The following is a 144,179-nucleotide window of genomic DNA, read 5'->3' on the forward strand; positions in this document are numbered from 1 at the left end:
GGCATTTGGATGGTGTTACTGATGCATTTTCTGTATTTGGATGTTGTTACTGAGGTATTTGCTGTATTTGGATGGTGCTACTGAGGCATTTGCTGTATTGGGATGGTGTTACTAAGGTATTTGGATGGTGTTACTGATGCATTTGCTGTATTTGGATGGTGTTACTGAGGTATTTGGATGGTGTTACTGATGCATTTGCTGTATTGGGATGGTGTTACTGAGGTATTCGGATGGTGTTACTGAGGCATTTGCTGTATTTGGATGGTGTTACTGAGGTATTTGCTGTATTTGGATGGTGTTACTGAGGCATTTGCTGTATTTGGATGGTCCTACTGAGGCATTTGGTGTATTTGGATGGTGTTATTGAGGCATTCGCTGTATTTGGATGGTGTTACTGATGCATTTTCTGTATTTGGATGGTGTTACTGAGGTATTTGCTGTATTTGGATGGTGTTACTGAGGCATTTGCTTATTTGGATGGTGCTACTGAGGCATTTGCTGTATTTGGATGTTGTTACTGAGGCATTCACTGTAAGGGGATGGTGTTACTGAGGTATTTGCTGTATTTGAATGGTGCTACTGAGTCATTTGCTGTATTGGGATGGTGTTACTGAGGTATTTGCTGTATTTGGATGGTGTTACTGAGGTATTTGCTGTATTTGGATGGTGTTACTGAGGTATTTGGATGGTGTTACTGATGCATTTGCTGTATTGGGATGGTGTTACTGAGGTATTTGGATGGTGTTACTGATGCATTTGCTGTATTTGGATGGTGTTACTGAGGTATTTGCTGTATTTGGATGGTGTTACTGAGGCATTTGCTGTATTTGGATGATCCTACTGAGGCATTTGATGTATTTGGATGGTGTTATTGAGGCATTCGCTGTATTTGGATGGTGTTACTGAGGCATTTGCTGTATTTGGATGGTGTTATTGAGGCATTCGCTGTATTTGGATGGTGTTACTGAGGTATTTGCTGTATTTGGATGGTGTTATTGAGGCATTCGCTTTATTTGGATGGTGCTACTGAGGCATTCGCTGATTTGGATGGTGTTACTGAGGCATTTGCTGTATTTGGATGGTGTTACTGAGGCATTCCTTGTATTTGGATGGTGTTACTGAGGCATTTGCTGTATTTTGATGGCGTTACTGAGGCATTTGCTGTATTTGGATGGTCCTACTGAGGCATTTGCTGTATTTGGATGGTGTTATTGAGGCATTCGCTGTATTTGGATGGTCCTACTGAGGCATTTGCTGTATTTTGATGGCATTACTGAGGCATTTGCTGTATTTGGATGGTCCTACTGAGGCATTCGCTGTATTTTGATGGCGTTACTGAGGCATTTGCTGTATTTGGATGGTCCTACTGAGGCATTTGCTGTATTGGGATGGTGTTACTGAGGCATTTGCTGTATTTGGATGGTGTTATTGATGCATTCGCTGTATTTGGATGGTGTTACTGATGCATTTGCTGTATTTGGATGGTCCTACTGAGGCATTCACTGTATTGGGATGGTGTTACTGAGGCATTTGCTGTATTGGGATGGTGTTACTGAGGCATTTGCTGTATTTTGATGGCGTTACTGAGGCATTTGCTGTATTTGGATGGTCCTACTGAGTCATTTGCTGTATTTGGATGGTGTTGCTCAGGCATTCACTGTATTTGGATGGTGCCACTGAGGTATTTGCTGTATTGGGATGATGTTACTTAGGCATTTGCTTTATTTGGATGGTGTTAGTGAGGTATTTGCTGTATTTGGATGGTGTTACTGAGGAATTCTTTGTATTTGGATGGTGCCACTGAGGTATTTGCTGTATTGGGATGGTGTTACTGAGGCATTTGCTGTATTTGGATGGTCCTACTGAGGCATTTGCTGTATTGGGATGGTGTTACTGGGGCATTTGCTGTATTTGGATGGTGTTATTGATGCATTCGCTGTATTTGGATGGTGTTACTGATGCATTTGCTGTATTTGGATGGTCCTACTGAGGCATTCACTGTATTGGGATGGTGTTACTGAGGCATTTGCTGTATTGGGATGGTGTTACTGAGGCATTTGCTGTATTTTGATGGCGTTACTGAGGCATTTGCTGTATTTGGATGGTCCTACTGAGTCATTTGCTGTATTTGGATGGTGTTACTCAGGCATTCACTGTATTTGGATGGTGCCACTGAGGTATTTGCTGTATTGGGATGATGTTACTTAGGCATTTGCTTTATTTGGATGGTGTTAGTGAGGTATTTGCTGTATTTGGATGGTGTTACTGAGGCATTCTTTGTATTTGGATGGTGCCACTGAGGTATTTGCTGTATTGGGATGATGTTACTTAGGCATTTGCTTTATTTGGATGGTGTTAGTGAGGCACTTGCTGTATTTGGATGGTGTTACTGATGCATTTGCTGTATTGGGATGGTGTTAGTGAGGTATTCACTGTATTTGGATGGTGTTACTCACGCATTCACTGTAAGGGGATGGTGTTACTGAGGTATTTGCTGTATTTGGATGGTGTTACTGATGCATTCACTGTATTTGGATGGTGTTACTGAGGTATTTGCTGTATTTGGATGGTGTTACTGAGGCATTCTTTGTATTTGGATGGTATTACTGAGGTATTTGCTGTATTTGGATGGTATTACTGAGGTATTTGCTGTATTTGGATGGTATTACTGAGGTATTTGCTGTATTTGGATGACGTTATGAGGCATTTGCTGTATTGGGATGGTGTTACTGAGGTATTTGCTGTATTTGGATGGTGTTACTGAGGCATTCTTTGTATTTGGATGGTATTACTGTGGTATTTGCTGTATTTGGATGGCGTTATGAGGCATTTGCTGTATTGGGATGGTGTTACTGAGGCATTTGGATGGTGTTACTCAGGCATTCGCTGTATTTGGATGGTATTACTGAGGTATTTGCTGTATTTGGATGGCGTTATGAGGCATTTGCTGTATTGGGATGGTGTTACTGAGGTATTTGCTGTATTTGGATGGTGTTACTGAGGCATTCTTTGTATTTGGATGGTACTACTGAGGTATTTGCTGTATTTGGATGGCGTTATGAGGCATTTGCTGTATTGGGATGGTGTTACTGAGGTATTTGCTGTATTGGGATGGTGTTATTGAGGCATTCACTGTATTGGGATGGTGTTACTGAGGCATTTGCTGTATTTGGATGGTGTTGCTGAGGCATTTTCTGTATTTGGATGGTGTTATTGAGCTATTCACTGTATTTGGATGGTGCTACTGAGGCATTTGCTGTATTTGTATGGTGTTACTCAGGCATTCGCTATATTTGGATGGTGTTACTGAGGCATTTGCTGTATTTGGATGTGTTACTCAGGCAGTCGCTGTATTTGGATGGTGTTACTGAGGCATTGTCTGTATTGGGATGGTGTTACTGAGGCATTTGCTGTATTTAGATGGTGTTACTCAGGCATTTGCAGTATTTGGATGGTGTTACTGAAGCATTTGCTGTATTTGGATGGTGTTACTGAGGCATTTGCTGTATTTGGATGGTGTTATTGAGGTATTCACTGTATTGGGATGGTGTTAGTGAGGCATTCACTGTATTTGGATTGTGTTACTCAGGCATTCACTGTAAGGGGATGGTGTTACTGAGGTATTTGCTGTTTTTGGATGGTGTTACTGAGGCATTTGCTGTATTTGGATGGTGCTACTGAGGCATTTGCTGTATTTGGATGGTGTTGCTGAGGCATTTTCTGTATTTAGATGGTGTTCTTGAGGCATTCACTGTATTTGGATGCTGCTACTGAGGCATTTGCTGTATTTGGATGGTGTCACTCAGGCATTCGCTGTATTTGGATGGAGTTACTCAGGCAGTCGCTGTATTTGGATTGTGTTATTGAGGCAGTCGCTGTATTTGGATGGTGTTACTGAGGCATCTGCTGTATTTGGATGGTGTTACTCAGGCATTCGCTGTATTTGGATGTGTTACTCAGGCAGTCGCTGTATTTGGATGGCGTTACTGAGGCATTTGCTGTATTTGGATGGTGTTACTGAGGTGTTTTCTATTTTTGGATGGTGTTGCTGAGGCATTTGCTGTATTGGGATGGTGTTACTGAGGTATTGCTGTATTTGTGTCACGGATGGCACTCTGTCAAGAGTGGCACAGGGCACCCATGTAGGGTTTGGGTAGTTGTGCTTATGTAAGTTGGACAGATAAGTACACACTCAGCGGAAAGTTCAAACAGAACAAAGAGTAGGCAAGTGTAGCAGGAAAATAAAAGGTACAAACAAACTGGATTTCCTCTTGGGGTGTATGTGTTAGGTGGAAACCTGTGGAGTTCCCTCTGGGACGACTGCAAAAGATTTAGGACTACAGGCGTTGGCAGTGAACCCACTTGGTAGCAGTCTGCACCACACAGATTCACGTGGTAGCTGTGGCTGAGCAGTCAGACTTCTCTCAAGAAAAGTTGAGCAGTATGTGGAGTATACAAAATAGGGCAATTCTTCACAGCAAGACAAGCAAACACGCAACGAGGCTTAGTGTAAAGATATTAAGGCATTTATTTATAACAGAACATCTATGAAAAACTCTAAGGCAAGTCATGGCAAACAAATCAAACACAATTACTCTACGGAGTCGAAAACGATCAATCCCCCTAGCAATATTTCGACAACTCTAGGTTCTACCGCTATCACTTATTTTCAGACAGAGGTGTATACCTCAACCCAGATGACACTCGAATATTAGTTAGGACGGGAGAGAAAAAGATAGGCAGGTTATGAAATCAACACAGTTCAATCCTACGCGGATAAAATGCAAGGCAAGAAGGCAAGAATCACAATAGATCGTAAAGGTCAGAGGCCAGGCCCACTCGGAGAGAGGCAAGGTGCGATGTCCCAAAAAGTCTCTAGTGGAGATGCATTCAAGTCTGTATAGCAAATTGTTAATGGCAGGTTGGACCAGTTCAGAACAAAGGATGAGAAAAGCTTGGAGTCGACCCAACGGAACGGAGAAGATTAAGACACCTCACTCGAACCGATCGAAAGGGAAGCCAGGCGGATACGGTACCTTGTTGTGGAGGGCAGCTCCGGTGGGGGCAGTTGTTCCTGGTGGTGGATGCACGGCGGGTCTTTGCCAAGAGTAGAGATGATCTCGTCGTCGAAGAAAATGAGGTCCGGTGCACCACCAGGGAAGAGGCCAGCCGCGGAGTGCTCCGTCACAAGGCACCACCTTTTGGTCACAGTTCAGGGGTAGTGGCTATCCGGTTGCCGGGGTGCTCTGCACGGGCAATTCGACCACTGCGTCCTGAGGCGAATAAAAAGCAAAGGGGACTGGTTGTTCCCACCAGCCAGGGGAAGAGACTCTCCGGCAGGGAGATCTCCTCTGTCGTCGGGAAGTGGTGAGTCGGTTCCGCAGGGCTCCACCGGAGGTGTCGTCGTGCAGGTCGGCTCAGCGTTACCCTCGTCGGATTCTTAGGTCCTGTGGCGACTTCTCAAGATCCAGTCCCAAAAGCCCTGCTTTTATGCAGAAAACCCCCATTCATTCAGCCTAGATGTCAATCAACACATGCTAAGTGGTGAGCGGGAACGCTCACCACTTGGGCCAATCACTCCAGAGTGCGACCTGAGTTGGCAAGGCAACTCGGTCCAGGGTGCCTAAAACCCCCTCCAATACCCCTGTGGTAACCCAGACAGACTGGCACCACTTTGGAGGGTCTCTGTACAGAGGCCCGCCAAAAGTGGAACAAAGGGCTCAACCTTTGGTTTAGGAGTCACAGAGACGAACACAGATGCCATTTTACAAACCGAGTTCTGGCAGAAAATACCATCCGATAAACTTATTTACGATAAGTAGATCGGTGGTACGTTAGAGATTAACGAGAAAAAGTATCAATCTCCAACAATGGGACGAATCCCATAGGGTTATGCTCGGGGTCGAACATAACAAGTAGTTTCCACTGCCACTAGCCAAAACTCGACGAGGGGGGACGGTGACAGTGCCCCCTCGAGTAACAGGTCTAGGAGTAATCGAATTACCCCTACTAGTACGTCCACAATAAGATGGTTTGTACTGGTCCTGTTAGTAAATTTAGGTCTAGTAAGGCCAATGGTGACTTTACATGCCCGGGGAGACAGTAGTCAGTCCCCGGGTATGGAGTCTATGGTGGGGGTCCGCTAGGACGCCCCAGTGTTACGGCACGTAGGGTGCGGTGTAACACACATAGAAAAACATATGAGACCCTATGGAGTAAAAGACCCCATAGCCCATCGAACACATTGACATTTCAAAGGAATTACCCACACATACATGTCCAAGAGTGGGGGAAAAGAGTCTCACTCTTGGCAGGATGGAAAAAACAATCTCCAGAAATCCAGCAAAGCTGCTGGGCGACTCACTAGGTTAGGAAATTCAGCCTAAACAGAGAATTCTCCCTAACACTCGCCCCCCCCCCAGACTAAGGGACAGGAGGATTTAATCCACTCCTGGATGAATCTCATACCTCTAGTCGATGACATACATCCTAGAGAGACCATCAGCATTTTGGTGGTGACACCCTGACCTGTGCTCAATGGTGAAATCAAACCCTTGCAGGCAGATCGACCATCTCAATAGTTTTGGGTTTTCCCCTTTCATTTGCATTAACCATCTTAAGGGTTGGTGGTCAGTCTGAATGACGAAAGTAGAACCATACAAGTACGGCCTAAACTTCTTCGGAGCCCACACGATAGCAAAGCACTCTCTTTCGATTGTTGCCCACCTTGTTTCAGGATCCTTCAGCTTGCGGCTGATGAAGCAAACGGGGTGCTCCCTAGCTTTCCCATCCAGTTGACTGAGTATGGCACCTATCCCTACATTAGAAGCATCTGTCTGCACAATTAAGTGTTGGCGGTAATCAGGAGCTCTGAGTACTGGGGCTTGGCAAAGAGCCTTTTTCAGGTTTTCAAAAGCCTGATTGCACTCCTCGTTCCATTTAACCTTTTTAGGGAATTTGGGCGAGGAGATGACATTCAGTGGAGAAGCTATGGTCCCATAGTTCTCTATGAAATTCCTGTAATACCCGGTGAGGCCTAGGAAGGCTCTCACCTGGGTTTGAGTAGTCGGTGTTGTCCAATTTTGCACAGCTTCAATCTTACTGAGCAAAGGCCTTATTTCTCCACCGCCTACCTCATGCCCAAGATAGACTACCTTACTCTGTCCAATTTGGCATTTACTCGCCTTTATGGTCAGATTGGCTCGTCCAAGGGCCTGCAAAACATCTCTCAGGTGGTTTACATGTTCTTCCAGGAATTGCTGAACACTGCGATGTCATCCAAGTATGCCATGCAGAAGTCCTCCATCCCATTCAGAACCTGGTTTACCATCCGTTGAAACGTAGCAGGTGCATTTTTCAATCCGAATGGCATTACCTTAAACTGGTATAAGCCAACAGGGGTAGAAAATGCAGTTTTCTCCTTGGCAATGTCTGTCAGGGCTATTTGCCAATAGCCTGACGTCAAGTCAAATGTGCTGAGGAACTTGGCGGCGCCAAGTTTATCCACCAACTCATATGTTCTTGGCAAAGGGTGGGCATCAGTCTTGGTGACTGCATTAAGAGCTCTATAATCCACGCAGAATCTAAGTTCTTTAGATCCGGCCTTCGGTACTAACACAACTGGGCTAGACCATGGACTAGTAGAGGGCTCTATTACCCCGAGATCGAGCATCTTGCTGACCTCACCTTTGATGTGGGTTCGTACGTTCTCTGACATTCTGTATCCTCTGCTCTTGACAGGCAGACAGTCACCAGTGAGTATGTCGTGTTGGCCCCAAGGGGTCAAGCCTGGTGAAAGCGAGAACAGAGAGGCAAACTGATTCAACATAGATTTGCACTCTTCTTGTTGCTTGGGTGTCAGATTGGAGGAGAGATTTACTCCTTCATTTTTTTCATCTAAAGGTAAGCCTCTGAGGAGATCCGGAAGAGCTTCACTCTCTTCTCCTTCCTCGGATGATGCTAGAAGCAACGCTCCTACATCAGATCGTGAGACATACGCTTTAAGTCGGTTGGTGTGAAAGACTTTCGGAGCCTCCTTGGGATTGCCCAAGTCCACCAGATAGTTAACCTCTCTGAGTTTACCCACTACTCGGAAGGGTCCCATCCACTTATCTTGCAAGGCCCTCTGCCTTGTTGAGATCATAACGAGAACGAGCTGGTCTTGAGCGAACTCAACCATGTTAGCCTTTTGATCGTGCCAGTGCTTGACCAATGCTTGTCCAGCTTTCAAGTTATCGCTTGCTTCCGTCATCATGTGTGACATTCTCCTCCGGAGACCTATCACGTAGTCAGTCACTCTGACTGGCTTGGGGGAAGGAGCACTCTCCAACCCCTCCTTAATCAGGGCCAATGAACCTCTGACGGGATGACCATAGAGTAGTTTGAAGGGAGAGTAACCTACTCCCTCCTGAGGGACTTCTCTATAAGCAAAGAGAAGGCATGGCAGTAGAAGGTCCAACTTACGCTTAAGGGGTTCCGCTAAAGCACCTATCATGCTCTTCATGGTTCGGTTGAACCGTTCCACCAACCCATTGGTTTGTGGGTGGTAAGCTGTTGAGAACTTGTAAGTAACCACAGGTTTTCCACATGGCTTTCATGTAGTGGGACATAAAGTTTGACCCCCTGTCAGAGATGACTTCCTTAGGAAACCCGACCCTAGTAAAAATACCAAGGAGGGCCTTAGCCACAGCCGGAGCTGTAACAGTCCTCATAGGAATTGCCTCAGGATACCTAGTAGCATGGTCTACTACAACAAGTATAAACCTGTTGCCTGAGGAGGTTGGAGGATCAAGGGGACCAACGATGTCAATCCCTACTCTCTCAAATGGGACTCCCACAACTGGGAGAGGCACTAATGGTGCCACATTCTTGGAGCCAACCTTACCAGAGGTCTGGCAGGTGTGGCAGCTCCTGCAGTGTTTTTCTACTTCGGCCCCCATCTTTGGCCAATAGAAGTAGAGAGAGAGCCTTTCCTTAGTCTTCTTGAAACTCAAGTGACCAGCCAAAGGAATCTCGTGGGCTAACTGCAAGAACTGTGGTCTGTTCTCTTGGGGTACTTCAAGTCGTTTGTAGTCTCCAGGTGCAGACTCGGTCGGTTCACTGTAGAAGAGGCCATCTTCCCAGTGCAACCTGTGTTTCCCAGGCTCTTGCCCTTCAGCCTGAGCTTCTTCCTGGTGGCGAAGACCTTCCAGAGTTGGACATTCTCTCTGTCCCTTACTGAAGTCCGCCCTGCTGGGTCCACCTTCTGCCAGTAACGACTGCAGCTCAGGATGGTCAACAGGATCCAGATCTCCAATGAGTTCCTGGCCTTCCATTAGCTCTTCCTCAGAGTCTAATTCTACCACGCAGGGTTGTACCTCCCTCTCAGCCTCGGCTGGAGGTGGAGTTACGGGTGTGACTTTGGACAACCGCGGGGAAGTCAGTGTCGGCTGCACTGGAATGCTGGCGGCTGGTTTCGGGATAGAAGTCTTAGGTTTCCCTTTCGCTTCTGATTTCTTGTAGACAGCGGCCGACAATTCCAGTGGAGCAGGAGTGATATCTTTCTTCATCATCTCCTGGAGAGTTCCGCACATGGTCCTCTCTCTTGCAGGTCTGGTTAGCTCCTGTAACCGTTTACTAGGAGGTCTGGGAGTATGCGATACAACTCCGAGAGTTTTCAAATTGTTACCCAACAGTACGCGTCCTGGTACCTCACTCTGTATGCTGACAGGTATCTTCACAGTCATGTCGTTACACTGGATGAGAACTGGTAATTGGGGAAGCATCTGCACAGGCCCTCCAGCTAACCTGGTGAGGCGTTTGGGTGCCTTAGCAACATCCTCGGCCTGAAAAAATGATTTATCCACCACAGTTATGCTGGCCCCAGTGTCCCTAATGGCAGGAGTCTCCTGACCATTCACCTGGACACTGTCCTTATAATACTCTTTAGTATTATCAGGGATAGAATTATAGACATCTAAATTCTGTTGTTCCCACAACCCCAGAGATACTAAAGAAACGCTGGCTGAGACTCCAATGGGTTCGTCAGCTAGCAGTAGAAAGTTTCCACTTGCCATTTGGACTTCCTCCTCTGGAGCGAAGGCTAAGGAGACAAACTGGACCCCTGAAGGTTTATCCTTACATCTGGGATGTCCTTTCACGTGGTCAGTTGAGCCACAAACAAAGCATTTACCAAATGCTTTCTGGAATGTTGGCTTGTTCTGCCCTCCTTCTGGTTTGGCACCAGAAGGCATACTATTCTGCTGTGGTTTTCCCGGTGGCTTACCCTTCTGGTTTTGTTTGGGGCCCTCTTTGGAATGTGAGTTATTCGAATTCTCTTTTGAGTCTTTTTTAGGCTGTTTTCCCTCATCCTTTTTCTGAGTTGCCCCAGAATCCTTATGAGTAGCCCTGTTGGCAACCCACAAGTCAGCAGCCTTAGCTAGCTTCCTGGAATCCAATTCCTTCGAATCAGCCAAGTGCTGTCTGAGCTCAGGAGAACAGGCATCATAAATAGACTCCAACATAAAAAGATTTCTCATACCCTCATAAGTGTTCACTTTGTAACCCTTAATCCATCCCTCTAAGTTTTTCAACCCTTCACTCACCCAGGTAGCCCAAGGGGTACCATCATGCTTTTTGAGGGTTCTAAACCTCGTAAGATACTGGGAAGGGGTCTTCCCAAATCTAGCTATTAAAGCTAGTTTCACACTTTCGTAATCCATCTTATTCGCCTCCCCCAACTCCATTACCACATCAGTCGCAACAGGAGGGAGCCTAGAGAACAATCAGGGAAGCAAAGCATTCCCGGTGATGTCCTGGAGCCCATGATTGTATTCAAACAGTTTCAACCAATCCAACACATCCAATCTCGGTTCATACATACCCACTAATTCCTTCGGCATCTGGGGTCTTTTGGGACTGGAGCTCCTAGAGGAACCAGAGGAGAGAGAAGCATTTTCCATAGACAACTTTTTCATCTCTAACTCGTGATTAAGTTCTATTTCCCTGAGTCTTAACTCAGCTTGCTTCTGCTCAGCCTGGGCATTCATCCGTCTGAACTCGAGCTCTTGGTTTCATTCAGATTGAGCCAAGAACCGTTTGTATTCTAGTTCGAGCTTCATTTTTTCAAGTTCAAAATAAGCAGGGTTATTTGTGGGACCTGGTATGGGCCCCGTAGGCACAGCTGGTAAGGCGGGTAGAGGAGCAGGGGAGACAGTTTCGTTAGCCTCTCCGTCCTCATCAGCCTCTTCATCGCTATCATCAGAATTACGATTCAGATCAACACCATCACTGTTATCTACAGTTGCTGGAGAGATTGTTTCCTCTGAACCAGTACCCAGACTTTGGTTCGCCAGCAATCTCTCGATTAGTTCTAACTTCTTGCCTCTTACAGGAAGATTCTCTTGCCTACAGAGAGCTTGCAAACTCTCAGTATTTTCACCTGACAAAGACTCTTGACTGTAAGTTTCCATCGTAGACATGTTTTTGAAAGTTGCTTTTTGTGCAAAGTTTTGTGGTTAGTTACCCTACAGTGTCGAAAAGCACTCTAAACTGTATACTCGATACAAATCCCACCGCTGTACACCAGTGTTAGGCGGAAACCTGTGCAGTTCCCTCTGGGACCACTGCAAAAGATTTAGGACTACAGGCGTTGGCGGTGAACCCACTTGGTAGCAGTCTGCACCTCACAGATTCACGTGGTAGCTGTGGCTGAGCAGTCAGACTTCTCTCAAGAAAAGTTGAGCAGTATGTGGAGTATACAAAATAGGGCAATTCTTCACAGCAAGACAAGCAAACACGCAACGAGGCTTAGTGTAAAGATATTAAGGCATTTATTTATAACAGAACATCTATGAAAAACTCTAAGGCAAGTCACGGCAAACAAATCAAACACAATTACTCTACGGAGTTGAAAACGATCAATCCCCCTAGCAATATTTCGACAACTCTAGGTTCTACCGGTATCACTTATTTTCAGACAGAGGTGAATACCTCAACCCAGATGACACTCTAATATTAGTTAGGATGGGAGAGAAAAAGATAGGCAGGTTATGAAATCAACACAGTTCAATCCTATGCGGATAAAATGCAAGGCAGGAAGGCAAGAATCACAATAGATCGTAAAGTTCAGAGCCCAGGCCCACTCGGAGAGAGGCAAGGCACGATGTCCCAAAAAGTCTCTAGTGGAGATGCATTCAAGTCTGTATAGCAAATTGTTATCAGCAGGTTGGACCAGTTCAGAACAAAGGATGACAAAAGCTTGGAGGCGACCCAACGGAACGGAGAGGATTAAGACACCTCACTCGAACCGATCGAAAGGGAAGCCAGGCGGACACGGTACCTTGTTGTGGAGGGCAGCTCCGGTGGGGGCAGTTGTTCCTGGTGGTGGATGCACGGCAGGTCTTTGCCAAGAGTAGAGATGATCTCGTCGTCGAAGAAAATGAAGTCCGGTGCACCACCAGGGAAGAGGCCAGCCGTGGAGTGCTCCGTCACAAGGCACCACCTTTTGGTCACAGTTCAGGGGTAGTGGCTATCCGGTTGCCGGGGTGCTCTGCACGGGCAATTCGACCACTGCGTCCTGAGGCGAATAAAAAGCAAAGGGGATTGGTTGTTCCCACCAGCCAGGGGAAGAGACTCTCCGGCAGGGAGATCTCCTCTGTCGTCGGGAAGTGGTGAGTCGGTTCCGCAGGGCTCCACCAGAGGTGTCGTTGTGCAGGTCGGCTCAGCGTTACCCTCGTCGGATTCTTAGGTCCTGTGGCGACTTCTCAAGATCCAGTCCCAAAAGCCCTGCTTTTATGCAGAAAACCCCCATTCATTCAGCCTAGCTGTCAATCAACACATGCTAACTGGTGAGCGGGAACGCTCACCACTTGGGCCAATCACTCCAGAGTGCGACCTGAGTTGGCAAGGCAACTCGGTCCAGGGTGCCTAAAACCCCCTCCGACACCCCTGTGGTAACCCAGACAGACTGGCACCACTTTGGAGGGTCTCTGTACAGAGGCCCGCCAAAAGTGGAACAAAGGGCTCAACCTTTGGTTTAGGAGTCACAGAGACGAACACAGACGCCATTTTACAAACCGAGTTCTGGCAGAAAATACCATCCGATAAACTTATTTACGATAAGTAGATCGGTGGTACGTTAGAGATTAACGAGAAAAAGTATCAATCTCCAACAATGGGACGAATCCCATAGGGTTATGCTCGGGGTCGAACATAACAAGTAGTTTCCACTGCCACCAGCCAAAACTCGACGAGGGGGGACGGGACAGTGCCCCCTCGAGTAACAGGTCTAGGAGTAATCGAATTACCCCTACTAGTACGTCCACAATAAGATGGTTTGTACTAGTCCTGTTAGTAAATTTAGGTCTAGTAAAGCCAATGGTGACTTTACATGCCCGGGGAGACAGTAGTCAGTCCCCGGATATGGAGTCTATGGTGGGGGTCCGCTAGGACGCCCGAGTGTTACGGCACGTAGGGTGCGGTGCAACACACATAGAAAAACATATGAGACCCCATGGAATAAAAGACCCCATAGCCCATCGAACACATTGACATTTCAAAGGAATTACCCACACATACATGTCCAAGAGTGGGAGAAAAGAGTCTCACTCTTGGCAGGTTGGAAAAAACAAACTCCAGAAATCCAGCAAAGCTGCTGGGGGACTCACTAGGTTAGGAAATTCAGCCTAAACAGAGAATTCTCCCTAACAGTATGCAGAAATGGGAAATAGTGTTCCACGGGCCTTAGGAAACTCCAGCCTTCTGCACAGATTGCTATAACAGAGGCCCACGCTGTATGCTCATGGCTAGGAACAACAGCTTCGGGTGTCTGTAACACTGAAACGCAACAAGGGAAGGGGCAGAGGTTGCCTGCCGGAAACCAACAGTCAAGCTCTGTACAAAGGGATCTACATACAATACAAGAGAAGACAAGAACAGAAATATCCAGGTAAAAGGAAGTCGATGAGTAAACTAGCAGAAGGAAATGAAGGAAAAGCAGTATAACTGAAATAGACATGGGTTCAAGAACAGAGGATTGAAAACAAGGAAGAAAGCAAGGGAGCAGCAGCCAGAAAACAGGGGGGCTGCAATAACCGATGGCCCAAAGTGCAGATAAACTGTTGTGGACTGCAGAGGACTGTAGTAGGCTGCAAGGCAGATAGTCCAGAGGAGCAGGACTGATAGCTGTAGCAGGCGGCAGACACAGAGCCCAGAGGAATAGGGCAGCAAGGAGTGAACCCAAAGGAACAGGGCGTTGAGGCAGAGAGACCAGAGGGTCAGGGCTGAAAGCAGAAGAGAGTAGTAGGCTGCAAGGCAGGGAGCCCAGCGGAGCAGAGCAGCAAGGAGTGAGCTCAGAGGAGCAGAGCAGTGAGGCAGGGAGCCCGGAAGGCTATGTCTGTAGGCAGCGGAGTGTAACAGGCTGCAAGGCAGGAAGCCCAGAGGAGCAGGGCTGTGAGGCAGGGAACCCAAAAGGCTAGGGCTGTAGGCAGAAGGGTGTAGCAGGCTGCAAGGCAGGAGCCCAGAAGAGCAGGGCAGCAAGGAGTGAGCCCAGAGGAGCAGGGCCGCTGACTGTAGAAGGCTGCAGAGAACTGTAATAGGCTGCAAGGCAGGAAGCCCAGAGGACAAGGGCTGTAGGTAGAAGGCAGCGGAGCGTGATCGGCTGCAAGGCAGGAGCCCGGAAGACAAGGGCGGTAAGTAGAAGGCAGCAGAGCGTGATCGGCTGCAATGCAGAGAGCCCGGAAGGGCACTGGATCAAAAGCCGGATAAAGCAGGAACAGCATACAAAATTCGTGGCTCAAAGCAAAAAGGTGCTGGAAGGACTCTTAATGCAAGAGACTGAGCTCCTGCAGGCAGCTGCTTAATTAACGCCCTGCCCTGTACTGAGGCAGGCTAATTGGCAGCACCTGGAGCAGCACACCTGAATACAATCTGGTTCCTCCCTCTCTGGTCCTGAGATGGTGGAAGCAGCACTGATCCCTAAGGCTTCTGGGGATTGTGGTTCAGATGCTGACGAGTGCATTGTGGTACGTGTAGTTAGTTGAGTAAAATAAAAAAGCACCAAAGTCACGCAAATGGGAATTAAGGACCAAAATGTGAATAGGGGTTGTTCCAAGAGTATACTGTAGGTAAATGAATCACAATTAGTCCATTATGGTCGCCAATGTGTGCGCCCATGGCACAGGCATGACAATTTGGATGGTGTTATTGAGGCATTTGCTGTATTTGGATGGTGTTATTGAGGCATTCACTGTATTTGGATGGTGCTACTGAGGCATTTGCTGTATTTGGATGGTGTTATTGAGGCATTCACTTTATTTGGATGGTGTTACTGAGGCATTTGCTGTATTTGGATGGTATTACTGAGGCATTCACTGTATTTGGATGGTGCTACTGAGGCATTTGCTGTATTTGGATGGTGTTATTGAGGCATTCACTTTATTTGGATGGTGTTACTGAGGCATTTGCTGTATTTGGATGGTGTTACTGAGGCATTTGCTCTATTTGGATGGTGTTACTGAGCCATTCACTGTATTTGGATTGTGTTTTTGAGGTATTCACTGTATTGGGATGGTGTTACTGAGGCATTCAATGTAAGGGGATGGTGTTAGTGAGGCATTCACTGTATTTGGATGGTGTTACTCAGGCATTCACTGTAAGGGGATGGTGTTACTGAGGTATTTGCTGTATTTGGATGGTGTTATTGAGGCATTTGCTGTATTTGGATGGTGTTACTGAGGCATTTGCTATATTTGGATGTGTTACTCAGGCAGTCGCTGTATTTGGATGGAGTTACTCAGGCAGTCGCTGTATTTGGATTGTGTTATTGAGGCAGTCGCTGTATTTGGATGGTGTTACTGAGGCATTTGCTATATTTGGATGTGTTACTCAGGCAGTCGCTGTATTTGGATGGAGTTACTCAGGCAGTCGCTGTATTTGGATTGTGTTATTGCGGCATTCACTGTATTTGGATGGTACTACTGAGGCATTTCGCTGTATTTGGATGGTGTTACTGAGGTATTTTCTGTTTTTGGATGGTGGGCTGAGGCATTTTCTGTATAGGGATGGTGTTACTGAGGCATTTGGATGGTGTTACTGATGCATTTGCTGTATTTGGATGGTGTTACTGAGGTATTTGCTGTATTTGGATGGTGTTATTGAGGCATTTGCTGTATTTGGATGGTGCTACTGATGCATTTGCTGTATTTGGATGGTGTTACTGAGGTATTTGCTGTATTGGGATGGTGTTATTGAGGCATTCACTGTATTTGGATGGCGCTACTGAGGCATTTGCTGTATTTGGATGGTGTTATTGAGGCATTTGCTGTATTTGGATGGTGCTACTGAGGCATTTGCGGTATCTGGATGGTGTTATTGAGGCATTCACTTTATTTGGATGGTGTTATTGAGGCATTTGCTTTATTTGGATGGTGTTACTGAGGCATTTGCTGTATTTGGATGGTGTTACTGAGGCATTTGATGTATTTGGATGGTGTTACTGAGGCATTTGCTGCATTTGGATTGTGTTATTGAGGCATTCTGTATTTGGATGGTGTTACGCAGGCATTCACTGTAAGGGGATGGTGTTACTGAGGTATTTGCTGTATTGGGATGGTGTTGCTAAGGCATTTGCTGTATTTGGATGGTGTTATGGAGGCATTCACTGTATTTGGATCGTGCTACTGAGGCATTTGCTGTATTTGGATGGTGTTACTCAGGCATTCACTGTATTTGGATGGTGTTACTGAGACATTTGCTGTATTTGGATGTGTTACTCAGGCAGTCGCTGTATTTGGATGGTGTTACTGAGGCATTGTCTGTATTTGGATGGTGTTACTGAGGCATTTGTTGTATTTGGATTGTGTTATTGAGGCATTCACTGTATTTGGATGGTGCTACTGAGGCATTTGCTATATTGGATGGCGTTACTGAGGCATTTGCTGTATTTGGATGTGTTAATGAGGCATTCACTGTATTTGGATGGTGTTACTGAGCCATTTTGATGGTGTTACAGATGCATTTGCTGTATTTGGATGGTGTTACTGAGGTATTTGCTGTATTGGGATGGTGATACTGAGGCATTCACTGTATTTGGATCGTGCTACTGAGGCATTAGCTGTATTTGGTTGGTATTGCTGAGGCATTTTCTGTATTTGGATGGTGTTATTGAGGCATTCACTGTATTTGGATCGTGCTACTGAGGCATTTGCTGTATTTGGATGGTGTTACTCAGGCATTCACTGTATTTGGATGGTGTTACTGAGACATTTGCTGTATTTGGATGTGTTACTCAGGCAGTCACTGTTTTTGGATGGTGTTACTGAGGCATTGTCTGTATTTGGATGGTGTTACTGAGGCATTTGTTGTATTTGGATTGTGTTATTGAGGCATTCACTGTATTTGGATGGTGCTACTGAGGCATTTGCTATATTGGATGGCGTTACTGAGGCATTTGCTGTATTTGGATGTGTTAATGAGGCATTCACTGTATTTGGATGGTGTTACTGAGCCATTTTGATGGTGTTACAGATGCATGTGCTGTATTTGGATGGTGTTACTGAGGTATTTGCTGTTTTGGGATGGTGATACTGAGGCATTCACTGTATTTGGATCGTGCTACTGAGGCATTAGCTGTATTTGGATGGTATTGCTGAGGCATTTTCTGTATTTGGATGGTGTTATTGAGGCATTCACTGTATTTGGATCGTGCTACTGAGGCATTTGCTATATTTGGATGGTGTTACTCAGGCATTCACTGTATTTGGATGGTGTTACTGAGACATTTGCTGTATTTGGATGTGTTACTCAGGCAGTCGCTGTATTTGGATGGTGTTACTGAGGCATTGTCTGTATTTGGATGGTGTTACTGAGGCATTTGTTGTATTTGGATTGTGTTATTGAGGCATTCACTGTATTTGGATGGTGCTACTGAGGCATTTTCTATATTGGATGGCGTTACTGAGGCATTTGCTGTATTTGGATGTGTTAATGAGGCATTCACTGTATTTGGATGGTGTTACTGAGCCATTTTGATGGTGTTACAGATGCATTTGCTGTATTTGGATGGTGTTACTGAGGTATTTGCTGTATTGGGATGGTGATACTGAGGCATTCACTGTATTTGGATCTTGCTACTGAGGCATTAGCTGTATTTGGATGGTATTGCTGAGGCATTTTCTGTATTTGGATGGTGTTATTGAGGCATTCACTGTATTTGGATCGTGCTACTGAGGCATTTGCTATATTTGGATGGTGTTACTGAGGTATTTGCTGTATTGGGATGGTGTTACTGAGGCATTCACTGTATTGGGATGGTGTTACTGATGCATTTGCTGTATTTGTGTGGTGTTACTGAGGCATTTGCTGTATTTGGATGGTTTTGCTGAGGCATTTTCTGTATTTGGATGGTGTTATTGAGGCATTCACTGTATTTGGATGGTGTTACTCAGGCATTCACTGTATTTGGATGGTATTACTGAGGTATTTGCTGTATTTGGATGGTGTTACTGAGGCATTTGCTGTATTTGTATGGTGTTACTGAGGCATTCACTGTATTGGGATGGTGTTACTGAGGCATTTTCTGTATTTGGATGGTGCTACTGAGGCATTTGCTGAATTTGGATGGTGTGATTGAGGCATTCACTGTATTTGGATGGTGCTACTGAGGCATTTGCTGTGTTTGGATGTTGTTACTGAGGCATTTTCTGTATTGGGATGGTGTTATTGAGGCATTCACTGTATTGGGATGGTGTTATTGAGGCATTCACTGTATTGGGATGGTGTTATTGAGGCATTCACTGTATTTGGATGGTATTACTGAGGTATTTGCTGTATTTGGATGGTGTTATTGAGGCATTTGCTGTATTTGGATCTTGTTATTGAGGTATTCACTGTATTGGGATGGAGTTAGTGAGGCATTCACTGTATTTGGATGGTGTTACTCGGGCATTCACTGTATTGGGATGGTGTTACTGAGGCATTTTCTGTATTTGGATGGTGTTATTGAGGCATTCACTGTATTTGGATGGTGTTACTGAGGTATTTGCTGTATTTGGATGGTGTTATTGAGGCATTTGCTGTATTTGGATGGTGCTACTGAGGCATTTGCTGTATTTGGATGGTGCTACTGATGCATTTGCTGTATTTGGATGGTGTTACTGAGGTATTTGCTGTATTGGGATGGTGTTATTGAGGCATTCACTGTATTTGGATGGCGCTACTGAGGCATTTGCTGTATTTGGATGGTGTTATTGAGGCATTTGCTGTATTTGGATGGTGCTACTGAGGCATTTGCGGTATCTGGATGGTGTTATTGAGGCATTCACTTTATTTGGATGGTGTTATTGAGGCATTTGCTTTATTTGGATGGTGTTACTGAGGCATTCACTGTATTTGCATGGTGCTACTGAGGCATTTGCTGTATTTGTATGGTGTTACTCAGGCATTCGCTGTATTTGGATGGTGTTACTGATGCATTTGCTGTATTTGGATGTGTTACTCAGGCAGTCGCTGTATTTGGATGGTGTTACTGAAGCATTGTCTGTATTTGGATGGAGTAACTGAGGCATTTGCTGTATTTGGATGGTTTTATTGCGGCATTTCGCTGTATTTGGATGGTGTTACTGAAGCATTGTCTGTATTTGGATGGTGCTACTGAGGCATTTGCTGTATTTGGATGGTGTTACTGAGGCATTCACTGTATTTGGATGGTGTTGCTGAGGCATTTGCTGTATTGGGATGGTGTTACTGAGGCATTTGGATGGTGTTACTGATGCATTTGCTGTATTTGGATGATGTTACTGAGGTATTTGCTGTATTTGGATGGTGCTACTGAGGCATTTGCTGTATTTGGATGGTGTTATTGAGGCATTCACTGTATTTGGATGGTGCTACTGAGGCATTTGCGGTATCTGGATGGTGTTTTTTATGCATTCACTTTATTTGGATGGTGTTACTGAGGCATTTGCTGTATTTGGATGGTGTTACTGAGGCATTTGCTGTATTTGGATTGTGTTATTGAGGCATTCGCTGTATTTGGATGGTGCTACTGAGGCGTTTGCTGTATTGGATGGTGTCACTGAGGCATTCACTGTATTTGATGGTTTTATTGCAGCATTTTGCTGTATTTGGATGGTGTTACTGAGGTATTATTTGTTTTTGGATGGTGTTGCTGAGGCATTTTCTGTATTGGGATGGTGTTACTGAGGCATTTGGATGGTGTTACTGAGGCATTCACTGTATTTGGATGTGTTACTCAGGCAGTCGCTGTATTTGGATGGTGCTACTGAGGCATTTGCTATATTGGATGGTGTTACTGAGGCATTTGCTGTATTTGGATGGTGTTATTGAGGCATTCACTGTATTTGGATGTGTTACTCAGGCAGTCGCTGTATTTGGATGGTGTTACTGAGGCATTGTCTGTATTTGGATGGTGCTACTGAAGCATTTGCTATATTGGATGGTGTTATTGAGGCATTTTGCTGTATTTGGAAGTGTTACTGAGGCATTCACTATATTTGGATGGTTTTATTGAGGCATTTTGCTGTATTTGGATGGTGTTACTGAGGTATTTTCTGTTTTTGGATGGTGTTGCTGAGGCATTTTCTGTATTGGGATGGTGTTATTGAGGCATTTGGATGGTGTTACTGATGCATTTGCTGTATTTGGATGGTGTTACTGAGGTATTTGCTGTATTTGGATGGTGTTATTGAGACTTTTGCTGTATTTGGATGGTGCTACTGAAGCATTTGCTGTATTTGGATGGTGTTACTGAGGTATTTGCTGTATTTGGATGGTGTTATTTAGGCATTCACTGTATTTGGATGGCGCTACTGAGGTATTTTCTGTTTTTGGATGGTGTTGCTGAGGCATTTTCTGTATTGGGATGGTGTTATTGAGGCATTTGGATGGTGTTACTGATGCATTCACTGTATTTGGATGGCGCTACTGAGGCATTTTCTGTATTTGGATGGTGTTACTGCGGCATTTGCTGTAGTTGGATGGTCTTACTGAGGTATTTGCTGTATTTGGATGGTGTTACTGAGGCATTTACTGTATTTGGATGGTGTTACTGAGGCATTTGCTGTAGTTGGATGGTCTTACTGAGGTATTTGCTGTATTTGGATGGTGTTACTGAGGCATTCACTGTATTGGGATGGTGTTACTGAGGTATTTGCTGTATTTGGATGGTGTTACTGAGGCATTCACTGTATTGGGATGGTGTTACTGAAGCATTTGCTGTATTGGATGGCGTTACTGAGGCATTTGCTGTATTGGGATGGTGTTACTCATGCATTCACTGTAAGGGGATGGTGTTACTGAGGTATTTGCTGTATTTGGATGGTGTTACTGAGGCATTAACTGTATTGGGATGGTGTTAATGAGGTATTTGCTGTATTTGTATGGTGTTACTCAGGCATTCGCTGTATTTGGATGGTGTTACTGATGCATTTGCTGTATTTGGATGTGTTACTCAGGCAGTCGCTGTATTTGGATGGTGTTACTGAAGCATTGTCTGTATTTGGATGGAGTAACTGAGGCATTTGCTGTATTTGGATGGTTTTATTGCGGCATTTCGCTGTATTTGGATGGTGTTACTGAAGCATTGTCTGTATTTGGATAGTGCTACTGAGGCATTTGCTGTATTTGGATGGTGTTACTGAGGCATTCGCTGTATTTGGATGGTGTTGCTGAGGCATTTGCTGTATTGGGATGGTGTTACTGAGGTATTTGGATGGTGTTACTGATGCATTTGCTGTATTTGGATGATGTTACTGAGGTATTTGCTGTATTTGGATGGTGTTATTGAGGCATTTGCTGTATTTGGATGGTGCTACTGAGGCATTTGCTGTATTTGGATGGTGTTATTGAGGCATTCACTGTATTTGGATGGTGCTACTGAGGCATTTGCGGTATCTGGATGGTGTTATTTATGCATTCACTTTATTTGGATGGTGTTACTGAGGCATTTGCTGTATTTGGATGGTGTTACTGAGGCATTTGCTGTATTTGGATTGTGTTATTGAGGCATTCGCTGTATTTGGATGGTGCTACTGAGGCGTTTGCTGTATTGGATGGTGTCACTGAGGCATTCACTGTATTTGATGGTTTTATTGCAGCATTTCGCTGTATTTGGATGGTGTTACTGAGGTATTATTTGTTTTTGGATGGTGTTGCTGAGGCATTTTCTGTATTGGGATGGTGTTACTGAGGCATTTGGATGGTGTTACTGAGGCATTCACTGTATTTGGATGTGTTACTCAGGCAGTCGCTGTATTTGGATGGTGCTACTGAGGCATTTGCTATATTGGATGGTGTTACTGAGGCATTTGCTGTATTTGGATGGTGTTATTGAGGCATTCACTGTATTTGGATGTGTTACTCAGGCAGTCGCTGTATTTGGATGGTGTTACTGAGGCATTGTCTGTATTTGGATGGTGCTACTGAGGCATTTGCTATATTGGATGGTGTTATTGAGGCATTTTGCTGTATTTGGAAGTGTTAAATACAGTGAATGCCTAAATAACACCATCCAAATACAGCAAATACCTCAGTAACACCATCCAAATACAGCAAATGCCTCAGTAGCACCATCCAAATACAGCAAAAGCCACAATAACACCATCCAAATACAGCAAATACCTCAGTAACACCATCCAAATACAGCAAATGCATCAGTAACACCATCCAAATGCCTCAATAACACCATCCCAATACAGAAAATGCCTCAGCAACACCATCCAAAAACAGAAAATACCTCAGTAGCGCCATCCAAATACAGTGAATGCCTAAATAACACCATCCAAATACAGCAAATACCTCAGTAACACCATCCAAATACAGCAAATGCTTCAGTAGCACCATCCAAATACAGCAAAAGCCTCAATAACACCATCCAAATACAGCAAATACCTCAGTAACACCATCCAAATACACCAACTGCCTGAGTAACACATCCAAATACAGTGAATGCCTCAATAACACCATCCAAATACAGAAAATGCCTTAGCAACACCATCCAAATTCAGCAAATGCCTCAGTAGCACCATCCAAATACAGAAAATGCCTCAGCAACACCATCCAAAAACAGAAAATACCTCAGTAACACCATTCAAATACAGCGAAATGCCTCAATAAAACCATCCAAATATAGTGAATGCCTCAGTAACACTTCCAAATACAGCAAATGCCTCAGTAACACCATCCAATATAGCAAATGCCTCAGTAGCACCATCCAAATACAGACAATGGCCCTCATTACGACCCTGGCGGAAAGTGACTGACCGGAGCGCCACAGCGTAAATAGCGTTTCCGCCATTGCACGAAGGAGCAAAGTGCGGCCCATTCCGACCCATCGGGCACGAGCACCACGCCACGGCGGAAGTGCAAAGTCCGCGATGGCGGAAATGACCCCAAAACGGCCCACACCGCCGCCGTACGGCGCCCTAGGTGCAATACCGCCACCCCTCTTAGCGGTCACCGCAGTGTGCGCCTACCGGAAAGTACGGTGACCGGAAATATACGGAAACGGAAGTAAAAACATGGGCCCGGAACGGGAAACATCCCGGCGTACACCTATAAAACCACTAAAACCACACAACCACTAAAATCACTACCCTGAAACACACCCCAACCCGTCACCCACCCTAGCGAAACCAAGACAAATGGGAAAAGTAGCGAATAAAGCGTGCGACCGCAAGCGGCAGGTCCACTTCTCCCGTGAGGAACTCACCGTGCTAACAGAGACCCTCCAGGAGAATGCTGCCGTCGTCTTCTCCACGCAAATGACCAGAACGGCACTTGCAAACAAGAAGACCATATGGGCTCTGGTGGCACAGCGGGTAAGTGCGGTGGGGACCGCACCCCGCACCCCACAGCAATGCCGCAAGCGATGGGACGACCTGCGGATACGCGTCCGCAGCATACTCTCTGCCAACCGCAACATTGCCACAGCCACCGGGGGAGGTCCTGAATCACCCATCAAGTTGACCCCCTGGGAAGAAATCTGTGCCTCCACCATCGGAATGGAGAGCATAGAGGGAGTCGGGGGGATGGAGAAAGGAGTGCAGACATCCGAAGATTCAGGTAGGTGTGCCAGATAAAACAATGCCAAATCCACACAGTCCATCCATGTGAAGTACCATGCGTCCACATAGTGCAACAGAAACACATGTCCAGGAGAACGTCCACACACATCGGCCTGATAGCGCACGTTAAAACCCACAATAAATACATAAATAATTAAAAACCCCTAATACACGCACTACACGTGCAGCAGGCACACCCTAACTGCAGGCTGCCAAACAACTGCACCCTCACTCCACACACAAATCAAAGCACCTCCAAGGACCCGACCCAAATCACCCTCAGGTACCACCCCAAAGCATGTGATACAATGCCATTACTCCACCACAGGGTCCGATCCAAACGACGAGCTACAGGACACCCCTACCAGCACACCTGCAAAGAGGGCCAAGACCAACGGCCAGAGACCCTCCACCTCAGCTGCACGCATCAAGACACGGCAGCAGCACAAATCAGGTGGCAGCACAGAGGAGGGAACATCAACAGGCACCCCAGCAGCCAGCATGCCCACAACACCACCACCACAGGTCCCCCCAATGGATGCCACAGAAGGCACTGCCTCTGGTGGCAGCAGCACCATAGGTGACACCCCATTGCTGGCAGCATGCTCGGACACAGAGGCATTTGCTGTATTGGAAGGGTGTTACTGAGGCATTCACTGTATTGGGATGGTGTTACTGAGGCATTCGCTGTATTTGGATGGTGCTACTGAGGCATTTGCTGTATTTGGATGGTGTTGCTGAGGCATTTTCTGTATTTGGATGGTGTTATTGAGGCATTCACTGTATTTGGATGGTGCTACTGAGGCATTTGCTGTATTTGTATGGTGTTACTCAGGCATTCGCTATATTTGGATGGCGTTACTGATGCAGTCGCTGTATTTGGATGGTGTAACTGAGGCATTTGCTGTATTTGGATGGTTTATTGCGGCATTTCGCTGTATTTGGATGGTGCTACTGAGGCATTTGCTGTATTTGGATGTGTTACTGAGGCATTCACTGTATTTGGATGGTTTTATTGCGGCATTTCGCTGTATTTGGATGGTGTTGCTGAGGCATTTGCTGTATTGGGATGGTGTTACTGAGGTATTTGGATGGTGTTACTGATGCATTTGCTGTATTTGGATGATGTTACTGAGGTATTTGCTGTATTTGGATGGTGTTATTGAGGCATTTGCTGTATTTGGATGGTGCTACTGAGGCATTTGCTGTATTTGGATGGTGTTATTGAGGCATTCACTGTATTTGGATGGTGCTACTGAGGCATTTGCGGTATCTGGATGGTGTTATTGAGGCATTCACTTTATTTGGATGGTGTTACTGAGGCATTTGCTGTATTTGGATGGTGTTACTGAGGCATTTGCTGTATTTGGATTGTGTTATTGAGGCATTCACTGTATTTGGATGGTGCTACTGAGGCGTTTGCTGTATTGGATGGTGACACTGAGGCATTCACTGTATTTGATGGTTTTATTGCAGCATTTTGATGTATTTGGATGGTGTTACTGAGGTATTTTTTGTTTTTGGATGGTGTTGCTGAGGCATTTGCTGTACTGGGATGGTGTTACTGAGTCATTTGGATGGTGTTACTGATGCATTTGCTTTATTTGGATGGTGTTACTGAGGTATTTGCTGTATTTGGATGGTGCTATTGAGGCATTCACTGTATTTGGATGGTGCTACTGAGGCAATTCCTGTAATTGGATGTTGTTATTGAGGCATTTGCTTTATTTGGATGGTGTTACTGAGGCATTTGCTGTATTTGGATGGTGTTACCGAGGCATTTGCTGTATTTGGATTGTGTTAATGAGGCATTTGCTGTATTTGGATGGTGTTACTGAGGCATTTGCTGTATTTGGATGGTGTTACTGAGGTATTTGCTGTATTTGGATGGTGTTACTAAGGCATTCACTGTATTGGGATGGTGTTACTGAGGTGTTTGCTGTATTGGGATGGTGTTACTGAGGCATTCACTGTATTGGGATGGTGTTAGTGAGGCATTCACTGTATTTGGATGGTGTTACTCAAGCATTCACTGTAAGGGGATGGTGTTACTGAGGTATTTGCTGTATTTGGATGGTGTTACTGAGGCATTAACTGTATTGGGATGGTGTTAATGAGGTATTTGCTGTATTGGGATGGTGTTACTGAGGCATTTGCTGTATTTGGATGGTGCTATTGAGGCATTCGCTGTATTTGGATGGTGTAAGTGAGGCATTTGCTGTATTTGGATGTGTTACTCAGGCAGTCGCTGTATTTGGATGGTGTTACTGAAGCATTGTCTGTATTTGGATGGAGTAACTGAGGCATTTGCTGTATTTGGATGGTTTTATTGCGGCATTTCGCTGTATTTGGATGGTGTTACTGAAGCATTGTCTATATTTGGATGGTGCTACTGAGGCATTTGCTGTATTTGGATGGTGTTACTGAGGCATTCGCTGTATTTGGATGGTGTTGCTGAGGCATTTGCTGTATTGGGATGGTGTTACTGAGGTATTTGGATGGTGTTACTGATGCATTTGCTGTATTTGGATGATGTTACTGAGGTATTTGCTGTATTTGGATGGTGTTATTGAGGCATTTGCTGTATTTGGATGGTGCTACTGAGGCATTTGCTGTATTTGGATGGTGTTATTGAGGCATTCACTGTATTTGGATGGTGCTACTGAGGCATTTGCGGTATCTGGATGGTGTTATTTATGCATTCACTTTATTTGGATGGTGTTACTGAGGCATTTGCTGTATTTGGATGGTGTTACTGAGGCATTTGCTGTATTTGGATTGTGTTATTGAGGCATTCGCTGTATTTGGATGGTGCTACTGAGGCGTTTGCTGTATTGGATGGTGTCACGGAGGCATTCACTGTATTTGATGGTTTTATTGCAGCATTTCGCTGTATTTGGATGGTGTTACTGAGGTATTATTTGTTTTTGGATGGTGTTGCTGAGGCATTTTCTGTATTGGGATGGTGTTACTGAGGCATTTGGATGGTGTTACTGAGGCATTCACTGTATTTGGATGTGTTACTCAGGCAGTCGCTGTATTTGGATGGTGCTACTGAGGCATTTGCTATATTGGATGGTGTTACTGAGGCATTTGCTGTATTTGGATGGTGTTATTGAGGCATTCACTGTATTTGGATGTGTTACTCAGGCAGTCGCTGTATTTGGATGGTGTTACTGAGGCATTGTCTGTATTTGGATGGTGCTACTGAGGCATTTGCTATATTGGATGGTGTTATTGAGGCATTTTGCTGTATTTGGAAGTGTTACTGAGGCATTCACTATATTTGCATGGTTTTATTGAGGCATTTTGCTGTATTTGGATGGTATTACTGAGGTATTTTCTGTAAATGGATGGTGTTGCTGAGGCATTTTCTGTATTGGGATGGTGTTATTGAGGCATTTGGATGGTGTTACTGATGCATTTGCTGTATTTGGATGGTGTTACTGAGGTATTTGCTGTATTTGGATGGTGTTATTGAGGCTTTTGCTGTATTTGGATGGTGCTACTGAAGCATTTGCTGTATTTGGATGGTGTTACTGAGGTATTTGCTGTATTTGGATGGTGTTATTTAGGCATTCACTGTATTTGGATGGCGCTACTGAGGTATTTTCTGTTTTTGGATGGTGTTGCTGAGGCATTTTCTGTATTGGGATGGTGTTATTGAGGCATTTTGCTGTATTTGGATGGTATTACTGAGGTATTTTCTGTTTTTGGATGGTGTTGCTGAGGCATTTTCTGTATTGGGATGGTGTTATTGAGGCATTTGGATGGTGTTACTGATGCATTTGCTGTATTTGGATGGTGTTACTGAGGTATTTGCTGTATTTGGATGGTGTTATTGAGGCATTTGCTGTATTTGGATGGTGTTACTGAGGTATTTGCTGTATTTGGATGGTGTTATTTAGGCATTCACTGTATTTGGATGGCGCTACTGAGGTATTTTCTGTTTTTGGATGGTGTTGCTGAGGCATTTTCTGTATTGGGATGGTGTTATTGAGGCATTTGGATGGTGTTACTGATGCATTTGCTGTATTTGGATGGTGTTACTGAGGTATTTGCTGTATTTGGATGGTGTTATTGAGGCTTTTGCTGTATTTGGATGGTGCTACTGAGGCATTTGCTGTATTTGGATGGTGTTACTGAGTTATTTGCTGTATTTGGATGGTGTTATTTAGGCATTCACTGTATTTGGATGGCGCTACTGAGGCATTTTCTGTATTTGGATGGTGTTATTTAGGCATTCGCTGTATTTGGATGGCGCTACTGAGGCATTTTCTGTATTTGGATGGTGTTATTTAGGCATTCGCTGTATTTGGATGGCATTACTGAGGCATTTGCTGTATTTGGATGGTGCTACTGAGGCATTTGCTGTAGTGGATGGCGTTACGGAAGCATTCACTGTATTGGGATGGTGTTACTCAGGCATTCGCTGTATTTGGATGGTGTTACTGAGGCATTTGCTGTATTTGGATGGTGTTACTGAGGCATTTGCTGTATTGGGATGGTGTTATTGAGGTTTTCACTGTATTGGGATGGTGTTAGTGAGGCATTCACTGTATATGGATGGTGTTACTCAGGCATTCACTGTAAGGGGATGGTGTTACTGAGGTATTTGCTGTATTTGGATGGTGTTACTGAGGCATTTGCTGTATTGGAATGGTGTTACTGAGGCATTCACTGTATTGGGATGGTGTTACTGAGGCATTCGCTGTATTTGGATGGTGTTGCTGAGGCATTTTCTGTATTTGGATGGTGTTATTGAGGCATTCACTGTATTTGGATGGTGCTACTGAGGCATTTGCTGTATTTGTATGGTGTTACTCAGGCATTCGCTATATTTGGATGGCGTTACTGATGTAGTCGCTGTATTTGGATGGTGTAACTGAGGCATTTGCTGTATTTGGATGGTTTATTGTGGCATTTCGCTGTATTTGGATGGTGCTACTGAGGCATTTGCTGTATTTGGATGTGTTACTGAGGCATTCACTGTATTTGGATGGTTTTATTGCGGCATTTCGCTGTATTTGGATGGTGTTGCTGAGGCATTTGCTGTATTGGGATGGTGTTACTGAGGTATTTGGATGGTGTTACTGATGCATTTGCTGTATTTGGATGATGTTACTGAGGTATTTGCTGTATTTGGATGGTGTTATTGAGGCATTTGCTGTATTTGGATGGTGCTACTGAGGCATTTGCTGTATTTGGATGGTGTTATTGAGGCATTCACTGTATTTGGATGGTGCTACTGAGGCATTTGCGGTATCTGGATGGTGTTATTGAGGCATTCACTTTATTTGGATGGTGTTACTGAGGCATTTGCTGTATTTGGATGGTGTTACTGAGGCATTTGCTGTATTTGGATTGTGTTATTGAGGCATTCACTGTATTTGGATGGTGCTACTGAGGCGTTTGCTGTATTTGGATGGTGTTACCGAGGCATTTGCTGTATTTGGATTGTGTTAATGAGGCATTCGCTGTATTTGGATGGTGTTACTGAGGCATTTGCTGTATTTGGATGGTGTTACTGAGGTATTTGCTGTATTTGGATGGTGTTACTAAGGCATTCACTGTATTGGGATGGTGTTACTGAGGTGTTTGCTGTATTGGGATGGTGTTACTGAGGCATTCACTGTATTGGGATGGTGTTAGTGAGGCATTCACTGTATTTGGATGGTGTTACTCAAGCATTCACTGTAAGGGGATGGTGTTACTGAGGTATTTGCTGTATTTGGATGGTGTTACTGAGGCATTAACTGTATTGGGATGGTGTTAATGAGGTATTTGCTGTATTGGGATGGTGTTACTGAGGCATTTGCTGTATTTGGATGGTGCTATTGAGGCATTCACTGTATTTGGATGGTGTAAGTGAGGCATTTGCTGTATTTGGATGGTGTTACTCAGGCATTTGCTGTATTGTGATGGTGTTACTGAGGCATTTGGATGGTGCTACTGAGTCATTTGCTGTATTGGGATGGTGTTACTGAGGCATTCACTGTATTTGGATGGTGTTACTGAGGCATTGTCTGTATTTGGATGGTGCTACTGAGGCATTTGCTATATTGGATGGTGTTACTGAGGCATTTGCTGTATTTGGAAGTGTTACTGAGGTATTCACTGTATTTGGATGTGTTACTCAGGCAGTCGCTGTATTTGGATGGTGTTACTGAGGCATTGTCTGTATTTGGATGGTGCTACTGAGGCATTTGCTATATTGGATGGTGTTACTGAGGCATTTGCTGTATTTGGAAGTGTTACTGAGGCATTCACTATATTTGGATGGTGTTACTGAGGCATTTGCTGTATTTGGATGGTGTTACTGAGGCATTCACTGTATTTGGATGGTGTTATTGAGGCATTCACTGTATTTGGATGTGTTACTCAGGCAGTCGCTGTATTTGGATGGTGTTACTGAGGCATTTGCTGTATTGGATGGTGTTACTGAGGCATTTGCTGTATTTGGAAGTGTTACTGAGGCATTCACTATATTTGGATGGTTTTATTGAGGCATTTCGCTGTATTTGGATGGTGTTACTGAGGTATTTTCTGTTTTTGGATGGTGTTGCTGAGGAATTATCTGTATTGGGATGGTGTTACTGAGGCATTTTCTGTATTTGGAAGTGTTACTGAGGCATTCACTGTATTGGGATGGTGTTACTGAGGTATTTGCTGTATTGGGATGGTGTTACTGAGGCATTCACTGTATTTGGATGGTGTTACTGAGGCATTGTCTGTATTTGGAAGTGTTACTGAGGCATTCACTATATTTGGATGGTTTTATTGAGGCATTTTGCTGTATTTGGATGGTGTTACTGAGGTATTTTCTGTTTTTGGATGGTGTTGCTGAGGCATTTTCTGTATTGGGATGGTGTTATTGAGGCATTTGGATGGTGTTACTGATGCATTTGCTGTATTTGGATGGTGTTACTGAGGTATTTGCTGTATTTGGATGGTGTTATTGAGGCTTTTGCTGTATTTGGATGGTGCTACTGAGGCATTTGCTGTATTTGGATGGTGTTACTGAGGTATTTGCTGTATTTGGATGGTGTTATTTAGGCATTCACTGTATTTGGATGGCGCTACTGAGGCATTTTCTGTATTTGGATGGTGTTATTTAGGCATTCGCTGTAGTTGGATGGTGTTACTGAAGTATTTACTGTATTTGGATGGTGTTACTGAGGCATTTGCTGTAGTTGGATGGTCTTACTGAGGCATTTGCTGTATTTGGATGGTGTTATTGAGGTTTTCACTGTATTGGGATGGTGTTACTCAGGCATTCACTGTATTTGGATGGTGTTACTGAGGCATTTGCTGTATTTGGATGGTGTTATTGAGGTTTTCACTGTATTGGGATGGTGTTAGTGAGGCATTCACTGTATATGGATGGTGTTACTCAGGCATTCACTGTAAGGGGATGGTGTTACTGAGGTATTTGCTGTATTTGGATGGTGTTACTGAGGCATTCACTGTATTGGGATGGTGTTACTGAGGCATTTGCTGTATTTGGATGGTGTTACTGAGGCATTCACTGTATTGGATGGCATTACTGAGGCATTTGCTGTATTTGGATGGTGTTATTGAGGTTTTCACTGTATTGGGATGGTGTTAGTGAGGCATTCACTGTATTTGGATGGTGTTACTGAGGCATTTGCTGTAAGGGGATGGTGTTACTGAGGTATTTGCTGTATTTGGATGGTGTTACTGAGGCATTCACTGTATTGGGATGGTGTTACTGAGGCATTTGCTGTATTTGGATGGTGCTACTGCGGCATTTGCTGTATTTGGATGGTGTTGCTGAGGCATTTTCTGTATTTGGATGGTGTTATTGAGGCATTCACTGTATTTGGATGGTGCTACTGAGGCATTTGCTGTATTTGTATGGTGTTACTCAGGCATTCGCTATATTTGGATGGTGTTACTGAAGCATTGTCTGTATTTGGATGGAGTAACTGAGGCATTTGCTGTATTTGGATGGTTTTATTGCGGCATTTCGCTGTATTTGGATGGTGCTACTGAGGCATTTGCTGTATTTGGATGGTGCTACTGAGGCATTTGCTGTATTTGGATGGTTTAATTGCGGCATTTCGCTGTATTTGGATGGTGTTGCTGAGGCATTTGCTGTATTGGGATGGTGTTACTGAGGTATTTGGATGGTGTTACTGATGCATTTGCTGTATTTGGATGATGTTACTGAGGTATTTGCTGTATTTGGATGGTGTTATTGAGGCATTTGCTGTATTTGGATGGTGCTACTGAGGCATTTGCTGTATTTGGATGGTGTTATTGAGGCATTCACTGTATTTGGATGGTGCTACTGAGGCATTTGCGGTATCTGGATGGTGTTATTGAGGCATTCACTTTATTTGGATGGTGTTACTGAGGCATTTGCTGTATTTGTATGGTGTTACTGAGGCATTTGCTGTATTTGGATTGTGTTATTGAGGCATTCGGTGTATTTGGATGGTGCTACTGAGGCGTTTGCTGTATTGGATGGTGTCACTGAGGCATTCACTGTATTTGATGGTGTTACTGAGGCATTTGCTGTATTTGTATGGTGTTACTGAGGTATTTTTTGTTTTTGGATGGTGTTGCTGAGGCATTTGCTGTATTGGGATGGTGTTACTGAGGCATTTGGATGGTGTTACTGATGCATTTGCTTTATTTGGATGGTGTTACTGAGGTATCTGCTGTATTTGGATGGTGCTATTGAGGCATTCACTGTATTTGGATGGCGCTACTGAGGCGTTTCCTGTAATTGGATGTTGTTATTGAGGCATTTGCTTTATTTGGATGGTGTTACTGAGGCATTTGCTGTATTGGGATTGTGTTACTGAGGCATTCACTGTATTGGGATGGTGTTACTCAGGCAGTCGCTGTATTTGGATGGTGCTACTGAGGCATTTGCTATATTGGATGGTGTTACTGAGGAATTCACTATATTTGGATGGTGTTACTGAGGCATTTGCTGTATTTGGATGGTGTTACTGAGGCATTTGCTGTATTTGGATTGTATTATTGAGGCATTTCGCTGTATTTGAATGGTGTTACTGAGGTATTTTATGTTTTTGGATAGTGTTGCTGAGGCATTTTCTGTATTGGGATGGTGTTACTGAGGCATTTTCTGTATTTGGATGGTGTTGCTAAGGCATTTTCTGTATTGGGATGGTGTTATTGAGGCATTCACTGTATTTGGATGTGTTACTCAGGCAGTCGCTGTATTTGGATGGTGTTACTGAGGCATTGTCTGTATTTGGATGGTGCTACTGAGGCATTTGCTATATTGGATGGTGTTACTGAGGCATTTGCTGTATTTGGAAGTGTTACTGAGGCATTCACTATATTTGGATGGTTTTATTGAGGCATTTTGCTGTATTTGGATGGTGTTACTGAGGTATTTTCTGTTTTTGGATGGTGTTGCTGAGGCATTTTCTGTATTGGGATGGTGTTATTGAGGCATTTGGATGGTGTTACTGATGCATTTGCTGTATTTGGATGGTGTTACTGAGGCATTCACTGTATTGGATGGTGTTACTGAGGAATTTGCTGTATTTGGATGGTGCTACTGAGGTATTTGCTGTATTTGGATGGTGTTATTTAGGCATTCACTGTATTTGGATGGCGCTACTGAGGCATTTTCTGTATTGGGATGGTGTTATTGAGGCATTTGGATGGTGTTACTGATGCATTTGCTACTGAGGTATTTGCTGTATTTGGATGGTGTTATTTAGGCATTCACTGTATTTGGATGGCGCTACTGAGGCATTTTCTGTATTTGGATGGGGTTATTGAGGCATTTGCTGTATTTGGATGGTGCTACTGAGGCATTTGCTGTATTTGGATGGTGTTATTGAGGCATTCACTGTATTTGGATGGTGCTACTGAGGCATTTGCGGTATCTGGATGGTGTTATTGAGGCATTCACTTTATTTGGATGGTGTTACTGAGGCATTTGCTGTATTTGGATGGTGTTACTGAGGCATTTGCTGTATTTGGGTTGTGTTATTGAGGCATTCGCTGTATTTGGATGGTGCTACTGAGGCGTTTGCTGTATTGGATGGTGTCACTGAGGCATTCACTGTATTTGATGGTTTTATTGCAGCATTTCGCTGTATTTGGATGGTGTTACTGAGGTATTTTTTGTTTTTGGATGGTGTTGCTGAGGCATTTGCTGTATTGGGATGGTGTTACTGAGGCATTTGGATGGTGTTACTGATGCATTTGCTTTATTTGGATGGTGTTACTGAGGTATTTGCTGTATTTGGATGGTGCTATTGAGGCATTCACTGTATTTGGATGGCGCTACTGAGGCATTTCCTGTAATTGGATGTTGTTGTTGAGGCATTTGCTTTATTTGGATGGTGCTACTGAGGCATTTGCTATATTGGATGGTGTTACTGAGGAATTCACTATATTTGGATGGTGTTACTGAGGCATTTGCTGTATTTGGATTGTGTTATTGAGGCATTTCGCTGTATTTGAATGGTGTTACTGAGGTATTTTCTGTTTTTGGATGGTGTTGCTGAGGCATTTTCTGTATTGGGATGGTGTTACTGAGGCATTTTCTGTATTTGGATGGTGTTGCTAAGGCATTTTCTGTATTGGGATGGTGTTACTGAGGCATTGTCTGTATTTGGATGGTGCTACTGAGGCATTTGCTATATTGGATGGTGTTACTGAGGCATTTGCTGTATTTGGAAGTGTTACTGAGGCATTCACTATATTTGGATGGTTTTATTGAGGCATTTTGCTGTATTTGGATGGTGTTACTGAGGTATTTTCTGTTTTTGGATGGTGTTGCTGAGGCATTTTCTGTATTGGGATGGTGTTATTGAGGCATTTGGATGGTGTTACTGATGCATTTGCTGTATTTGGATGGTGTTACTGAGGCATTCACTGTATTGGATGGTGTTACTGAGGCATTTGCTGTATTTGGATGGTGCTACTGAGGTATTTGCTGTATTTGGATGGTGTTATTTAGGCATTCACTGTATTTGGATGGCGCTACTGAGGTATTCACTGTATTGGGATGGTGTCAGTTAGTCATTCGCTGCATTTGGATGTTTTTACTGAGGCATTTGCTGTATTTGGATGTTTTTACTGAGGCATTTGCTGTATTTGGATGGTGTTACTGAGGCATTTGCTGTATTTGGATGGTGTTATTGAGGTTTTCACTGTATTGGGATGGTGTTAGTGAGGCATTCACTGTATATGGATGGTGTTACTAAGGCATTCACTGTAAGGGGATGGTGTTACTGAGGCATTTGCTGTATTTGGATGGTGCTACTGAGGCATTTGCTGTATTTGGATGGTGTTGCTGAGGCATTTTCTGTATTTGGATGGTGTTATTGAGGCATTCACTGTATTTGGATGGTGCTACTGAGGCATTTGCTGTATTTGTATGGTGTTACTCAGGCATTCGCTATATTTGGATGGTGTTACTGATGCATTTGCTGTATTTGGATGTGTTACTCAGGCAGTCGCTGTATTTGGATGGTGTTACTGAAGCATTGTCTGTATTTGGATGGAGTAACTGAGGCATTTGCTGTATTTGGATGGTTTTATTGCGGCATTTCGCTGTATTTGGATGGTGCTACTGAGGCATTTGCTGTATTTGGATGGTGCTACTGAGGCATTTGCTGTATTTGGATGTGTTACTGAGGCATTCACTGTATTTGGATGGTTTTATTGCGGCATTTCGCTGTATTTGGATGGTGCTACTGAGGCATTTGCTGTATTTGGATGGTGTTGCTGAGGCATTTGCTGTATTGGGATGGTGTTACTGATGCATTTGCTGTATTTGGATGATGTTACTGAGGTATTTGCTGTATTTGGATGGTGTTATTGAGGCATTTGCTGTATTTGGATGGTGCTACTGAGGCATTTGCTGTATTTGGATGGTGTTACTGAGGCATTTGCTGTATTTGGATGGTGTTACTGAGGCATTTGCGGTATCTGGATGGTGTTATTGAGGCATTCACTTTATTGGGATGGTGTTACTGAGGCATTTGCTGTATTTGGATGGTGTTGCTGAGGCATTTGCTGTATTGGGATGGTGTTACTGAGGTATTTGGATGGTGTTACTGATGCATTTGCTGTATTTGGATGATGTTACTGAGGTATTTGCTGTATTTGGATGGTGTTATTGAGGCATTTGCTGTATTTGGATGGTGCTACTGAGGCATTTGCTGTATTTGGATGGTGTTATTGAGGCATTCACTGTATTTGGATGGTGCTACTGAGGCATTTGCGGTATCTGGATGGTGTTATTGAGGCATTCACTTTATTTGGATGGTGTTACTGAGGCATTTGCTGTATTTGGATGGTGTTACTGAGGCATTTGCTGTATTTGGATTGTGTTATTGAGGCATTCGCTGTATTTGGATGGTGCTACTGAGGCGTTTGCTGTATTGGATGGTGACACTGAGGCATTCACTGTATTTGATGGTTTTATTGCAGCATTTTGCTGTATTTGGATGGTGTTACTGAGGTATTTTTTGTTTTTGGATGGTGTTGCTGAGGCATTTGCTGTATTGGGATGGTGTTACTGAGGCATTTGGATGGTGTTACTGATGCATTTGCTTTATTTGGATGGTGTTACTGAGGTATTTGCTGTATTTGGATGGTGCTATTGAGGCATTCACTGTATTTGGATGGCGCTACTGAGGCATTTCCTGTAATTGGATGTTGTTATTGAGGCATTTGCTTTATTTGGATGGTGTTACTGAGGCATTTGCTGTATTTGGATGGTGTTACCGAGGCATTTGCTGTATTTGGATTGTGTTAATGAGGCATTCGCTGTATTTGGATGGTGTTACTGAGGCATTTGCTGTATTTGGATGGTGTTACTGAGGTATTTGCTGTATTTGGATGGTGTTACTAAGGCATTCACTGTATTGGGATGGTGTTACTGAGGTGTTTGCTGTATTGGGATGGTGTTACTGCGGCATTCACTGTATTGGGATGGTGTTAGTGAGGCATTCACTGTATTTGGATGGTGTTACTCAAGCATTCACTGTAAGGGGATGGTGTTACTGAGGTATTTGCTGTATTTGGATGGTGTTACTGAGGCATTAACTGTATTGGGATGGTGTTAATGAGGTATTTGCTGTATTGGGATGGTGTTACTGAGGCATTTGCTGTATTTGGATGGTGCTATTGAGGCATTCGCTGTATTTGGATGGTGTAAGTGAGGCATTTGCTGTATTTGGATGGTGTTACTCAGGCATTTGCTGTATTTGGATGGTGTTACTGAGGTATTTGCTGTATTTGGATGGTGTTAGTGAGGCATTTGCTGTATTCGGATGGTGTTACTGAGGCATTTGCTGTATTTGGATGGTGTTACTGAGGCATTCACTGTATTGGGATGGTGTTATTGAGGCATTCACTGTATTTGGATGTGTTACTCAGGCATTCGCTGTATTTGGATGGTGTTACTGAGGCATTTGCTGTATTTGGATGGTGTTGCTGAGGCATTTTCTGTATTTGGATGGTGTTACTGAGGCATTTTGCTGTATTTGGATGGTGTTACTGAGGTATTTTCTGTTTTTGGATGGTGTTGCTGAGGCATTTTCTGTATTTGGATGGTGTTACTGATGCATTTGCTGTATTTGGATGGTGTTACTGAGGCATTTGCTGTATTTGGATTGTGTTAATGAGGCATTCACTGTATTTGGATGTGTTACTCAGGCAGTTGCTGTATTTGGATGGTGTTACTGAGGCATTGTCTGTATTTGGATGGTGTTATTGAGGCATTCACTGTATTTGGATGTGTTACTCAGGCAGTCGCTGTATTTGGATGGTGTTACTGAGGCATTGTCTGTATTTGGATGGTGCTACTGAGGCATTTGCTATATTGGATGGTGTTATTGAGGCATTTTGCTGTATTTGGATGGTGTTACTGAGGTATTTTCTGTTTTTGGATGGTGTTGCTGAGGCATTTTCTGTTTTGGGATGGTGTTATTGAGGCATTCACTGTATTTGGATGTGTTACTCAGGCAGTCGCTGTATTTGGATGGTGTAACTGAGGCATTGTCTGTATTTGGATGGTGCTACTGAGGCATTCACTATATTTGGATGGTTTTATTGAGGCATTTTGCTGTATTTGGATGGTGTTACTGAGGTATTTTCTGTTTTTGGATGGTGTTGCTGAGGCATTTTCTGTATTGGGATGGTGTTATTGAGGCATTTGGATGGTGTTACTGATGCATTTGCTGTATTTGGATGGTGTTACTGAGGTATTTGCTGTATTTGGATGGTGTTATTGAGGCTTTTGCTGTATTTGGATGGTGCTACTGAGGCATTTTCTGTATTTGGATGGTGTTATTTAGGCATTCGCTGTATTTGGATGGTGTTACTGAGGCATTTACTGTATTTGGATGGTGTTACTGAGGCATTTGCTGTAGTTGGATGGTCTTACTGAGGTATTTGCTGTATTTGGATGGTGTTACTGAGGCATTCACTGTATTGGGATGGTGTTACTGAGGTATTTGCTGTATTGGGATGGTGTTACTGAGGCATTGTCTGTATTTGGATGGTGCTACTGAGGCATTTGCTATATTGGATGGTGTTACTGAGGCATTTGCTGTATTTGGATGGTTTTATTGAGGCATTTCGCTGTATTTGAATGGTGTTACTGAGGTATTTTCTGTTTTTGGATGGTGTTGCTGAGGCATTTTCTGTATTGGGATGGTGTTACTGAGGCATTTTCTGTATTTGGATGGTGTTACTGAAATATTTGCTGAATTGTATGGCGTTACTGAGGCATTTGCTGAATTTGGATGGTGTTGCTAAGGCATTTTCTGTATTTGGATGGTGTTATTGAGGCATTCACTGTATTTGGATGTGTTACTCAGGCAGTTGCTGTATTTGGATGGTGTTACTGGGGCATTGTCTGTATTTGGATGGTGCTACTGAGGCATTTGCTATATTGGATGGTGTTACTGAGGCATTTGCTGTATTTGGAAGTGTTACTGAGGCATTCACTATATTTGGATGGTTTTATTGAGGCATTTTGCTGTATTTGGATGGTGTTACTGAGGTATTTTCTGTTTTTGGATGGTGTTGCTGAGGCATTTTCTGTATTGGGATGGTGTTATTGAGGCATTTGGATGGTGTTACTGATGCATTTGCTGTATTTGGATGGTGTTACTGAGGTATTTGCTGTATTTGGATGGTGTTATTGAGGCTTTTGCTGTATTTGGATGGTGCTACTGAAGCATTTGCTGTATTTGGATGGTGTCACTGAGGTATTTGCTGTATTTGGATGGTGTTATTTAGGCATTCACTGTATTTGGATGGCGCTACTGAGGTATTTTCTGTTTTTGGATGGTGTTGCTGAGGCATTTTCTGTATTGGGATGGTGTTATTGAGGCATTTGGATGGTGTTACTGATGCATTTGCTGTATTTGGATGGTGTTACTGAGGTATTTGCTGTATTTGGATGGTGTTATTGAGGCTTTTGCTGTATTTGGATGGTGCTACTGAGGCATTTGCTGTATTTGGATGGTGTTACTGAGGTATTTGCTGTATTTGGATGGTGTTATTTAGGCATTCACTGTATTTGGATGGCGCTACTGAGGCATTTACTGTATTTGGATGGTGTTACTGAGGCATTTACTGTATTTGGATGGTGTTACTGAGGCATTTGCTGTAGTTGGATGGTCTTACTGAGGTATTTGCTGTATTTGGATGGTGTTACTGAGGCATTCACTGTATTTGGATGGTGTTATTTAGGCATTCGCTGTATTTGGATGGTGTTACTGAGGCATTTACTGTATTTGGATGGTGTTACTGAGGCATTTGCTGTAGTTGGATGGTCTTACTGAGGTATTTGCTGTATTTGGATGGTGTTACTGAGGCATTCACTGTATTGGGATGGTGTTACTGAGGTATTTGCTGTATTTGGATGGTGTTACTGAGGCATTCACTGTATTGGGATGGTGTTACTGAGGTATTTGCTGTATTTGGATGGCGTTACTGAGGCATTCACTGTATTTGGATGGTGTTACTGAGGCATTTGCTGTATTTGGATGGTGTTATTGAGGTTTTCACTGTATTGGGATGGTGTTAGTGAGGCATTCACTGTATTGGGATGGTGTTACTGAGGTATTTGCTGTATTGGGATGGTGTTACTGAGGCATTTGCTGTATTTGGATGGTGCTACTGAGGCATTTGCTGTATTTGGATGGTGTTGCTGAGGCATTTTCTGTATTTGGATGGTGTTATTGAGGCATTCACTGTATTTGGATGGTGCTACTGAGGCATTTGCTGTATTTGTATGGTGTTACTCAGGCATTCGCTATATTTGGATGGTGTTACTGATGCATTTGCTGTATTTGGATGTGTTACTCAGGCAGTCGCTGTATTTGGATGGTGTTACTGAAGCATTGTCTGTATTTGGATGGAGTAACTGAGGCATTTGCTGTATTTGGATGGTGTTGCTGAGGCATTTGCTGTATTGGGATGGTGTTACTGAGGTATTTGGATGGTGTTACTGATGCATTTGCTGTATTTGGATGTGTTACTCAGGCAGTCGCTGTATTTGGATGGTGTTACTGAAGCATTGTCTGTATTTGGATGGAGTAACTGAGGCATTTCGCTGTATTTGGATGGTGTTGCTGAGGCATTTGCTGTATTGGGATGGTGTTACTGAGGTATTTGGATGGTGTTACTGATGCATTTGCTGTATTTGGATGATGTTACTGAGGTATTTGCTGTATTTGGATGGTGTTATTGAGGCATTTGCTGTATTTGGATGGTGCTACTGAGGCATTTGCTGTATTTGGATGGTGTTATTGAGGCATTCACTGTATTTGGATGGTGCTACTGAGGCATTTGCGGTATCTGGATGGTGTTATTGAGGCATTCACTTTATTTGGATGGTGTTACTGAGGCATTTGCTGTATTTGGATGGTGTTACTGAGGCATTTTCTGTATTTGGATTGTGTTATTGAGGCATTCGCTGTATTTGGATGGTGCTACTGAGGCGTTTGCTGTATTGGATGGTGTCACTGAGGCATTCACTGTATTTGATGGTTTTATTGCAGCATTTCGCTGTATTTGGATGGTGTTACTGAGGTATTTTTTGTTTTTGGATGGTGTTGCTGAGGCATTCACTGTATTGGGATGGTGTTATTGAGGCATTCACTGTATTTGGATGTGTTACTCAGGCAGTCGCTGTATTTGGATGGTGCTACTGAGGCATTTGCTATATTGGATGGTGTTACTGAGGCATTTGCTGTATTTGAATGATGTTACTGAGGTATTTTCTGTTTTTGGATGGTGTTGCTGAGGCATTTTCTGTATTGGGATGGTGTTACTGAGGCATTTTCTGTATTTGGATGGTGCTACTGAGGCATTTGCTGAATTTGGATGGTGTTACTGAGGCATTGTCTGTATTTGGATGGTGCTACTGAGGCATTTGCTGTATTTGGAAGTGTTACTGAGGCATTCACTATATTTGGATGGTTTTATTGAGGCATTTTGCTGTATTTGGATGGTGTTACTGAGGTATTTTCTGTTTTTGGATGGTGTTGCTGAGGCATTTTCTGTATTTGGATGGTGTTACTGAGGCATTTGCTGTATTGGGATGGTGTTACTCAGGCATTTGCTATATTTGGATGGTGTTACTGAGGCATTTGCTGTATTGGGATGGTGTCAGTTAGTCATTCGCTGCATTTGGATGGTGTTACTGAAGCATTTGCTGTATTGGGATGGTGTTACTCAGGCATTTGCTATATTTGGATGGTGTTACTGAGGCATTTGCTGTATTTGGATGGTGTTACTGAGGTATTTGCTGTATTGGGATGGTGTTACTGAGGCATTTACTGTATATGGATGGTGTTACTGAGGCATTTGCTGTATTGGGATGGTGTTACTCAGGCATTCACTGTATCGGGATGGTGTTACTCAGGCATTTGCTATATTTGGATGGTGTTACTGAGGCATTTGCTGTATTGGGATGGTGTTACTGAGGCATTCACTGTATTGGGATGGTGTTACTCAGGCATTTGCTATATTTGGATGGTGTTACTGAGGCATTTGCTGTATTTGGATGGTGTTACTGAGGTATTTGCTGTATTGGGATGGTGTTACTGAGGCATTCACTGTATTGGATGGCATTATTGAGGCATTTGCTGTATTTGGATGGTGCTACTGAGGCATTTGCTGTATTTGGATGGTGTTACTGATGCATTTGCTGTATTTGGATGGTGTTACTGAGGTATTTGCTGTATTTGGATGGTGTTACTGAGGCATTTACTGTATTTGGATGGTGTTACTGAGGCATTCACTGTATTGGGATGGTGTTACTCAGGCATTCACTGTATTGGGATGGTGTTACTCAGGCATTTGCTATATTTGGATGGTGTTACTGAGGCATTTGCTGTATTTGGATGGTGTTACTGAGGTATTTGCTGTATTGGGATGGTGTTACTGAGGCATTCACTGAATTGGATGGCATTATTGAGGCATTTGCTGTATTTGGATGGTGCTACTGAGGCATTTGCTGTATTTGGATGGTGTTACTGATGCATTTGCTGTATTTGGATGGTGTTACTGAGGTATTTGCTGTATTTGGATGGTGTTACTGAGGCATTTACTGTATTTGGATGGTGTTACTGAGGCATTTTCTGTATTGTATGGCGTTACTGAGGCATTCACTGTATTGGGATGGTGTCAGTTAGTCATTCGCTGCATTTGGATGGTGTTACTGAAGCATTTGCTGTATTGGGATGGTGTTACTCAGGCATTTGCTATATTTGGATGGTGTTACTGAGGCATTTGCTGTATTTGGATGGTGTTACTGAGGTATTTGCTGTATTGGATGGCATTATTGAGGCATTTGCTGTATTTGGATGGTGCTACTGAGGCATTTGCTGTAGTGGATGGCGTTACGGAAGCATTCACTGTATTGGGATGGTGTTATTGAGGTTTTCACTGTATTGGGATGGTGTTAGTGAGGCATTCACTGTATATGGATGGTGTTACTCAGGCATTCACTGTATTGGAATGGTGTTACTGAGGTATTTGCTGTATTGGGATGGTGTTACTGAGGCATTCACTGTATTGGGAGGGTGTTACTGAGGCATTTGCTGTATTTGGATGGTGCTACTGAGGTATTTGCTGTATTTGGATGGTGTTATTTAGGCATTCACTGTATTTGGATGGCGCTACTGAGGCATTTTCTGTATTTGGATGGTGTTATTTAGGCATTCGCTGTATTTGGATGGTGTTACTGAGGCATTTACTGTATTTGGATGGTGTTACTGAGGCATTTGCTGTAGTTGGATGGTGTCAGTTAGTCATTCGCTGCATTTGGATGGTGTTACTGAAGCATTTGCTGTATTGGGATGGTGTTACTCAGGCATTTGCTATATTTGGATGGTGTTACTGAGGCATTTGCTGTATTTGGATGGTGTTACTGAGGTATTTGCTGTATTGGGATGGTGTTACTGAGGCAGTTACTGTATTTGGATGGTGTTACTGAGGCATTTGCTGTATTGGGATGGTGTTACTCAGGCATTCACTGTATCGGGATGGTGTTACTCAGGCATTTGCTATATTTGGATGGTGTTACTGAGGCATTTGCTGTATTGGGATGGTGTTACTGAGGCATTCACTGTATTGGGGATGGTGTTACTCAGGCATTTGCTATATTTGGATGGTGTTACTGAGGCATTTGCTGTATTTGGATGGTGTTACTGAGGTATTTGCTGTATTGGGATGGTGTTACTGAGGCATTCACTGTATTGGATGGCATTATTGAGGCATTTGCTGTATTTGGATGGTGCTACTGAGGCATTTGCTGTATTTGGATGGTGTTACTGATGCATTTGCTGTATTTGGATGGTGTTACTGAGGTATTTGCTGTATTTGGATGGTGTTACTGAGGCATTTACTGTATTTGGATGGTGTTACTGAGGCATTCACTGTATTGGGATGGTGTTACTCAGGCATTCACTGTATTGGGATGGTGTTACTCAGGCATTTGCTATATTTGGATGGTGTTACTGAGGCATTTGCTGTATTTGGATGGTGTTACTGAGGTATTTGCTGTATTGGGATGGTGTTACTGAGGCATTCACTGAATTGGATGGCATTATTGAGGCATTTGCTGTATTTGGATGGTGCTACTGAGGCATTTGCTGTATTTGGATGGTGTTACTGATGCATTTGCTGTATTTGGATGGTGTTACTGAGGTATTTGCTGTATTTGGATGGTGTTACTGAGGCATTTACTGTATTTGGATGGTGTTACTGAGGCATTTGCTGTATTGTATGGCGTTACTGAGGCATTCACTGTATTGGGATGGTGTCAGTTAGTCATTCGCTGCATTTGGATGGTGTTACTGAAGCATTTGCTGTATTGGGATGGTGTTACTCAGGCATTTGCTATATTTGGATGGTGTTACTGAGGCATTTGCTGTATTTGGATGGTGTTACTGAGGTATTTGCTGTATTGGATGGCATTATTGAGGCATTTGCTGTATTTGGATGGTGCTACTGAGGCATTTGCTGTAGTGGATGGCGTTACGGAAGCATTCACTGTATTGGGATGGTGTTACTCAGGCATTCGCTGTATTTGGATGGTGTTACTGAGGCATTTGCTGTATTTGGATGGTGTTATTGAGGTTTTCACTGTATTGGGATGGTGTTAGTGAGGCATTCACTGTATATGGATGGTGTTACTCAGGCATTCACTGTATTGGAATGGTGTTACTGAGGTATTTGCTCTATTGGGATGGTGTTACTGAGGCATTCACTGTATTGGGAGGGTGTTACTGAGGCATTTGCTGTATTTGGATGGTGCTACTGAGGTATTTGCTGTATTTGGATGGTGTTATTTAGGCATTCACTGTATTTGGATGGCGCTACTGAGGCATTTTCTGTATTTGGATGGTGTTATTTAGGCATTCGCTGTATTTGGATGGTGTTACTGAGGCATTTACTGTATTTGGATGGTGTTACTGAGGCATTTGCTGTAGTTGGATGGTCTTACTGAGGTATTTGCTGTATTTGGATGGTGTTACTGAGGCATTCACTGTATTGGGATGGTGTTACTGAGGCATTTGCTGTATTTGGATGGTGCTACTGAGGTATTTGCTGTATTTGGATGGTGTTATTTAGGCATTCACTGTATTTGGATGGCGCTACTGAGCATTTTCTGTATTTGGATGGTGTTATTTAGGCATTCGCTGTATTTGGATGGTGTTACTGAGGCATTTACTGTATTTGGATGGTGTTACTGAGGCATTTGCTGTAGTTGGATGGTCTTACTGAGGTATTTGCTGTATTTGGATGGTGTTACTGAGGCATTCACTGTATTGGGATGGTGTTACTGAGGTATTCACTGTATTGGGATGGTGTCAGTTAGTCATTCGCTGCATTTGGATGGTGTTACTGATGCATTTGCTGTATTTGGATGGTGTTACTGAGGCATTTGCTGTATTTGGATTGTGTTAATGAGGCATTCACTGTATTTGGATGTGTTACTCAGGCAGTTGCTGTATTTGGATGGTGTTACTGAGGCATTGTCTGTATTTGGATGGTGTTATTGAGGCATTCACTGTATTTGGATGTGTTACTCAGGCAGTCGCTGTATTTGGATGGTGTTACTGAGGCATTGTCTGTATTTGGATGGTGCTACTGAGGCATTTGCTATATTGGATGGTGTTATTGAGGCATTTTGCTGTATTTGGATGGTGTTACTGAGGTATTTTCTGTTTTTGGATGGTGTTGCTGAGGCATTTTCTGTATTGGGATGGTGTTATTGAGGCATTCACTGTATTTGGATGTGTTACTCAGGCAGTCGCTGTATTTGGATGGTGTTACTGAGGCATTGTCTGTATTTGGATGGTGCTACTGAGGCATTTGCTATATTGGATGGTGTTACTGAGGCATTTGCTGTATTTGGATGGTGTCACTGAGGTATTTGCTGTATTGGATGGCATTATTGAGGCATTTGCTGTATTTGGATGGTGCTACTGAGGCATTTGCTGTAGTGGATGGCGTTACGGAAGCATTCACTGTATTGCGATGGTGTTACTCAGGCATTCGCTGTATTTGGATGGTGTTACTGAGGCATTTGCTGTATTTGGATGGTGTTATTGAGGTTTTCACTGTATTGGGATGGTGTTAGTGAGGCATTCACTGTATATGGATGGTGTTACTCAGGCATTCACTGTATTGGAATGGTGTTACTGAGGTATTTGCTGTATTGGGATGGTGTTACTGAGGCATTCACTGTATTGGGAGGGTGTTACTGAGGCATTTGCTGTATTTGGATGGTGCTACTGAGGTATTTGCTGTATTTGGATGGTGTTATTTAGGCATTCACTGTATTTGGATGGCGCTACTGAGGCATTTTCTGTATTTGGATGGTGTTATTTAGGCATTCGCTGTATTTGGATGGTGTTACTGAGACATTTACTGTATTTGGATGGTGTTACTGAGGCATTTGCTGTAGTTGGATGGTCTTACTGAGGTATTTGCTGTATTTGGATGGTGTTACTGAGGCATTCACTGTATTGGGATGGTGTTACTGAGGCATTTGCTGTATTTGGATGGTGTTACTCAGGCATTCGCTGTATTTGGATGGTGTTACTGAGGCATTTGCTGTATTTGGATGGTGTTATTGAGGTTTTCACTGTATTGGGATGGTGTTAGTGAGGCATTCACTGTATATGGATGGTGTTACTCAGGCATTCACTGTATTGGAATGGTGTTACTGAGGTATTTGCTGTATTGGGATGGTGTTACTGAGGCATTCACTGTATTGGGAGGGTGTTACTGAGGCATTTGCTGTATTTGGATGGTGCTACTGAGGTATTTGCTGTATTTGGATGGTGTTATTTAGGCATTCACTGTATTTGGATGGCGCTACTGAGGCATTTTCTGTATTTGGATGGTGTTATTTAGGCATTCGCTGTATTTGGATGGTGTTACTGAGGCATTTACTGTATTTGGATGGTGTTACTGAGGCATTTGCTGTAGTTGGATGGTCTTACTGAGGTATTTGCTGTATTTGGATGGTGTTACTGAGGCATTCACTGTATTGGGATGGTGTTACTGAGGCATTTGCTGTATTTGGATGGTGCTACTGAGGTATTTGCTGTATTTGGATGGTGTTATTTAGGCATTCACTGTATTTGGATGGCGCTACTGAGGCATTTTCTGTATTTGGATGGTGTTATTTAGGCATTTGCTGTATTTGGATGGTGTTACTGAGGCATTTACTGTATTTGGATGGTGTTACTGAGGCATTTGCTGTAGTTGGATGGTCTTACTGAGGTATTTGCTGTATTTGGATGGTGTTACTGAGGCATTCACTGTATTGGGATGGTGTTACTGAGGTATTCACTGTATTGGGATGGTGTCAGTTAGTCATTCGCTGCATTTGGATGGTGTTACTGATGCATTTGCTGTATTTGGATGGTGTTACTGAGGCATTTGCTGTATTTGGATTGTGTTAATGAGGCATTCACTGTATTTGGATGTGTTACTCAGGCAGTTGCTGTATTTGGATGGTGTTACTGAGGCATTGTCTGTATTTGGATGGTGTTATTGAGGCATTCACTGTATTTGGATGTGTTACTCAGGCAGTCGCTGTATTTGGATGGTGTTACTGAGGCATTGTCTGTATTTGGATGGTGCTACTGAGGCATTTGCTATATTGGATGGTGTTATTGAGGCATTTTGCTGTATTTGGATGGTGTTACTGAGGTATTTTCTGTTTTTGGATGGTGTTGCTGAGGCATTTTCTGTATTGGGATGGTGTTACTGAGGTATTTGCTGTATTGGATGGCATTATTGAGGCATTTGCTGTATTTGGATGGTGCTACTGAGGCATTTGCTGTAGTGGATGGCGTTACGGAAGCATTCACTGTATTGGGATGGTGTTACTGAGGCATTTGCTGTATTTGGATGGTGTTATTGAGGTTTTCACTGTATTGGGATGGTGTTAGTGAGGCATTCACTGTATATGGATGGTGTTACTCAGGCATTCACTGTATTGGAATGGTGTTACTGAGGTATTTGCTGTATTGGGATGGTGTTACTGAGGCATTCACTGTATTGGGAGGGTGTTACTGAGGCATTTGCTGTATTTGGATGGTGCTACTGAGGTATTTGCTGTATTTGGATGGTGTTATTTAGGCATTCACTGTATTTGGATGGCGCTACTGAGGCATTTTCTGTATTTGGATGGTGTTATTTTTGCATTCGCTGTATTTGAATGGTGTTACTGAGGCATTTACTGTATTTGGATGGTGTTACTGAGGCATTTGCTGTAGTTGGATGGTCTTACTGAGGTATTTGCTGTATTTGGATGGTGTTACTGAGGCATTCACTGTATTGGGATGGTGTTACTGAGGCATTTGCTGTATTTGGATGGTGCTACTGAGGTATTTGCTGTATTTGGATGGTGTTATGTAGGCATTCACTGTATTTGGATGGCGCTACTGAGGCATTTTCTGTATTTGGATGGTGTTATTTAGGCATTCGCTGTATTTGGATGGTGTTACTGAGGCATTTGCTGTAGTTGGATGGTCTTACTGAGGTATTTGCTGTATTTGGATGGTGTTACTGAGGCATTCACTGTATTGGGATGGTGTTACTGAGGTATTCACTGTATTGGGATGGTGTCAGTTAGTCATTCGCTGCATTTGGATGGTGTTACTGATGCATTTGCTGTATTTGGATGGTGTTACTGAGGCATTTGCTGTATTTGGATTGTGTTAATGAGGCATTCACTGTATTTGGATGTGTTACTCAGGCAGTTGCTGTATTTGGATGGTGTTACTGAGGAATTGTCTGTATTTGGATGGTGTTATTGAGGCATTCACTGTATTTGGATGTGTTACTCAGGCAGTCGCTGTATTTGGATGGTGTTACTGAGGCATTGTCTGTATTTGGATGGTGCTACTGAGGCATTTGCTATATTGGATGGTGTTATTGAGGCATTTTGCTGTATTTGGAAGTGTTACTGAGGCATTCACTTTATTTGGATGGTTTTATTGAGGCATTTTGCTGTATTTGGATGATGTTACTGAGGTATTTTCTGTTTTTGGATGGTGTTGCTGAGGCATTTTCTGTATTGGGATGGTGTTATTGAGGCATTTGGATGGTGTTACTGATGCATTTGCTGTATTTGGATGGTGTTACTGAGGTATTTTCTGTATTTGGATGGTGTTATTGAGGCTTTTGCTGTATTTGGATGGTGCTACTGAGGCATTTTCTGTATTTGGATGGTGTTATTTAGGCATTCGCTGTATTTGGATGGTGTTACTGAGGCATTTACTGTATTTGGATGGTGTTACTGAGGCATTTGCTGTAGTTGGATGGTCTTACTGAGGTATTTGCTGTATTTGGATGGTGTTACTGAGGCATTCACTGTATTGGGATGGTGTTACTGAGGTGTTTGCTGTATTGGGATGGTGTTACTGAGGCATTCACTGTATTGGGATGGTGTTAGTGAGGCATTCACTGTATTTGGATGGTGTTACTCAAGCATTCACTGTAAGGGGATGGTGTTACTGAGGTATTTGCTGTATTTGGATGGTGTTACTGAGGCATTAACTGTATTGGGATGGTGTTAATGAGGTATTTGCTGTATTGGGATGGTGTTACTGAGGCATTTGCTGTATTTGGATGGTGCTATTGAGGCATTCGCTGTATTTGGATGGTGTAAGTGAGGCATTTGCTGTATTTGGATGGTGTTACTCAGGCATTTTCTGTATTTGGATGGTGTTATTGAGGCATTCACTGTATTTGGATGTGTTACTCAGGCAGTTGCTGTATTTGGATGGTGTTACTGGGGCATTGTCTGTATTTGGATGGTGCTACTGAGGCATTTGCTATATTGGATGGTGTTACTGAGGCATTTGCTGTATTTGGAAGTGTTACTGAGGCATTCACTATATTTGGATGGTTTTATTGAGGCATTTTGCTGTATTTGGATGGTGTTACTGAGGTATTTTCTGTTTTTGGATGGTGTTGCTGAGGCATTTTCTGTATTGGGATGGTGTTATTGAGGCATTTGGATGGTGTTACTGATGCATTTGCTGTATTTGGATGGTGTTACTGAGGTATTTGCTGTATTTGGATGGTGTTATTGAGGCTTTTGCTGTATTTGGATGGTGCTACTGAAGCATTTGCTGTATTTGGATGGTGTTACTGAGGTATTTGCTGTATTTGGATGGTGTTATTTAGGCATTCACTGTATTTGGATGGCGCTACTGAGGTATTTTCTGTTTTTGGATGGTGTTGCTGAGGCATTTTCTGTATTGGGATGGTGTTATTGAGGCATTTGGATGGTGTTACTGATGCATTTGCTGTATTTGGATGGTGTTACTGAGGTATTTGCTGTATTTGGATGGTGTTATTGAGGCTTTTGCTGTATTTGGATGGTGCTACTGAGGCATTTGCTGTATTTGGATGGTGTTACTGAGGTATTTGCTGTATTTGGATGGTGTTATTTAGGCATTCGCTGTATTTGGATGGTGTTACTGAGGCATTTACTGTATTTGGATGGTGTTACTGAGGCATTTGCTGTAGTTGGATGGTCTTACTGAGGTATTTGCTGTATTTGGATGGTGTTACTGAGGCATTCACTGTATTGGGATGGTGTTACTGAGGTATTTGCTGTATTTGGATGGTGTTACTGAGGCATTCACTGTATTGGGATGGTGTTACTGAGGTATTTGCTGTATTTGGATGGCGTTACTGAGGCATTCACTGTATTTGGATGGTGTTACTGAGGCATTTGCTGTATTTGGATGGTGTTATTGAGGTTTTCACTGTATTGGGATGGTGTTAGTGAGGCATTCACTGTATTGGGATGGTGTTACTGAGGTATTTGCTGTATTGGGATGGTGTTACTGAGGCATTTGCTGTATTTGGATGGTGCTACTGAGGCATTTGCTGTATTTGGATGGTGTTGCTGAGGCATTTTCTGTATTTGGATGGTGTTATTGAGGCATTCACTGTATTTGGATGGTGCTACTGAGGCATTTGCTGTATTTGTATGGTGTTACTCAGGAATTCGCTATATTTGGATGGTTTTACTGATGCATTTGCTGTATTTGGATGTGTTACTCAGGCAGTCGCTGTATTTGGATGGTGTTACTGAAGCATTGTCTGTATTTGGATGGAGTAACTGAGGCATTTGCTGTATTTGGATGGTTTTATTGCGGCATTTCGCTGTATTTGGATGGTGTTGCTGAGGCATTTGCTGTATTGGGATGGTGTTACTGAGGTATTTGGATGGTGTTACTGATGCATTTGCTGTATTTGGATGATGTTACTGAGGTATTTGCTGTATTTGGATGGTGTTATTGAGGCATTTGCTGTATTTGGATGGTGCTACTGAGGCATTTGCTGTATTTGGATGGTGTTATTGAGGCATTCACTGTATTTGGATGGTGCTACTGAGGCATTTGCGGTATCTGGATGGTGTTATTGAGGCATTCACTTTATTTGGATGGTGTTACTGAGGCATTTGCTGTATTTGGATGGTGTTACTGAGGCATTTGCTGTATTTGGATTGTGTTATTGAGGCATTCGCTGTATTTGGATGGTGCTACTGAGGCGTTTGCTGTATTGGATGGTGTCACTGAGGCATTCACTGTATTTGATGGTTTTATTGCAGCATTTCGCTGTATTTGGATGGTGTTACTGAGGTATTTTTTGTTTTTGGATGGTGTTGCTGAGGCATTCACTGTATTGGGATGGTGTTATTGAGGCATTCACTGTATTTGGATGTGTTACTCAGGCAGTCGCTGTATTTGGATGGTGCTACTGAGGCATTTGCTATATTGGATGGTGTTACTGAGGCATTTGCTGTATTTGAATGGTGTTACTGAGGTATTTTCTGTTTTTGGATGGTGTTGCTGAGGCATTTTCTGTATTGGGATGGTGTTACTGAGGCATTTTATGTATTTGGATGGTGCTACTGAGGCATTTGCTGAATTTGGATGGTTTTGCTAAGGCATTTTCTGTATTTGGATGGTGTTATTGAGGCATTCACTGTATTTGGATGTGTTACTCAGGCAGTCGCTGTATTTGGATGGTGTTGCTGAGGCATTGTCTGTATTTGGATGGTGCTACTGAGGCATTTGCTGTATTTGGAAGTGTTACTGAGGCATTCACTATATTTGGATGGTTTTATTGAGGCATTTTGCTGTATTTGGATGGTGTTACTGAGGTATTTTCTGTTTTTGGATGGTGTTGCTGAGGCATTTTCTGTATTTGGATTGTGTTACTGAGGCATTTGCTGTATTGGCATGGTGTTACTCAGGCATTCACTGTATTGGGATGGTGTTACTCAGGCATTTGCTATATTTGGATGGTGTTACTGAGGCATTTGCTGTATTGGGATGGTGTCAGTTAGTCATTCGCTGCATTTGGATGGTGTTACTGAAGCATTTGCTGTATTGGGATGGTGTTACTCAGGCATTTGCTATATTTGGATGGTGTTACTGAGGCATTTGCTGTATTTGGATGGTGTTACTGAGGTATTTGCTGTATTGGGATGGTGTTACTGAGGCATTGACTGTATTTGGATGGTGTTACTGAGGCATTTGCTGTATTGGGATGGTGTTACTCAGGCATTCACTGTATCGGGATGGTGTTACTCAGGCATTTGCTATATTTGGATGGTGTTACTGAGGCATTTGCTGTATTGGGATGGTGTTACTGAGGCATTCACTGTATTGGGATGGTGTTACTCAGGCATTTGCTATATTTGGATGGTGTTACTGAGGCATTTGCTGTATTTGGATGGTGTTACTGAGGTATTTGCTGTATTGGGATGGTGTTACTGAGGCATTCACTGTATTGGATGGCATTATTGAGGCATTTGCTGTATTTGGATGGTGCTACTGCGGCATTTGCTGTATTTGGATGGTGTTACTGATGCATTTGCTGTATTTGGATGGTGTTACTGAGGTATTTGCTGTATTTGGATGGTGTTACTGAGGCATTTACTGTATTTGGATGGTGTTACTGAGGCATTCACTGTATTGGGATGGTGTTACCCAGGCATTCACTGTATTGGGATGGTGTTACTCAGGCATTTGCTATATTTGGATGGTGTTACTGAGGCATTTGCTGTATTTGGATGGTGTTACTGAGGTATTTGCTGTATTGGGATGGTGTTACTGAGGCATTCACTGAATTGGATGGCATTATTGAGGCATTTGCTGTATTTGGATGGTGCTACTGAGGCATTTGCTGTATGTGGATGGTGTTACTGATGCATTTGCTGTATTTGGATGGTGTTACTGAGGTATTTGCTGTATTTGGATGGTGTTACTGAGGCATTTACTGTATTTGGATGGTGTTACTGAGGCATTTGCTGTATTGTATGGCGTTACTGAGGCATTCCCTGTATTGGGATGGTGTCAGTTAGTCATTCGCTGCATTTGGATGGTGTTACTGAAGCATTTGCTGTATTGGGATGGTGTTACTCAGGCATTTGCTATATTTGGATGGTGTTACTGAGGCATTTGCTGTATTTGGATGGTGTTACTGAGGTATTTGCTGTATTGGATGGCATTATTGAGGCATTTGCTGTATTTGGATGGTGCTACTGAGGCATTTGCTGTAGTGGATGGCGTTACGGAAGCATTCACTGTATTGGGATGGTGTTACTCAGGCATTCGCTGTATTTGGATGGTGTTACTGAGGCATTTGCTGTATTTGGATGGTGTTATTGAGGTTTTCACTGTATTGGGATGGTGTTAGTGAGGCATTCACTGTATATGGATGGTGTTACTCAGGCATTCACTGTATTGGAATGGTGTTACTGAGGTATTTGCTGTATTGGGATGGTGTTACTGAGGCATTCACTGTATTGGGAGGGTGTTACTGAGGCATTTGCTGTATTTGGATGGTGCTACTGAGGTATTTGCTGTATTTGGATGGTGTTATTTAGGCATTCACTGTATTTGGATGGCGCTACTGAGGCATTTTCTGTATTTGGATGGTGTTATTTAGGCATTCGCTGTATTTGGATGGTGTTACTGAGGCATTTACTGTATTTGGATGGTGTTACTGAGGCATTTGCTGTAGTTGGATGGTCTTACTGAGGTATTTGCTGTATTTGGATGGTGTTACTGAGGCATTCACTGTATTGGGATGGTGTTACTGAGGCATTTGCTGTATTTGGATGGTGCTACTGAGGTATTTGCTGTATTTGGATGGTGTTATTTAGGCATTCACTGTATTTGGATGGCGCTACTGAGGCATTTTCTGTATTTGGATGGTGTTATTTAGGCATTCGCTGTATTTGGATGGTGTTACTGAGGCATTTACTGTATTTGGATGGTGTTACTGAGGCATTTGCTGTAGTTGGATGGTCTTACTGAGGTATTTGCTGTATTTGGATGGTGTTACTGAGGCATTCACTGTATTGGGATGGTGTTACTGAGGTATTCACTGTATTGGGATGGTGTCAGTTAGTCATTCGCTGCATTTGGATGGTGTTACTGAGGCATTTGCTGTATTTGGATGGTGTTATTGAGGTTTTCACTGTATTGGGATGGTGTTAGTGAGGCATTCACTGTATATGGATGGTGTTACTCAGGCATTCGCTGTATTTGGATGGTGTTACTGAGGCATTTGCTGTATTTGGATGGTGTTATTGAGGTTTTCACTGTATTGGGATGGTGTTAGTGAGGCATTCACTGTATATGGATGGTGTTACTCAGGCATTCACTGTATTGGGATGGTGTTACTGAGGCATTTGCTGTATTTGGATGGTGCTACTGAGGCATTTGCTGTATTTGGATGGTGTTGCTGAGGCATTTTCTGTATTTGGATGGTGGTATTGAGGCATTCACTGTATTTGGATGGTGCTACTGAGGCATTTGCTGTATTGGGATTTTATTACTGATGCATTTGCTGTATTTGGATGTGTTACTCAGGCAGTCGCTGTATTTGGATGGTGTTACTGAAGCATTGTCTGTATTTGGATGGAGTAACTGAGGCATTTGCTGTATTTGGATGGTTTTATTGCGGCATTTCGCTGTATTTGGATGGTGCTACTGAGGCATTCACTGTATTTGGATGGTTTTATTGCGGCATTTCGCTGTATTTGGATGGTGTTACTGAGGTATTTGCTGTATTGGAATGGTGTTACTGAGGCATTCACTGTATTGGGATGGTGTTACTGAGGCATTTGCTGTATTTGGATGGTGCTACTGAGGCATTTGCTGTATTTGGATGGTGTTGCTGAGGCATTTTCTGTATTTGGATGGTGTTATTGAGGCATTCACTGTATTTGGATGGTGCTACTGAGGCATTTGCTGTATTGGGATGGTGTTACTGATGCATTTGCTGTATTTGGATGGTGCTACTGAGGCATTTGCTGTATTTGGAAGTGTTACTGAGGCATTCACTATATTTGGATGGTTTTATTGAGGCATTTTGCTGTATTTGGATGGTGTTACTGAGGTATTTTCTGTTTTTGGATGGTGTTGCTGAGGCATTTTCTGTATTTGGATTGTGTTACTGAGGCATTTGCTGTATTGGCATGGTGTTACTCAGGCATTCACTGTATTGGGATGGTGTTACTCAGGCATTTGCTATATTTGGATGGTGTTACTGAGGCATTTGCTGTATTGGGATGGTGTCAGTTAGTCATTCGCTGCATTTGGATGGTGTTACTGAAGCATTTGCTGTATTGGGATGGTGTTACTCAGGCATTTGCTATATTTGGATGGTGTTACTGAGGCATTTGCTGTATTTGGATGGTGTTACTGAGGTATTTGCTGTATTGGGATGGTGTTACTGAGGCATTGACTGTATTTGGATGGTGTTACTGAGGCATTTGCTGTATTGGGATGGTGTTACTCAGGCATTCACTGTATCGGGATGGTGTTACTCAGGCATTTGCTATATTTGGATGGTGTTACTGAGGCATTTGCTGTATTGGGATGGTGTTACTGAGGCATTCACTGTATTGGGATGGTGTTACTCAGGCATTTGCTATATTTGGATGGTGTTACTGAGGCATTTGCTGTATTTGGATGGTGTTACTGAGGTATTTGCTGTATTGGGATGGTGTTACTGAGGCATTCACTGTATTGGATGGCATTATTGAGGCATTTGCTGTATTTGGATGGTGCTACTGCGGCATTTGCTGTATTTGGATGGTGTTATTGATGCATTTGCTGTATTTGGATGGTGTTACTGAGGTATTTGCTGTATTTGGATGGTGTTACTGAGGCATTTACTGTATTTGGATGGTGTTACTGAGGCATTCACTGTATTGGGATGGTGTTACTCAGGCATTCACTGTATTGGGATGGTGTTACTCAGGCATTTGCTATATTTGGATGGTGTTACTGAGGCATTTGCTGTATTTGGATGGTGTTACTGAGGTATTTGCTGTATTGGGATGGTGTTACTGAGGCATTCACTGAATTGGATGGCATTATTGAGGCATTTGCTGTATTTGGATGGTGCTACTGAGGCATTTGCTGTATGTGGATGGTGTTACTGATGCATTTGCTGTATTTGGATGGTGTTACTGAGGTATTTGCTGTATTTGGATGGTGTTACTGAGGCATTTACTGTATTTGGATGGTGTTACTGAGGCATTTGCTGTATTGTATGGCGTTACTGAGGCATTCCCTGTATTGGGATGGTGTCAGTTAGTCATTCGCTGCATTTGGATGGTGTTACTGAAGCATTTGCTGTATTGGGATGGTGTTACTCAGGCATTTGCTATATTTGGATGGTGTTACTGAGGCATTTGCTGTATTTGGATGGTGTTACTGAGGTATTTGCTGTATTGGATGGCATTATTGAGGCATTTGCTGTATTTGGATGGTGCTACTGAGGCATTTGCTGTAGTGGATGGCGTTACGGAAGCATTCACTGTATTGGGATGGTGTTACTCAGGCATTCGCTGTATTTGGATGGTGTTACTGAGGCATTTGCTGTATTTGGATGGTGTTATTGAGGTTTTCACTGTATTGGGATGGTGTTAGTGAGGCATTCACTGTATATGGATGGTGTTACTCAGGCATTCACTGTATTGGAATGGTGTTACTGAGGTATTTGCTGTATTGGGATGGTGTTACTGAGGCATTCACTGTATTGGGAGGGTGTTACTGAGGCATTTGCTGTATTTGGATGGTGCTACTGAGGTATTTGCTGTATTTGGATGGTGTTATTTAGGCATTCACTGTATTTGGATGGCGCTACTGAGGCATTTTCTGTATTTGGATGGTGTTATTTAGGCATTCGCTGTATTTGGATGGTGTTACTGAGGCATTTACTGTATTTGGATGGTGTTACTGAGGCATTTGCTGTAGTTGGATGGTCTTACTGAGGTATTTGCTGTATTTGGATGGTGTTACTGAGGCATTCACTGTATTGGGATGGTGTTACTGAGGCATTTGCTGTATTTGGATGGTGCTACTGAGGTATTTGCTGTATTTGGATGGTGTTATTTAGGCATTCACTGTATTTGGATGGCGCTACTGAGGCATTTTCTGTATTTGGATGGTGTTATTTAGGCATTCGCTGTATTTGGATGGTGTTACTGAGGCATTTACTGTATTTGGATGGTGTTACTGAGGCATTTGCTGTAGTTGGATGGTCTTACTGAGGTATTTGCTGTATTTGGATGGTGTTACTGAGGCATTCACTGTATTGGGATGGTGTTACTGAGGTATTCACTGTATTGGGATGGTGTCAGTTAGTCATTCGCTGCATTTGGATGGTGTTACTGAGGCATTTGCTGTATTTGGATGGTGTTATTGAGGTTTTCACTGTATTGGGATGGTGTTAGTGAGGCATTCACTGTATATGAATGGTGTTACTCAGGCATTCACTGTAAGCGAATGGTGTTACTGAGGTATTTGCTGTATTTGGATGGTGCTACTGAGGCATTTGCTGTATTTGGATGGTGTTGCTGAGGCATTTTCTGTATTTGGATGGTGTTATTGAGGCATTCACTGTATTTGGATGGTGCTACTGAGGCATTTGCTGTATTTGGATGGTGTTATTGAGGTTTTCACTGTATTGGGATGGTGTTAGTGAGGCATTCACTGTATATGGATGGTGTTAGTCAGGCATTCGCTGTATTTGGATGGTGTTACTGAGGCATTTGCTGTATTTGGATGGTGTTATTGAGGTTTTCACTGTATTGGGATGGTGTTAGTGAGGCATTCACTGTATATGGATGGTGTTACTCAGGCATTCACTGTATTGGGATGGTGTTACTGAGGCATTTGCTGTATTTGGATGGTGCTACTGAGGCATTTGCTGTATTTGGATGGTGTTGCTGAGGCATTTTCTGTATTTGGATGGTGTTATTGAGGCATTCACTGTATTTGGATGGTGCTACTGAGGCATTTGCTGTATTGGGATTTTATTACTGATGCATTTGCTGTATTTGGATGTGTTACTCAGGCAGTCGCTGTATTTGGATGGTGTTACTGAAGCATTGTCTGTATTTGGATGGAGTAACTGAGGCATTTGCTGTATTTGGATGGTTTTATTGCGGCATTTCGCTGTATTTGGATGGTGCTACTGAGGCATTCACTGTATTTGGATGGTTTTATTGCGGCATTTCGCTGTATTTGGATGGTGTTACTGAGGTATTTGCTGTATTGGAATGGTGTTACTGAGGCATTCACTGTATTGGGATGGTGTTACTGAGGCATTTGCTGTATTTGGATGTGCTACTGAGGCATTTGCTGTATTTGGATGGTGTTGCTGAGGCATTTTCTGTATTTGGATGGTGTTATTGAGGCATTCACTGTATTTGGATGGTGCTACTGAGGCATTTGCTGTATTGGGATGGTGTTACTGATGCATTTGCTGTATTTGGATGGTGTTACTCAGGCAGTCGCTATATTTGGATGGTGCTACTGAGGCATTTGCTGTATTTGTATGGTGTTACTCAGGCAGTCGCTGTATTTGGATGGTGTTACTGAAGCATTGTCTGTATTTGGATGGAGTAACTGAGGCATTTGCTGTATTTGGATGGTTTTATTGCGGCATTTCGCTGTATTTGGATGGTGCTACTGAGGCATTCACTGTATTTGGATGGTTTTATTGCGGCATTTCGCTGTATTTGGATGGTGTTACTGAGGTATTTGCTGTATTGGAATGGTGTTACTGAGGCATTCACTGTATTGGGATGGTGTTACTGAGGCATTTGCTGTATTTGGATGGTGCTACTGAGGCATTTGCTGTATTTGGATGGTGTTGCTGAGGCATTTTCTGTATTTGGATGGTATTATTGAGGCATTCACTGTATTTGGATGGTGCTACTGAGGCATTTGCTGTATTTGTATGGTGTTACTCAGGCATTCGCTATATTTGGATGGTGTTACTGATGCATTTGCTGTATTTGGATGTGTTACTCAGGCAGTCGCTGTATTTGGATGGTGTAACTGAGGCATTTGCTGTATTTGGATGGTTTTATTGCGGCATTTCGCTGTATTTGGATGGTGTTGCTGAGGCATTTGCTGTATTGGGATGGTGTTACTGAGGTATTTGGATGGTGTTACTGATGCATTTGCTGTATTTTGATGATGTTACTGAGGTATTTGCTGTATTTGGATGGTGTTATTGAGGCATTTGCTGTATTTGGATGGTGCTACTGAGGCATTTGCTGTATTTGGATGGTGTTATTGAGGCATTCACTGTATTTGGATGGTGCTACTGAGGCATTTGCGGTATCTGGATGGTGTTACTGAGGCATTTGCTGTATTTGGATTGTGTTATTGAGGCATTCGCTGTATTTGGATGGTGCTACTGAGGCGTTTGCTGTATTGGATGGTGACACTGAGGCATTCACTGTATTTGATGGTTTTATTGCAGCATTTCGCTGTATTTGGATGGTGTTACTGAGGTATTTTTTGTTTTTGGATGGTGTTGCTGAGGCATTTGCTGTATTGGGATGGTGTTACTGTGGCATTTGGATGGTGTTACTGATGCATTTGCTTTATTTGGATGGTGTTACTGAGGTATTTGCTGTATTTGGATGGTGCTATTGAGGCATTCACTGTATTTGGATGGCACTACTGAGGCATTTCCTGTAATTGGATGTTGTTATTGAGGCATTTGCTTTATTTGGATGGTGTTACTGAGGCATTTGCTGTATTTGGATGGTGTTACCGAGGCATTTGCTGTATTTGGATTGTGTTAATGAGGCATTCGCTGTATTTGGATGGTGTTACTGAGGCATTTGCTGTATTTGGATGGTGTTACTGAGGTATTTGCTGTATTTGGATGGTGTTACTAAGGCATTCACTGTATTGGGATGGTGTTACTGAGGTGTTTGCTGTATTGGGATGGTGTTACTGAGGCATTCACTGTATTGGGATGGTGTTAGTGAGGCATTCACTGTATTTGGATGGTGTTACTCAAGCATTCACTGTAAGGGGATGGTGTTACTGAGGTATTTGCTGTATTTGGATGGTGTTACTGAGGCATTAACTGTATTGGGATGGTGTTAATGAGGTATTTGCTGTATTGGGATGGTGTTACTGAGGCATTTTCTGTATTTGGATGGTGCTATTGAGGCATTCGCTGTATTTGGATGGTGTAAGTGAGGCATTTGCTGTATTTGGATGGTGTTACTCAGGCATTTGCTGTATTTGGATGGTGTTACTGAGGTATTTGCTGTATTTGGATGGTGTTACTGAGGCATTCACTGTATTTGGATGGTGTTAATGAGGTATTTGCTGTATTTGGATGGCGCTACTGAGGCATTTCCTGTAATTGGATGTTGTTATTGAGGCATTTGCTTTATTTGGATGGTGTTACTGAGGCATTTGCTGTATTTGGATGGTGTTACCGAGGCATTTGCTGTATTTGGATTGTGTTAATGAGGCATTCGCTGTATTTGGATGGTGTTACTGAGGCATTTGCTGTATTTGGATGGTGTTACTGAGGTATTTGCTGTATTTGGATGGTGTTACTAAGGCATTCACTGTATTGGGATGGTGTTACTGAGGTGTTTGCTGTATTGGGATGGTGTTACTGCGGCATTCACTGTATTGGGATGGTGTTAGTGAGGCATTCACTGCATTTGGATGGTGTTACTCAAGCATTCACTGTAAGGGGATGGTGTTACTGAGGTATTTGCTGTATTTGGATGGTGTTACTGAGGCATTAACTGTATTGGGATGGTGTTAATGAGGTATTTGCTGTATTGGGATGGTGTTACTGAGGCATTTGCTGTATTTGGATGTTGCTATTGAGGCATTCGCTGTATTTGGATGGGGTAAGTGAGGCATTTGCTGTATTTGGATGGTGTTACTCAGGCATTTGCTGTATTTGGATGGTGTTACTGAGGTATTTGCTGTATTTGGATGGTGTTAGTGAGGCATTTGCTGTATTTGGATGGTGCTACTGAGGTATTTGCTGTATTTGGATGGTGTGATTGAGGCATTCACTGTATTTGGATGGTGCTACTGAGGCATTTGCTGTGTTTGGATGTTGTTACTGAGGCATTTGCTGTATTTGGATGGTGTTACTGAGGCATTTGCTGTATTTGGATTGTGTTATTGAGGCATTCTGTATTTGGATGGTGTTACTCAGGCATTCACTGTAAGGGGATGGTGTTACTGAGGCATTCACTGTAATGGGATGGTGTTACTGAGGCATTCACTGTATTGGGATGGTATTATTGAGGCATTCACTGTATTTGGATCGTGCTACTGCGGTATTTGCTGCATTTGGATGGTGTTACTCAGGCATTCACTGTATTTGGATGGTGTTAATGAGACATTTGCTGTATTTGGATTGTGTTATTGAGGCATTGTCTGTATTTGGATGGTGTTACTGAGGCATTGTCTGTATTTGGATGGTGTTACTGAGGCATTTGTTGTATTTGGATTGTGTTATTGAGGCATTCACTGTATTTGGATGGTGCTACTGAGGCATTTTCTGTTTTTGGATGGTGTTACTGAGGCATTTGGATGGTGTTACTGAGGCATTCGCTGTATTTGAATGGTGTTGCTGAGGCATTTTCTGTTTTTGGATGGTGTTACTGAGGCATTTGGATGGTGTTACTGAGGCATTCACTGTATTGGGATGGTGTTATTGAGGCATTCACTGTATTTGGATGGTGTTACTCAGGCATTCACTGTATTTGGGTGGTATTACTGAGGTATTTGCTGTATTTGGATGGTGTTACTGAGGCATTTGCTGTATTTGGATGGTGTTACTGAGGTATTCTTTGTATTTGGATGGTGCTCCTGAGGCATTTGCTGTATTGGATGGTGTTACTGAGGCATTTGCTGTATTTGGATGGTGTTACTGGGGCATTCACTGCATTGGAATTGTGTTACTCAGGCATTTGCTGTATTGGATGGTGTTACAGAGGCATTCACTGTATTGTGATGGTGTTACTCAGGCATTCGCTGTATTTGGATGGTGTTACTGAGGCATTTGCTGTATTTGGATGGTGTTATTGAGGTATTCACTGTATTGGGATGGTGTTAGTGAGGCATTCACTGTATTTGGATGGTGTTACTCGGGCATTCACTGTAAGGGGATGGTGTTACTGAGGTATTCTCTATATTTGAATGGTGGTACTGAGGCATTCACTGTATTGGGATGGTGTTACTGAGGTATTTGCTGTATTGGGATGGTGTTACTGAAGCATTCACTGTATTGGGATTGTGTTACTGAGGCATTTGCTGTATTTGGATGGTGTTGCTGAGGCATTTTCTGTATTTGGATGGTGTTATTGAGGCATTCACTGTATTGGGATGGTGTTACTGAGGCATTTGCTGTATTTGGATGGTGTTGCTGAGGCATTTTCTGTATTTGGATGGTGTTATTGAGGCATTCACTGTATTGGGATTGTGTTACTGAGGCATTTGCTGTATTTGGATGGTGTTGCTGAGGCATTCACTGTATTGGGATGGTGTTACTGGGGCATTCACTGTATTTGGATGGTGTTACTGAGGTATTATTTGTATTTGAAAGGTGCTACTGAGGCATTTGCTGTATTGGATGGTGTTACTGAGGCATTTGCTGTATTTGGATGGTGTTACTGGGGCATTCACTGCATTGGAATTGTGTTACTGAGGCATTTGCTGTAATTGGATGGTGTTGCTGAGGCATTTTCTGTATTTGGATGGTGTTATTGAGGCATTCACTGTATTGGGATGGTGTTACTGAGGCATTTGCTGTATTTGGATGGTGTTGCTGAGGCATTTTCTGTATTTGGATGGTGTTATTGAGGCATTCACTGTATTGGGATTGTGTTACTGAGGCATTTGCTGTATTTGGATGGTGTTGCTGAGGCATTCACTGTATTGGGATGGTGTTACTGGGGCATTCACTGTATTTGGATGGTGTTACTGAGGTATTCTTTGTATTTGGATGGTGCTACTGAGGCATTTGCTGTATTGGATGGTGTTACTGAGGCATTTGCTGTATTGGATGGTGTTACTGAGGCATTTGCTGAATTGGATGGCGTTACGGAGGCATTCACTGTATTGTGATGGTGTTACTCAGGCATTCGCTGTATTTGGATGGTGTTACTGAGGCATTTGCTGTATTTGGATGGTGTTATTGAGGTATTCACTGTATTGGGATGGTGTTAGTGAGGCATTCACTGTATTTGGATGGTGTTACTCGGGCATTCACTGTAAGGGGATGGTGTTACTGAGGTATTCTCTATATTTGAATGGTGGTACTGAGGCATTCACTGTATTGGGATTGTGTTACTGAGGCATTTGCTGTATTTGGATGGTGTTGCTGAGGCATTTTCTGTATTTGGATGGTGTTATTGAGGCATTTGGATGGTGTTACTGAGGCATTCACTGTATTGGGATGGTGTTATTGAGGCATTCACTGTATTTGGATGGTGTTACTCAGGCATTCACTGTATTTGGGTGGTATTACTGAGGTATTTGCTGTATTTGGATGGTGTTACTGAGGCATTTGCTGTATTTGGATGGTGTTACTGAGGTATTCTTTGTATTTGGATGGTGCTCCTGAGGCATTTGCTGTATTGGATGGTGTTACTGAGGCATTTGCTGTATTTGGATGGTGTTACTGGGGCATTCACTGCATTGGAATTGTGTTACTCAGGCATTTGCTGTATTGGATGGCGTTACGGAGGCATTCACTGTATTGTGATGGTGTTACTCAGGCATTCGCTGTATTTGGATGGTGTTACTGAGGCATTTGCTGTATTTGGATGGTGTTATTGAGGTATTCACTGTATTGGGATGGTGTTAGTGAGGCATTCACTGTATTTGGATGGTGTTACTCGGGCATTCACTGTAAGGGGATGGTGTTACTGAGGTATTCTCTATATTTGAATGGTGGTACTGAGGCATTCACTGTATTGGGATTGTGTTACTGAGGCATTTGCTGTATTTGGATGGTGTTGCTGAGGCATTTTCTGTATTTGGATGGTGTTATTGAGGCATTCACTGTATTGGGATGGTGTTACTGAGGCATTTGCTGTATTTGGATGGTGTTGCTGAGGCATTTTCTGTATTTGGATGGTGTTATTGAGGCATTCACTGTATTGGGATTGTGTTACTGAGGCATTTGCTGTATTTGGATGGTGTTGCTGAGGCATTCACTGTATTGGGATGGTGTTACTGGGGCATTCACTGTATTTGGATGGTGTTACTGAGGTATTCTTTGTATTTGAATGGTGCTACTGAGGCATTTGCTGTATTGGATGGTGTTACTGAGGCATCTGCTGTATTTGGATGGTGTTACTGGGGCATTCACTGCATTGGAATTGTGTTACTGAGGCATTTGCTGTAATTGGATGGTGTTGCTGAGGCATTTTCTGTATTTGGATGGTGTTATTGAGGCATTCACTGTATTGGGATGGTGTTACTGAGGCATTTGCTGTATTTGGATGGTGTTGCTGAGGCATTTTCTGTATTTGGATGGTGTTATTGAGGCATTCACTGTATTGGGATCGTGTTACTGAGGCATTTGCTGTATTTGGATGGTGTTGCTGAGGCATTCACTGTATTGGGATGGTGTTACTGGGGCATTCACTGTATTTGGATGGTGTTACTGAGGTATTCTTTGTATTTGGATGGTGCTACTGAGGCATTTGCTGTATTGGATGGTGTTACTGAGGCATTTGCTGTATTGGATTGTGTTACTGAGGCATTTGCTGAATTGGATGGCGTTACGGAGGCATTCACTGTATTGTGATGGTGTTACTCAGGCATTCGCTGTATTTGGATGGTGTTACTGAGGCATTTGCTGTATTTGGATGGTGTTATTGAGGTATTCACTGTATTGGGATGGTGTTAGTGAGGCATTCACTGTATTTGGATGGTGTTACTCGGGCATTCACTGTAAGGGGATGGTGTTACTGAGGTATTCTCTATATTTGAATGGTGGTACTGAGGCATTCACTGTATTGGGATTGTGTTACTGAGGCATTTGCTGTATTTGGATGGTGTTGCTGAGGCATTTTCTGTATTTGGATGGTGTTATTGAGGCATTCACTGTATTGGGATGATGTTACTGAGGCATTTGCTGTATTTGGCTGGTGTTGCTGAGGCATTCACTGTATTTGGATGGTGTTACTGAGGCATTCACTGTATTGGGATGGTGTTACTGAGGCATTCACTGTATTTGGATGGTGTTATTGAGGCATTCACTGTATTTGGATGGTGTTACTGAGGCATTGTCTGTATTTGGATGGTGTTACTGAGGCATTTGCTGTATTTGGAAGTGTTACTGAGGCATTCACTATATTTGGATGGTTTTATTGAGGCATTTTGCTGTATTTGGATGGTGTTACTGAGGTATTTTCTGTTTTTGGATGGTGTTGCTGAGGCATTTTCTGTATTGGGATGGTGTTATTGAGGCATTTGGATGGTGTTACTGATGCATTTGCTGTATTTGGATGGTGTTACTGAGGTATTTGCTGTATTTGGATGGTGTTATTGAGGCTTTTGCTGTATTTGGATGGTGCTACTGAGGCATTTGCTGTATTTCGATGGTGTTACTGAGGTATTTGCTGTATTTGGATGGTGTTATTTAGGCATTTGCTGTAGTTGGATGGTCTTACTGAGGTATTTGCTGTATTTGGATGGTGTTACTGAGGCATTCACTGTATTTGGATGGTGTTACTGAGGCATTGTCTGTATTTGGATGGTTTTATTGAGGCATTTCGCTGTATTTGAATGGTGTTACTGAGGTATTTTCTGTTTTTGGATGGTGTTGCTGAGGCATTTTCTGTATTGGGATGGTGTTACTGAGGCATTTTCTGTATTTGGATGGTTTTATTGAGGCATTTCGCTGTATTTGAATGGTGTTACTGAGGTATTTTCTGTTTTTGGATGGTGTTGCTGAGGCATTTTCTGTATTGGGATGGTGTTACTGAGGCATTTTCTGTATTTGGATGGTGCTACTGAGGCATTTGCTGAATTTGGATGGTGTTGCTAAGGCATGTTCTGTATTTGGATGGTGTTATTGAGGCATTCACTGTATTTGGATGGTGCTACTGAGGCATTTGCTATATTGGATGGTGTTACTGAGGCATTTGCTGTATTTGGAAGTGTTACTGAGGCATTCACTATATTTGGATGGTTTTATTGAGGCATTTTGCTGTATTTGGATGGTGTTACTGAGGTATTTTCTGTTTTTGGATGGTGTTGCTGAGGCATTTTCTGTATTGGGATGGTGTTATTGAGGCATTTGGATGGTGTTACTGATGCATTTGCTGTATTTGGATGGTGTTACTGAGGTATTTGCTGTATTTGGATGGTGTTATTGAGGCTTTTGCTGTATTTGGATGGTGCTACTGAAGCATTTGCTGTATTTGGATGGTGTTACTGAGGTATTTGCTGTATTTGGATGGTGTTATTTAGGCATTCACTGTATTTGGATGGCGCTACTGAGGTATTTTCTGTTTTTGGATGGTGTTGCTGAGGCATTTTCTGTATTGGGATGGTGTTATTGAGGCATTTGGATGGTGTTACTGAGGCATTTGCTGTATTTGGATGGTGCTACTGAGGCATCTGCTGTATTGGGATGGTGTTACTGAGGTATTTGGATGGTGTTACTGATGCATTTGCTGTATTTGGATGATGTTACTGAGGTATTTGCTGTATTTGGATGGTGTTATTGAGGCATTTGCTGTATTTGGATGGTGCTACTGAGGCATTTGCTGTATTTGGATGGTGTAATTGAGTTATTCACTGTATTTGGATGGTGCTACTGAGGCATTTGCGGTATCTGGATGGTGTTATTGAGGCATTCACTTTATTTGGATGGTGTTACTGAGGCATTTGCTGTATTTGGATGGTGTTACTGAGGCATTTGCTGTATTTGGATTGTGTTATTGAGGCATTCGCTGTATTTGGATGGTGCTACTGAGGCGTTTGCTGTATTGGATGGTGTCACTGAGGCATTCACTGTATTTGATGGTTTTATTGCAGCATTTCGCTGTATTTGGATGGTGTTACTGAGGTATTTTTTGTTTTTGGATGGTGTTGCTGAGGCATTTGCTGTATTGGGATGGTGTTACTGAGGCATTTGGATGGTGTTACTGATGCATTTGCTTTATTTGGATGGTGTTACTGAGGTATTTGCTGTATTTGGATGGTGCTATTGAGGCTTTCACTGTATTTGGATGGCGCTACTGAGGCATTTCCTGTAATTGGATGTTGTTATTGAGGCATTTGCTTTATTTGGATGGTGTTACTGAGGCATTCACTGTATTGGGATGGTGTTACTGAGGCATTCACTGTATTGGGATGGTGTTATTGAGGCATTCACTGTATTTGGATGTGTTACTCAGGCAGTCACTGTATTTGGATGGTGCTACTGAGGCATTTGCTATATTGGATGGTGTTACTGAGGCATTTGCTGTATTTGAATGGTGTTACTGAGGTATTTTCTGTTTTTGGATGGTGTTGCTGAGGCATTTTCTGTATTGGGATGGTGTTACTGAGGCATTTTCTGTATTTGGATGGTGCTACTGAGACATTTGCTTAATTTGGATGGTGTTGCTAAGGCATTTTCTGTATTTGGATGGTGTTACTGAGGCATTTGCTGTATTTGGAAGTGTTACTGAGGCATTCACTATATTTGGATGGTTTTATTGAGGCATTTTGCTGTATTTGGATGGTGTTACTGAGGTATTTTCTGTTTTTGGATGGTGTTGCTGAGGCATTTTCTGTATTGGGATGGTGTTATTGAGGCATTTGGATGGTGTTACTGATGCATTTGCTGTATTTGGATGGTGTTACTGAGGTATTTGCTGTATTTGGATGGTGTTATTGAGGCATTTGCTGTATTTGGATGGTGCTACTGAGGCATTTGCTGTAGTGGATGGCGTTACGGAAGCATTCACTGTATTGGGATGGTGTTACTCAAGCATTCGCTGTATTTGGATGGTGTTACTGAGGCATTTGCTGTATTTGGATGGTGTTATTGAGGTTTTCACTGTATTTGGATGGTGTTACTCAGGCATTCACTGTAAGGGGATGGTGTTACTGAGGTATTTGCTATATTTGGATGGTGTTACTGAGGCATTCGCTGTATTGGAATGGTGTTACTGAGGTATTTGCTGTATTGGGATGGTGCTACTGAGGCATTTTCTGTATTTGGATGGTGTTATTTAGGCATTCGCTGTATTTGGATGGTGTTACTGAGGCATTTACTGTATTTGGATGGTGTTACTGAGGCATTTGCTGTAGTTGGATGGTCTTACTGAGGTATTTGCTGTATTTGGATGGTGTTACTGAGGCATTCACTGTATTTGGATGGTGCTACTGAGGCATTTGCTGTATTTGGATGGTGTTACTGAAGCATTGTCTGTATTTGGATGGAGTAACTGAGGCATTTGCTGTATTTGGATGGTTTTATTGCAGCATTTCGCTGTATTTGGATGGTGCTACTGAGTCATTTGCTGTATTTGGATGGTGTTACTGAGGTATTTGGATGATGTTACTGATGCATTTGCTGTATTTGGATGATGTTACTGAGGTATTTGCTGTATTTGGATGGTGTTTTTGAGGCATTTGCTGTATTTGGATGGTGCTACTGAGGCATTTGCTGTATTTGGATGGTGTTATTGAGGCATTCACTGTATTTGGATGGTGCTACTGAGGCATTTGCGGTATCTGGATGGTGTTATTGAGGCATTCACTTTATTTGGATGGTGTTACTGAGGCATTTGCTGTATTTGGATGGTGTTACTGAGGCATTTGCTGTATTTGGATTGTGTTATTGAGGCATTCGCTGTATTTGGATGGTGCTACTGAGGCGTTTGCTGTATTGGATGGTGACACTGAGGCATTCACTGTATTTGATGGTTTTATTGCAGCATTTCGCTGTATTTGGATGGTGTTACTGAGGTATTTTTTGTTTTTGGATGGTGTTGCTGAGGCATTTGCTGTATTGGGATGGTGTTACTGAGGCATTTGGATGGTGTTACTGATGCATTTGCTTTATTTGGATGGTGTTACTGAGGTATTTGCTGTATTTGGATGGTGCTATTGAGGCATTCACTGTATTTGGATGGCACTACTGAGGCATTTCCTGTAATTGGATGTTGTTATTGAGGCATTTGCTTTATTTGGATGGTGTTACTGAGGCATTTGCTGTATTTGGATGGTGTTACCGAGGCATTTGCTGTATTTGGATTGTGTTAATGAGGCATTCGCTGTATTTGGATGGTGTTACTGAGGTATTTGCTGTATTTGGATGGTGTTACTAAGGCATTCACTGTATTGGGATGGTGTTACTGAGGTGTTTGCTGTATTGGGATGGTGTTACTGAGGCATTCACTGTATTGGGATGGTGTTAGTGAGGCATTCACTGTATTTGGATGGTGTTACTCAAGCATTCACTGTAAGGGGATTGTGTTACTGAGGTATTTGCTGTATTTGGATGGTGTTACTGAGGCATTAACTGTATTGGGATGGTGTTAATGAGGTATTTGCTGTATTGGGATGGTGTTACTGAGGCATTTGCTGTATTTGGATGGTGCTATTGAGGCATTCGCTGTATTTGGATGGTGTAAGTGAGGCATTTGCTGTATTTGGATGGTGTTACTCAGGCATTTGCTGTATTTGGATGGTGTTACTGAGGTATTTGCTGTATTTGGATGGTGTTAGTGAGGCATTTGCTGTATTTGGATGGTGTTGCTGAGGCATTTGCTGTATTTGGATGGTGTTACTGAGGTATTTGCTGTATTTGGATGGTGTTACTGATGCATTCACTGTATTGGGATGGTGTTATTGAGGCATTCACTGTATTGGGATGGTATTATTGAGGCATTCGCTGTATTTGGATGGTGTTATTGAGGCATTGTCTGTATTTGGATGGTGCTACTGAGGCATTGTCTGTATTTGGATGTGTTACTCAGGCAGTCGCTGTATTTGGATGGTGTTACTGATGCATTTGCTTTATTTTGATGGTGTTACTGAGATATTTGCTGTATTTGGATGGTGCTATTGAGGCATTCACTGTATTTGGATGGCGCTACTGAGGCATTTCCTGTAATTGGATGTTGTTATTGAGGCATTTGCTTTATTTGGATGGTGTTACTGAGGCATTTGCTGTATTTGGATGGTGTTACCGAGGCATTTGCTGTATTTGGATTGTGTTAATGAGGCATTCGCTGTATTTGGATGGTGTTACTGAGGCATTTGCTGTATTTGGATGGTGTTACTGAGGTATTTGCTGTATTTGGATGGTGTTACTAAGGCATTCACTGTATTGGGATGGTGTTACTGAGGTGTTTGCTGTATTGGGATGGTGTTACTGCGGCATTCACTGTATTGGGATGGTGTTAGTGAGGCATTCACTGTATTTGGATGGTGTTACTCAAGCATTCACTGTAAGGGGATGGTGTTACTGAGGTATTTGCTGTATTTGGATGGTGTTACTGAGGCATTAACTGTATTGGGATGGTGTTAATGAGGTATTTGCTGTATTTGGATGGTGCTATTGAGGCATTCGCTGTATTTGGATGGGGTAAGTGAGGCATTTGCTGTATTTGGATGGTGTTACTCAGGCATTTGCTGTATTTGGATGGTGCTACTGAGGTATTTGCTGTATTTGGATGGTGTTAGTGAGGCATTTGCTGTATTTGGATGGTGCTACTGAGGTATTTGCTGTATTTGGATGGTGTGATTGAGGCATTCACTGTATTTGGATGGTGCTACTGAGGCATTTGCTGTGTTTGGATGTTGTTACTGAGGCATTTGCTGTATTTGGATGGTGTTACTGTGGCATTTGCTGTATTTGGATTGTGTTATTGAGGCATTCTGTATTTGGATGGTGTTACTCAGGCATTCACTGTAAGGGGATGGTGTTACTGAGGTATTTGCTGTAATGGGATGGTGTTACTGAGGTATTTGCTGTATTGGAATGGTGTTACTGAGGCATTCACTGTATTTGGATTGTGTTACTCAGGCATTCACTGTATTTGGATCGTGCTACTGCGGCATTTGCTGCATTTGGATGGTGTTACTCAGGCATTCACTGTATTTGGATGGTGTTAATGAGACATTTGCTGTATTTGGATTGTGTTATTGAGGCATTGTCTGTATTTGGATGCTGTTACTGAGGCATTGACTGTATTTGGATGGTGTTACTGAGGCATTTGTTGTATTTGGATGGTGTTACTGAGGCATTCACTGTATTTGGATCGTGCTACTGCGGCATTTGCTGCATTTGGATGGTGTTACTGAGGCATTTGTTGTATTTGGATGGTGTTACTGAGGCATTCACTGTATTTGGATCGTGCTACTGCAGCATTTGCTGCATTTGGATAGTGTTACTCAGGCATTCACTGTATTTGGATGGTGTTAATGAGACATTTGCTGTATTGTCTGTATTTGGATGGTGTTACTGAGGCATTTGTTGTATTTGGATTGTGTTACTGAGGCATTCACTGTATTTGGATGGTTTTATTGCGGCATTTTGCTGTATTTGGATGGTGTTACTGAGGCATTTGCTGTATTTGGATGGTGTTACTGAGGCATTTGCTGTATTTGAATGGTGTTGCTGAGGCATTTTCTGTATTTGGATGGTGTTATTGAGGCATTCACTGTATTTGGATGGTGTTACTCAGGCATTCACTGTATTTGGGTGGTATTACTGAGGTATTTGCTGTATTTGGATGGTGTTACTGAGGCATTTGCTGTATTTGTATGGTGTTACTCAGGCATTCACTGTATTTGGATGGTGTTACTGAGGTATTCTTTGTATTTGGATGGTGCTACTGAGGCATTTGCTGTATTGGATGGTGTTACTGAGGCATTTGCTGTATTTGGATGGTGTTACTGAGGCATTCACTGTATTGGAATTGTGTTACTCAGGCATTTGCTGTATTGGATGGCGTTACGGAGGCATTCACTGTATTGTGATGGTGTTACTCAGGCATTCGCTGTATTTGGATGGTGTTACTGAGGCATTTGCTGTATTTGGATGGTGTTATTGAGGTATTCACTGTATTTGGATGGTGTTACTCGGGCATTCACTGTAAGGGGATGTTGTTACTGAGGTATTCTCTATATTTGAATTGTGGTACTGAGGCATTCACTGTATTTGTGTGGTGTTACTGAGGCATTCACTGTATTTGGATGGTGTTGCTGAGGCATTTTCTGTATTTGGATGGTGTTATTGAGGCATTCACTGTATTGGGATTGTGTTACTGAGGCATTCACTGTATTGGGATTGTGTTACTGAGGCATTTACTGTATTTGGATCATGTTACTGAGGCATTCACTGTATTGGAATAGTGCTACTGAGGCATTTGCTGTATTGGATGGTGTTACTCAGGCAGTCGCTGTATTTGGATGGTGCTACCGAGGCATTCACTGCATTTGGATGGTATTATTGAGGCATTCACTGTATTTGGATCATGCTACTGCGGCATTTGCTGCATTTGGATGGTGTTACTCAGGCATTCACTGTATTTGGATGGTGTTAATGAGACATTGGCCCTCATTACGACCCTGGCGGAAAGTGACTGACCGGACCGCCACAGCGTAAATAGCGTTTCCGCCATTGCACGAAGGAGCAAAGTGCGGCCCATTCCGACCCATCGGGCACGAGCACCACGCCATGGCGGAAGTGCAAAGTCCGCGATGGCGGAAATGACCCCAAAACGGCCCACACCGCCGCCGTACGGCGCCCTAGGTGCAATACCGCCACCCATCACAGCGGACACCGCAGTGTGCGCCTACCGGAAAGTACGGTGACCGGAAATATACGGAAACGGAAGTAAAAACATGGGCCCGGAACGGGAAACATCCCGCCGTACACCTATAAAACCACAAAAACCACACAACCACCAAAAACACTACCCTGAGACACACCCCAACCCGTCATCCACCCTAGCGAAACCAAGAAAAATGGGAAAAGTAGCGAAGAAAGCGTGCGACCGCAAGCGGCAGGTCCACTTCTCCCGTGAGGAACTCACCTTGCTAACAGAGACCCTCCAGGAGAATGCAGCCGTCGTCTTCTCCACGCAAATGACCAGGACGTCACTTGCGAACAAGAAGGCCATATGGGCTCTGGTGGCACAGCGGGAAAGTGCGGTGGGGACCGCACCCCGCAACCCACAGCAATGCAGAAAGCGATGGGACGACCTGCGGATACGCGTCCGCAGCATACTCTCTGCCAACCGCAACATTGCCACAGCCACCGGGGGAGGTCCTGAATCACCCATCAAGTTGACCCCCTGGGAAGAAATCTGTGCCTCCACCATCGGAATGGAGAGCATAGAGGGAGTCGGAGGGATGGAGAAAGGAGTGCAGACATCCGAAGATTCAGGTAGGTGGGCCAGATAAAACAATGCTAAATCCACAATGTCCAATCATGCGAAGTACCATGTGTCCACATAGTGCAACAGAAACACATGTCCAGGAGAACGTCCACACACATCGGCCTGATAGCGCACTTTAAAACCCACAATAAATACATAATTAATTAAAAACCCCTAAAACACGCACTACACGTGCAGCAGGCACACCCTAACTGCAGGCTGCCAAACAACTGCACCCTCACTCCACACACAAATGAAAGCACCTCCAAGGCCCCGACCCAAATCACCCTCAGGTACCACCCCAATGCATGTGATACAATGCCATTCCAATTTCCACAGACCCATTAATAACCCTCGCCCTCCTTTACTCCACCACAGGGTCCGATCCAAACGACGATCATCAGGACACCCCTACCAGCACACCTGCAAAGAGGGCCAAGACCAACGGCCAAAGACCCTCCACCTCAGCTGCACGCATCAAGACACGGCAGCAGCACAAATCAGGTGGCAGCACAGAGGAGGGAACATCAACAGGCACCCCAGCAACCAGCATGCCCACACCACCACCACCACAGGTCCCCCCAATGGATGCCACAGAAGGCACTGCCTCTGGTGGCAGCAGCACCATAGGTGACACCCCATTGATGGCAGCATGCTCGGACACAGAAAACGGGGATGTCGAAGTCAGATCCATCCATGACCTGTCCCAATCCCCCTGTCTGTCCCATCCCGTACAACATGAGGATACCACGCAGGGGCACCCACAAGACGACGACTGGCCATCCCCCACAAGCCCTGTGTCAAGGCAACATGAGGTCAACAGCCCCTCTGTGACACCCCCGCAAATGGCCATGGCCCAGCAGAGGCAACAGTCCCTCGACCAGTTAATCGTGCAACAGCAGCGACTGGCCACGCTCCTCAAGGACCATGCCGATGAATGTGGGGGCACTAAGGCAGACATAGAAACATCAACTGAGACACTTAGGGCAGAAATGGAGAGAGGTACAGAGACACTAAGGGCACAAATGGAGAGTAGCACCGAGAGCCTGAGAGTCCATATGGAGAGTAGCACCGAGAGCCTGAGAGTCCAAATGGAGAGTAGCACCGAGAGCCTGAGAGTCCAAATGGAGAGAAGCACCGAGAGCCTGAGGGGGGAACTGCATGCGACGTCCAAAGACGTATGTGCCGAACTTGCCGCAGTGCGCCGTGTGCTCACTGAGCTCTCGCAAACCCTTAGGGACATGCATGGACGTGAGCAGGCAGAGACATCATCCGTTGCAAGTTCCGTCCAGGGCAGCCCCCAACGTAGATCTGGGAGGAACCTGCGCTCCACAGGCAGGGGTGCCCCTGATACCCGCAGAGGGGGCTTGCAATAGCGACAGCCCACTGACAATGAGCATCTTTGGACACTGGTGTTCGGGGGGGAGGTAGGAGGGTGGAGGGGGTGTGTTGGGCTCACTTGGGTGGCGGGTCGATAGGGTGTTCAACATGATATCACATATGCCATAAACAGTGCACGATCAACCAATGAGATGTGTGGACATTGATCTTTGTGTACTAGGCCATCATAGGCGTACAGTCCATATTGTGCATGTCCCAGACACACACAGTGCCACGAGTCCCGTGTCCATGTATCAGCCACCAGGCGTGAGTGCTAGAAGCATGCATCAATGAGATGCTGACGAATGTCACGGCCCTCCGGTGCCTCGCAGACTCCTTGAGGTGCTGCCACATCCCCACCCTCATCATGACCATCATCAGGTGCTTGCAGTTCTGCGTCAGGGGGCATGGGCACATTTCTACGTACGCACATGTTGTGGAGCATGACACATGCCATCACCATCTTTGCAACCTTCTCATGGCGGTACCGGAGTGCCCCGCCAGACCTGCTGAGGCAGCGGAAACGAGTCTTCAGTAGGCCGAATGCCTGTTCAATGACTACACGGGTACGTGAGTGGGCATGTTGTAGTCCTCCTCATGCTGGTCCCGTGGGTTCGGGACTGGTGTGAGGAGCCATCTCTTCAGTGGATACCCAGCATCACCTGTATGTGGACGAGAAACGTATGATGTGGAATGCCATTGCTACGTACGCACACCCCCCCCCTTCCTGCCAGGTCATTGCCGCATCACATACCCCACATCATCATGCATGAAATGAGACTCACCGAGTAGCCAGGATCTGTTCCCTGCGTGTCGCTCCATGTAGCGTGGTATAGTAGAGTTCCTCAAGACCATGGAATCATGGGTTGATCCAGGGAATCTGGCACAACAATGTGTAATGATCCTGTTGGAGTCACACACCATTTGTACATTCAGGGAATGAAATTGTTTTCGGTTGCGGTACTGGGCCTCCATGGCATGTGGGACGACCAATTCCACATGGGTGCAGTCGATGGCACCAATGCAACCCGGTATGCCGGCAAGTGCATGGAATCCCACTTTTGTGTTGGTAATTTCCTGCTCCGAGCGTGGTAGAGAGATGTAGTCGTCTGCGTGCTTCAGGAGGGCATCGAGCACTTGCAATAATGTCCGTGAGAACAGTGGCTGAGAAATGCCATGCAACTGTCCGACTGTGTGCTGGTAGGTGCCTGTGGCCAGGAAGTGGAGTACAGACACCACCTTCAGTAGGGGTGGGATGGCGGTTGGGCTATCTATCATGCTGACAAGGTCAGCCTGTGTCATGTCCACAATGGCGGCTATGGTGTCCCGGTCCAAACGGTAGAGGGTGTGGATCTGCTCATCAGTGAGGTTGAACGGATGTGCTCGGAGGCGTGGGTTTGCGGGCTGCCTGCGTGGTGGTAGTGGCTGTGCTGGCGGCCCTTGCTGGCCCTGCCTTGGCCTCCTCCTCCTCCTGCGTCTCCTCCGTGCGGCCGGTTGTAGTTGGTGTTCGTCTTCTTCTTGGAGTTGGAGTACTTGCAGTGCTATCAGGTCCCCCAGGGCCAACATCGTGAGTCCTGCCGGTAGCATTTCGGAGTGGGTGTGGTTGTGGGAGGAGACTGGGTGTGCAATTTATGTGTTTTCAGGCTGTATGGCCTCCACCTGTGGTGATTCATTCCACCTGTGCAAACTGCTCTCCCCTTTGGCCGAGCACGTCCCGCACACAACGCTGCAATTCGAGGAATGGCATCTTGCTATTGCAATCATGTATTTGTACCCGATGGCCGTGTAACATTGGTTGATATGTTCATTCTGCTGTGGTCCCATTGTTTCACATACTATCTGTGCAGTCGCGAACAGACTTGTGAAGGGTCAGTGGAACGTAGTACTCGAGTAACGGTGGGCCCTCATGCATCACTGTACCGAGTTGCAACGACGGGCGGGGCGTCCCATTTGTGGATGAAGGCAGTTGCCATTTTCACACACAGCCGCACTAGATGGATTAATTAGTGATTTCAAACGGCCACAGATGCCTCTTCGACGTGATGTTGCAAATGAGGAATTCGAAGGGCGGCGCTTTCGGTTTTCAGCTAGCGGCGAGGAGATGCCCACAGGTCTGACTGCAAATATAACGTTCTATTGTTCAATGTCCTTGAGACAGGGGCCATGGCGAGGATGCAATGATTGATATGAATAGTTTGGGATGCGTAATAGCGACGTGGGCGATGAGGCCGGACGTTCCCAAATACATGTTACTTCACAACACTGGAATTACGGGCTGGGGCACAGTGGATTTTGCAGGCTGCATAACGCACAGACTCAATGGAAATTTCACATGTTATGTGAGTATGGAAACAGGCGTTTTCATTACGGGATGAGGGAATGATGAATGGATGCATGGGCAGGTGATTTGATACAGAGTTTGCCATGTACAGGGCTTCTTGGAATGTATCCGCCTCCCCTGCGCTATGTGATCAGGGCTGCCATAGTGGGACCATCGTCTATCTGGCCTTGTTGAGCCCTCCCTGTCTCGACGCGCCTTCAGCCACTTGTGTCCATGCACGTTAACATTCCCATCTGATGGATTCTGTTTTGACAGACGCATGCACAGGTACACTCGTTTGTGATGGTGTTTACACCTCGATATAGATGGTTATGAGTCGCAAGTGGTTTTGGGGTGGTGATGATCCTTTGGAGTGGGCTAGCATGCATATGGCTGTGGATTTAGTGTGATCATTGAAGTGAGTTGTTCGGATGTAGTTCTGATTGCCATTCTGTTCTTTTTCTTTTCTTTTGGTTGACAGGTATCTCCTCCCCTTTTGCCACTGCCATCTGTATGCCACTCCTGCAGATGGCTTTTACTCCCGACACCTGCTGCTTCGTGTTAATCAGTGGAGCAGCATTACGATCTTATGGGACGATCGCCAATGGGCCACATGCCCTTACGCAGTACTGGTGGCTCGGAGCAACATTTCGGCCTTTCAGCTGGACTAGTGCCTCCCCATTGGGACGGCCCTGCGGTTCTGTGCGCTTCCATGTTGCCTTTTCGTACGTGGATGTGGCTCTGTGTACCATGATGGAACAGGGCGTCACACAAGTAGTGGCTGGTCATTTCTTGCGGATGCAGCCCACAATGGTGAAATGTGTTTTGGAGTTCATGGCCTAATGGCTGTATGGGCTTGGTGATTTTGTTGTGCATTAAATTTCTATTCTGATTTGGCCCGTGTAGCGTTCTTCTTTGCAAGTGATGTGGCATATTCCTATTTGGGGAGCGATGTATTGGGAGGAGATCTGCATTGGGTTCCAGCTTCGGAGTTTAGTTGCGTGGTACTGTACTGGGCGCGTTTGCCTACGAAGCCCAGTGAGGTCAGGGATGGGGGCTGCCAATATGACTGTTTGAATGTTGTCATGCTCAGGGGCGGGGGATTGGGTTTTGTGTAACAGATGCCGGTCAGCCAGGTGGACTGGTGGAATGATGTGATTTTCGGAATATTGCTGGTCACAGGTGCCTGTGTTTGCGTGCGTTTCGGGGGGGGGGGGACTGTGGTCATGTCCATTGGATTGGCTTCTGTATTCGTGCCATCTGTGCCCTGCAGCTCCCATTGGCCCCTCTTGTGTTTCTTTTGTTCGTTGGCATGCATGGGTGACTTGTACATTTCACTGGTTGCATTGTGACTTCATTGCACCTACGGGGAGTTGTACTTTGTGGGCAGGGAGCGGTGTACAGGCACTCAGTGGGGCCGTTTACGGGTGATTCGCGATGCCGTACTTCTCACCATGGCGGAATGGTACATTCCGCCATGCTTGATGGCGTTAGGTACATGTCCGCTAGGGTCGGAATTAGCGTACCCTTGCGCCATGGTGGTATTTACGGTTTGGCATGGCGCGCGCGCGCGTGCTTGGTGCAGTTAGCGTTGGCGTTCACTATGGTGTCGCTAATGGCTTCGTACTTTGCGGTGACGGGTCATAGTCGCACCGAGCGCTATTCGATGGCGGTATTGCATTTCCGCCATCGTTTTCCGATTTCCCCCAGGGTCGTAATGAGGGCCATTGTCTGTATTTGGATGGTGTTACTGAGGCATTGTCTGTATTTGGATGGTGTTACTGAGGCATTTGTTGTATTTGGATTGTGTTATTGAGGCATTCACTGTATTTGGATGGTTTTATTGCGGCATTTTGCCTTATTTGGATGGTGTAAGTGAGGCATTCACTGTATTTGGATGGTGTTACTCAGGCATTCACTGTATTTGGATGGTGTTACTCAGGCATTCACTGTATTTGGGTGGTATTACTGAGGTATTTGCTGTATTTGGATGGTGTTACTGAGGCATTTGCTGTATTTGTATGGTGTTACTCAGGCATTCACTGTATTTGGATGGTGTTACTGAGGTATTCTTTGTATTTGGATGGTGCTACTGAGGCATTTGCTGTATTGGATGGTGTTACTGAGGCATTTGCTGTATTTGGATGGTGTTACTGAGGCATTCACTGTATTGGGATTGTGTTACTGAGGCATTTGCTGTATTTGGATGGTGTTGCTGAGGCATTTTCTGTATTTGGATGGTGTTATTGAGGCATTCACTGTATTGGGATGGTGTTACTGAGGCATTTGCTGTATTTGGATGGTGTTGCTGAGGCATTTTCTGTATTTGGATGGTGTTATTGAGGCATTCACTGTATTGGGATTGTGTTACTGAGGCATTTGCTGTATTTGGATGGTGTTGCTGAGGCATTCACTGTATTGGGATGGTGTTACTCAGGCATTTGCTGTATTTGGATGGTGTTACTGATGCATTTGCTGTATTTGGATGGTATTACTGAGGCATTTGCTGTATTTGGATGGTGTTATTGAGGAATTAACTGTATTGGGTGGTTGTTACTGAGGCATTTGCTGTATTTGAGTGGTATTACTGAGGCATTTGCTGTATTTAGATGGTATTACTGAGGCATTTGCTGTATTTGGATGGTATTACTGAGGCATTTGCTGTATTTGGATGGTGTTATTGAGGCATTAACTGTATTGGGATGGTATTACTGAGGCATTTGCTGTATTTGGATGGTGTTATTGAGGCATTCGCTGTATATGGGTGATGTTACTGAGGCATTTGCTGTATTGGGATGTTGTTACTGAGGCATTTGCTGTATTTGGATGGCCCCACTGAGGCATTTGCGGTACTGGGTTGATGTTACTGAGCATTTGCTGTATTTGGATGGTATTACAGAGGCATTCACTGTATTGGGATGGTGTTACTGAGGTATTTGCTGTATTTGGATGGTGTTACTCAGGCATTCACTGTAAGGGATGGTGTTACTGAGGCATTTGCTGTGTTTGGATGGTGTTACTGAGGCTTGCCAGGCTGCACGTGGTGTATGAGGGCAGTATGAAGCCCACATTTTGCGTTGGGTTACTATATCATGCTTACAATATTAGCTGGTATTACTGTGGCATTTGAAACTGTGAAGGACATACAATGGCAGCAACTTGATGTGAGGCTGCCCATTCATTACATTTGGTGACTAAATGGCACCTATGAGTCATTAATTAGCAGTGGATGTCATTACTGGGGCATTTGAGGCAGTGACAAAATCATTTTAAGAGAGGTATTTTTTAATGAAACAAAAATAATGAAAAAACACTGAATTTATTTAGTTTTTTAAATATGCGGAGTGGGGTAAGATGTTAAAACAGGTGGGGAGCAGACAGGGGTGGGCTTAAAATCTTAGGGGAACTGGGAGCTTGGAGGGTGAGGGGATACAAAGTGAAACACAAAAATAAATTGGTGTTTTTTTGGGTATTTTTGTTTTCGGTAAAACATCACTCTCTGAAATGTTTTTGTTAAAATCACATAGGACCGCTTTCTGCCTCAGTGCAAGCACAAAAATGCCATATGGTTTGTCAGCATTATTTTTTCTAAATTATGTATCATCTCTGATGGAATATATACATATTTAGATGTTTGCTTCGTGTTTTGCAGCAAAGGCAGAGCAAAGCTGAGGCAGATGGCACAGCAAACGGTTTGAAGGGCAGGGATGGAAGAACTAGTTGATTTGCTTTTCACAGAGCCTACCATTAGTTCAAAGGCTCAAGAAGCGTGTCCTGGATGCTTTCTCTTTCTCCTGAGCCAAATACAGAGTCAGGCCAGGATTCAACGACATTCGAGCACTGCCAGTTTCCCAAGTCACAGCTAAGTAGACACATGTGGGTCTGCAGGTCGTTAAGGTGCTCAGGTTGCAAGCATTTCTTTTATCAGTGGCAGAGCCTTTCATGGGCATCATGGACCATTTCCACCTCCAAGAGCTCGCAAAGCACCAGTTACCTTGCACATCTGCTATATTTTAAATGACTGAAAGTACATTGAGCTCCACTAGATTTGTAAGGTTGGCATTATCTCGCATTCTGGGAGTTATAGTTTACCATTCAGGATGTGAAAATTAAATCCACAATGATTTTCTTTTGGCTTAACGTGTTGCTCGATGGATTTGCATGTTGTCATGTGGCTGTATTATGCAATTTGTGTTTTTTGTAAGTAAACTCTATAAGACATTATTACTGTAGGCCTTGAAATCCAAACTATTTCTACCACTTAAAGCTTGGAAGGTGTGTGGTCAAATCTACAGAGTGGATTACAATCCCTGCTTCACTGTTCAGCCAAATTTTTGTGATCCTAGACCCGCCCAGCCCCCACCCCACCATCTGTCTGGCCATCCCATTCCCTCCTTTATAGACGCAGCCAGAGTGCTACTAGTTCCCTTTCTCCACTTCCACCACTGGAGAGGTGGACGGCACAGCCAGCGGTCTGAAGGGCCACACATGGCCTGTGTGCTGGATGAAGTTCCCTTTCTCCACTTCCACCACTGGTGAGGTGGACGGCACAGCCAGCGGTCTGAAGGGCCACACGGGGCCTGTGTGCTGGATGAAGTTCCCTTTCTCCAGTTCCACCACTGGTGAGGTGGACGGCACAGCCAGCGGTCTGAAGGGCCACATGGGGCCTGTGTGCTGGATGAAGTTCCCTCTCTCTACTTCCACCACTGGAGAGGTGGACGGCACAGCCAGCGGTCTGAAGGGCCACACGGGGCCTGTGTGCTGGATGAAGTTCCCTTTCTCCACTTCCACCACTGGTGAGGTGGACGGCACAGCCAGCGGTCTGAAGGGCCACACGGGGCCTGTGTGCTGGATGAAGTTCCCTTTCTCCAGTTCCACCACTGGTGAGGTGGACGGCACAGCCAGCGGTCTGAAGGGCCACATGGGGCCTGTGTGCTGGATGAAGTTCCCTCTCTCTACTTCCACCACTGGAGAGGTGGACGGCACAGCCAGCGGTCTGAAGGGCCACACGGGGCCTGTGTGCTGGATGAAGTTCCCTTTCTCCACTTCCACCACTGGTGAGGTGGACGGCACAGCCAGCGGTCTGAAGGGCCACACGGGGCCTGTGTGCTGGATGAAGTTCCCTTTCTCCAGTTCCACCACTGGTGAGGTGGACGGCACAGCCAGCGGTCTGAAGGGCCACATGGGGCCTGTGTGCTGGATGAAGTTCCCTCTCTCTACTTCCACCACTGGAGAGGTGGACGGCACAGCCAGCGGTCTGAAGGGCCACACGGGGCCTGTGTGCTGGATGAAGTTCCCTTTCTCCACTTCCACCACTGGTGAGGTGGACGGCACAGCCAGCGGTCTGAAGGGCCACACGGGGCCTGTGTGCTGGATGAAGTTCCCTTTCTCCAGTTCCACCACTGGTGAGGTGGACGGCACAGCCAGCGGTCTGAAGGGCCACATGGGGCCTGTGTGCTGGATGAAGTTCCCTCTCTCTACTTCCACCACTGGAGAGGTGGACGGCACAGCCAGCGGTCTGAAGGGCCACACGGGGCCTGTGTGCTGGATGAAGTTCCCTTTCTCCACTTCCACCACTGGTGAGGTGGACGGCACAGCCAGCGGTCTGAAGGGCCACACGGGGCCTGTGTGCTGGATGAAGTTCCCTTTCTCCAGTTCCACCACTGGTGAGGTGGACGGCACAGCCAGCGGTCTGAAGGGCCACATGGGGCCTGTGTGCTGGATGAAGTTCCCTCTCTCTACTTCCACCACTGGAGAGGTGGACGGCACAGCCAGCGGTCTGAAGGGCCACACGGGCCTGTGTGCTGGATGAAGTTCCCTTTCTCCACTTCCACCACTGGAGAGGTGGACGGCACAGCCAGCGGTCTGAAGGGCCACATGGGGCCTGTGTGCTGGATGAAGTTCCCTCTCTCTACTTCCACCACTGGAGAGGTGGACGGCACAGCCAGCGGTCTGAAGGGCCACACGGGGCCTGTGTGCTGGATGAAGTTCCCTTTCTTCACTTCCACCACTGGAGGGGTGGACGGCACAGCAAGCAGTCTGAAGGGCCACACGGGGCCTGTGTGCTGGATGAAGTTCCCTTTCTCCAGTTCCACCACTGGTGAGGTGGACGGCACAGCCAGCGGTCTGAAGGGCCACACGGGGCCTGTGTGCTGGATGAAGTTCCCTCTCTCTACTTCAACCACTGGAGAGGTGGACGGCACAGCCAGCGGTCTGAAGGGCCACACGGGGCCTGTGTGCTGGATGAAGTTCCCTTTCTCCACTTCCACCACTGGTGAGGTGGACGGCACAGCCAGCGGTCTGAAGGGCCACACGGGGCCTGTGTGCTGGATGAAGTTCCCTTTCTCCACTTCCACCACTGGAGAGGTGGACGGCACAGCCAGCGGTCTGAAGGGCCACACGGGGCCTGTGTGCTGGATGAAGTTCCCTCTCTCTACTTCCACCACTGGAGAGGTGGACGGCACAGCCAGCGGTCTGAAGGGCCACACGGGGCCTGTGTGCTGGATGAAGTTCCCTTTCTCCACTTCCACCACTGGAGAGGTGGACGGCACAGCAAGGAGTCTGAAGGGCCACACGGGGCCTGTGTGCTGGATGAAGTTCCCTTTCTCCAGTTCCACCACTGGTGAGGTGGACGGCACAGCCAGCGGTCTGAAGGGCCACACGGGGCCTGTGTGCTGGATGAAGTTCCCTCTCTCTACTTCCACCACTGGAGAGGTGGACGGCACAGCCAGCGGTCTGAAGGGCCACACAGGGCCTGTGTGCTGGATGAAGTTCCCTTTCTCCAGTTCCACCACTGGTGAGGTGGACAGCACAGCCAGCGGTCTGAAGGGCCACATGGGGCCTGTGTGCTGGATGAAGTTCCCTTTCTCCATTTCCACCACTGGTGAGGTGGACGGCACAGCCAGCGGTCTGAAGGGCCACACGGGGCCTGTGTGCTGGATGAAGTTCCCTCTCTCTACTTCCACCACTGGAGAGGTGGACGGCACAGCCATCGGTCTGAAGGGCCACACGGGGCCTGTGTGCTGGATGAAGTTCCCTTTCTCCACTTCCACCACTGGAGAGGTGGACGGCACAGCCACCGGTCTGAAGGGCCACACGGGGCCTGTGTGCTGGATGAAGTTCCCTCTCTCTACTTCCACCACTGGAGAGGTGGACGGCACAGCCAGCGGTCTGAAGGGCCACACGGGGCCTGTGTCCTGGATGAAGTTCCCTTTCTCCAGTTCCACCACTGGTGAGGTGGACGGCACAGCCAGCGGTCTGAAGGGCCACACGGGGCCTGTGTGCTGGATGAAGTTCCCTTTCTCCAGTTCCACCACTGGTGAGGTGGACGGCACAGCCAGCGGTCTGAAGGGCCACACGGGGCCTGTGTGCTGAAGTTCCCTCTCTCTACTTCCACCACTGGAGAGGTGGACGGCACAGCCAGCGGTCTGAAGGGCCACACGGGGCCTGTGTGCTGGATGAAGTTCCCTCTCTCTACTTCCACCACTGGAGAGGTGGACGGCACAGCCAGCGGTCTGAAGGGCCACACGGGGCCTGTGTGCTGGATGAAGTTCCCTTTCTCCACTTCCACCACTGGAGAGGTGGACGGCACAGCAAGCGGTCTGAAGGGCCACACGGGGCCTGTGTGCTGGATGAAGTTCCCTTTCTCCAGTTCCACCACTGGTGAGGTGGACGGCACAGCCAGCGGTCTGAAGGGCCACACGGGGCCTGTGTGCTGGATGAAGTTCCCTCTCTCTACTTCCACCACTGGAGAGGTGGACGGCACAGCCAGCGGTCTGAAGGGCCACACGTGGCCTGTGTGCTGGATGAAGTTCCCTTTCTCCAGTTCCACCACTGGAGAGGTGGACGGCACAGCCAGCGGTCTGAAGGGCCACACGGGGCCTGTGTGCTGGATGAAGTTCCCTCTCTCTACTTCCACCACTGGAGAGGTGGACGGCACAGCCAGCGGTCTGAAGGGCCACACGGGGCCTGTGTGCTGGATGAAGTTCCCTTTCTCCAGTTCCACCACTGGTGAGGTGGACGGCACAGCCAGCGGTCTGAAGGGCCACACGGGGCCTGTGTGCTAGATGAAGTTTCCTTTCTCCAGTTCCACCACTGGTGAGGTGGACGGCACAGCCAGCGGCCTGAAGGGCCACACGGGGCCTGTGTGCTGGATGAAGTTCCCTCTCTCTACTTCCACCACTGGAGAGGTGGACGGCACAGCCAGCGGTCTGAAGGGCCACACGGGGCCTGTGTGCTGGATGAAGTTCCCTTTCTCCAGTTCCACCACTGGAGAGGTGGACGGCACAGCCAGCGGTCTGAAGGGCCACACGGGGCCTGTGTGCTGGATGAAGTTCCCTCTCTCTACTTCCACCACTGGAGAGGTGGACGGCACAGCCAGCGGTCTGAAGGGCCACACGGGGCCTGTGTGCTGGATGAAGTTCCCTTTCTCCAGTTCCACCACTGGTGAGGTGGACGGCACAGCCAGCGGTCTGAAGGGCCACACGGGGCCTGTGTGCTAGATGAAGTTTCCTTTCTCCAGTTCCACCACTGGTGAGGTGGACGGCACAGCCAGCGGCCTGAAGGGCCACACGGGGCCTGTGTGCTGGATGAAGTTCCCTCTCTCTACTTCCACCACTGGAGAGGTGGACGGCACAGCCAGCGGTCTGAAGGGCCACACGGGGCCTGTGTGCTGGATGAAGTTCCCTTTCTCCACTTCCACCACTGGAGAGGTGGACGGCACAGCCTGCGGTCTGAAGGGCCACACGCGGCCTGTGTGCTGGATGAAGTTCTCTCTCTCTACTTCCACCACTGGAGAGGTGGACGGCACAGCCAACGGTCTGAAGGGCCACACGGGGCCTGTGTGCTGGATGAAGTTCCCTTTCTCCAGTTCCACCACTGGTGAGGTGGATGGCACAGCCAGCGGTCTGAAGGGCCACACGGGGCCTGTGTGCTGGATGAAGTTCCCTTTCTCCAGTTCCACCACTGGTGAGGTGGACGGCACAGCCAGCGGTCTGAAGGGCCACACGGGGCCTGTGTGCTGGATGAAGTTCCCTCTCTCTACTTCCACCACTGGAGAGGTGGACGGCACAGCCAGCGGTCTGAAGGGCCACACGGGGCCTGTGTGCTGGATGAAGTTCCCTCTCTCTACTTCCACCACTGGAGAGGTGGACGGCACAGCCAGCGGTCTGAAGGGCCACACGGGGCCTGTGTGCTGGATGAAGTTCCCTTTCTCCACTTCCACCACTCGAGAGGTGGACGACACAGCCAGCGGTCTGAAGGGCCACACGGGGCCTGTGTGCTGGATGAAGTTCCCTCTCTCTACTTCCACCACTGGAGAGGTGGACGGCACAGCCAGCGGTCTGAAGGGCCACACGGGGCCTGTGTGCTGGATGAAGTTCCCTCTCTCTACTTCCACCACTGGAGAGGTGGACGGCACAGCAAGCGGTCTGAAGGGCCACACGGGGCCTGTGTGCTGGATGAAGTTCCCTTTCTCCAGTTCCACCACTGGTGAGGTGGACGGCACAGCCAGCGGTCTGAAGGGCCACACGGGGCCTGTGTGCTGGATGAAGTTCCCTTTCTCCAGTTCCACCACTGGTGAGGTGGACAGCACAGCCAGCGGTCTGAAGGGCCACACGGGGCCTGTGTGCTGGATGAAGTTCCCTCTCTCTACTTCCACCACTGGAGAGGTGGACGGCACAGCCAGCGGTCTGAAGGGCCACACGGGGCCTGTGTGCTGGATGAAGTTCCCTCTCTCTACTTCCACCACTGGAGAGGTGGACGGCACAGCCAGCGGTCTGAAGGGCCACACGGGGCCTGTGTGCTGGATGAAGTTCCCTCTCTCTACTTCCACCACTGGAGAGGTGGACGGCACAGCCAGTGGTCTGAAGGGCCACACGGGGCCTGTGTGCTGGATGAAGTTCCCTCTCTCTACTTCCACCACTGGAGAGGTGGACGGCACAGCCAGCGGTCTGAAGGGCCACACGGGGCCTGTGTGCTGGATGAAGTTCCCTCTCTCTACTTCCACCACTGGAGAGGTGGACGACACAGCCAGCGGTCTGAAGGGCCACACGGGGCCTGTGTGCTGGATGAAGTTCCCTTTCTCCACTTCCACCACTGGAGAGGTGGACGGCACAGCAAGCGGTCTGAAGGGCCACACAGGGCCTGTCTGCTGGATGAAGTTCCCTTTCTCCAGTTCCACCACTGGTGAGGTGGACGGCACAGCAAGCGGTCTGAAGGGCCACACGGGGCCTGTGTGCTGGATGAAGTTCCCTTTCTACACTTCCACCACTGGAGAGGTGGACGGCACAGCAAGCGGTCTGAAGGGCCACACGGGGCCTGTGTGCTGGATGAAGTTCCCTTTCTCCACTTCCACCACTGGAGAGGTGGACGGCACAGCAAGCGGTCTGAAGGGCCACACGGGGCCTGTGTGCTGGATGAAGTTCCCTTTCTCCAGTTCCACCACTGGTGAGGTGGACGGCACAGCAAGCGGTCTGAAGGGCCACACGGGGCCTGTGTGCTGGATGAAGTTCCCTTTCTCCACTTCCACCACTGGAGAGGTGGACGGCACAGCAAGCGGTCTGAAGGGCCACACGGGGCCTGTGTGCTGGATGAAGTTCCCTTTCTCCAGTTCCACCACTGGTGAGGTGGACGGCACAGCCAGCGGTCTGAAGGGCCACACGGGGCCTGTGTGCTGGATGAAGTTCCCTTTCTCCACTTCCACCACTGGAGAGGTGGACGGCACAGCCAGCGGTCTGAAGGACCACACGGGGCCTGTGTGCTGGATGAAGTTCCCTTTCTCCAGTTCCACCACTGGTGAGGTGGACGGCACAGCCAGCGGTCTGAAGGGCCACACGGGGCCTGTGTGCTGGATGAAGTTCCCTCTCTCTACTTCCACCACTGGAGAGGTGGACGGCACAGCCAGCGGTCTGAAGGGCCACATGGGGCCTGTGTGCTGGATGAAGTTCCCTCTCTCTACTTCCACCACTGGAAAGGTGGACGGCACAGCCAGCGGTCTGAAGGGCCACACGGGGCCTGTGTGCTGGATGAAGTTCCCTTTCTCCACTTCCACCACTGGAGAGGTGGACGGCACAGCCAGCGGTCTGAAGGGCCAAACGGGGCCTGTGTGCTGGATGAAGTTCCCTCTCTCTACTTCCACCACTGGAGAGGTGGACGGCACAGCCAGCGGTCTGAAGGGCCACACGGGGCCTGTGTGCTGGATGAAGTTCCCTCTCTCTACTTCCACCACTGGAGAGGTGGACGGCACAGCCAGCGGTCTGAAGGACCACACGGGGCCTGTGTGCTGGATGAAGGTCCCTTTCTCCAGTTCCACCACTGGTGAGGTGGACGGCACAGCCAGCGGTCTGAAGGGCCGCACGGGGCCTGTGTGCTAGATGAAGTTCCCTTGCACCAGTTCCACCGCTGGTGAGGTAGACGGCACAGCCAGCGGTCTGAAGGGCCACATGGGGCCTGTGTGCTGGATGAAGTTCCCTTTCTCCAGTTCCACCACTGGAGAGGTGGACGGCACAGCAAGCGGTCTGAAGGGCCACACGGGGCCTGTGTGCTGGATGAAGTTCCCTCTCTCTTCTTCCACCACTGGAGAGGTGGACGGCACAGCCAGCGGTCTGAAGGGCCACACGGGGCCTGTGTGCTGGATGAAGTTCCCTCTCTCTACTTCCACCACTGGAGAGGTGGGCGGCACAGCAAGCGGTCTGAAGGGCCACACGGGGCCTGTGTGCTGGATGAAGTTCCCTTTCTCCACTTCCACCACTGGAGAGGTGGACGGCACAGCAAGCGGTCTGGCCCGTGGACGGCACAGCCAGCGGTCTGAAGGGCCACACGGGGCCTGTGTGCTGGATGAAGTTCCCTCTCTCTACTTCCACCAGTGGAGAGGTGGACGGCACAGCCAGCGGTCTGAAGGGCCACACGGGGCCTGTGTGCTGGATGAAGTTCCCTTTCTCCAGTTCCACCACTGGAGAGGTGGACGGCACAGCAAGCGGTCTGAAGGGCCACACGGGGCCTGTGTGCTGGATGAAGTTCCCTTTCTCCACTTGCACCACTTGAGAGGTGGACGGCACAGCAAGCGGTCTGAAGGGCCACACGGGGCCTGTGTGCTGGATGAAGTTCCCTTTCTCCACTTCCACCACTGGAGAGGTGGACGGCACAGCAAGCGGTCTGAAGGGCCACACGGGGCCTGTGTGCTGGATGAAGTTCCCTTTCTCCACTTCCACCACTGGAGAGGTGGACGGCACAGCAAGCGGTCTGAAGGGCCACACGGGGCCTGTGTGCTGGATGAAGTTCCCTTTCTCCACTTCCACCACTGGAGAGGTGGACGGCACAGCAAGCGGTCTGAAGGGCCACACTGGGCCTGTGTGCTGCATGAGTGGCCCTTGCTTAAAATGTACCCATTGGCCACCGATTTTATTTGAAATCTTAAACTGATCCCCCACATTTACGGAGGTAGCTTGCCACTGGCCAGCACCCCCACTCTAATAATGGTTCCAGCACCACTGCCTGACTGCCTTTTTCCAGAGCAATGCATGACATGAGCATACCTGCCAAGTCTCTGGGTTTATCCTGGAGACTCCAGGTTTTTACACTCTTCTCCGGGTCTTCGGGCAAGAGCGTGAAGTCTCTAGGGCTTCCTGCAATCCAAGGAAATCAGTCCATGCCCCGATGATTGACTACAAACACACTGTTTGTGGCCAATCGCATCGAGGTGTGGGCGGAAACTAAGGATCTGCGACGGATCTGAAGGCCGGCGCCCAGTTGGCAGTCTCTCCTGCACCGATGTGAAGAGGGACACCCGTGCACAAGCAAACACAAAAAAGAAAGACTGCTCTTTTTCTTTTGTTTGCGTTTTCAGGTGTCTCTCCGTTTTTTTTTTTTTTAAAGTGGCCGAGTTGGGTGGGCCGGGTCTTGTGAAGGGGTGGGGAATCAGTGACGTTATTCCCCAGATTTTGCTTTTGGGAATGTAGGCAGGTATGGACATGAGGTGTTTGCACGTGTAAGAGTAATACACACTTCTCTGCATGTGGGGAGAAGTGTTATGTAAAGCTGATGTGCAAACAAACGAAGAATGCGATTTGGGGAAATCACTGGGCGGTTTCATACACGTGTGCAGTTTCCAAAGCATGCGCAGTCATTGGGAAAATTTATGAAGCCGCGCTTGCCATGGTCTCGTGCCGCCATTTTGCTTTTCGATTTGCCACAGCATGAAAGGAAGGCAAGTGGCAGAATGGACGGAATTTCTCCAGATTTCGGGGAGAACACAGTGAAACAGGGCGATTTTCCCCCACCCCTAATAACAAGAGTGCAGGCAAATCCTGACTGGACAAGGGTGCCAGTGCAATCGGGTACCCCTCTACCCACTTAGCATGGAAGACATGTGTGTATGTGCAAAGGCAGTGCACAGGTATCAGGTGTGGTGGCCTTGGCCCAGGGCACAGGGTCCAGGACACTGTTGCTGGGGGTACCCAGTGGGGTCACCTTCAGGCATCAAAGCGGGCTGGCACACGGGCTCATGAGCCACCTCGTGGGGCGGTGGGGGCACCCACCATACTTAGTTGCATGGGTCACCCTAATGGGCGGTGACCACACGGACCCAGACAATGGCCGGGGGCACCCAGGCTGTCGGAGCCGGAGTTGCCCGGCAGGGGCTCTGGATAGTGGTTGCAGAGGTGCCCAGCAGGGGCTCTGCTGTTACAGAGAGATGAGGGGACAGAGTTGACCGGCAGGGGCTATGCGTACACAGTGGGGGGCATCAGAGGCAGCATTGCCCAGCAGGGGTACTATCAGGGTGGAGGGCCCTGCAACAGCAGGCCCTCTGCCTACTATGCAGTGCCAGATTTGCGCTGCAGCCAAGGCCACACACAGCAGGCAGCAGTCAGTTTGCATCGACTGATGAGCCGGAACTGGCTCATCCCTTTTATTATTTAAATCACATGGTCACCACCATGTGACGTTAGCACGAGCCCTGGGAGATACAATGCTCCCAGGAGGGGTGACACACCACATCAGGCACTATTCAAGCAAACTACTGTGTGGTGTATGGTCACCTTTAGCCGACCACCACGTCTTCCACAGTTTGAGGGAACGCTTTGTTCATAATACCACTTGCCTGTTGTGACCTAAGCCCCTCCTGGGTTCATGCACCATCGAGTCTTAAGTACATGTAGCACAGACCACGTGACAATGGGAATAAAGAGGCGAGTGGTGCTCCCGCTCACCAGTCAGTGCCACCAGTCTTTTGCCTCAGCATGTCAGCCAGTGCGGGACCAGCGCAGCGCGCAAGGCAGAGGGCCTGCCCAGCAGAGCCCTCCAACAGCAGGGCCCAGGACCCCCGGCCACCATAACATTGCCCCGTTATAATGTCACAAGTTCTTCCTCATGTTGATGATGTCCGATGATGTGTAATCAGATTCAGACGCCAATTGGTGCCCAAGATTTTTGGGACATGATCGATTTTGTAGGCAGCGCACTTGAGGACTGCGGCAAGTGTGGGCTGCGAAGGGGCATCAATCTGTCCAAAAGAGACACATTTTGCACAAGGGACCCATCTGCTCTGCAAAGCCCTCTCCGGATCCACCTCGACAACCCTGAGTGCACTGTATTTGTAATATAGACCAAGTCAGAATATATGGTCACTCTGCATCCCTGTGCCTCCTCAAGTTCATCGAAAATGGGCAATTAGTTCTGCTGCCTGTGCTGAATAAACACCTGGTAATCTTCGCTGCACAAAAACTTCATATTCCCCGTCAACTAGTCAAACCACTGCACATCCTGGATCATTTTTTTGCCCAGGTCCAGCCTTTTAGGGATGCCTGATGACCAGGTCTATGGCAGGTATAGGTTTCCACCTCATAATGTCCCAGAACTGGTCAGGGAGTGGGAAGATGAACTCACATCACCCACCCTGTGCTCCCAAGCATTGAGCCCCTTGGAGAAGGAGCTCAATGTCCTGCATTATTTGGCCACTGGGTCATTTTAGCGGACAACCCATCTCCTGATACCTCAAAATAAAACCCAACATAGGATCAGCCATTGACCAGCAGAACATATCATGTACAGAGTACCCCACATAGACAATGGCAGACAGTGAGCAATGACTGATTCATTAAAAATCCCTATAGGACCTACACACAAAGTTTATCAAAGCACCTCATGGAGGGAGGGAACAAGGGAGAATAACAGTACATTCCAACAAGTCCTTCAAACAGCCCAGAATGTGAAAATGTACATATTACAAGTGCCAGGAACAATAAGGGAGAGTCTAGAGAGGGAAAGTGGGAAAACAAAACTAGCATCAATATTGCTATGCCTGACGGCAATAGTTGCAGTGCCGGAGTCACACAAGGAGGGGGGTGAGAGAAGAGGAGGGAAGAGGTCAGGAGAGTAACAAAACTGGAAGGTCGACAAAGAATCAAGATAGTGCTGGGGAGGGGGAGAAGAAACACAGAAGGGAAAGGGAGAACAGACAACCTATAATCAGCGGTGGAGGGACCGATGATAAAAGTAAGTGCCAAAATAAAACTCAAAAAGGTGAAGGTGGGGGGCGGATGGACGGAAGCAGATGGTGAAGTGTCTGCAAAGAACAAGCGGCTACGTATCACCATGCCTGATGGCAAATGGGGTAGTGCCGGAAAAAGACAGACAGAGGACAAGGATGAGGGGAAAGGGTGGTGGAGAGGGAGGAGAGAAGGGAGGAGGGGGCCATGGTCTAAATGCATGAAGGGGGAGAGGGGGAAAGAAAGCACACACAGGGGGCTGAGGGAAAGAAGATGATGCAGAAGGGGAGGGGGTGTGATAGTGAAGGGGGAGACAGAGGGAGACTGGCAGGGGCAGGGGAGACAGGGGGACAATCAAGGGACCAAGAAGGGTGGTGGACATGGCTAGACAGAGCCTCCATTGTGGGCCTTTGGTAGTCCTGGCATGCTCCAGCCTCCTGGTTGGCCGGATTGTCACAAGGGCCAAGTGCAACCAATGGTAGGGGGAGCAGGTCCAGGCCACTAACATGACAGCCAGGTCAAAAGCAATGCGGCCATACTTCAAATGGCACAACAAAACACCAGGCATGGCTGCAAGATGGCCAAAGCAGGGCAAGCAAGGAATGAGGGTTCGTTGAAATGCGTGGTGACATGGATAACTCAGCATGCAGCCTTCATGTGGCATATCAAAATCACTGTAGGGCAAGTGTCCCAATGCAACATTGTCAGCACACGAACCCCTCCCACCATCAGTGTATGTTACACAGCCAAAGGGTGCATGGTACCACCAACAGCAGGAAGTGCATGAACATAGACAGTCAATTCATAAAAAATATCATAAGCAACATGATGAAATGCACAGTCAACAGAATACTCACCAAAGAGAAGTGCAGACATGCATTGTAGAAGCCATCCGGAATACCCACTAGGGGTGTACACACAAGTAGGACTGCAGGCTGGCCACAGATATGACGGAAGCCCAATGCCCCATGTGAGATGCTGTCACACCGAGCCATCCTTGCGAGCCCATGGAAAGGGGAAGCAGGAGTAGCATATGTGTCAGGACCTCAAGCAATACACATACACAAGACAAGACTGAATGGGCCCAGCTGGAACACACAGTGGATGCCTTCAAATGCCACAAAGCACCACACTGTCACATGAATGCACAATAGACAAAAAAAATGAAATTAATAATGAATCTGCAGAAATGAAAAATTCATAAAGTAAATATTTGCAGGAAAAAAAAATAAAATAAATGTATCAGTAAATAAAAAATAAATAAAAAAAGTATTTGCTATAAAAAAATAAAACATTTAAAATAAAGAATATTTTTTAAAAAATCCAGAAAAAATTAATTAAAATAACAAAAAATTGGCATAAAAAAGCACTAAATATTTTCAGAAAAAAAAATTATAAAAATATATGCAGGAAAAAATAAAAAATAAAAATCAAAAATGGCCATATATGACCCGGATGGTCGGGGGGCCCCTAGGCGGGGGGAGGTACAGGGTGCACCGCAACACCCACATGTGTAGATGTTGAGAACTGACCTATGTGGGAGATAGGTTGTTGTCATCACCCTCTGGATATAAATCAGAAGGTGGACGTGGCTCAGTTGCCTCACCACGCCTAGCCGCCCCTTGCCCCTCAACGGCAGCAAGCATGTGGGTCTGGTAAGCCAGGTCCTGCATGGCAATGACACGTAGGTCAGCATGGATTTCCTCACGTGTCACACGTGCTTCCTCCTGCAAGGACTCATGTGCAAGATGTTGTGCCTGCATGGCCTCACATGACCAACGGTGTGACTCCCGTCTTACATGGAGTTGAGATGAGATAGTTCTTTTAAGCTGCACCATCCTGTATTCTGCCCACCTACTCTCGTTCATCCAGAGCGCACCCAGAGTAGATTGGAGGGATTGGTGTTCCACCGTCAGGGCCTCACGGTGTGCCACTGCTTGAGCATCAAGTACTTGACGCAGAGCCACTATTTCAGCCCGGCACGCCCTGTCAGACGCCGCCATGCCCAGCCTGAGTGAGCAGCACGTGGACCACGCAGCCCGCTGCTGGAGCTCCACTCAACCTGGGCATCACGGGTCAGGCCCTGGCGTGGCTGACTCCTTTTCTCTCCGATCGACACTCCCAGGTCCAACTCGGGTCCTTCTTCTCCTCCATCTTTATCTCTACCTGTGGTGTTCCCCAGAGGTCTAACCTCTCTCCCTGGCTGTTCAACCAATACCTGGCACTTCTTGCCCCCCGCATTGCCACACTCTGCCCCTCCTGCCAGTGCTATGTGGATGATACTCAGCTCATTTTCAGGCAACCCTCAACCACTTCTTCTCCCTCATCTCTGACTGCCTGTCCGCCATCCAGGAGTGGTGTGCCACCAGCGATCTCTGCATAAATGCCAGCAAGACTGAGATTCTCCTCATTGGCAAACCCATACCCTCATTTCCTGACACTCTCTGGCCAGCCTCTCTTGGTCCTCCCCCTGCTTCCACCTGTGAGGCTAAAAACCTCGGGTTTATATTCGACTTCAACACTCTCTTTCTCTCCACACATCTCTGATATCTCTAAGAAGTCACACTACCAGCTGCACCTCCTCAGAGGTATTCTACCTTTCCTATCCTTCCCCCAGAAGCTCACTGTCTCCAGAGCCCTGGTTCCCTCTAAGCTGGACTATTGCAACAGCGTCTTTCTAGATCTGGCTGCTTCTACCCTCCACCCACTGCAGCTCATCCAGAACCGAACTGCAAGACTTGTCCTTGGCCTCAAGCCCAGGGATTGTATCTCTCCAGGACTGAAATCTCTGCACTGGCTCCCAGTGGCTATGAGGATTAAGTTCAAAACCCTCTGCATCATCCAGGGGCCTCAATACCTGAAACTCTCTCTTCCTAAATATCTCCCTTCTCAAGCTCTTCGCTCATCCACCTCCAACTCTCTCAGGGTCAGTCGCTTCTCTAAGCAACGAGTTGGTGGTAGATCACTTTCTTTGGCCGGGGCCTCCCGCTGGAACAGCCTCCCTGCCCCCCTGAAACTTGAGGAGAACCATCTCTGGTTCCAGAAGCACCTCAAGACCTTTCTATTTGCTTCTGCTTTTTTTCCTCCTCTCCCCTGCTGAGTTCCTGGCTTTTACTGAAACTGCACTGGTTTACCTGGCCACCCTCTGATCTCAGGCCCAGGTCCCCCCTTCACCAGATGCACTCCTGCACTGCCCTCCTGGAAACCCCTGCACTTAACTGTTCTCTGTATCCCTACAGTCCTACCACTAGCACTTGACACATGATGCCTGCACTTACCCTTCTGCCTTGCACTTGCCACCTGCTGGCCATGCTTTACTTTGTTATTTATTCTATTCTCCCATGTATTGCACTGTGCCCTTCCCCTCCCCCCTGCACTTCCCCTTCCCATGCACTTGCGCGATCTGAATGACACTTGGCCTAGTAGGATCGTTGTCTGTCTTTCCTCTGTTCCCCATCCCTTGCCTTGTCGTGCATTGCAACACTTGTGTATAGGCACGTTATAAATGCCATATCATCTCATATCATATCATTTCTCTTCATAGAGTTTTTAAGGGTATTAGGGTTTCGTGGTTTGCATGCCTGGGTGTGAACAGCTATAGCACCCTCTGTGGCGGCTTTACCAGCCAGTAAAATGAGTTAATTGCTTCATTAATTGCATAAAGTGAGCTACACACATTGCTGTTATTGCACATGCATAGGTAAAAGTAATGACAAATGTGATTGAGCAAATATTGGAACATATTTAAACATTGTAGTCATATAATGAAACAAAACTATAACTAAATGTTTAAAATATGTGATGTAGATCATTTAACAAACATAGTAAATATACAACTTAAACATGTAGCCAACATGTTTCAGTTCTCTTATACATAACATAGCATAGGCCTTCCCCAGGGCAACAGCAAGCCGTAATATGAAAGTGGAGTGGCAGTTCCCACTACATTTCATATTTCAGGTGTTACTGTTCTGAAAATACACAATAAACTCATAATTCTATAAACAAGAAGGGTTTTTGTTCATAAAGGGGAAACAAATGTACAGTTTGGTATTTTTGTATTAATTAATTATACATTCTTCCCAAAGAGAGTTAACTATTGGGAATGATCTAAAGAGGAGGTCAAGAAATGGATCTTGAACCTATCAGTGCCCACACTGTAAGGACAGATTAATAGAACAATGAGAATTATTATAAAGGGTGAAGGAAAACAAGAGGAGATAGGGCAGAGAGGGATGAAGTAGGAGGGTCCTAAGGGAAATCAGAACTAGAGGGGGAAAGGAAAAGAGATGCAGTAAAGGAAGCGGATGATGACTGCAATTACCTCCATCTGAGGAGATATTTGGACTGCGCCACTGTTCCCAATTACTTGGTCGTGTCGTCCAAAAGGCACAGTGTTAGGTGGGCCAGGATATTAAGAGCAGTTTGTGACATGAGCAGCTTCTCCCAAATAGAGAAAGTAAACACAATTAAAACAGTATTCACAATGTCTGTTAAAAAAAGCTGTAGGAGGCAAAGACAACACATGATTAGCGTAATACTATAATGCCTAAGAAGATCTTACAGAACTTTCCAGAATAATGCTGAGATGGTCTTCACATTTATTTTCTGACCTTGTTTCTAAACAGATGGAAACACTGAAAAATAAGAAGATTAATGCGAAGCTACAATGGATAGGATATAACCTCACTTGAGGCCGAACTTCAATGTGTCCCCTCCAGCTGGAGCTCATGCTTTTAACCTTTCACAGGAAACCTTATTATTGCAAAGTTTCTTCAAAGACCCCTTCACTTCTGTGTTTCGTAGAGTATAAATGAGGGGGTCTAACGCTGGAACCACCAGCCCATAGAACAAAGAGAGTGATTTGTTGTGCCCTGATGGGGCTGTTGACTTGGGTGTTAAGTAGATCACCATGGCCGTTCCATAGAAAAGTATAACAACCGCTAGGTGAGATCCACAGGTAGCAAACGTCCTGTGCCTGCTCTCTGCCGTCGGCATCCTCTAGATGGTGGATATGATCCAAATATAAGTGAAAAGAATCAAGAAAAGTGGGGCCCAGAGAATGAAAAGAGCAGAAATAGGAGTTGAAATGTCAGAATGATAAGCATCCATGCAGGTCAATTGTGAGAGAGCTTCTGCTTCACAGACTGTGTGGTCAATGATGTTTTGTCCACAGAAATGAAGCACAGGAAGGACAGCAACCATCGGCACTGAGACAATAAATCCGCACATCCATGTGATGAGGGCAAGCGTGATACAGACTCTGGGGTTCATGACCTGTTGATACCGTAAGGGGTTGCAGATAGCAACATATCGATCCAACGCAATCACTGCCAGAAGAAAACACTCAGTTTGACCCAAGGATAGGGCCACACACATCTGTGTCATGCACTGGGCAAAGGTAATGGTTAGTGTATGAACCAGGAGCCCCCCAAGGAGTGTGGGGATGCTGACGGATGGAAAGGAAACATCCAAAAATGACAGATTGCAGAGAAAGAAGTACATGGGTGAGTGGAGGTGTGTGTCTGTCAGAGTAACTATGATGAAAATACTGTTTGCAGTGAGGTTGGCCAGATACACCAACAGCAGCACCATGAAGAGAACTGCCTTTGTTTGAGGATCATAGGCAAATCCGAGGAGAATGAACTCAGTCACCTGGGGTTCCGTTCTGTTTTCCATGAGGTCTCACTGGATTATGTAGGAAGAAAAGAACACATTTAGCTTGTTTAGTGCATTGAGAGGAAACATGTCAGATAGCGTTACTGTTATGTGGATGCATGCAGCTCTTACGTCCCCTGGTATTGTGCGGGTGGGCCATTCTGAGTATTTTATATCAAGACTGTGGATGCATTTGTAGCCAGGTGGCATTCTTGTGTGGCCAACACTCTAGTATGAATTGGCCGGCACAGCGATATGTAAGTAGGTTGGAGAGGCTGAAGTATTCTGTTGCTTGATGCTGGCCGGGAGCAGTATTCAATCATCGTGCATAAGGGGGTCAGTTGGTGTGCATAGAGTGTGTTTGAGCACAGCCGTTTAGGGTGTCAATGTGTGGTGAGGTTATTGGTGGTAGCGATGGGTTATTCGGTCCATCCCCTTGTGACTTGGGTTGCAGTAATTATGAGTAGATGTTGAGGCACCCTGGTGGTGCATGGTGTCTTTGGTGATGAGTAGTGTGCAGCAACTAGTTCACAGTAAGAGTGGAAGAATACAGGGAAGCAGGAAGAAATGGGATTAGGCGACCATGGGAATTATGGTTCCAGTGGGGAGCTCAAAGTAGAGAAGGCCAAAGACAAGTCAACAAAGTGCATTCCCTGTGTACAACCACTGATGACGATTCTACAGGGGTCTCGGATGCAATATCACTCATATTCAGATGATACACACATTTCTTTTAATGTTTCTGGACCCTCCGATACCTCGACTGCTTTGGCAGAAGGTCTAGCTACAGCTCATGATTGGCCGATTAGCAATGTCCTTCAACTCAATCCTGGCTAAACAGAGGTTCTCCAGCTTGGCCCAAAATTGTTACTTAAAAAACCCTCACCGTATCCCTAACCCTCCACTACTGTTTCAGCTCCCCACTTCCTTTGCTGTGGAAGTAAGACATGTGGGGAGACTGTGGGACCCCGATTTAGCACTCTCCTTGTAGTTTAGTGAAGTCTCTAGAGGAGCTTTCTTTCGGCCTCCGGTTATTGAAAAAAGCCCTGTCCTTTTTTCCTTAAGAACACAGAGAGTTGGTCACTTGGACTGTTATCAATTTTTATATTGATAATGGCAATGAGCTATATACTGGCCTACCGAATTACCAACTAAATGGGCTCCAAAAGATTCAAAATTCAGTAGTCCACCCCATTTGCATATTGCTAAAAGGCTCGGCTATTATATGTTTTCAAAGACAACTTCACTGGCTTCCGGTTCAGCCGAGGTTTCAGTTTAAAATCTTCCACTGAGTCTTTAAGTGCAAACTGGTTTAGCACCCCCGTAGCTATCTGCCTAATGGAAATTGTACCTTCCAAGTACGTGTCTTAGAGCGATGCATAGCAATCTTTTGGTTGTTCCTTTTATGCTTTGCCGCTCCAGGAAAGACAGATCCTTTGCCCTGATTGGTCCCAAGCCAGGTACCAAGCTTCCTGGGGCTCTTCGTAAGGTGGATACTCCCTTAAATTTCCAGAAAAACCTTAAAACATTCCTCTTCTGTGATTATTTCTCATTTGTGTCGTCGGGTTCCTTCAGTTGACATCTGCGCCCAGATACAGGTTTGCCTGTCCTGTTCTTATGGAAGCTAGCACCTGACAAATACTCAAATACAAATATCTTGCCTGCATGCTTAATTTTGTCTTCCATGCAGGTCGACCAATCAGATATTGAGGATATTTGAAAGGTGGAAGCTGCAGCAAACACAACCTGTCAATCACTTTGAAGAAAACTTCCAAAGTGGCCGAGTCTGTGATAGAACTGCCCAAGTTCTTCAGAAACTACAGCATCCATCATGTTCCTGAGGCAATAAGCCCTGAGATGGCAGGCCATTACCACCCATAGTTAAAGTCCTAAGCGTTGCAAGAGGGTGGTAATGGCCTGCCGCGGATGGGCTTCTAGCCATTAATTCCCCCAGTCTGTTAGACCGGGGTACTAATGGGGGAACTAATGTTTTTTTTTTCCGGCTGCGATACGTGTTGCGTTTCGAAGTCGATTTTTTTTTAAGTTACAAAAAAATGGCAGCAGCGGACAGAAAACATAGTCCATTTTCTGTTTCCATGGTGGCCATAGTAAACTAAGAAAATGGCGGCAGTGGAAGGGGAGAAGGGAGTACGCATAGTCCCTTCTCCCTTTCCATGGCACCCATTTAATTACATTGAAATAAAAAAGTAAACACAAAAAATGGCCACCTTGGAAAAGGGAGAAGGGACTACTGCTGGAGATAATCTCTGGTGGGAAGGAAGAGTTACAGGAGGAGGGGGAAGCAAATAAATCAGTTGTGTTTGTATACAAGGCAATTGCTTCAGAAGAAGAGGGGGTGGCAGCGAAATGATAAAAAGACCACAGGAAACCATTGGTCAGGAAATGATGGTGATGAGACCAGTGACCCTCTCTCACAGGACTAGGATGCAAGAATTGGTGAGGCATTCTAGTACTGTGTTAACAGTGCTGCGGTGTTATGGAGAATTCTCCAGAATGGCAAATTTCCTTTACCTACTGAGTCCCTCAACAGCTTTGCTGGATTTCTAGGATTTTTTTTTTCACCTGGTAAGAATGTGAGCCTTTTTCCCACTCTTACATGTGTTTTCCTATGTGTGTTTAACATTTCCCTGTGTCCATAGACTGTGGAGCCTCACCTACTCCACAGGCATCATCTTTTTATTGTGTGTTACACAGCACCTTCAGTGCAATGACACAGGGTTGTCTTTTAGACTTCCCAACTCAAACTCCATTTTCTGGGTCTGACTACTGTCTCCCAGAACACATAAAGTTGCCATTCACTTTATTAGCCTTTGTAAAACCACAGATCCATTACAAACCATCTTACATGGAGTACTGGAAAGGGTTAATACTTATCCCTTTTTGTCTGTTTCTCTTGGAGCATTGTTTCGCTCCCTTTTGATCAAGACTTGGCTGGTGGCAGTGGTAACTACCCTATTTTTCCTACCGCGGTTATCTTAAATAACCTTGGTATTGTTTTGGGCTATCTTGGTAGCCTCAAACTTAAACCCGCTAGACCATATATGTTTTATTCCGATTCCGGCTGGGTTTATTCACCATTTCTTTTTGTAAAAGTCTTTCTCGTGTTTTACTCTGCACGCTAAACCAGGTTTGATTCCTTTGTTCACCGTCTTTTTGCGGGCTTCTACGCAGAAGCCCTCCTTAGGCGCCTGTATGTCTGGGGGGTACAGGATGTGAGGGAGGGGTTTAGGACTCCCTGCACAGGGTCTGCTTGGAGACCCATGTCGCACTTTGAAATGATTGGCTGTGGTGACTGTCCCAGCGGGACAGCCACCCTGCTGTGTGATTGACAGCCAGGCTGTGTGAATGGGGGGAAAACTGCATAAAAAGCAGGTGTCTGGGTCTGGAAAGGCAGAGTCACCACTGGAACGAAAGAACCGATGAGGAGCTGATAGAAGAGGACCTCTACCACGACTGAACCGCACGGTGAAGCCCTTCTGCAGATCCGAATCCTCGAACTCCAACGACAGAGAATATCCTCCAGGAATCTTCTTCCCCTGAGCTGGTGGGACCAACCAGTTTGCCCAAACTGCAAGCCAGGACTCCCTCCTCTGGTTGAATTTGCTGTACAGAGCTACAGTGGGCCGGATAGCCAGGAAGGTCAGACCCTGCTTGGGTTTTAAGGAGCGCACCTTTTATTCGTTGCTTTGCTCTGCTGCTGGTTTCTTCCCTGGGCATTGCACGACCCTCCAGTCTTCCTACTTCGTGTCAGTCCGACAGTCGCTTCAGGAACCGTGAGCCTGCAGGAACTGCCAGGAACGTCCACCTCAGCTACAGCTTCTTCTCCATTTAAAGGTACTGTGCAAATCCGGTTGTGCGTTTCGTTCAGCCGCGGTGAAGGTGTGTGAAACCTTTCGCCAATTCGAGGGCTTGTCTTTCTCTTCTCTTTAAACTAACTTTTCTGCCGACCAACTTCGTCCGGAACTATTGGCAAAGACTTAACCACGAACTACCCTGAATTGTGTGATCTTGAGCAACATACTTTTGTTCTATTGACTTTGGCCCTAAGCCTATTTGATTTGATTCCATCACTGTAGTTCCTCTTTCTAGATTGCCCTGCTTACTTACCTGTTGGTGCTGCTCAATTTTAGACAAACTTTGTTTTTCCCTCCCTTTTTAAATTGCTGGAGTGCCATTTTGCTCACACTTAGTTTTGAGTTTAAACTTGTCCAGAATCTATTGGGAGTGGTGTGGTGTATTGGTAACATGATTTTTCAACTACTTTACTTTAGTGAAATGTTATACAACTGATGTGTAAATAAATGTATATTCTTTTACTCAGAAACTTTGAGTCAGTGTTTGTTTGAACCCTAGTATTTGCTGTGCTTTGTGTAACTATTTGATACTGCTCACTTACTCTTGAGATAAGTCTGGCTGCTCAGCCATCGCTACCACTTTTACTGTGTAGAACAGGTTTGTACCAAAGGTGAATTTGTACTGTCACTTGTAGTCTTAATTGTGTGTGGTGTTCCCAAAGGGTACTGTATATAATTCTGCCTAACAGCCCCTTCCAATGTGACCTTCGCTAGTTTCTTTTGTACCAGTTTTACTTCCTCTGCGTGTGCACGTTGCACTGCTTCCTTCTCCTTTTCCTTCTAACGCTTACAATGGTGTATAATCGCTCATTGATCCCATGAATAGCCCGGTTCTGCCCTCCACATCTCCTGTATGTGGAATATGTACTGAGCAGGATCATCATCATCTAGCATCGTCCTGTGCATTATCGACTGAAGATCGGGGTGTCTGGGTAGAGGTGCCGTAGTGCCGCCCACACCTCAGGCCTAATGTCATTAAAATGCACTCCGTCATGACTTTCATCCCCCAGCTTCACACCCAGATACCCAGCTTTGACCCATATGTCATCAGCCTGGTCCCCAAGTATTGAAACAAAAACAAGATACCCTACAGCCAAAGTCGTGCCGGCTGTCTGCCTCTCAAAAGTGCATATCCACTTACCCACTCCATCAGTGAGAGACGGGAGTGTCTTGAGATGATCTTTGTCCATATGTGCCCAGGGTATCCACTATGTTATCTATGTTCCCTCATGTAATAATGGGAACTGTGCCGCCACTGTTTTCACTGTGCTCTTCTTCCCTGTCACTGATTTCCTAGTAACTGCAATGCACCCATATCTATTTTGTGACCTAGAAATTGCAGGTGGCTGTTGCTCTTATTCCAACTCATCTATAGTGTCCCACTCCTCTTCTCCCCACTCGCGTGTGGTCATACTCATCTTCTGACTGCATCGTGCCATAATCCAAACTTTTGGTCTGCCTCCTCCTCCTCTCTTCCCTCTCGTTCTCTATATGCATATCCTTAATAGCCGTGCTGTCTATTCGGGACAAAATATCTCCAGCCCTCCATTAATCTGTTCCTACAGGACCACGCTGCCCATCTCTCCTATCCAACTTCAACCTGGTCAATGCTTCTTCCACCTTCCATAACACGTTTACTAGCTCTTTCTGTGGCTTTCTATCACTTTCAACCTGTTGTTTTACCTCTTACAGCAGCAGACGCTGTAGAGTTAGGAAGGTTGTGATATTTGCTACTGTTACTTCACCATAAAGAAGTAGTTTAGGTTGTGCAAACTAAGTAGGGATCATAGCTAAAAAACAGAACGCACAAGTAGTGTGCTGCATACCACACAGGAGGGAGGAGGTTTCCAGGATACCAAGAGAGGGACTCACTACACTGTTAGGGCAGATGAAAGTATAGACAGTTTATTCATTGAATACACTGGCAGGGGAAACCAACGTATGGCCGACGCACAAGACAAATGTAAAAAGGAACATAATGGAGGTGACATACGCGCAATAGCACAGCCATTTTCTTAACACAGAGGCTGCAGACGGCCTATGTGTTAGCAAGGTCTCAGATGAGTTGCTAAATACAAAAAAACACATTTATTTCAGAAGCACTGAAGGTGCCCAGACAACAGTGTGCAGCATCTGTAAAGGTCACATGTGCAGAAGGGAGAAGTTGGCACGCAGAACGCAGAGACGAGATAAAAGTTCTCAGGAGACGAAACAATAGCCTTCCAAAGTTAATTGAATTAATAGGAACACAGACAGCGGTTGATGTCCAAGTGCACAAGGATAGTATGACACAAGACTCTGTAGAGAATAGATGGATAGTTTCCCAAGTGGTCAAAAAAAATACAACATGCACGCTAGAATGAGCTAAATTCTCAATAAACAAGATGCAAATCGTTTTGCCCTAGGGTCTCCTAACAGGTGAGCAAGACATGAAGTACACTAGCTAATCATTAGGAACCAAATACAGATAAGACACCTGAAGGACTCCCTAACATGCACACAGACACAAGACGGTGCACACAACCACAACCCTTAAGTGGAGTTACCCTTCAATTTTCTGGAAATTAAAGCTCACGACTCTGAACCCTGGGTCTAGTAGCACTTATGTTCTAACATTATGACTGGGCTGGCTCTTTGTATTCTACCAGGTATACACTACGCTCCCAGATCAGGTGATGTCTCTGGCAAGTTCAGTCCTTGTAAGGGACAATGATGTGGTGTTGCTCACATCTCAAACCTTAAACTAGAACAGGAATACTCAGCCATCTGCTTTAAACGAATACCCAGGACTCGGAATCGGCAACGTCAGCTCTTGTAAGCGACATCGAGGAGCTGTCGCCTAAAACCCAAACCATACACAGTGTTAGGGAGAATTCTCTGTTTAGGCTGAATTTCCTAACCTAGTGAGTCCCCCAGCAGCTTTACTGGATTTCTTGGGTTTATTTTTTCTCCTGCCAAGAGTGAGACTCTTTTACCCTCACTCTTGGACATGATTTGAGTATGTTTCTTTGTGTCTAGATGTGTTTAATGGGCTATGGGGTCTTTTGCTCCATAGGGCTTCATGTGTTTTTGTGATATGTGTTACACACCACCCTCTGTGCTGTAACACGGGGGTGTCATCGTGGCCCCCAAACATAGACTCCATACCCTGGGACTGACTACTGTCTCCCAGGGCATGTAAAGTCACCATTGACTTTACTAGTCTTAAATTCTGAACAGAACCAGTACAAACCATCTTATTGTGGACGTACTGGTCGGGGCAATTCGATTGCCCGGGGTCTGTTGTTCGAGGGGGCACGTCTCCGTCCCCCCTGATCGAGTTTTGGCTGGTGGCAGTGGATACTACTTGTTATATCCGACCGTGAATATTTCTCTATGGGATTTTCCCATTGTTCGAGGCTAATACTTTTTATCATAGCCTCGAACATACCGCTGGCTTATTTATTTAATAATAATTCTCCGGTTGGTAGTTTTTGCCGAAACTTGGTTCTAAAATGGCGTATGTGTTCGCTTCTGTGACTCTAACCCAAAGTTGAGCCCTTTGTTCCACTTTTGGCGGGCTTCTGCACAGAAGCCCTCCAAAGTGGTGCCATTCTGTCTGGGTAACCAGGGGGCGTCGGAGGGGGTTTAGGCACCCTGGACTGAGTTGCCTTGCCAACTCATGTCGCACTCTGGTGTGATTGGCCCAAGTGGTGAGCCGCCCCGCTCACCACTTAGCATGTTTGAGTGACAGCTAGGCTGAATGAATGGGGGTTTGCTGCATAAAAGCAGGGTCTTTGGGACTGGTTCTTCAGAAGTCGCCACAGGACCTAAGAATCCGACAAGGGAGCTGCTGAGCCGACCTGCAACGACGACACCATCGGTGTAGCCCGGCTGAACCGACTCTTCACTCCCAACGACAGGGGAGATCTCCAATCCGGAGAGTCTTCTTCCTTTGACTGGTGGGGATAACCAGTTTGTCTTCCTTTTTCGCTTCCTGGAACCTCTCGTGGCTGCCCTACCTGTGCCAAGCACTTTGGTAGCCGGAATAACATGGTTTTACCGCAACCGCGAACAAAGGGTTGTACCCTGTGGCTGGGTAACTCCACGGCTGGCCTCATCCCTGGCAGTGCAACAACCTTCATCTCTCCTCTTCGTCGAGACCTCCTCTTCCTCGAGACGACGCTGCGACTTGCACCCACTGCCAGGAACACCTTCCCCCGCTGGAGGATCCTTTCCACTTAAGGTACTGTGTTCCGCCCGGCTTCCCTTGCAACCGATTGTACGAGGTAGTTTTAGTCCTCGGCTTTCGATCCTGGTTAACCTGGGACACCCTAACTAATCTTTTCTAAAGTTCACTTCTTTCTTTTGAACACTATTTGCAAGACTTTTCGACTCTGTCTAAACCGTGTGATCCTGAACACATTTGTGCCAACTCTCTCTAAGAGCGAGCCCGGCCTTTGGACTTTGGCCCACCGATAGACTCTGCCTTGCTTGCCTTTCTCTAAACGTTAACTTATCAGAGTGCCATCTTTAGTTAAGCGCTCACCTCTGTCTGGAAATAAGTGGTGTTAACTAAGACTTGTCTGATAGGGAATTTGTGGAGTACATAGCAATAGTAACAGTGTTTTTGAAGTGGTTTACAATATTAGTGCTGGAGTGTTTCTATAACTGTGTCTTTTTAAATAAATAATTATATACCTTTTGATACCAAAGCTCTTGTCCGTGTTTGCTTGTGCTGTGGGATCTGAGTGCCTATTTTGTATACTTTACATACTGCCTAACTCTTCTTGAGGGAAGTCTGACTGTTCAGCCACAGCTACCAAGTGAATCTGTGTGGTACAGACTGCTAACAAGTGGGTTTACTGCCAATACCTGTAGTCCTAAATCTATTGCAGTGTTCCCAAAGGGAACTGCACAGGTTTCTGCCTAACACACTACACCTGGAATACTTAGCCAAGCACTGCATCTAAAATGTCAGACAGGCACAGCAGTAACGGCACGGTCTGTTTCTGATGCTGGTCCTTTCAGGTTCATTGAATTCCCAACCACGTATCTATGAAGTGCTCATAATTCTGACAGAACAGAAGTGAATTCAACTGCTTATTGAGAAAGTGATAACAAATGAGCGATTGCCAGCTCAGGTAGACACAGGAATGGCGAACTGTAGATCAGCAATCACATGACCCACTAAAGAACCAAGGCTGGCACCATTAGAATGCCCACTACCCTTTGTTGGTCTTGCCATGTCTAGACCTAATTGCTCAACACTATTAAGCATAGGGAAACTGATATGATATGATATGATACGATATGATATGATATGACATTTATAACGCGCCTATACACTTACACTTACAACAAAGCGCGTTAGAACAGTACAGGGAGCTCCCCACAAACCAAACCCTGCCAGGCGTAGCCCTTTTGCCCACCCGGATGAAATCGAGAGGATTGGCGAGTGCCACATTCGGACAGATTTCTGAACCTCTGTTAGCCTTCATACAACCGACTCAAAAAAACTCAGCATTTCTGCAGACTTATCTCACTCAAAAAATCTCACACAACCATCTCTCGCACAACAACCCGCTCGCACTTCACAACACTGCAACAACACATAAGCAACACCAACAGCACACAAGGACTGACATCGATCCAATACTTGCACCGAAGCTCAGCACCCGGTGTATACCGAGTTGAAGCTGACAACAGAACACCACTCCTCTCAGTATCCTACTCCCGCTTCACCTACTAACCCACCCCACCTTCTCATTTGCAGATCCGTCAGAGTGCCTGGGGACCAACTCCATTGGTGATGGTGCGCGGTACAAATACCTTTAACATTTAACATCTATACACAAGTGTTTCAAGGCGCGACGAGGCACGGGTGGGGAACAAGGGGAGGACGGACAACGATCCTAGGGATCAAAGGTTAATTTGACAGGCACAGGAAGGTTATCAGGAACAGGGGACATCTTCTGACTGCACGGATACTCACACATACCTACCAATATGCTGACTCTCTCCTCTTCACCAACAAACAATAGAATGCTGTTATCCCCTATGATTAGCTGCACACACAATTATACACCATCGTGCACACCTCAGCGATCTTTAGAAAGCAGCTATCCTCAAGAAAACATCAGCCTAGCTGCACACTTAATCTCATAGACAAGCACCAACTCCGCTAGAATGCAGCTACCCAAAATGGTTTGGCCTGGTCTCACACATCCTCCACACTTCTAGCATTCGAATGCAGCTATCCACCACCACACATACTGAGTACACACATGGACTATGGAACCAGAGGGCATCAAACCCACAGCACGTTGAGATCATACCAATGGTGAAAGGCACTATACAAATGCGCAACAACATAACATCACATAAATTGGTTCATTTGGCATAACATTATTTGTGTATTTGTAGTTTTGTGCTGTCTCATACAAACACATGTTTTCCAAACCTGAATTTCTGTTTGGAAAGCATGGGTCAGATTATTTTAAAGATGTCTGGGCTGTTTGGATTTTCTCTAGTTATAGATTCAATTTCTTGGTAGGATGTTAGTAATATTTTTTGCGATGAAACTGGACCAAGGTTGAGCCAGAGAATGTTTTCAGATTTCCTGTACATGGCTGTATGATCTGCAGCTTTGTAGGACCCACATTCTTTATGTGACAGAATTTTGATACCAAAGCTGTACTATTTTTGTGAAATATAGATGTATCTGATGATATTTCATCCCAGGGGTATTTCAGCTTTCTCAGCTTTGGTGGGATAGGCTGTGACATTTCTTGCAGTCTTATTGTCTGTGTTAGCATTCCACAAGAGGGCAATGATAGGATTGTAATCATTGATGTACTTCCAACTCGGGTCCTTCCTCTCTGACATCTTTTTCTCCACCTGTGGTGTCCCCCAGGGATCTAATCTCTCCCCCTGGCTGTTCAACCAGTATCTGGCACTCCTTGCCCACCGCATCGCCGCTCTCTGCCCCAACTTTCAGTGCTATGCGGACGATACCCAGCTCATTTTCAGGCTACCCTCGGCCTTCTCTTCCCCTTCCCTCATCTCTGACTGTCTTTCTGCTATCCATGAATAGTGTGCCGCCAACGACCTCTGCCTTAATGACAGTAAGACTGAGATTCTACTCATCGGCACACCCACTCCCTCCTTCCCTGCAGCTCTCTGGCCGGCCTCTCTTGGCCCTCTTCCTGCTCCTACCTGCAAGGCAAAAAACCTCAGGGTTATCTTCGACTCCACACTCTCCTTCTCTCCTCATATATCTGACGTCTCTAAGAAGTCACACTACCAGCTGCACCTCCTCAGAGGTATTCTTCCCTTCCTCTCCTTCCCCCAGAAGCTCGCTGTCTCCCGAGCCCTGGTTCTCTCTAAGTTGGACTACTGTAACAGCCTCTATCTTAATCTGCCTGCCTCCACACTCCACCCTCTGCAACTCATCCAGAACAGAACTGCGAGACTTGTCCTTGGCCTCAAGCCCAGGGACCCTATCTCTCCAGGACTGAAATCTCTACAGTGGCTCCCAGTGGCTGCGAGGATAAAGTTCAAAACCCTCTGCATTGTCCACAAGGTCTTCTGGGGCCTGGGGCCTAAATACCTTCAACTCTCTCTTCCTAAATATCTTCCTTCCCAAGCCCTTCGCTCATCCGTCTCCAACTCCCTCAGGGTCAGCCGCTTCTCGAAGCAATGAGCTGGGGGTAGATCTCTCTCCGCGGCAGGGGCCTCCCTCTGGAACAGCCTTCCTGCCCCCCTGAAACTTGAGGAGAACCATCTTCGGTTCCGGAAGCACCTCAAAACCTTCCTCTTTGCTTCTGCTTTCTCTCTCCCTCTCCCCTGCTAATTCTTCTCTGAAACTGCACTGAATCTGCAACTGGGCCACTCTCACCGACCTCGGTCCTGGGCCCAGCCACTCTCCACTTGCACTGCCTCCCTGGCATCCCCTGCACTGCGGGACTGTCTCTGTATCCCTACAGCCCCCCCTTCCCAGCACTTGTTCTGCACTTACCTTGCACTTGCCACCAGCTGGCCCTTTTATTTATTTATTCTACTTACCTTGTACTGCACTTCCCCCCTCCCCTTCCCCATGCACCTCTCCCCTCCCACTCCCGCTGCACTTGCGCGATCTGAATGACACCTGGCCTAGTAGGATCGTTGTCTGTCTTCCCCTTGTTCCCCCCTCCCTGCCTCGTCGCGCCTTGAAACACTTGTGTATAGGCGCGTTACAAATGTCTTATCATATCATGCATCATCTCTGTTAAGGATATGTGTGTTTTTAGAAGATTCGCCCGTTACACTCTGTATAATGGAAGCCACTAAACTATTTATTAGACCTTTGGTACAAACTGTTCTAGGGAATCCAAAATGACATGTGGTGAAGCCTTTAGCTTTGTTTGTGTATCGACGTTGAATTGAATTGATTGTTTATTTCTATAGCGCCTATACACAATGGGCCTGATTCACAGAAGTGTTTTATAATAGTGCATTCCCATTGGAACACATTCTGTGAATCAGCGCAAATGTGTTTCAAAGCGCTTCAAGGCAGGGAGGGAGCAAGAGAGACATACAGAGGCATTCTTACAAGTCCTTGATAGATTCAGAATGTTAGAAATGACTATCATAATCAGCCTGGCGACATTTCAGAGAGTGCCAGTGCAGGAACACTGAAGAGGGGGGCAAGGGGGTGGGAGGGAGAATGAGACAGACAAGCGGCTACATTACCATGCCTGACGACAATTGAGGTAGTGCCGGAATTTAACAAGAGGAGGGAGGGGTGGAAGGGTTGGAGTAAGGGAGGAGTAGAAGAACAAAACAAAGTACTATCACGATATTTCAGATAGTGCTGGAGGGGGAAGTGGGAGGAAAAGACAGAGAGGGAGGGGTGGGAGAGACAAAACAAGCTGCTGTCACAAAGGTCAAGAGACAAATGATAGAGGAAGCACTATTTAACAGTGAAAAGGAAGGGGGAGGGGAGGGAAAGAGAATGAGACAGACAGGCATCTACATTACTATGCCTGATGACAATTGAGGTAGTGCCGAAATTTAACAAGAGGAGGAGGGAGGAGGTATGGAGTGAGGGAGAAGGAGAAGAACAAACAAGCAACTAACATTCTAGGCCAGATGGCCTTTCAGAGTAGTGGTGGGGGAGAGGTAGGAGAAGAACAAAAGAGGGGGGAGACAAAACAGGCATGTCTGAAATAGCAAAGTGAGAGGGTACAGTGACGGGGAAGAACACAACGCCATCACAGGGCCACGGAGAGTGTGGGGCATATACATCATCATGGCGGCCAATGGGAGGGCTTGGAGGGCACACACAACCTTCACGGGGGGCAAGAGGGTGTGCAGAACACACACTAACATCACAATGGGCAGCTAAGGCATTTCGGAGCAGAAAGAAAAAGAAACATTTTTAAAAAATGGCTGCTGTGGAAGGGAAATCTGAGTCCGTTTTCCCTTTCCATGACAGCCATGGGGAGCGGACGCGCTGGGGACAAAAGTGTTCCCAGCACATTTGCTTCCAAAAAAGGACCAAAAAGAAGCTTAGCGGGGTTGGGAGGGCAGTGAGGGGATGGTTTGGATGGGGTGAATGGGGAACAGAGGGGGAGGGAGTAAACACTTACCTGAATGCCTGGCGGGGGAGGATGGCAGCCTCCAGCCGTGTGGTGGCTCGAAGCGGGGATTGCCCCGTTTTGAACCTCCTCATTGGCTGAGGGGCTGCCACACCCCCTGCCGGGAATGAAGGAAAGGAATCTCGGGCAAGGTATTCCCGGTCGGGTAAAGCCCTGGCGAAGGTGAAACAGATTGATTGTAACAATCTGATTGTCCCTCGCCGGACCATAATTGTAATTATGAAAAGTTGCTACTATGTGTGCATGTTAAGCAATGTTCTCACATGACATTATACCCTGTGCAACATGGAACCCTTGTTAGGGAAACGTCATTCTAGTGTGCACATTCCCTGTCATGTTTGGATGGCAGTAGATGTGACGTGCATCGGCCATTGTGAGTAAGAATGCTAATACATGTCAGCACACAGAAGAGGTAGTGCTTTCCATCTTCTCTTTGCCATAGGCATGCTTGCAAGCGCGGTGTGTTGGGGTGCATGTTAGATGTGGGAGATTCATATGTTCATTCTGAGTATTTCTAAAGGCCTTGGAGCCTCATTTATGGTTTTGCAATGGGGTGGTTAAATCTGCGGGTCACAGGTCGGTGTACGTGAATGAGCACTATGGGCTGTTTTTGAAATGTGCATTCTATAGTGTGCACTGAGTAAATGGCAGCTCGCATGCTCATGAGATCGCCTGGTTATTGTGTTATTCGTAACACGGCTTGGCGAGCGAACCTGGGAATACAAGTGGCGCCATTAGGGACAGAGAGTGATTGGAGAGAATCTGTCCTCAGCACCTTGCAACTACAAGGACCAGGGCCATAAAAGCAACATACACTTAAACAGCATCACATGCCCTCATTGCAGACAGAGAGGAATAGGAATACTGCCCATTAAATATCACACAGTAGATCCAAAGGATAACACCATAGCGGCAGTGAAAGCCGTCTGCCTGTGATACACGCCGCAACATATGGGGATAGCTAAAAACACAGACAAATAACATGATTATGCCCTGGCAATATTGATACATGTTACCCTACATAAGCAAGCTCTATACATGTATGCAGTCACAATGTTATCATCTGTTGACAATATCTGTATAATACATTAGACACATTTAAGAATAATAGGTTTAGGGAATAAGTTCAGTATATTAATTAGTCTTGTTATCCCATAAAAGTCCGCTAGATGGCAGAGCATGACAGAGAAACAATATACGATGGAAATGCCTAAACAGTGTTTTTCTCAACGTTATTAAGGTTTTCGGGTGTTATGTTAAATGCCAGTGATGGTCCCGGATAGTTTGTGATTGGGGTGTCTCTGTATCGTGTTTTCATAAGACATGTTGATTTGATGTTAGTGATAAAGGTTGTGACCCAAAAATCTATTTGATCTAGTTTTTTCAGAAGGAGCTTAATGGGCCCAATCGGTTCAAAGTGAATTTGCACGGCTGACAAAAACCCTGTTTCATGGAACTGTGCAAAGTGTATTTTTACCGTGCAAATTCCAGGAAAGGCACTCCACACATCCAGGAGACATTGCTGTAATGTAAGTACACTTGGCGATAGCCACATTCTAATCCAGTAGAGTTACAGAATGAGCAGAGCCATCTTAAGCACTTTTGGGGCCCTGGGCACGGACATCTTTGGGGCCCCCCTCCAGCAAACCAAAGGAATTAAGGGATCAAGAATACTGATCACGCCCCCGACCCATCGCGCTCACAACCTATATACATTGATAGGCTGTCTCGCAGCATAATAAGCACGTTTACTCCCTTTAAGACCCCCTACCTTCTTCATTCTTGCTCTAATCAGAATGATAAACAAGTAGCATTTGAAGACCAACATTAGCAGTCTAAGAGGTTACTGTTCTAGTGCATTAAGGATAATTTTTATCAATAACATCCAGGAAGGTATGCAATCTGTAGTATTAATGCAGGACTGTATGTGAAAGGTACATGTAACCCATAATAGACAGAGAACTCACATTAGCTACCTCCCGGAATGCAAAAGTGCTCATACATGGATAGAGGAGACCAAATGAAAGAAAGGAGAAAGCCACACATAGCATAGCATGAATAATGGATGCAGATTAGAAGCTACCAGGAAGGTGTCTCTATCCAGACAGACTGAGATTAGAAGTGGGATATGGTTTTCAAATAGTGTTGCAATTAGATATCAAAGGAACAAATGCCAGTGGTGTGCGATATGAATATGCTCACTATTAAAGTGGAAGCAACCCTATAGCCAGTGAAACCATGAATAAGACTTTTATGACGATCATACAATGAGAAGGAATTCACTCTGAAGGGCTGACAAATTTCAAAGGTTTGGGGACTGGCAATGTAAGATGAAATGAGATGCCCAGGATCACACATTGGTGAAGGGCTGAAGGTGTAAAGCTGGGATTTGTCCCAACTCTGCAATTTCTGCATTTGTACACTTTCTTTTCCAGTTCTTACCATGAACTAAAACAATCTCATTTTATAAAAAAACAGACTTGGAAAGTACACAAATCACATTACCAAAAATGCCAGTTTTTTAACAAAATATTATATAAGGGTGTTATGCAAAATGGGATTGGTCTAGCTGCATTCTCTCCATCATCAAGGGAAGTATGTAAGTACCAGCATACCAATTGATGTGATTTAACAAATGTAATCGTGGTTTGTCTTTGGTATTTTAAAGCTTGAAATACTTCGAAAATGATGGCTTGTGATATTTTCATTTATAAACGTATATAAAAACCTTTGACTTTTACCAAAAAGCAAACCGTTTTTTTTGTTGTCAAACAAGCAGATCTTAAAATCGGCTTGCCTAAAGCCTGCAGCATCTGGTCCGCTCTCCTCTGTCAACCAACCCTTCCACCCAAATGGCCTACATAAGAAGAAAGATCAAGTAATGGGCTAAATGATACCAGCAGCAGGCAATGAGGCCAACCTCACAGAAGACAGCAAGAAAATGTAAGATATATTACATGATTTGACCAGGATCACTATATCGTCTGCTGGCAAATCCAGGATACAAGCATGAACGCTTTCATTCCATAGTCTTGAATTCGGATACTTATTCACCTCTTGGACTAACAGTTCATGACATCGTTGGAGGTGATTGCTGAGCTTTTCCAACACCCCATCTGAACAAACCAATTTTAGACCTTCACCATACGGATGATATGTTAGCTTTTATATCAACCCCCATCTGGTGCAGGTACATTGCTGATACCAGCAGATGTTGTTCTGCAAAACCAAGTACATATGCAGACAGGTTTATAAACTTCCGACATAGAAAAGGCTCAGCCAGCCTTGCTGGAATGTGAAATTCTAATATTGCATATGAACACATATCTCTGCAATGGGTGCTTCACACACTGAGCTATCTTCTGAACCATTGTGGCACTCTATTTATCAATATGCTTTTCACCGTTGCCTATTGCACCTGATCAACATAATTCCCACAGGAAGGAAAGAATGCTACAGAGTTGTGCCATACGGAACACACAAACTCTGTACACCACAGGGAACACAGACAGCAACACATGATGAATTGATCCAGGCAGAATGTACCTGCCAAAACAGAAAGGCAATGGGTTAGAGCCTCAGCAGAACCCCATAAAATATCCTGACGTGTGCTATTTAAGACTGGTGAGCAATGGAATCTTACTGCTTCAGATCAGGCAGCCTTGTGGGGCCTCCATCCAAGATGGGGGCCCTGGGCAAGTGCCCCTTTTTCCCTCCCATAAAAACGTCTCTGAGAATGAGGGTCCCCTCACGCGCAATATCATGTCAGTCCAACTCTACCTTTAGTGGTGTCGTTGGAGTACTTTTTTGGAAACAAAGAGGATTTATTTTTAAAAAAAAATTATGTTATCTGTGACTGATAGGTTAGTTATTTAACACCAAGATAATCGTAATCCTGGCCTTGTATAAGCACAATATCCCCAGTACTAATGCCCACTGCCTGGATTAATTAAAAACCGCAGTCTGGGATTTCCTTAGGTTCATTTTGAGGCCATGGTCCTGCAACAACCTATAGAAGAGGTCACACAGTTTGTGGGGCGCTAAGACCTTAGCGAAATAAGGAAAATAGAAATCCTGTCTACGCCTTGAGCTGGCGCATCCGTTGGTACCTTGTCAAATAAATCAAAAAGTGCATTTATAAACAGGCTCCTTTTTGGAGATACGATGGGGAAGTTAAAACCCCTGCCCATGACCACCGATCAGCAGCACCATTGTTTCTGTATAGAAAAATAATGGCCATCACCAATAGCATGGGTGTACCTATTGTAATCACTCTCTTCCATAGGCTACTAGGGGGATGTTAGGCAGAATAACATGCAGTACCCTTGGGGAACACTACACACAATTAAGACTACAGGTGTAAGCACATTCTCACCTTTGGAATAAGTCTGTACTACACAGTTTTGTGGTAGAAGGGCTGAGCAGCCAGACTTACCTCAAGAGGGATGTGAGCAGTACAAGGTGTTTGTTAGGGAGAATTCTCTCTTTAGGCTGAATTTCCTAACCTAGTGAGTCCCCCAGCAGCTTTGCTGGATTTCTGGAGTTTGTTTTTTTCTTCCTGCCAAGAGTGAGACTCTTTTTCTCCCACTCTTGGACATGATTTATGGTGTTTCTTTGACTGGTAATGTGTTCGATGGGCTATGGGGTCCTTTACTCCATAGGGTCTCATGTGTTTTTCCTATGTGTGTTACACAGCACCCTCCGTGCAGTAACACAGTGGTGTCAAAGTGACACCCCACTATAGACTCCATACCCTGGGACTGACTACTGTCTCCCAGGGCATGTAAAGTCACCATTGGCTTTACTAGTCCCAAATTATTAACAGAAACCAGTACAAACCATCATATTGTGGATGTACTGGTCGGGGCAATTCGATTGCCCCGGGTCTGTTAGTCGAGGGGGCACGTCTCCGTCCCCCCGATTGAGTTTTGGCTGGTGGCAGTGGAAACTACTTTTTATATTCGACCGCAAATATTTCCGTATGGGATTTTCCCATTGTTTGAAGCTACCAACTTTTATTATTTAATTCTCATAGCCTCGAACATAGCGCCGGTTTATTTAATTAATATTAATTCTCCGGTTGGTATTTTTTGCCAAGATTCGATTCTAAAATGGCATTTGTGTTCTCTTCTGTGACTCGAGCCCTTTGTTCCACTTTTTGGCGGGCTTCTCCACAGAAGCCTCCAAAAGTGGTACCACTCTGTCTGGGTACCACAGGGGGTGTGGGAGGGGGTTTAGGCACCCTGGACTGAGTTACCTTGGTAACTCAAGTCACACTCTTGTGTGATTGGCCCAAGTGGTTAGCCGGCCGGCTCACCACTTAGCATGTTTGATTGACAGCTAGTCTGAGTGAATGGGGGTATGCTGCATAAAAGCAGGGCTTTGGGGACTGGAACTTCAGAAGTCGCCACAGGACCTGAGAATCCGACGAGGGAGAAGCTGAGCCGACCTACCATGACGACACCACCGGTGGAGCCCTGCGGAACCGACGCACGACTTCCCGACGACAGAGAAGATCTCCCGGCTGGAGAGGCTTCTTCCCCTGACTGGTGGGCACAACCAGTTTACCTTCTTCTCTTCGCACCCCAGACCGGCTTGTGGTCGAATTGCCCGTGCCAAGCACCCCAGCAACCGGATAGCCACTTACCACTGGACCGCGAATTACAGGACCGCTCCTTTTACCTGAGAAACTCTGCAGCTGGTTTCTTCCCTGGCAGTGCAACGGACTCCTGTCTTCCTCCCCGATGAGATCTTCTCTTCCCCTGGACAAAGCACCTACTTGCATCCGCTGCCAGGAACAACTGCCCCCGCTGGAGCGTTCGCACCACTTTAAGGTACCGTGTCTGCCAGGCCTCCCTTTCTAAAGATTGCAACAAGGCAATAATAACTCCTTAACCTTCTGGACTGGGCTGGCCGCCTTGACCCTCTAACTGGTCCCTTTCTTTGATCCAACTCCTTTTTGAACTATTTCAAGACTTTTGTGCACTGCAACCGTGTGAACTTGGACACATTTCGTTTCGATCCTCTTAAAGCGGATCCGGCCTACTGACTCTGAATTCACAGTTTTACTTTGCCTTCCCCTCTTGTTCTGTTCTTGTAAAAGTGTTGGGATCTGTTTCAAGTTGTTCTCTGCTTTTCTCTCCCTTTTAAAAAAAACGAATTATTAGAGTGCCATCTACGTTAAGCGCTCACCGCTGTCTGAAAATAAGTGGGGCTTTACTTAAGACTTGTCTAATATTCTTTTAAGGGAGTGTATATCTTTTAGTGACCGTGTTTTTGAATTGCTTACTATTAGTTCCTGTGTGTTTTTCTAGATGTGGTTTTAAATAAATAATTATATCTCTTTTACTCCAAGCCCTGGTCAGTGTTAACTTGTTCTATCGTGTGCTCTTGACCTATTGTGAATACTCTGTATACTGCCTAACTCTTCTTGAGGGAGGTCTGACTGCTCAGCCACAGCTACCAAGTGAATCTGTGTGGTACAGACTGCTACCAAGTGGGTTTACTGCCAAACACCTGTAGTCTTAAATCTTTTGCAGTGGTCCCAGAGGGAACTGCACAGGTTTCTGCCTAACAGTGTTACACAAAGGACTTGCAATCACAGTGGTTCAAACAAACACTTAATCAAGGTTTCTTGGTAAAATAATATTAACTTATTTACACAGTCATTTGGAAAACATTCCACTAGCAATAAGCAGCTCGATATCATACTATAATACACTCCAGTACCAAACCAATATGTTTCTGAACAAGTTAGGCTCCCCCGAAGTGGGAGCAAAATGGCACTTCAGTAACTTTAAAATGGAGTAAAAAGACACAGGTTATAACAATTAAACACAAATACTTTCTTAGGCAGGGCAAATAGTTTCAGTTCACTACAAGAGGCAGTTCAATTCAACAGGCCTGGACCAAAGTCGCTGGATCAGTGTCTTGAATAGGACAGCACAGTTCTGGTAGTAAACGGTTAAGTCTTTGCCAATGTTCTCAGAAGTAGTTTGCACGAAAAAGAATTATATATGTCGGATTAGGAGTGAACAAGACTCCAAAGAGAGGATTTCTCAACCGCGTTTGCACAGTACCTTGGTAATGAAGAAAAGCTGTAGCTGAGGCAATTGTTCCTGGTAGTTCTTGCAGATCTCGCTGTTCTTGGGCCTCAGTCGTGGGGACAAGAGGGAGGACATAGGGAGGTTCCTGCACTGCACGGGAATGGATCCACAAGCTTGGCAAAATGTCATTTTAAGGAGTGAGTGCCTTAAAGTCCCCAATCTGGTATCCTTCCCACAGGCTATCCGGATTTCAACAGCACTCTGAAGAAAATGTGACCAGTATGGAGATGGTTTCCAGGTGACTTGCGAGTTGGTTGTTCCCACCAGCTCAAGGGAAGAAGTTGTCCTTGAAGGGGCTTCTCTGTTGAGGGAGTTTCAGGCAATTCAGACCTGCAGCAGGGCTTCACTGGGCAAACCAATGGTCCAGGAGTTGCAGCAGTCGTCTTCCTTCAGCTCGTCTTTGGTTCTTTTGTTCCAGTGGTTGACTCTGCTTTCCAAGTCCCAGAGGACTGCTTTTAAACAGTTTTCCCCCATTCATTTCAGCCTGGCTTTCACTCAAACAGCGGTGTGGCTGTCCTTGCCGGACAGTCAGCCAGCAAATCACGCCAGAGTGCATTCAGGTCTCCTAGGAGACTAAGCACAGGGAGTTTTGGGCACCTCCCTCACATCCTGTCCACCCCAGACACTCCGGCGCCAGAGGCGGTCTTCAGTACTGAAGACTGCCAAAGGCAAATGAACAAAGGGACCAAACCTAGTTTGGCGCGCAGAGACAAACACTAGAAGGACCTTTCCAAAAAGAAATGGCGAAAAAAGTAGACCCGAACCTGATTTTACTGAGGGGGCTCAGACGCCATTTTGAAAAACATGGCTGCAGTGGATTTTAGCTATCGGAGGGTTTAAACGGGTCATGGTCAGGAAAATCATTGTAATACCACTGCCACCAGCCATTTTGAGAGGAAAGGGTAGCATTTGAGTGCTACATGAGTTTTCTAGGCATAGGGAATACTAGGTATTCCCTCCAGCACTCTGCTGTAAGGCAGGGTGTGCTTGGTCTAGCAATTTAAAAAGACTAGCAAAATCAATTTAACTTTACATTCACTGGGAGACAGTAGTCAGTCCCAGAGAAGGGATTTAAACCTTGGGAAGTCTGAAAGACACCCCTGTGTCACTGCACTGAAGGTGCTGTTTGACACACAAGAAAAAGATGATGCCTATGGGGTTGTCTAAAACTCCATATCCAAAGAACACAAAAGTAAAACACACATCAAAATCCATGAACGAGTGGGAAAAAGGCTCACATTCTTTCCAGGTAAAAAAATCAAGTCCTCAAAATCCAGAAAAGTTGCTGGGGGTCTTAAAAGGTAAGGGAAATTAGCACATTTATGAGAATTCTCCCTAACAGGGGAACACTGTCAACAGCTGCTTCTAGGTCCATGAAGCAGACGAATAGATTGATCTTTTTTAACGTGTCATATATTTGAAATAATAAATAGAGTGTAAAACACTGATCATTTGTGTTTTGGCCACGTTGAAAGCTAGCCTGATGAAAGTCAATGGCACTAGTTGTTCCAATTCAGAATGATAGGCGTCCTAGTAGCACTCTGGCATGGAGCTGATAGGCGCCCTAGTAGTACCATGGCATGGAGCTGATAGGCGTCCTAGTAGCACTCTGGCATGGAGCTGATAGGCGTCCTAGTGGCCCTCGAGCATGGATCTGATAGGCGTCATAGTAGCACTCTGGCATGGAGCTGATAGGCGTCCTAGTGGCACTCTAGGCATCCTAGTAGCACTCTGGCATGGAATTGATAGGCATCCTAGAAGCATTCTGGCATGGAGTTGATAGGCGTCCTAGTATCACTCTGGCATGGAGTTGAAAGGCGTCCTAGTAGCACTCTGGCATGGAGCTGATAGGTGTCCTAATAGCACTCTGGCATGGAGCTGATAGGTGTCCTAGTAGCACTCTGGCATGGATCTGATAGGTGTCCTAGGAGCACTCTGGCATGGATCTGATAGATGTCCTAGTAGCACTCTGGCATGGATCTGATAGGCATGTTAGGAGCACTCTGGCATGGAGCTGATAGGCGTCGTAGTAGCACTCTGGCATGGATCTGATAGGCGTCCTAGTAGAATTCTGGCATGTAGCTGATAGATGTCCTAGGAGCCATCTGGCATGGAGCTGATAGGCGTCCTACGAACACTCTGGCATGGATCTGATAGGCGCGTGGAGCTGATAGGCGTCCTAGTAGCACTCTGGCATGGATCTGATAGGCATCCTAGTAGCACTCTGACATGGAGCTTGTAGGCATCCTAGTAGCACTCTGGCATGGATCTGATAGGCGTCCTAGTAACACTCTGGCTTGGAGCTGATAGGCGTCTTTGTAGCACTCTGGCATGGGGCTGATAGGCAACCTAGTAGCACTCTGGCATGGATCTGATAGGTGTCCTAGGAGCACTCTGGCATGGAGCTGACAGGCGTCCTAGTAGCACTCTGGCATGGATCTGATAGGTGTCCTAGTGGCACTCTGGCATAGATCTGATAGGTGTCCCAGGAGCACTCTGGGATGGATTTTACTTACAGCACCAAGAAGGAAAATGGGCCGTCTTGTAAATTGCAATTATTTCTGCCTTAGTCCAGGATATGGGCACAGTTTAGTTTAGTTTAGTTTAGTTTAGTTTAGTTTCTTTATTTGTACCGCACACCGAACACTCAGGTAACTGGGTGTTTAAAGCTTATACAGGGGTTAGCTATTCTTAGAACGCAAAGATATACAGACAATACAGAGTTTTATACAGCCAAGATATACAAATAGTATAATAGCAGAGATAAGAGCAGGTCGACCATGGTTACACAGGTGGTCGGGGATGGGAGAATCAATCACAGTGTCGAGCATTTAGGTTACACCCGACAGGAAGGTCCAGACAGGGCAGTAGATGAGCATTCCTGAAACTTCCCGAAGAGCCAGCTCTTTACTTTGGCTCTGAAGGTCCAGAATGCGGGTTCCGTCCTGAGGCTAAGGGGAAGGGCATTCAACTGTGTGGCAGCTAGTACCAGGAAGCTCGCTACCCCTGCTCTTTTTCACAGAAATCCAGGAACAGCTAGACAGTGCGAGTAGATGGCTCTAGTTGGTCTAGTAGGTTGGCGTATGTTGAATTTATCTGCTAGGTATTTGGGGGCGGTGTTTGAAAGACACTTGTGGATGATGACAAGAGTGCGAAGGGCAATTCTGGCCCGTACAGGGAGCCAGGGGGCGTCCTGCCTGAGGCTAGTGATGTGCGTGGATCTCGGTAAACATAGAGCTGCTCTTAAGGCATTATTTTTAAGGACCATTGAGTTTGTTAGGTGCCTAGGTAGAGGGTGTTGCAGTAGTCGATCTTGGATTACACTAGTGTCCTGGCTAGTGTGATGCAGCTACTAGGTAAGAGAAATTGCTTGCAGGCGTTAATTAGTTTGTTTGTGTAGGCCATGGAACAGTGGCAGATGCCGCAAATAGATTCAATAATTTTACAAATAATGGTGCCTGTACAGTGATTTCTTTTTTAACTAGATCAAGAGGTACCTTGTCCAGTCCAGGAGCTTCACTCTTCTCTTGTGACGGAATGGAATCCTGGCCTTCTTTCAGTGAGAACAACATATTGTCTTCTGGGGAAGCTGCTCTAATAAAAGCTATTCATGTCATATTAGAATTGAGGACATGCACCCTAAACCAAGGGTAATCCAGACGTGGACCCCTTGCTCACTGTGCCTTAGAGAGGCTCAAATTCCCCCCACTCAGGAGGCACAACAAGGGCAAAACATGTGTTTGGGGTTGCTGATGATACTCTTGTTCATAGGAGACCCTCCTGAGTGGAGTGGAAGAAATGCCATAGAACAGGGTATTTGACCCATGTTTGTTCTCAGTAGAGGGGCTTCCACACTGCTTTTCAATTGTAAAAATAGACAATACCTCGGTCATACTTTCAGTACTCAGAAATGAGCAGGAGTAAATCCAACGGCATGTAAAATACATCGGGTGCAACTCTACCGACCCAGGCCTTCTTTTGCTCTGGACCTTCAGGGATACTCCACCTGCATGGAAAGCTTCCCCCCTTTTGCCAGTCTTTATCATTTTAGTTTTTTTCTTCTTCTGTTGCTGTGGGACCCTCTCCAGCCACTTCCCTGACCCTCCTTCCTCTCAACCCGCCCACTGTGTGATCTGATTGGATCTGTGCTCCTGCACATGACCAGCGCTCTCTCTTTTCAGGGGCTCGGCTAGGGCAGCCTTGCCCAGACAGCTGGCTAAGGGCCAGAGGCAAAGAGCAGCTCCCTTCCTGGATAGCTCTTATCCCTGTTTACCCCGGTTCACCAATGGACACCTGACTATACACCCTACAGCTACACCCCAGGTAAGGTGGTACGGGTGGGGAGCGCAGCCATTTCTGCACTCTGATAAAACCTTGCCACTCATCTTTACTCTTATCTACTCCTAACCTAATGTTGACATACACTGTGCACACCTTTGTTGACCCATGTGTTAATCCCAGAATGATCCCGAGGGTAGGCTGTGTATGGCACTTGGAACTACTGTAAGGTTCAACTATGACGTGACACGGTAACAACTGCAAAAGTGGGCAGGTCATTGCGCTCAGAGTAATCAGAGGGTGCACTGTGTCTCTCATGGGGGGGATTTGAGGGCTTGCTGTGTTGCACTTAGATGGATTGTGGGGGTAGGCAATGTACTGCACTTAGGTGGATTTAGGGGTGGGAAATTTGTTGCACTTAGATGGATTTTGCGGGTGGGCAATGTGTTGCACTTAGATGGATTTTGCGGGTGGGCAATGTGTTGCGCTTATATGCACTTTAGGGATGAGCAATGAGTTCCCCTTGATGGACTTTGGGGGTGGGCAAGGTGTTGCACGTACAAGGATAGCCTGTTTATTACGCTTAGAGAATGTATGATGGCAGCCTGCCCATAGCACTCAGAAGATTTATAGGGATAACCTATCTAGTATGCCGTCTATTGCACCTAAACAATTTATGAGGGTAGCCTGCCTATTGCACTTAGCAAGATTTATTAGCATAGCCTGGTCTATGGCTCCTGAAGTTGAACTAGGATAGCCTGTCAATTGCACTTAGCCTCGGTATTGCACCTAGAAGGGTCTTGATGTTAGCCTGTCTATTGCGCTTAGAAGATTTATGAGGATAGCCAATTAATTGCACACAGAAGATACATGCGGGTAGCTTTATATTGCACTTAAAGACTGTGTATTTGCGCTTCTATGATGTTTTAGGATAGCCTTGCTTTTGCGCTTAGAAGACCTTATGAGGATAGCCTGTCTATTGCGTCTAGAGGATTTATGAAGGTAGCCTGTCTTTGAGCCTAGAGGATTTACGAGGGTAGCCTGTCTATTGCGCCTAGAGGATTTACAAGGGTAGCCTGTCTATTATACAGACGACCTGATCACGCAGCTACATCAAAGGCAAAGCTCCATCTTATTCTCAAGGTACGTATTCACGCACCAGTTCAGTGGACATCTGCTGCAGGCACGCTACCTGCATGCATCAGAATGCAGCGACGACATACAAAATAATTTGGTTGAGCTGAACACATAATGTTTGCGCTTCCATGCACTCCATATATCACACTAAAACACAACACCTCTGGCATCAGAATCTAGCAACGATCTACAATAACAATTGGTCTAGCTGGACACATAACAAGTCTCTTGCACATGTGCACTCTTCTGACACCCTCAGCACCCAGTCACATTCCCTGACCTTCATGGGAAGTTTGGTGGAGCTCTGCCAGCCCATCAAACTCCCTATTCTTGGCCAAATACACACACACATTCTAATCCTTTGGTCAATTTCCCATACCTTGGACTTCGGGCCTGAGGGCGTTCCCACCACAAGCACCTTGAGCATATATAAATGGGAAAAGGCGCTATATAAATAACAAACAACTAGCACTGCTACTTCTACCACCCAACTTGTGACTATCATTATTATTATTATTTGTTTTAATTATTATGGTATTTATTGAGCGTGGACCTAGCTTCGGGGAGCAAGAGAGCACTTTTCAGAGCTATACAACACTACAGTTACATAACGCAACGCTTTACACATGTATAAAACAGTACAGATGCATACCGGAGCGCTTTTCAGAGGTAACAACAGAACAGATATACAGCGGGGGTGAAGGGGCACAGAGCAAGTGTACAGCTGTACCGGGTGGCAGAGGGGAGAGGGGCAGGCGGCGTCTTGTGAGTCGGGTGATATGAGGGGTGATATGATGGCCTAGGTGTGAAAAGGATAGATTCCTTGAAGAGGTGGTTCTTGAGTTATTTTCTGAATTGTAGGAGCGTGGGGGTGAGTCTGATGCTGACGGAAGGAGGTTCCTTAGTCTTGGGGCATAGGCAGAGAGGACTTGTTTTCTGGTCCATGTGTGCAAAATGTATTTAATTGTGTGAGACATGTTTATTAGCACAAGTCATTGTGCTTCATTTTGAAATGTATATTCATACGTGTTGTGGCAGAGTCCCCTCCATGGCTTTAAGGACTTTCCTGGAAAGTCGCAGTATTGCACTGGTGCCTCCCTCAGATACTGGATGTTATGTTATGTTATGTTAGGCAGATTTATAAAGCACACATACACCCATGGGCACCATGGCGCTGAGAGAGGAGAAGGAACAAAAGGGACTAAAAGAGCAGTGTTTTGAGTGATCATCGAAAAGAGAGATGTTCAGTAGTGTCACATAGCGTAAATGGAAGTCCGTTCCAGGACCTTGCGGCCACCACAGAGAAGGCACGTCCCCCCATCCTAGCTAGCCTGATACGGGGAACCGATAGCAGAAGAGTAGACGAAGACCGGAGGGCACGTGAAGGTACATATTGGGAGAACTTTTCCTGGAGATGTTCAGATCCTTGTTTATAAAAGGCACGGTGGACAATGCACAGTGATTTGAACAAAATCCTTCTTCTCCACAGGAAGCCAGTGAAGTTCTCTGAGCACAGGTGACATGTGGGTACGAGGGGGAGGGCGGAGACTGCTCTAGTGGCAGCATTTTGAAGCAGCTGAAGTCTATTTATAATATAGCCAAGATAAAGTGAGTTGCAGTAATCAACTGTACTAAAAACTAGAGCCGCCACCACAGGGGTGTGGAATTGGGCAGGGATAAAGGGGAGAACTTTCCTCAGTACACAGAGTTTAAAATGTCCAGATTTACTGACAGCAGCAGCAGCCTGATCGTCCATAGATAAGGAAGAGGAGAGCTTAACCCCAAGATTTTTCACATGAGTGACGTTAGGGGAAACGGGCCAAGAGAGGAAGGCCAGAAGTCAGGGGTCCTTGAGGAGAGGGGGATGGTAGTGCCCACCACCAAGACCTCTGTCTTGTTCCCGTTAAGTTTGAGTGAGTTTAATGCCATCCATGCTCCCAAGTCCTCCAGGCAGCTCCTAAGCCGGGCAGCAGTGTCTGGACGAGTGATATCAAGACGAACCAACAGCTGGGTGTCATCGGCATAGGCGTAAAATCTAAATGTGTGGAAGCGGATGAGAAGGAGGAGGCATCTGGTATATATGTTAAAAAGTATAGGGGAAAGTGTAGATCCTTGCGGAACCCCACAATTAATCCCTACCGGTTCAGAGCAGAAAGGGGGGGAGGGAGACGGACTGAGAGAGGTCGGCCAGAAAGGCAGAAAACCAATTAAGAACCTTGTCGGATATCCCGACTTCTGACAAATGGGAGATAAGTATGGCATGATCAACCGTGTCGAAAGCCCCGGATAAATCCAACAGCAGTACTGCTCCCACTCCACCCTGGTCAACCAGGCGAGCAAGACCGTCGAGTACAGAACTGAGTACCGACTCGGTGCACCTTTGCGGGCGAAAGCCAGATTGGAAGATGTCAAAACATCCAGAGGATTCCAGGAAGGAGGATAAAAGAGGGGAGACAAGGGCTTCCATGACCTTCATCAGCACAGGGAAATGAAAATGTTCAAGCATCCCAGGATCAAGAGTGGGCTTTTTTAGCAGAGGTATTACCAGAGCGTGTTTCAGTGGACTGGGAATAGAGCCCTCAGAAAACGACATGTTGACTGCCGCTGTAATATGGGAGATTACTTTGCCTCAGATGTCTTTAGCAAAGTAAGCGGTACAGGGTCAGCTGTGGAGGCAGATTTAAGGCGCTGCATAGCCTCAGAAATGTCATGTTTACAGGACACAGGGAAAGAGGACCAGGTGGACTTAGGCAGTGGCAGAGGAGTGGGGGCCAGAACAAGAGAGACTTCACTGGCCGCCACCCCAATACCATTTCGAATAGTTTCAATCTTGGTCAGAAAGAAAGATGACAGAGCGTTGCAAAGGGCTTGAGAAGGTGTAACAGCAGAGCCCTTTGTACCAGGGGTGGATAAGGACTGACAAGTTCAAATAGAGCCTTAGGCTTGTTGACAGCAGCTTGCACCTCATCACAAAAAAGGATTTCTTTTTAGCGCTAATAGCTTTTTGGTAGGTGGACATAGTGCTACGAAAAATGCATTTATCAGGATCAGAGTATTTTGCACGCCATTTCCTCTCAGCACGTCTACAGACGAGTTTGAGGGCTCTGAGATCATCTGAGGACCATGGCTCTGAGGTGAGATTCCTAGTTTTACAGAGCTTAAGTGGAGCCAGCTGGTCTGCCACTGTAGAGAAGGATTTTCCGAGAGAGCTGAGGGAGCAAGGACTGTGAAGGGTCAGCTGGGCATGAAGGGAGGCAACCAGATCATTGTTGTTAACTTTGTGCCAATTGCGTTTAAGAATGGCAGGTTTGGCTGGGTAGACTACGGTGTCCTGCAGCCGAGTCGAGAATTAAATTAGGAAGTGGTCGGTGCAAAGAAGAAGGGAGAAGGATGAAACCACAATGTCAGTATAGGGAGTAAAAATAAAATCCAAGACATTTGGGAACGGACCCAACGGTGGCATGTGGAAGACTCCCAGGCCTCACTCCCTTGGTCTGCATTATTGGGCACAGGTTGAATGTTTTGGAACCCGTTCCCAAATAGGGACTCCAGGACCCCCTCCACTCACTGAAGATCTCCAAAGAGTGCAATGGCAATGTCTCTGTGATGCCAGTGAACCGCAAACACAATATTTGTGGCAACCACAAAGTGTGCAGGCCTGTCCAGGTCCGCTGCCTCGTCTGTGGAATCTGAGACCTGTATTGGTCGACGGGCCTATGAGTGAACTTCAGCAACCCGCCAATTTGCTAAATGTCTGCAGTTACCTAAGGGAACTGAGGCGCACCAGAAGAAGGAGTTGGAATAAGTGGTGCCATGTCCAAGGGTGTTTATTCAAAATAAAAACGGCTATCTTCCCCTGCCTAACAAAACTAAAAGTATGTGTGCTCGTCAAAGTTCAAAGAAATAGTCCTTAATACAAATCCTAAGATCCAACTGGCCCTACCACTTAGGAGAACGTAACAACAATAGAAGGAGGCCTGGGTAATGGCCTCTATCATTGGCTTCTGCCTGGCCCAACACTTGGATGCCTTTTCCAAGAAGAAGGTTTTAAACTTTTTGTCAAGTTCTGTATTTCTGTGTTTCCTTCCACCAAGTTCACCAATTTCTTGCAGTACAGTACTCAGCCTCTCTGCAGGTTCTGTATGCCAGGTTTTGAGTCATGGATTCCATATGGCTCCCTTTTTTCAGCATTTTCTGACAAAATTCCGCCATTTCTCACTTGGTGCTTGGCAGGGTCCTTCGCTTGTTTTTAAACACTGGGACCTTCCTGGTTCTCTCTCCTCCCATGGTGTTCACTCTGTTTCATATCTCCAGGACTCCCCAAATTTGTCACTCTGACAGGCTTGCGTTAGCAAGGTCTTGGTCGGGCATCTGCCAGTTTGGGTTTTCTTGCCCTCTTAACCCATGTTGCTTTCCCACCCTCTTTGGGAGCATTTGTTTCCCTTGATTGGCATTGCTTAGCAGCTGGTACACTTCTCTTGCAGAGATCTGATCTCTCCACTGCAGTCTGGTCTTGGCGTTGGTTAACATGCCCCAGTTCCACCACGGCTTCCATGTGGGCAAACCACAATGTGAGATGTTTGATTTATTGTCTCCGCCTTTCTTCCAACCTTGGCGTCTTGGTCTGTCCGTCCGGATGCCAGCCTTCCAGCATCTTTCTAGTGATGTGTTCACTCTCCATGCTTCCGCCAGTTCCACAGTCTTGTGTGGCTCCTCCCGTCCAGAACATCCTCCCGTCAGAGGCTCCTCTCTGCATAAGATTATTTCTCCTCCATTCAAAGTTCCTCGTCTTTTTATGTACATCATCACAAAAAAACGGTGTGTGTCATTTATCTTTGACTGTGGAGTTCATGTGGGATCCAGCATTACCTGAAGCCAAAGAGATTGAAGAAATGGCACTATTTGGTGAATCCAAAACAGGGTAAAGAGTCTTTCTGATTCCCATGTAGGCAGACAATGTACTCCGGACTGGAGTTACATACGGGAATGGGAGTCCTTGTCCCCAAGAGAGGAGTCACTCTCAGTGAGCTCCTGCTTGCCCAGACCCCTAGGAAGGTTCTTGCTGAACAGTCTCATCTCCCTAGCCTCGAAACTAGTGGCTGACCCCTGGGGAAAAGGGATGAAGAGTACATATTATTCACAGAACATACAAACAAGCTTAGAACCCCCTGTACTTACCAGCCCAGCAGCAGTGTACCAGATTACCCACTATACTGCCTTCACTTAGCCTGTGTAGTAGGTAGCTACACTGGACCCCCAGCCTTAACTTGACCCAAATGATGCTGGAGGCAGGGGGAGATAGAACTTTTTGTATAAGCTAAGCAACCCAGGTTGGTAGTGTGTGTTGGAGCAGGTTGTGTTAAGGTGTGCGTCCCTAGAACGCTGCATACCTGAGATTTCAGTTGCTGTTCGCACCGGAGAAGCCAGGCTGCCTGATCCAGGAGCAGGGTGAAGAGAAGGTGACGCAAGGAGGTAACCTCAACCCAACCCCAATGAAACAGGGATGGATGGGGACCACCTCCCGACGCCCCGGATACACCTCCCTGCGGATTAACGTGACATCAGGACAGTGCAAGCACTGACAGGGAGGTTGATGGAGTCTTCAAACAGGTTACAGTCCAAGATGGATGGCAGTCTCCGAACACTAGAGTGGCAGAAGATGTTCTTCAGAAGGGTTCCACAAGCAGAGCAAGGGTAAATGGCAAAGATCTGTGGGACTGGTACCCCCAGCCAGGCAGGCAAGGGATGCATCCAAGAAGTACAGAAGATTGGAGTCCAAAATGGAAGGGGAACCCAGTAGGGAACAGGAGGGACCTGGGGCAGGACTCAGAATCAGAGTAGGCACGAAAGAAGAAGGGAACCTCAAGAGCCCCAGGGCGGGCAACCAAGGAACCTAGGGGCAAGAACCACAAGGAGACTGGGAACTGGTAATTCAGAGCGAGGATCACTGGAGAGGCCAGGAAACACCCGTGATGAGCCAAGGAGGCTCAGGTCTCCAATGGTGGTCAGGAAGCCCAGACCCGAGGAGTAACCAGGGACCCAGGCAAGGAAGCACAGGAGCCAGGCCAGGAATCAGGCAGGAACTGGACAAAAGGCACCAAACGCTGCGGTCAGCCAAGAACAAACCACGTTAAGACGCGATTTGTTCGAAGAGCTGGATGCTATTTACAGTGTCCGGCATGGAAACGAGGCTTGGAGCGCAGGCTGGCTTGTGCTTGCGTCGTGGCCGAGCAGGAACCAGAACGAGGCTTGGAACACAAGCTTGCATCCTCGTTCCTGGTTACCCGCGAGGTCCGTGCATGCGAGCGAGTACGTTGGCAGGTGACCCGCCGCGAAATGCCGCCCCTCCAGAGCCGGAACCGTGGATACACCCGCCACGTCCGGAGATGTGAGCTGGGTGAGAGCCAGGTAGGTGCCCTAACACCATAACCACCCTCAGAAAGAACAGAAGCATGCAGTTTCCAAGGGTGACGGGAATAAACTCCTTCACCAAACGGGGAACATGTACATTTTCCATAGGTTCCCAAGTACGATCAAAGGCAGGATAACCCTTCCAATCAACCAAGTATTTCAATTTTCCCCTAGAATAGCGGGAATCGCATATTTTTTGTACTTCAAATTCAGGTGAACCTTCGATATCAATGGCAGCAGGTCGGGGGCAAGACCGATTGTCAGGGTCCGGAAGGTAAGTCTTTAACAAGGAAACATGAAAAACGGGATGTACTCTCCAAGAGTCAGGTAACGCAAGTTCAAAGGCTACCGAAGACACCTTCTTGTTAATTTGGAAGGGACCCAAGTACTTGGGAGCCAGTTTCAAAGGCAAATTTCGAGCAGGCAGATGTTTGGAGGATAACCATACGAAATCCCCCACTCGAAATGAAGGCTCAAGGTTACAATGGTTATCGGCCTGCATCTTTATGCTCTCATGTGCCTTGGCTAGGGTACCAGCCACTTGATGTTGCAGTTCTTGAATTTCGGTGACCACATAATTAGCTGAAGGAACCATACTGGGTTGGACCGGTGAAAAAAGCAACAACCTGGGGTGAAGACCAAAGGAGCAGAAAAAGGGACTCAGTCTGGTTGCAGAATGAACAGAATTGTTGTACGCAACTTCGGCCAAATCAAGATGCGACATACAATTGGATTGAGAAGCATTGACAAAACAGCAAAGGTACTGTTCCAAAGTCTGGTTAGTCTGTTCAGTCTGTCCATTGGTTTGTGGATGATGTCCAGAACTGAGTGCTCTGTGGTTACATAAATGTTGACACAGTTGACCCCAAAAGGATGAAACAAATTGAGAGCCTCGATCAGATATTATCTTGCCAGGTAATCCATGCAAACGGAATATGTTATGCAGAAAGGCTCGTGCAACCTGGGCAGCCATAGGAATTCTTGTGAAGGGAATGAAGTGAGCCAACTTGGTAAAGCAATCGACAACGACCATAATGCAGGTATGACCTTCAGAAGGTGGAAGATCAACAATGAAATCGGTGGGGATCGTGTGCCAAGGGAAAGGCGGGGTTTCTGTGGGATGTAACAGGCCTACGGACTTCCTGCACGGAACCTTGACCTGGGCACAGATGGGGCAGCATTCAACATAACGCTTGACTTGAAGGGCCCATCTAGGGCACCAAAACTGTCATGAAATGAGTTCTTGTGTCGACCAGATGCCACGGTGGCCCCCTATCTTGGAGTAGTGAAAACTCTGTAGTATCGTCTTACGGAGCTCCTCCATGGGTAAGTAGGATCTGTTCCGAAAAAAAAGCAATTCATCCTTCTCCTTCATCTGGAAACGTCTTACCAAGGTGACTCGTGTGGGATCTGTCAGGGCTGCTTGGGCTACCCTATGCAGAAATGATGGAAGAGCCAGGAGAAAATGTTTTGCGGCAATCACAGATTGGTTCCGGCCCTCATGTTGGATGTCATCGACCAAGGAGCGGGAAAGAGCATCTGCCTTCACGTTTTTGCTACTTTGTACATAGGTGATATGGAAATCATAGTGTGAGAAGAAGAAGGCCCATCAAGCCTGACAGGAGGTCCTGCACTGCAGGGAACGCAAAAATTGCAAGTTTCGGTGGTCAGTGCGGACTTCCACCGGAAAACACCCCCCAAGGAGATGATGATGCCATTCTTCAAAAGCGGTCTTGATGGCCAGAAGTTCTTTTTCAATAACAGGATAATTTTGTTCACTAGCTGTTAGCTTTCTGGAATAGTATGCCACAGGGAATTCCATCCCGGTGCTTGGGTCATTCTGGAGTAGTACAGCTCCCACAGCAAAATCCGAAGCATCAGCTTCAACAATGAATGGCTGGTTGTCCTGAGGGTGGTGGAATTTTGGAGTAGTACTGAAGGCCTCCTTTAGCTGTTCAAATGAAGCAGCAGCTTCATGCCCCCAGACAAAGGGTTTCTTGGTACTGGTCAGAATGCATAGAGGTGCAGATAACTGGGAGAAGAACGGAATGAATCATCGGTAGAAATTGATGAATCCATGAAAACGTTGAAGTGAGCGTCTATCACTGGGAGGTCTCCATTCCAAAATTGCACGAACCTTGGCAGGGTCCATATGTTTGCCCGAAGCACTGACTACATAACCAAGAAATTCAATGTGATCTTGGTGGAAAAGGCACTTCACAATCTTGGCATAAAGATTGTTCTTGTGTAGCCGCCTGAGGACCTCCTTCACATGTAGTATGTGTTCTCTTAGATCCTTAGAAAACACCAGAATGTCATCCAAGTATACCCAGTGTTAGGCAGAAACCTGTGCAGTTCCCTTAGGGAACACTGCAAAAGATTTAGGACTACAGGTGTTAGCAGTAAACCCACTTGGTAGCAGTCTGTACCACCCAGATTTACCTGGTAGCTGTGGCTGAGCAGTCAGACTTCCCCCAAGAAGAGTTAGGCAGTATGCAAAGTATACACAATAGGCTCTCAGATACAATAATACAAACAAACACTGACCAGAGCTTTGGTATCAAAGTATATAATTATTTATTTAAAAACACACTGTTTGAAACACTCCAGCACTCTTATTGTAAATCACTCTAAACACAGTTACTATTATAATATATACAACCCTTATTTCTCATCAGATAACTCTTAGTAAAACACCACTTATTTTCATACAGAGGTGAGCGCTTAACTATTGATGGCACTCCAATAAGTTTGTGAGAAAGGGAGGGAAAAAGACAAAATATGGAAAGGTACACCACTCTAAGATTCAGGAACATTGTTAGCAGGGCAGAAGAGCAAAAGTCACTTGTGAGCCATAGTCCTTAGGCTGGGCCCACTCTTAGAGAGAGCAGAGCACAAATGCGCCCAAGATCACAGTTACACTAGGCTTAGAATGTCTTGCAGAGAGTTCAGAGAGAGTTTAGAGAGGCTCAGAAAAGTTTAGCCAGGGTGTCCCAGGCTAATCCAGGTTCGAAAGCCGGGGGCTAAATCTACCCCGTACAGTCGGTGGCAAGGGAAGCCAGGCGGGACATGGTCCGTTAAGTGGGAAGGATCCTCCAGCGGTGGCAGTTGTTCCTGGCAGTGGGTGCAAGTCTCGTCGTCGTCCAGGGGAAGAGAAGATCTCGAGTTGGAGGAAAGATGAAGGTCGTTGCACTACCAGGGAAGAAACCAGCCGCAGAGTTTTCCAGTTAAAAGGTGGTACCCTTTAATTCGCGGTCGTGGTAAAACGTGGTATTCCGGTTGCCGGGGTGCTTGGCACAGGCAAGGCGGCCACGAGATATGTCGGGAAGGCGAAAAGACGATGAAACTGTTTATCCCCACCAGTCAAAGGAAGAAGACTCTCCGGCGGGAGATCTCCTCTGTCGTTGGGAAAAGTGGTGAGACGGTCCAGCAGGGCTCCACCGGTGGTGTCGTCGTGGCAGGTCACCTCAGCTTCTCCCTCGTCGGATTCTTAGATCCTGTGGCGACTACTGAAGTTCCAGTCCCCAAAGCCCTGCTTTTATGCAGAAAACCCCCATTCACTCAGCCTAGCTGTCACTCAAACATGCTAAGTGGTGAGCCGGCCGGCTCACCACTTGGGCCAATCAGGACGGAGTGCGACTTGAGTTGCCTAGGCAACTCAGTCCAGGGTGCCTAAATCCCCCTCCACCCCTCCTATGTACCCCAGACAGAGTGTCACCACTTTGGAGGGCTTCTGTGGAGAAGCCCGCCAAAAATTGGAACAAAGGGCTCGACTTGGGTTGGAGTCACAGAAGAGAACACAAACGCCATTTTAGAACCGAGTTTTGGCAAAAATACCAACCAGAGAATTAATATTAATTAAATAAACCGGCGGTAATTTCGAGGCCATCGTAATTAAATAAATAAAGATAGTAGCCTCGAACAATGGGAAAATCCCATAGAGAAATATTCGCGGTTGAATATAAAAAGTAGTATCCTCTGCCACCAGCCAAAACTCGATCAGGGGAGACGGAGACATGCCCCCTCGACTAACAGACCCCGGGGCAATTGAATTGCCCCAGCCATTATGTCCACAATATGATGGTTTGTACTGGTTCTGTTTAGAATTCAAGACTAGTAAAGTCAATGGTGACTTTACATGCCGTGGGAGACAGTAGTCAGTCCCAGGGTATGGAGTCTATACTGGGGGGTCACTAGGACAGCCCTGTGTTACTGCACTGAGGGTGCTTTGTAACACACATCACAAAAACACTTGAAGCCCTACGGAGTAAAAGACCCCATAGCCAATTAAACACATCTAGATTCAAAGAAACACACTCAAATCATGCCCAAGAGTGAGGGTAAAAGAGTCTCACTCTTGGCAGGAGGAAAAAAGAAACCCCAAACATCCAGCAAAGCTGCTGGGGGACTCACTAGGTTAGGAAATTCAGCCTAAACAGAGAATTCTCTCTAACACCCAGACCGTTGTTCCAATCAGATCAGAGAATATATGGTCCATTAAATGCTGAAAGACAGCGGGGGCATTGCACAACCCGAAGGGCATGACTCGGTATTCGTAGTGCCCAGATGGTGTCTTGAATGCAGTCTTCCATTCATCATCCGTACCAGATGATAAGCCCCATGAAGATGTAGCTTGGAGAATACTCGTGCCTCACGTAAAGATTCCAGAATAGACCAAATCAAGGGAAGTGGGTATCGGTCCTTCCTAGTGATGTCATTTAGTTGTCTATAATCGACACATGGGCGCAGAGTACCTTCCTTCTTCTTCACAAAAAATAACGGGAATCCTTCTAGTGAATTGGAAGGCGTAATATACCCTTTCTGAAGACAGTCCTCGAGATACTCCCGTAAAACCTCCTTCTCTTGGGCAGTCAAGGTATACACCTTACCATGTGGAATCACAGTGTCGGGTAACAAATCAATGGCACAGTCAAAGGTTCTGTGAGGTGGTAAATGAATGTCCTTTGGTTCAGAAAATCCCCCGTGAAACTCAGAGTACTCAGAAGGCATTGACGTAAGTGAGAGTAGGCGGGACACGCCATCCCCTTCAGTCTGGGTGGCAATTGATAGTTGCATCGAAGAAGACCCAGTACCACAACATTCCTGCAGACAACGGTCAGAACAAAAAACCAAAGTCTGAGTCTCCCAGTTGATGTTTGGGTTGTGATGTAACAACCAAGGTAATCCCAATATGATGGGATATGAGGGCGTCTTGATGACATCTAGGGATATCTGTTCATGATGTTCCTCAATCCACAAATTCATCGTCTCAGTGTGTTGATGGACTGGACCAGAAGACAATCGAGTACCATCAATAACTTCCACCACTGAAGCACAGTTCTTCTCGTACAAGGTTATACTATTTCTGGTGGCAAATTCGATATCCATGTAGTTCTCTGAGGCTCCGCAATCCAATAACCCCTGTACCTCAATGGGTTCTTTTTCTGGCCAAAAGACCTTGATAGACAAAGCCATGAGCACGACCGGTTGCATAGGTTGTCGAACTTGCAAGGATTCAGGAAGGACTGGAGAGGAAGAGAGGACCACCGTCGCCTTCACCGTACACGATAGGCCATTTTGTTTTCCAACTTCCGAAGTGGTCTTAAGGGACAGGTGTTGAGATAATGACCAGAGGCCCCACAATACAGGCACAACCGAAGATCTCGTCTTCGTTTCTTCTCAGCGTCAGATAGGGGTCCTCTGACCACTCCCAATTGCATGGGTTCAGCGGGTGGTTCAACAGAACTGGACGTCTTGACAGGTACTGGCACATATCTCGGAACAGTTCTTTCCAAGCGGCATCTCTCACCCCTTCTCTCAGACAATCTGTGATCAATCCGCATCACCTGTTCTTAAAGGGCCTGGAAGGTTTCAGGTTCAGGAATATGGATTAACTTGTCCTTATATTCCTCCCTCAATCCTCTACGGAAAAGGGTCTTCTGGGTAACTTCAGGCCATTGGGAATCAGTGGCCAACTGTCGAAAACGACTGATGTAGGTAATGATGTCACTGGATCCTTGTTTTAAATCCATAAACTGATTCTGAGCAGTAGCAGCAATGTTGGAGGACTGAAACACCTCTAGGAAGGCTTTTTCAAAGGCCACAAAATCCTCCAAAATGGGACTCTTGGCTACCACCAAGGGTGTAGCCCAAGCCAGTGCATTCCCGGTTAAGTTTCCCAGGATGTACCCAATCTTGACCTTATCCTGATTGAAATGCGTAGGACGGCACAAAAAATGGATCCGACAATGGTTGCAGAATTCAGCCACCCGTCTAGGATCGCCATCAAATTTTACTGGACTGGTTTTAGCCATTACTGACTCCGCCGGTGTACTGAAAGTGGCTCCTTGGGCAACCAACTGATGCAAAGCCAGATTCTCTTGATGCAATGCCGTCATCTCAGTGCGTAGGGCCCGGATCTCATTCCTCAATTCCTGAGAGTCATCCATTTCCGAATCAGAGCTGGTTGTGAGGCGTCTTAATCTTTTAAGGTGTGCGTCCCTGAGATTTCAGTTGCTGTTCGCACCGGAAAAGCCAGGCTGCCTGATCCAGGAACAGGGTGAAGAGAAGGTGACGCAAGGAGGTAACCCCAACCCAACCCCAATGAAACAGGGATGGATGGGGACCACCTCCCGACGCCCCGGATACACCTCCCTGCGGATTAACGTGATGTCAGGACAGTGCAAGCACTGACAGGGAGGTTAATGGAGTCTTCAAACAGGTTACAGTCCAAGATGGATGGCAGTCTCCGAACACTGGAGTGACAGAAGATGTTCTTCAGAAGGGTTCCACAAGCAGAGCAAGGGTAAATGGCGAAGATCCGTGGGACTGGTACCCTCAGCCAGGCAGGCAAGGGATGCATCCAACAAGCACAGAAGATTGGAGTCCAAAATGGAAGAGGAACCCAGTAGGGAACAGGAGGGACCCGGGGCAGGACTCAGACTCAGAGTAGGCACGAAAGAAGAAGGAAACCTCAAGAGCCCCAGGGTGGGCAACCAAGGAACCAAGGGGCGAGAACCAAAAGGAGACTGGGAACAGGTAATTCAAAGCGAGGATCCCTGGAGAGGCCAGGAAACACCCGTGATGAGCCAAGGAGGCTCAGGTCCCCAATGGTGGTCAGGAAGACCAGACCCAAGGAGTACCCAGGAACCCAGGCAAGGAAGCACAGGAGCCAGGCCAGGAATCAGGCAGGAACAGGAACTGGACAAAAGGCACCAAATGCTGCTGTCAGCCAAGAACAAACCGCGTTAAGATGTGATTTGTTCAAAGAGCCGGATGCTATTTACAGTGTCCGGCATGGAAACGAGGCTTGGAGCGCAGGGTGGCTTGCGCATGCGTCGTGGCCGAGCGGGAACCAGAACGAGACTTGGAACACAAGCTTGCATCCTCGCTCCTGGTTACCCACGAGGTCCGTGCATGCGAGCGAGTACGTTGGCAGGTGACCCGCCGCGGAATGCCGACCCTCCAGAGCCGGAACCGTGGATACACCCGCCACGTCCAGAGATGTGAGCTGGGTGAGAGCCAGGTAGGTGCCCTAACAGGTTGTGGCTGGCATTTGAGGACTCCAGAGTGCAAGGAGTGTGGAGAAGGGGAAGTAGGGTTGGGGAGAGAAAGGTTACGTAGCCAGGCAAAGGTTGTAAAGAGTTGGATGAGGGTGTTGCAGTTGGAAGAGGCTGGCAGAGGCAGTAACAACAGGTGGAGGATGTGAAGAATTGGAGAAGGTGATGAAGGCACGCCCCTGTATGCTCACTGTAGAAGGAATACAAAAAGGCCAAGAGATTGCTTGCAAGAATAACTAGTTTTAATTGTACAAAAGGTAAGGCTGCAAGCAAAGGAATCTGCTGCTCGAGAACGTTCTGCCAGAGTCTGCATGAGCAACACAGCGTCATCACTTCATATTCATAGTCAATAAAGAATGGCGCCAAAGTAGATTCCCATCACCACTTTTTAATCATCTGATAAGTGTGCCCTTTGGATACAGCGTCATTAGTGACATCATTACGTATAGTCGAAACATACATGGCTGGTTGGTGAGTCCCTATGCATGGGCCTGTTCCATAGGGGATGTCATGCTATTATTGGCTCCAGTCTCGTCCATTTGTCTCCCCTCACGTGGGGTCAGCTGGGCCCGTCTCCCCAGGGACTGAAGGTCAGACTTTTCACATGTTGCTGTTCCAGGGTTACTATTGTACGATAACACTACCACATTGTCATGGCATGCACCTGGGAAACTTGGGGATTGGCACAGGGGGAGGAACACGGTCATGCTGACCCACACATTCTCTGCTCGGTTAATATTGCACTCTACGCGCCCAAGGATTCCACTCTCATTTTGAGCTATAATTTATTCCTCCCTGTACCTCGTACTAGAAAGGGTGTATTTATGGGATAAGGTGACACAGTGGTGTTCATTTAGATCTTTTATGGCCATTGGTTTTATTGATGGTGGTCGGAGGTTGCCCACTATCGTGGAATGCAGGGGTTCTTGGACTGGTTCAATGGGGGGTGCCATTACTACGGGTGGGCTGGAGGTCTGCTGTTGGCCTGGCTGTGATGAATGCACTGCAAGGAGCCTGGGGCTGTCTCATGGCCTTGCAGGGCGAATTCTTCCCTGAGTTAGCGAGTAACTGCAACAGTTAAAGGACAAAGGGAGGTGTCTGTGGGAATTAGCAGCACAGGTTCATCAACTCTCTGAGTTACAGCCTGTTCAGGATTTTGCGTTGGGCCTACGTTTTACCGCGCAGTTATGGAGGACTGATTCTGTTCATCATAGTTACAAAATGGCATCCCTGTATATGTATGCATCCGCGCACCACGTCTGAAGATCGTTTTCCTGTTCTCCCTTGTCTCAACCTCCTTAATTGCACTAGTAAAAATGCAGAATCGCCTTTAGGCCTATTTGTGGTATCCAAACTGTTAGATTTATTTTTACACACTTATTTCTGCCTGTGCAGACTGTTATTGTCTCAGAAATTCAAGGGCTCTGAGCGACTGTTGTTTTTTCCCCTTCTTCCCACCCTCCTTAAGCGCTTTGAAACACTTGCTTGTGTATAGGCGCTATATAAATAAACATTACCATACCTAAGTCTATGCATCTCTAATTCATGCAATATTGTGTTTATGCCCAGTTCCTTAGCACAACCCTCTTCTCCCTGGCACATCGCCTGTCTATCTATGCACTTGCTTTCCCTTTTCACTGCAGCTTCATGTGGGGGCATTCTCTTTATTGGCATCCATGACCTACATACATTTTGCAGGCGTTCTCCCGCTCGCGCATACTCTTCAGGAGAAAATGTCATATAGATGCAGCCCCCGTCCCCTGCTAAACCTACCCATACTTCCATATCATTTTCAGAGTCTGGTGGAGGGAAAATGATCGTGTGGTATAGCCTGTCTACTTCATCTCCATAGGGTATGGGGACCATGCGGGGGATGGGGTGGTCAGTTTGTACTTCTACCTACTTTGTGCAATGAGCACAATGCCAATTGAAATCATCATCATTGCACTATCAGGTACTGCTTTGGCACAACATCAGAGCCACAATTGGCACATGCAAAAAAGATCCAGGATAAAGATCCAGGATAAACACAATGATAGGCACCAGTATCTTCATCAGTGCTCGCAGCCATGACAGGGCCCAGCTGAAAGCCATTGTGAACCAGTCCTCCTCTTGAACACCCGCTTCTTTCTTCATGTTGGCCCTCAGGTCGTGAACTGCAGCTATGACATGTGACAGGGACCCATTTTCATGAACTCCCAATCTTTTTGCACACACCTCCTTCCATTTCCGTCAGCAAATCCAAGACTTAACGGTTCTGCATCGTCATCAGCCCCAGAGCGTGCAGCTTGACCCTTATGACATTGAACCCCTGCTCTGCGTCATTTGCCAACACTTAAGATTAGCTCATGCTTCTAAGCCTGGTATTAATAGTAATGCGAAGAATGTCTCTGTTGAGCTGAACATCTTGTATTCTTCGGGTATTTCTTCAAGCAGTGTCAATGTGTCTTTGGATAGATAGTTCAATGTTCCATCTGTGATCGTTGGGGACACTGTTGGTACCTCGTCAGGCAACTGTTCTTCTGGGACTACTGGTAGTGCTGAGTGCAGCATGGCCAGCGAACAATAGGCCCTCCATGATGGTGGGAGGTGCAAGTACGCTTATTGGCCACACACCCAGTAGTAGTGCATCATTGCCACTGTGCCTCTCTTTAGATCTGGAATCAACAATGTTCTTTTGCATCGGTCATTAGAGCCGACAACGACAGTTGCTTTGCTGAAAAAGCACAACTCATATTTCTCCTCTTGGTGCACTTTCACTGGCTTATCAATTGCTGCAATCCATGCCAGGTTTCTAATATGCTCTGTCCATATTTGTGCACATGTTTGTTCCACGAGTCCCACTGTTTTTTCTTGGAACCCCAGGAGGCCTACGTCAAGTGAGGGTTGTTTCCTGTCACCTGTTAATAACATAATTTGCTCCCTCCATCACCAAATATGGTTGCTTTAAACAGTTGGTGTTTGTCAGACTGGCTTTGCATTTCTGGGCATCTAGATCGACAAGTTGTAGTCACACGTTGTGTGCCTGGAAGGTGCCTTTTAGCTTACATAGCATGAGATTAATCAGGCATTGTGCCTCTATAATTGGTACCTCTTGTGCTATTAGAACCTTGGGTGCCCCCGAGGCGTGCAGTATCAACGAGCATACATAGCCACGACTATTGGATGTTTGTCTACCCACTGCACTCATGTCAGAATACCAACTATTTGAATGCTCAGGTTGGCAGATATCTTCGACAGCATCCAGACCTAGGCCATGGTATGTATCATATTGGGGCCTACGTGTTTGTCTTTTCATCCTGTCATGGCTGTAGAGGATTTACGACATAGCACACTCCAGACCAAGGCTCTTTCTACTGGCAAGGAATATGACGCACAATAAAAACGCTTTTTATCCTTATTGATTTCGGATTCTACTTTGAGAAGGCACACAACCCGTCTCACACCCACCTTAACCAATACCCTGTGCCGCAATGGATTTATGAACCAGACTGGTGCGTAACAATGAAATATTTATTCAAATAAAATCAAGCAAAATCTAAATGAGGGCAGCAATCACCAGTATGGTGACAATACAAAGGCAAAGCTTATAATACATTTAATTCAACTTTCCAACATCATCTACATTAACCTTAAATAGAAATGGAATTAAACTCACCTTTTATTCACAATCATAGATAGCACATATGTTATGCACTCCCCCTGCAACACTTCCTCAAACACCTGCTAACTAAATTCTGTGTGGATGGAAAGCAGTGGCAAGGAGTTAGAAAGAAGAGGGAAAATCGGTTTTCAAATTTGACCCACCACCCCAGAATGGGAGACCAAAAAATGAAAACCCTAAAAATGAGCAAAATGGCATACTCGGATTTCACTGGTTACTTAGTGGTCAGTTTACATTTGCGGATGGATAGATAGGACAGAAATTCAAGTGGTTGTAATAAAGAGACAATGAAGCTTACAGGCTACTCAGCAGGGCACTAAAGCTACTTGAACTCAGGTGAGAAGATCGATTTTGGGAGGAAAATAATGCAACAAAAATCACACATGGCAGAATTGCAATTTCTTATTTCACACAGGCTTTAAATGCTTTAAATTGGCAAACAGCTAAGAAAGTGGGCTTTACAATCAAAATCGAAAATCGGTGTTTGGGAGGGGAAACAAAGGCACATCACAGAAGGTGTACTGAGGTAAAAGGATGACAATGTAGGAGATTATGTTTGGGTTTTGTATGGGAAAAAGAGACATCGTATTTTAAAGAAAAGCAAATAAACGGGCAAAATTGGTTTTGTTAGGACAATGATTCGTTTTACTAAGACTATATTTTAATGGCTATATTACTAAAGAAAGACGCTGCAAACAAAGAGAGTTAATTTTCCATTATAACCAGCTCACGCCGCATACCTCATTATAGGGGAATTCATTAATTTATTTCAAATTATACTAAGAATTTACACAAATAATTGAAAGCAATGGAAAAGAAAGATGCTACCATCTATGAACTAACATGGATTCTTCTAGGGAAAGGTAAACAGAGAATACTAACAGTTTGGGAGGTGACTAGGATTCTTGTGTTTTTTTCTTTTTTATAGGATTTGAACAGAATGCAAGGTAAAAGAGCGGGATATACAGTTTTAGGGTGCGAGGTGATGTTGATACTTACAAAAATACACTTGAATTGGATAGTTTGGACAGCTAGCTGGGTCTCTGGACAGCAGGCCAGAGATCTGTTCACTGGGAAGCGGGGTCAAGAGATCTGGTCACATGGACGGCTGGTCTCTTTTGGATAGGAACAGCTGGACAAAGTCTGGTCACGGTGGACAGCGGGAAGAATCAGCTGGGCAAAGGGTCTGGTTATTGGATTATCCTAAAGGGGATCAGCGGCCTCTGCTCTTTTCTCCCTGGATTATTGGGATGAATGTGGTTCTGTATAGGTGGTTCTGCCTGGACCTGGATCAGTGGTTTCTCTCTGGATCTGGATTTGGGGTTTGAGTTAGCAGGACAGGAATTCAGGCAGTTAGTCAGTCAGGAAGCAAGTGTCAGTAGATTCAGTCAGTTCATTCAGTGTAGTGCAGTGTAGTCCCCTGTGTCTCTTTGCCTCCTGTTTATATAGGCAAAGTGACATCAGAGACTTTTACAATATGGGTGGACATACTCTGGATTTACCCCTCCAAGGGGATACGCCAGGCTACTAATGCCCCCATCTCCCTCCGAGCTGATTGGTTTGGGGGAAGTGGCCTCAGTTTCAGTGTGTGCATTTTATGACTTGCTTTGTCGCACCAGTGGCACAAAAACCTCATATTTACAATAGTCAACATCATACAAATCAGATAGGCAGATACCATATTTCACAAGGAATATGCTGGTTCGAACGCCAATTCTGTGCGATGTTGCATCGCCCTTCGGCACAATTTCGCAGTTTTTAGGAGACACATCAGATCTAAAATTCTGCAAATGGTTACATATATGCATACTAGCATCTGACATGTTCTCCCCAATTTGAATGTCTGTGCCATTTATGCTTCACCC

The sequence above is a fragment of the Ambystoma mexicanum genome, chromosome 4p (genome assembly GCF_040938575.1).
Source record: "Ambystoma mexicanum isolate Mex_15411 chromosome 4p, UKY_AmexF1_1, whole genome shotgun sequence".
NCBI classification, from domain to species: Eukaryota; Metazoa; Chordata; class Amphibia; order Caudata; family Ambystomatidae; genus Ambystoma; species Ambystoma mexicanum.